At 43.8% G+C, this 142,209-nt stretch overlaps 4 protein-coding genes and 9 non-coding genes across 24 annotated transcripts; 3 read left to right on the top strand and 10 right to left on the bottom strand.

The window, feature by feature from the left end:
* Positions 1 to 41,151: 41,151 nt before the first annotated feature.
* TRNAV-AAC (transfer RNA valine (anticodon AAC)) lies at positions 41,152 to 41,224 on the bottom strand. The gene has a single exon. It is a non-coding gene; the product is annotated as a tRNA-Val (tRNA).
* Positions 41,225 to 41,500: 276 nt separating this feature from the next.
* On the bottom strand, positions 41,501 to 41,572 carry TRNAP-UGG (transfer RNA proline (anticodon UGG)). The gene has a single exon. It is a non-coding gene; the product is annotated as a tRNA-Pro (tRNA).
* A 2,194-nt stretch (positions 41,573 to 43,766) lies between these two features.
* Positions 43,767 to 43,839, bottom strand: TRNAT-UGU (transfer RNA threonine (anticodon UGU)). The gene has a single exon. It is a non-coding gene; the product is annotated as a tRNA-Thr (tRNA).
* Positions 43,840 to 46,530: 2,691 nt separating this feature from the next.
* TRIM7 (tripartite motif containing 7) lies at positions 46,531 to 59,103 on the bottom strand. Of its 7 annotated transcripts, XM_062212268.1 has the most exons (7): positions 58,509 to 59,100; positions 57,580 to 57,675; positions 53,088 to 53,318; positions 52,016 to 52,038; positions 51,625 to 51,740; positions 51,172 to 51,207; positions 46,534 to 48,146 (listed from the first exon to the last, which is right to left on the bottom strand). In XM_062212268.1, the coding sequence occupies exons 1-7, from the start codon at positions 59,025 to 59,027 to the stop codon at positions 47,635 to 47,637; spliced, it is 1,533 nt and encodes a 510-aa protein (XP_062068252.1). In that variant the 5' UTR covers positions 59,028 to 59,100; the 3' UTR covers positions 46,534 to 47,634. The 7 variants fall into 7 exon arrangements, 6 of the variants coding, with proteins under 6 accessions (XP_062068253.1, XP_062068252.1, XP_062068254.1 ...); XM_062212269.1 differs by lacking the exon at positions 53,088 to 53,318 and having other exon boundaries at positions 46,531 to 48,146; positions 58,509 to 59,102; XM_062212270.1 differs by lacking the exon at positions 51,625 to 51,740 and having other exon boundaries at positions 47,929 to 48,146; positions 58,509 to 59,102.
* Positions 59,104 to 61,079: 1,976 nt separating this feature from the next.
* On the top strand, positions 61,080 to 61,151 carry TRNAA-UGC (transfer RNA alanine (anticodon UGC)). Its single transcript has one exon. It is a non-coding gene; the product is annotated as a tRNA-Ala (tRNA).
* A 490-nt stretch (positions 61,152 to 61,641) lies between these two features.
* Positions 61,642 to 61,714, top strand: TRNAK-CUU (transfer RNA lysine (anticodon CUU)). Its single transcript has one exon. It is a non-coding gene; the product is annotated as a tRNA-Lys (tRNA).
* A 9,455-nt stretch (positions 61,715 to 71,169) lies between these two features.
* On the bottom strand, positions 71,170 to 71,242 carry TRNAV-AAC (transfer RNA valine (anticodon AAC)). The gene has a single exon. It is a non-coding gene; the product is annotated as a tRNA-Val (tRNA).
* A 4,752-nt stretch (positions 71,243 to 75,994) lies between these two features.
* On the bottom strand, positions 75,995 to 76,067 carry TRNAV-CAC (transfer RNA valine (anticodon CAC)). Its single transcript has one exon. It is a non-coding gene; the product is annotated as a tRNA-Val (tRNA).
* Positions 76,068 to 77,713: 1,646 nt separating this feature from the next.
* Positions 77,714 to 89,780, top strand: TRIM41 (tripartite motif containing 41). The gene is made up of 6 exons (XM_062212266.1): positions 77,714 to 79,249; positions 83,803 to 83,898; positions 86,303 to 86,533; positions 87,424 to 87,446; positions 87,641 to 87,768; positions 88,170 to 89,780. The coding sequence occupies exons 1-6, from the start codon at positions 78,422 to 78,424 to the stop codon at positions 88,769 to 88,771; spliced, it is 1,908 nt and encodes a 635-aa protein (XP_062068250.1). The 5' UTR covers positions 77,714 to 78,421; the 3' UTR covers positions 88,772 to 89,780.
* An 863-nt stretch (positions 89,781 to 90,643) lies between these two features.
* On the bottom strand, positions 90,644 to 95,832 carry RACK1 (receptor for activated C kinase 1). The gene is made up of 8 exons (XM_062212267.1): positions 95,613 to 95,832; positions 94,516 to 94,687; positions 93,303 to 93,450; positions 92,992 to 93,087; positions 92,622 to 92,732; positions 91,740 to 91,880; positions 91,139 to 91,249; positions 90,644 to 90,755 (listed from the first exon to the last, which is right to left on the bottom strand). The coding sequence occupies exons 1-8, from the start codon at positions 95,719 to 95,721 to the stop codon at positions 90,690 to 90,692; spliced, it is 954 nt and encodes a 317-aa protein (XP_062068251.1). The 5' UTR covers positions 95,722 to 95,832; the 3' UTR covers positions 90,644 to 90,689.
* LOC133774726 (small nucleolar RNA SNORD96 family) lies at positions 93,563 to 93,641 on the bottom strand. The gene has a single exon (XR_009868124.1). It is a non-coding gene; the product is annotated as a small nucleolar RNA SNORD96 family (small nucleolar RNA).
* On the bottom strand, positions 95,280 to 95,347 carry LOC133774731 (small nucleolar RNA SNORD95). Its single transcript, XR_009868129.1, has one exon. It is a non-coding gene; the product is annotated as a small nucleolar RNA SNORD95 (small nucleolar RNA).
* A 16,222-nt stretch (positions 95,833 to 112,054) lies between the features above and the next one.
* On the bottom strand, positions 112,055 to 134,919 carry LOC133774513 (BOLA class I histocompatibility antigen, alpha chain BL3-7-like). 6 transcript variants are annotated; one of them, XM_062212258.1, is made up of 8 exons: positions 134,634 to 134,919; positions 127,939 to 128,046; positions 126,203 to 126,463; positions 124,677 to 124,952; positions 122,924 to 123,196; positions 122,708 to 122,812; positions 122,342 to 122,374; positions 120,611 to 122,133 (listed from the first exon to the last, which is right to left on the bottom strand). In XM_062212258.1, the coding sequence occupies exons 2-8, from the start codon at positions 127,985 to 127,987 to the stop codon at positions 122,051 to 122,053; spliced, it is 1,080 nt and encodes a 359-aa protein (XP_062068242.1). In that variant the 5' UTR covers positions 127,988 to 128,046; positions 134,634 to 134,919; the 3' UTR covers positions 120,611 to 122,050. The 6 variants fall into 6 exon arrangements, with proteins under 6 accessions (XP_062068244.1, XP_062068242.1, XP_062068245.1 ...); XM_062212261.1 differs by having other exon boundaries at positions 120,611 to 121,449; XM_062212260.1 differs by lacking the exons at positions 120,611 to 122,133; positions 122,342 to 122,374 and adding an exon at positions 112,055 to 115,539.
* Between the last annotated feature and the right edge of the window lie 7,290 nt (positions 134,920 to 142,209).

The following is a 142,209-nucleotide window of genomic DNA, read 5'->3' as shown; positions in this document are numbered from 1 at the left end:
AATTGTAGCTTAGACAGAACCTTTCTTAGCTCCTCTAATAATGACTCTGTCCTTTGTTCTAGACCCTGTCTAGTGCACTTGGGCCTCATTCCTTTGTAATCATAACCTCTACTCTACCACCAATGGCTCTACTCCCAATCTGTGTGTACTGATGGTCCTCTTCCCCACTTAATGTTGTACAATTGTTCAGACCTGGTTAATGCCACTCTTAGGATCATTGGTTACTATCCTCACTCTGTCTTTTATGACCTTGTCTAAATATGATCAGAGTCGGCAAACTTGGAAGGCTTCCATAACCTTGGTAACTCATGACGAGAGCCTAGGGTGGTTACTGGTGCCATAAACTAGAGTGTCAATTTGTTGGGTCAACAACAGGAGTCACTGTGCACTTGCTCCTCATGTGGGATATGTCCTTAATGTGCTGTTCATTGTGACTTAATGCTATAACTAGTACTCAAACAGTATGTTTCACTTTGTGTTTCTATGTGGGTGCAAACTGTTGAAATCTTTATACTAAATTGATCTTCTGTATAGAAAGAGAATTGAAAATGAATCTTGATGTGAATGGAAGGGTAGAGGGAGCATTAGAGGGGAGGCTTGCGGATGGGAGGGAAGTTATGGGAGGGGGAAGCCATTGAAATCCATAAGCTGTACATTGGAAATTTATATTCATTAAATAAAAATTTTTAAAAAAGACATGATATTGACCCAAATGGCCATTAAATGAAGAGTGGATAAATAAATTATGGGATATTTCCACTATGGAATACATACAGCAGTTTAAAAAATGAAATCTGATTATTTACCAAAAAAAAGGATGAAACTGGAAAACATCATACTTAGTGAAATAAGCCAGTCCCAATGGACCAGATACCACATGTTCTCCTTGACCTGTGATAGCTAATATAGCACCTATAAGGCATTCTGTGGAAGTGAAATTGACACTTTGAGAAGCGATGACTTGAAGTGCCCTTCTGTTGACTGTCGAGGAATAGATTTTTTATACTATTTCTTGAACTTTTTACTTAACATAGAGTTAAATATATGTGTATTAAGTCAATTGAAAATAGACCTGAGGGGGCCAGTGCTATGGCACAGCAGGTTAACACCCTTGGACTTAGCACCAGCATGGGTACCAGTTCTAGTCTTGGCTGCCCTACTTCTGATCCAGCTCTCTGCTGTGGCCTGGGATAGCATTAGAAGATGGCCCAAGGCCTTGGGACCCTGCACCCATATGGAAGACCTGGAAGAAACTCCTGTCTCCGGGCTTCAGATCAGCACAGACATTGCAGCCAATTGGGGAGTGAACCATTGAATGGATGATATCTCTCTCTCTCTCTCTCTCTCTCTCTCTCACTCTCTCTCTGCCTCTCCTGTCTCTATGTAACTCTGCCTTTCAAATAAATAAATAAATCTTAAAAAAAAGAAAATAGATCTCAGTAAAAAATAAGATTCAGAATAAGAGAGAGAGGAGCAAGAGGGGTTAGAAGTATGGTTTGACAAGGATGTTAAAGATCTCTACAATGAAAATTACAAAACCTTAAAGAAAGAAATATAAGAGGATACCAAAAAATGGAAAAATCTTCCATGCTCATGGATTGGAAGAATCAATATCATCAAAATGTCCATTCGCCCAAAAGCAATTTATTCATTCAATGCAATGCCAATCAAGATACCAAAGACCTTCTTCTCAGATCTGGAAAAAATGATGCTGAAATTCATATGGAGACACAGGAGACTTCGAATAGCCAACAACAAAAACAAAGCCAGAGGCATCACAATACCAGATTTCAGGACATACTACAGAGCAGTTGTTAAAAAAACAGAGTGGTATTGCTACAGAAACACCAGAAATTAATCCAAACATCTACAGACAACTTATATTTGATCAACGATTCAAAACCAATCCCTGGAGTAAGGACAGTCTATTCAATAAATGGTGCTGGGAAAATTGGATTTCCACGTGCAGAAACATGAAGCAAGACCCCTACTTTTCACCTTACACAAAAATTCACTCAACATGGATTAAAGACTTAAATCAATGACCTGACACCATCAAATTATTAGAGAGCATTGGAGATACCCTGCAATTTATAGGTACTGGCAAATCATCTTGGAAAAGACCCCAGAAGCACAGGCAGTCAAAACCAAATTAACCTTTGGGATTGCATCAAATTGAGAAGTTTCTGTACTGCAAAAGAAACAGTCAGGAAAGTCAAGAGGCAACTGAGAAAATGGGAAAAAATATTTGCAAACTATGCAACAGATAAAGGTTAAATAACAAGAAACTACAAAGAGATCAAGAAACTCCACAACAACAGAACAAACAACCCACTTAAGAGATGGGTCAAGGACCTCAATAGACATTTTTCGAAAGAGGAAATCCAAATGGCCAACAGACACATGAAAAAATGTTCAAGATCACTAGCCATCAGATGCTGGGTCTTAGTCCACCCGTACAAGGATGGACTGGGTCCGAGGAAAGGTAAGTGCGCCGCTCGCCCGTTCCCCAGCCTCCCGATCCCGGAGACAATCAGACGCAGCGGGGAGCCAAGTCTAGCAAGGACTCATTTACTTCCTGAGAAACAGAACCTTTTATAGCACAAAACTGCAGAGTCATTGGGGCAGGGCTAAGGACCAACCAATCACTTAAAAATTCACCTTACGGGGGGCTTTCTATAGGACTAGCCCTATGTCTATACACTTGTTACTAGTTTTGTTACCTCCCCTGATGTTGCGCAGCCAATCAGTTTTAGTGGTAAACAACTTTGGATTCCGCCCACCTTACTTCCCCTGGGCTCCATCATGTAACTAATATCCCCACATATTCCCCCTTTTTTGTTTTAGCACGCGGTCCCTGTCTTAGGTTGCCCCTGGCCGTCCTTGCCCTTACCCGTCATTGGTAACCCAGGCAGCTTGGCCATGAGTCCTGTCTTAGGTTGGTGCAGGACGCTGGGTGCTTTACCCGTCTTGGGGTGTCGCGTGACTTGTTATTATGGGAGCGTGGTGAGCTTTCTCCACCGCCTGTCTTAGGTTGTTCCGGTCCATCCGGAATCTTACCCATCGTTGGCAATGTGGAGAGCACCGGGGAGACTTCTCCAGTTCAGGGGATCGTAGCCCTCTGTGGCTAGCAGCCTCTAGTAATGAACCTCAACCTGTCTTACCCTTGTTGCCTCTATGTGCTGTTGTATAAACTGTATAAGCCTATTCATTATGCATGGGCCAATAGCAAGGATTAAAAGCAGGGTGAGAAGCAGTCCAAGAAGAGGGAGGAGGTAGGGCAAGAGTCCATTAAGGCTCGTCCAAAAGGGGCTTTCTTGGAGTTCTCTTCATCTTTTTCAGGTCTTCCTGAAGTGTTTTGATGATCACGTTTGGGTCATCGAATCCCCCGTCACTGGGCTGGGCACTTCAGGATCACAGTGAAGAGTAGCATCATCACCTGCCTCTGGATCTCTGTCTGTTTCTGGAAGAGGAAAGACAAGGGGATCTCCCTCAGGGGCAAACTGCTCCCTGGGTGGGTTGTTACTTGCATCGGGCATAGGCCTGATATTTCTGGCCAGTATTCAAATTGGAGTCAACTCCCCTATGGGGAACACACAGCCAAATCCTCTTCCCAACTGAATCAGTGGGTCAGGCCCTCTCCAGAGTCGGGTGAGAGGGTCTCTCCATCTAACGAGCATCTGAGGTTTAGCGGTTAAATGTCCCCAATGTTTTTGGAACCTTGACTCCCTTGACCCTTTCGAAAAATCTAAAATATTGATAGTAAACAAGGCCTTATGTAACTGTAGATGGGGGGTAGCCACTCCCCCTTTTTGTTTTAATAACTGTTTTTTGAGGCATTCATGGTTTTTTGTTTTGTTTTGTTTTGTTTTGTTTTCACCATAGCCTGTTCCTGTGGGTTGTGAGGAATTTTAGTAGAGTGTTGAATTATTTTATGTCTTGGCAGCACTTTTAAACATCCCAATTGGTTATTATCTCTGTAAGATGAGAGATATATCTTTTGACATCTCCAAGGGCCCTTTTGGAGATACCAAAAGTTTAGAGCATTTAGAACTTTGATTTTTAGAAAGTTTGTTAAAGGTGCCAAGAGAACTTAGAGTATCTGGTTAGAATAGAATTTTTTAACATCCTGAAATGATAACCCTCCATTAGACAGGGTGATCTTAACACTTTTAACCAGATCTAATCATAAAGGTATTTAGCAATGCTTTTCATCAATTTGAACTTAACAGAGACAGTAGAGTACATAATAGATTACCTTGACAGAACATGAATTTTATGTTTTTTGTTATTGAATAAACCAGAAATAAACACCTTGAACATAAGAGTTAGTACAAAAAATCCTCACATAACTTAGAACTATTTAACAGAGCTAAAAAGGACCTAACTTTAGAAATGGCAGAGTAACCCATTAAGCAGACACTGTTAAAATAGACGTTACAGTTTTTGCAAAAACAGATTCCAAGATTTATGACTTAGACCATTTCCAGATATTTACTAACATTAGTGCACATTTTTTACTTCAACTTTAGGTCAATGTAATTTTGGCATTAGCACATAACTTAAAGAAAACTCTGTAAACAATTTTAAAGTTGTAAACCTTTTAAAACCTTTCATGACTTGCTCACACCTTCTGAAACTTTATACCTGTAGTTACTTTCACATAGTCTTGAATTGTCATGTATGGACAATCTATGAGAATACATGCTAACAAACTCAAAAAGTCTCTCTTATAAGACACTGAGTTATTAATGAATACCACACCATTAACTCCTCCTGGACAGCAAACATGGACACTAGTACATGTTTACAACTTTGAAAAGATCTTCATCTTTAAGAGAAACAAATTTAAAGCATAAAACCGAGCAAGTGAGTTACCAAGCAAACCGAAGGGCTTTGGCATTAACTTAATTCTCTGAACCAATCTGTATTGGCTTACTTTAGTTAACAATATAAGGGCTTGTATACACAGAATTTACTCATTTTTGTAAGGCCACTCTAGCTGGAAAGCAAGAACATGAATACAGTACAGGTCTGACATTATTCACAACATTTTAATATACCTTGTATAATTTGAATAGACTCAAACAGTTGTTACTTTAACAAATTTAGAGCCCCATCCTTTGAGAGTTCCAGGGATCCTACTGGAAGTCCCAAAGTTGTTAGACTCCATTTGAGAATTTAAACTGTTAGAGAGTCAAACCACTCAGCCAAAAACTAGCACGTATAACCTGAGTATTTTAACCAAAGCTGTGGGGTAGATCTGATCAGAGTTAGGTAATCACTTAAACATTAAAGACAGACAAATCCAATAAAACACGAAACCTTCAAGACACGTGCAAACTCTCAGATAAGTTAACTACAGCAGCACAGAAAAGAGCTGGTCATCAGCATGGGAGCCCATTGCTTAGGACAGGGAAACACATCTGAAACAAAGCGGCAGGGAATGAGAGACTTCCGTAGTGCTGGAGAAAAAGTTTTATTAACTGTAAATAAAGACTCATTAGGTTGGAAAGGGTTAATGGGTGAAGGTTTTTGTTCCTTTAGGTAAGGCCAGTGGTAGCCAAAGGCATTTTTTCTTCCCCCTCCTAGTGAGGACAGCATTGAATTGTAAATGGAGAGGAACAAAGCAGTCCAAGGACTAGTCTCCCTAGAGTATCTGGCTGTGGCCTGCATGGGTGCAACAGGCTACACTGACTGGAAGAGAGTGCAGAGAAAAGCCATGGTCCCCCATTTACAGGGAAGACTGTGCACGTCGGGGCCTAGCAGGACTGGCTGTGGGGTTGAGTAGGCACGCTGTTTACAAGATGGCGGCGGGCGATTCAAGGGAGGGGAATAACCATAAAGGGGTGGCCACATGGGCGGAATTGGAGGCGCAGTGCATTGAGGCAGTGTTGGGCTTTTAGGGGTTGCCGCCACACCAGAAAGTTCCACCTTAGTTTTAACTGCCTCTGGGGATTTATGAGCCTCCCTCAGGCCAGTGCAGGCCTTCCGATGATCAGCATTCATTCCTTCCCAAACAAGCATTTTAACAAACTGATCCCGAAGGTCCCCAGCTGGCAACTTATGATGGAGACTGTGTTCGACCCTAGCTACAAAATCTGGCAATGACTTTCCCAGCTTTTGTCGCACCCCTGCGATGGGAGATTCTGTGGGCCCCTCATCCAGCTTGTACCAGGCATTAAGTCCTGCCTGCCTCACTTGTTCACGGTACGGAGCAGGTAGCACAGCTTGCTGGATCCCCGTAGAGAACCCTTCCCCCATCCCAGCCAGCATAGCATATGTAATAGGGATAGCTGGCTGGGCTGTTTCGTTAGCTTCGGCTCTCACCCGGCACTCCTCCTTAAAGAAGGCACACCACTTTATGAACTGGAAACTCGCGGGGACTGCCTTGGCCACGTCCAACCAGCCCTCGGGGACACATGGTTGATAAGCTATGTGTTGTAGCAGAGTTTGGGCCCAGGGGGAATTTGGCCCATCTTCTGCCACTGCCTTGCGAAGCTCCTTTAAGTCCTTTGCTTCCCAGGGATACCACTCCAGAGCTCTGTTGCTGCCTGGAGCTAAATTAACAGGGTAGGCCTGAGGCAGCAGGTTCCCTGGCCCAGAGTTCACTTCCCTATGCTGCTTTATGTCCACCGGATAAGCTTCCGCAAAGGTCGCCTCATTTCTCCTCTCCCCTCCTGGGCAATCATAAGTGCCCAGATCACAAAGCTCCCTCCGAGGCTCTACATAGGGGGAGGCCGCCTCTACCCCGGGGAGGTATGGGGGTGGTCCCGGCCCTTCTAGGGTGGATGGGCTAGGCATGACGACTTTTACTTTCGTTTTTACCTCAACAGTTCGTGCCTCAACATGCTCTCTGCATTCCTGATCAAACTTAGCCCATTCTCTTTCCCCGCCATCTTCCTCTGAGTCTCTGGGCTCTCCCAAGTCCTGTAAGGCCTTTAAGGCCCAGTCCATAATGGACGAAACTGCATTACCCATACTAGGGTTTCACTTACCCTGAGAGACCGCTTGGCCTCGGCCAAAAAGTTACTGCTCGTGCCCCACGTTGGGCGCCAGATGCTGGGTCTTAGTCCACCCATACAAGGATGGACTGGGTCCGAGGAAAGGTAAGTGCGCCGCTCGCCCGTTCCCCAGCCTCCCGATCCCGGAGACAATCAGACGCAGCGGGGAGCCAAGTCTAGCAAGGACTCATTTACTTCCTGAGAAACAGAACCTTTTATAGCACAAAACTGCAGAGTCATTGGGGCAGGGCTAAGGACCAACCAATCACTTAAAAATTCACCTTATGGGGGGCTTTCTATAGGACTAGCCCTATGTCTATACACTTGTTACTAGTTTTGTTACCTCCCCTGATGTTGCGCAGCCAATCAGTTTTAGTGGTAAACAACTTTGGATTCCGCCCACCTTACTTCCCCTGGGCTCCATCATGTAACTAATTTCCCCACAGTCAGAGAAATGCAAATCAAAACCACAATGAGGTTTCACCTCTCCCTGATTAAAATGGCTCACATTCAGAAATCTACCAACAACTGATGCTGGTGAGATTGTGGCGAAAAAGGGACACTAACCCACTGTTGGTGGGAATGCAAACTTGTTAAGCCACTATGGAAGTCAGTCTAGAGATTCCTCAGAAACCTGAATACAACCCTACCATACAACCCAGCCATCCCACTCCTTGGAATTTACCCAAAGGAAATTAAATTGGCAAACAAAAAAGCTGTCTGCACATTATTGTTTATTGCAGCTCAATTCACAATAGCTAAGACCTGGAACCAACCCAAATGCCCATCAACAGTAGACTGGATAAAGAAATTATGGGACATGTACTCTATAGAATACTATACTGCAATAAAAACAATGAAACCCAGTCATTTGCGACAAGATGGAGGAATCTGGAAAACATTATGCTGAGTGAATTAAGCCAGTTCCAAAGGGACAAATATCATATGTTCTCCCTGATTTGCGACAACTAACTGAGCATCAAAGGGGAAACCTGTTGAAGTCAAATGGACACTATGAGAAACAGTGACTTTATCAGCTCTTCTCCTGACTGTTGATGTACAATGCAATACTCATCCATTTTAGTATTTTTTCTTTGTTTTGTTCTAGTACTATTGGGTGAACTCTGTAATTAACACACAATTATTCTTAGGTGTTTAAAGCTTAACTGAAAAGTGATCCCTGTTAAATATAAGAATGGGGGGGGGGTGCAGAGCCAAGATGGCAGATAGTGAGGACATGCGTGGATAGTCTGGGAAAATAAAGTTACATAAAAGTGTAATTACTGTACCCTCAGGAAAAGACTCAAGAAACGTTTCCAGATCTAGTGGATGTGACACAGAGGACCTACAGGGAGCCCACCACGTGGAAGCCCAGCTGCAGGAGCCCAGCCACAGAATCTCGCCAGCACAGGAACCAACGGGAGGTAAGACAAAAACCTCCGAAACCTGAGACATTGGTGGGGAAAGAATGAGGCCTCTCTCTCCACTCACCTAACAAAACAAAGAGCAGGCACCATATTACATATGTAAAGTGCCAATGAGTACACAAACTCAGTAACTTTGGGACTATAGTGAAACTTGAGAACATATCGAGGGCTGCATAAACTCTTTGTGTGGTCCCGGGGTAGATCAAACGAATACTCACAGAGGCCAGATTTCAACTACCCTCAATTCCTCTCAGCTGTGCAGAATTACCTCCCAACTGAGTCAAAAAAAAAAAACAAGAGAGAGAGAGAGATCCAGCAAGGAGCAAGGGAGAGAACAATCTGGGTGAGTCGCTTTTTGCACAGCCTTAAACCTGAAGAATCAAGCGGAGCTCTCTGGCCACACCCATCACAGCCTCTAAGGATCCATCAAGCAGACAGCCCACTTAGAGGCATAGTACAACAAGAAAAAAACACCACAGCAAAAAAATATATATATAAATTATCTCCAACATGCCAAAAAACAAACGTAGAAACCGAGGTAACAAGAGCAAGGAAGACACTATGATGCCCCCAAATGAAAAAGACACCCCAATCCAAGATTATGAAGATGATGAGATAGAAGAAATGCAAGAAGCAGATCTCAAAAAATTGATAAGAACATTAATAAGTTCTCAAAAACAAATTCTTGAACTACAGAAATCCTTAATGGACAACATAGAAAATCTCTCTCGTGAAAATGAAATATTAAGGAGGAATCAAAATGAAATGAAACAACTAGTAGAACATGAAACTGTGACAGTGACAAAAAACCACAATGAAATGAAGAACTCAATAGATCAAATGACAAACACATTAGAGAGCCTTAAAAACAGAATGGGTGAAGCAGAAGAGAGAATATCGGAATTAGAAGACAGAGAACGGGGCAGAGCCAAGATGGCGGAAGAGTCAGGGCGCACACAACAGTTTGGGAAAAGAAATTTAAACAAGGGTGGAGTTACTGTACCCTGAAGAAGAGTCTCAGAGAAAAAAACTGCAAAGGAAACTCTTCCGGATCTAGTGGATGCGACACAGAGGACCTACTGGGAGAGTAAGGTGCCCACAGCCGCGCTGCGCCTAGCCCTGCAGAGCCACACCTAGCAGTGCCCAGCTGCACCGCACCGCACCGACCCAACCCGACCCGCACGGAGGCGCGTCACGGCCACGGCCCACCCACAGAATTTGAGCCCCAGCACTGGAAGCAAAGGTAACTGGGAGACATTGGATGTGAAGGTTAGACGGTGGTCGGAGCTCACACGGTGGGGAGGGGGTGCTACACCAGGCTGACTGGAAGAAAAAAAAAGGGGGGGGAGGAACCAGCTCGGACATTAGCCTCTCTCTGCACTCTCCTTACAAACCCCAGAAAGACAAAGAGCAGGGAACACTTACTTTACATAAGTGTAAAAAACTCCTTAGCCTAGGCAACACTGAAGAATCAGAGCTCTTTGGCAACACCTCCAAGATGCCAAACAAACGTAGAAACCAAGGCAACAAGAGCAAGGAAGACACCATAATGCCCCCAAATGAAAAAGACACCCCAATTCAAGATTACGAAGATGATGAGATAGAAGAAATGCAAGAAGCAGATCTCAAAAAATTGGTAAGAACATTAAGAAGTTCTCAAAAACAAATTCTTGAACTACAGAAATCCTTAAAGGACAACAGAGAAAATCTCTCTCGCGAAAATGAAATATTAAGGAGGAATCAAAATGAAATGAAACAACTAGTAGAACAAGAAACAGTAATAGTGACGAGAAATCATAATGAAATGAAGAATTCAATAGATCAAATGACAAACACATTAGAGAGCCTTAAAAACAGAATGGGTGAAGCAGAAGAGAAAATATCAGAATTAGAAGACAGAGAACAGGAAAGCAAACAGGCAAACCAAAGAAAAGAAGAGAAAATTAGAAATCTAAAAAATATTGTCGGGAATCTACAGGATACTATTATAAAACCGAACATTCGGGTTCTAGGAGTTCCTGAAGGCATGGAGACGGAGAAAGGATTAGAAGGCCTTTTTAGTGAGATACTTGCAGAGAACTTCCCAGGTTTGGAGAAGGACAGAGACATCTTAGTACAGGAAGCTCATAGAACCCCTAATAAGCATGACCAAAAGAGATCCTCACCACGACTCACATTGTAATTAAACTCACCACAGTGAAACATAAAGAAAAGATCTTAAAATGTGCAAGAGAGAAACATCAGACCACTCTCAGAGGATCCCCAATTAGACTCACAGCTGACTTCTCATCAGAAACCTTACAAGCGAGGAGGGAATGGTGAGATATAGCCCAGGTACTAAGAGAGAAAAACTGCCAGCCCAGAATATTATATCCTGCAAAGCTCTCATTTGTGAATAAAGGTGAAAGAAAGACCTTTCACAGCAAACAGAAATTGAAAGAATTCGTCGCCACTTGTCCAGCCCTGGAAAAGATGCTTAAAGATGTGATACACGCAGAAACACAGAAACGCGGTCACCAATATGAAAGAAGGTAAAGGAAGGAAACCTCACAGCAAAAAATCACAGGAAACCCAAAAATGATAGGGCAAAGTTACTACTTATCGATAGTCACATTAAACGTTAAAGGATTGAACAACCCAGTTAAAAGACACCGATTGGCTGATTGGGTTAAAGAACAAAACCCATCTATCTGCTGCTTACAAGAAACACATCTTTCTAACAAAGATGCACACAGACTGAAAGTGAAAGGCTGGAAAAATATATGCCATGCCAACAGAAATGAAAAAAGAGCGGGAGTAGCCATCTTAATATCAAATAACATAAATTTTACCACAAAAACTATTAGGAGAGACAAAGAGGGGCACTATATAATGATTAAGGGATCCATTCAACAGGAAGATATAACGATTCTCAATGTATATGCACCTAATTACAGGGCACCAGCTTATTTAAAAGACTTGTTAAGGGACTTAAAGGGAGACTTAGACCCCAATACAATAGTACTGGGGGACTTCAATACTCCACTCTCAGAGATAGACAGATCATCAGGACAGAAGACCAACAAGGAGACAGTAGATTTAAATGACACTATAGCCCAAATGGATCTAACAGATGTCTACAGAACTTTTTATCCTACACAGAAACACTTTACATTCTTCTCAGCAGTCCATGAAACCTTCTCTAGGATTGACCACATGCTAGGCCATAAAGCAAGTCTCAGCAAATTCAAAAGAATTAGAATCATACCATGCAGCTTCTCAGACCACAAAGGAATGAAATTGGAAATTAGCAACTCTGGAATCCCTAGAGCACGTACAAACACATGGAGACTGAACAACATGATCCTGAATGAACAATGGGTCATAGAAGAAATTAAAAGAGAAATCAAAAATTTCCTGGAAGTAAATGAGGATAACAGCACATCATACGAAAACCTATGGGATACAGCAAAAGCAGTGTTAAGAGGAAAATTTATATCAATAGGTGCCTACATCAAGAAATTGGAAAGGCACCAAATAGATGAGCTTTCAAGTCATCTCAATGATCTAGAAAATCAGCAGCAAACCAGACCCAAAGCTAGTAGGAGAAGAGAAATAATTAAAATCAAAGAAGAAATCAACAGGATTGAATCCAAAAAAAAATTACAAAAAAATCAGCCAAATGAGGAGCTGGTTTTTTGAAAAAATAAACAAAATTGACACCCCACTGGCCCAACTAACTAAAAAAAGAAGAGAAAAGACCCAAATCAATAGGATCAGAGATGAAAAAGGAAACGTAACAACAGACACCACAGAAATAAAAAGAATCATCAGAAATTACTGCAAGGACTTGTATGCCAGCAAACAGGGAAATCTATCAGAAATGGATAGATTCCTGGACACCTACAACCTACCTAAATTGAGCCAGGAAGACATAAAAAACCTAAACAGACCCATAACTGACACAGAAATTGAAACAGTAATAAAGGCCCTCCCAACAAAGAAAAGCCCAGGACCAGATGGATTCCCTGCTGAAATCTACCACACATTTAGAGAAGAACTAACTCCAATTCTTCTCAAATTATTCAGAACAATCGAAAAAGAGGGAATCCTCCCAAATTCTTTCTATGAAGCCAACATCACCTTAATTCCTAAGCCGGAAAAAGATGCAGCATTGAAAGAGAATTACAGACCAATATCCCTGATGAACAGAGATGCAAAAATACTCAATAAAATTCTGGCCAATAGAATGCAACAACACATCAGAAAGATCATCCACCCAGACCAAGTGGGATTTATCCCTGGTATGCAGGGATGGTTCAACGTTCGCAAAACAATGAACGTAATACACTACATTAACAGACTGCAGAAGAAAAACCATATGATTCTCTCAATAGACGCAGAGAAAGCATTTGATAAAATACAACACCCTTTCATGATGAAAACTCTAAGCAAACTGGGTATGGAAGGAACATTCCTCAATACAATCAAAGCAATTGATGAAAAACCCATGGCCAACATCCTATTGAATGGGGAGAAGTTGGAAGCATTTCCGCTGAGATCTGGTACCAGACAGGGATGCCCACTCTCACCACTGCTATTCAATATAGTTCTCGAAGTTTTAGCCAGAGCCATCAGGAAACAAAAAGAAATTAAAGGGATACAAATTGGGAAGGAAGAACTCAAACTCTCCCTCTTTGCAGATGATATGATTCTTTATTTAGGGGACCCAAAGAACTCTACTAAGAGACTACTGGAACTCATCGAAGAGTTTGGCAAAGTAGCAGGAGATAAAATCAATGCACAAAAATCAACAGCCTTTATATACACAGGCAATGCCATGGCTGAGGAAGAACTTCTAAGATCAATCCCATTCACAATAGCTACAAAAACAATCAAATACCTTGGCATAAACTTAACCAAGGATGTTAAAGACCTCTACGATGAAAACTACAAAACCTTAGAGAAAGAAATAGAAGAGGATACCAAAAAATGGAGAAATCTTCCATGCTCATGGATTGGAAGAATCAATATCATCAAAATGTCCATTCTCTCCGAGCAATTTATACATTCAATGCAATACCAATCAAGATACCAAAGACATTCTTCTCAGATCTGGAAAAAATGATGCTGAAATTCATATGGAGACACAGAAGACCTCGAATAGCCAAAGCAATCTTGTACAAAAAAAACAAAGCCGGAGGCATCACAATACCAGATTTCAGGACATACTACAGGGCAGTTGTTATCAGAACAGCATGGTACTGGTATAGAAACAGATGGATAGACCAATGGAACAGGATAGAAACACCAGAAATCAATCCAAACATATACAGCCAACTTATATTTGATCAAAGATCCAAAACTAATCTCTGGAATAAGGACAGCCTATTCAATAAATGGTGCTGGGAAAATTGGATTTCCATGTGCAGAAGCTTGAAGCAAGACCCCTACCTTTCACCTTACACAAAAATTCACTCAACATGGATTAAAGACTTAAATCTACGACTCGAAACCATCAAATTATTAGAGAGCATTGGAGAAACCCTGCAAGATATAGGTACAGGCAAAGACTTCTTGGAAAAGACCCCAGGAGCACAGGCAGTCAAAGCCAAAATTAACATTTGGGATTGCATCAAATTGAGAAGTTTCTGTACTTCAAAAGAAACAGTCAGGAAAGTGAAGAGGCAACCGACAGAATGGGAAAAAATATTTGCAAACTATACTACAGATAAAGGGTTGATAACCAGAATCTACAAAGAAATCAAGAAAATCCACAACAACAGAACAAACAACCCACTGAAGATGTGGGCTAAGAACCTCAATAGACATTTTTCAAAAGAAGAAATCCAAATGGCCAACAGACACATGAAAAAAAGTTCAAGATCACTAGCCATCAGAGAAATGCAATCAAAACCACAATGAGGTTTCACCTCACCCCGGTGAGAATGGCTCACATCCAGAAATCTACCAACAACAGATGCTGGCGAGGATGTGGGGAAAAAGGGACACTAACCCACTGTTGGTGGGAATGCAAACTGGTTAAGCCACTACGGAAGTCAGTCTGGAGATTCCTCAGAAACCTGAACATAACCCTACCATCCAACCCAGCCATCCCACTCCTTGGAATTTACCCAAAGGAACTTAATTTGGCTAATAAAAAAGCCATCTGCACATTAATGTTTATTGCAGCTCAATTCACAATAGCTAAGACCTGGAACCAACCCAAATGCCCATCAACAGTAGATGGATAAAGAAATTATGGGACATGTACTCCATAGAATACTATACAGCAGTAAGGAACAATGAAACCCTGTCATTTGCAACAAGATGGGGGAATCTGGAAAACATCATGCTGAGTGAATTAAGCCAGTCCCAAAGAGACAAATTTCATTTGTTTTCCCTGATCGGTGACAACTGAGCACCAAAGGGGAAACCTGTTGAAGTGAAATGGACACTATCAGAAACAATGACCTGATCAGCTCTTGTCCTGACTCTAGATGTACATTGTAATACTTTATCCTTTTTAGTATTTATTGTTGTTGTTGTTGTTGTTGTTGTTGTTCTAGTACTAGTGGTTGAACTCTGTAATTAACACACAATTATTCTTAGGTGTTTAAATTTTAACTGAAAAGTGATCCCTGTTAAATTTAAGAGTGGAAAAAGAGAGGGAGGAGATGTACAATTTGGGACATGCACAATCAGACTTGCCACAAATGGTGGAGTTAAAAATGTGCCAGGGGATTCCAATACAATCCCATCAGGTGGCATGTACCAATGCCATCTCACTAGTCCAAGTGGTCAATTTCAGTTCACATTCGATGGCTCTGATAGGTCTAAGAATCAAAGGGATCACACAAACAAGACAAGTGTCTGCTAATACTAACTGATAGAATCAAAAAGGGAGAGAGAGAGATCCAACATGGGAAGTGGGATACACAGCAGACTCATAGAATGGCAGATGTGCTAAACAACACTCTGGCCTCAGAATCAGCCCTTAAGGCATTCGGATCTGGCTGAAGAGCCCATGAGAGTATTGTAGGCATGGAAAGCCAAGATACCATGGAAAAGAAAAAAAAAGAAGAAGAAATAAATGAAAGATCTCTGCAAGTGAGATCCCAGTGGAAAGAACAGGGCCATCAAAGAAGGAGGTACCTTTCTCTGAAGGGAGGAGAGAACTTCCACTTTGACTATGACCCTATCGGAATAAGATTAAAGTCAACGAACTCTAAAGGCTTCCATAGCCCTGGCAACTCATGACTAGAGCCTAGGGAGATTACTGACGCCATGAACAGGAGTGTCACATTGTTAAGTCAGCAACAGGAGTCACTGTGTACTTACATCCCATGTGGGATCTATCCTTAATGTGTTGTCTAATGTGCAGTGATGCTATGACTAGTACTGAAACAGTTTTTACACTTTGTGTTTCTGCGTGGGTACAAACTGATTAGATCTTTACTAATTATATACTGTATCGATCTTCTGTATATAAAGATAATTGGAAATGAAAAAAAAACCTGGTGTTAATTGGAAATGGCATAGAAAATTAATTAATTTTTTAAAATTATATATTATGTAGGATCTCTGTCTTTAATGTGCTGTACACTCTTATTTAATGCTATAACTAGTACTCCAACAGTATTTTTTTTCACTTTGTGTTGCTATATGGGGGCAAACTGTTGAAATCGTTACCTAATATATACTAAACTGATCTTTTGTATATAAAGAGAATTGAAAATGAATCATGATGTGATTGGAAGGGGAGAGGGAGCAGGAAAGGGGAGGGTTGTGGGTGGGAAGGAAGTTTTGGGAGGGGGCAGCCATTGTAACCCATAAGCTGTACTTTGGAAATTTATATGCATTAAATAAATGTTTAAAAAATATTTATTACAGAATTATTAAAACTAAAACTTCTTGGTACTGGCATAAAAGTAGACACATAAGCCAATGGAATAGAATAGAAATCTCAGAAATAAATCCACATATCTACAAGTACATTATCTACGACAAAGGTGCTAAAAATCATTTCTTGGGGAAAGGAGAGTCTCTTCAATAAGTGGCATAATTGGTTTTCTACATGCAAAAGTTTAAAATAAGGCCCCTACCTTACACCATCACTTCTTTTTTTTTAACTTTTGTTTAATGAATAAATGTCCGAAGTACAACTTTTAGATTATAGTGGCTTTTCCCCCCATAACCTCCCTCCCACCTGCAACCATGCCATCTCCCACTCCCTCTCCCATTCCATTCTTCATCAAGATTCATTTATAATTATTTTTATATACAGAAGATCTACTTAGTGTTTACTAAGTAAAGATTTTAACAGTTTGCACCCGCACAGATACCCAAAGTATAGAGTACTGTTTTAGTAGTAGTTTTACCATTAATTTACATAGTACAATGCATTAAGGACAGAGATCCTACATGGGGAGTAAGTGCACAGTGGCTCCCATTGTTGATTTAACAATTGAAACTCTTATTTATGATGTCAGTAATCACCTGAGGCCCTTGTCATGAGCTGCCAAGGCTATGGAAGCCTTTTGAATTTGCCAACTCTGATCATATTTAGACAAGGCCATAGTCAAAGTGGAAGTTCTTTCCTCCCTTTAGAGAAAGGTACCTCCTTTTTGATGGCCTGTTCTTTCCACTGGGATCTCACTCGCAGAGATATTTCATTTAGGTCATTTTTTTTTTTTTTTTTTTTTTGCCAGAGTGTCTTGGCTTTCCATGCCTGAAATACTCTCATGGACTTTTTAGCCAGATCCGAATGCCTTAAGGACTGATTTGAGGTCAGAGTGCTGTTTAGGACATCTGCCATTCTATGAGTCTGCTGTGTATCCCGCTTCCCATGTTGGAGCATTCTCTCCTTTTTAATTCTATCAGTTAGTATTAGCAGACACTAGTCTTGTTTATATGATCCCTTTGGCACTTAATCCTATCATTATGATCAATTATGAACTGAAACTGATCACTTTGACTAGTAAGATGTCATTGTTACATGCCACGTTGATGGGATTGAATTGGAATCCCCTGGCACATTTCTAACTCTATCGTTAGGGGCAAGTCTAATTGAGCATGCGCCAAACTGTACATCTCCTCCCTCTCTTATTTCCACTCTTATATTTTACAGGGATAACCTTTCAGTTAAATTTAAACACCTAAGAATAATTGTGTGTTAATTAAAGAGTTCAACCAATGGTATTAAGTAGAACAAAAAAATACTAAAATGAGTAAAATAGTAAGTTGTTCCTTGACTGATCAAGTCATTGTTTCTTATAGTGTACATTTCACTTCAACAGGTTTCCTTTTAGGTGCTCATACCATCACTTCTTTACTGAAGTTTTCCCTCAATCTCCCAGAAGGACAATCCTTCCCGGGGCTGGTGCTGTATGGTGCCAGTTCAAGTCTCGGCTGCTCCATTTCAGATCCAGCTCCCTGCTAATACGACTGAAAAAGCAGTGTAGCAAGTTAAACTGCCACTTTGGATGCCATATCCCACACTGAAGTGCCTAATTAGAGTCCTGGTTACTCCACAGTTAGCTTCCAGCTTTCTACTTGAGCCAGCAGGTGATGGCTCAAGTACTTGGGTTCCTGCCACCCACATGGAAAACCAGGATGGAGTTCTGGCTCAGATTTATCTCTTTCATTCTGGATTTAAATAAATAGATAAACCACTTTATTTCTTTTTAACTTTTATTTAGCAAATATAAATTTCCAAAGTACAGCTTATGGTTTACAATGGCTTTTTCCCCTCCATAACTTCCCTCCCGCCCGCAACCGTCCGAACTCCCGCTCCCTCTCCCATTCCATTCACATCGATTCATTTTCAATTATCTTTATATACAGAAGATTGATTTAGTATATATTAAGTAAAGATTTCAACAGTTTGCACCCACACGGAACATAAAGTGTAAAATACTGTTTGAATACTAGTTATAGCATTAATTCACATTGAACAACACATTAAGGACAGAGATCCTAATGAGGAGTAAGTGTACAGTGACCCCTGTTGTTGACTTAACAAATTGACATTCTTGTTTATGGCGTCAGTAATCTCCCTAGGCTCTTATCATGAGTTGCCAAGGCTACGGAAGCCTTTAGAGTTCGCTGAGTCTGATCTTATTTAGACAAGGTCATAGTCAAAGTGGAGGTTCACTCCTCCCTTCAGAAAAAGGCACCTCCTTCTTTGAAGGCCCGTTCTTTCCACTGGGATCTCACTCACAGAAATCTTTCATTTAGGTTTTTTTTTTTTTTTTTTTTTTGCCATAGGGTCTTGGTTTTCCATACCTGAAATATTCTCATGGACTCTTTAGCCATATCCGAATGCCTTAAGGGCTGATTCTGAGGCCAAAGTGCTGTTTAGGACATCTGCCATTCTATGAGTCTGCTGTGTATCCCATTTCCCATGTTGGAGCATTCTCTCCTTTTTAATTCTATCAGTTAGTATTAGCAGACACTAGTCTTGTTTATGTGATCCCTTTGACTCTTAGATCTATCAGTATGGTCAATTGTGAACTGAAACTGATGACTTTGACTAGTGAGATGGCATTGGTACATGCAACCTTCTTGGGACTGAATTAGAATCTAGTGGCACATTTCTAATTCTACCATTTGGGGCAAGTCAGCTTGAGCATGTCCCAAATTGTACATCTCCTCCCTCTCTTATTCCCACTCTTATATTTAACAGAGATCACTTTTCAGTTAAATTTAAACACCTAAGAATAATTGTGTGTTAATTACAGAGTTCAACCAATAGTATTAAGTAGAACAAAAAAAATACTAAAAGGGATAAAGTAGTAAGTTGTACATCAACAGTCAGGACAATGGCCGATCAAGTCACTGTTTCTCATAGTGTCCATTTCACTTCAACAAGTTTCCTTTTTGGTGCTTGGTTAGCTCTCACCGATCAGGGAGAACATATGATATTTGTCCCTTTGAGACTGGCTTATTTCACTCAGCATAATGTTTTCCAGATTCCTCCATTTTGTTGCAAATGACAGGGTTTCATTGTTCCTTACTGCTGTATAGTATTCTATGGAGTACATATCCCATAATTTCTTTATCCAGTCTCTGTTGATGGGCATTTGGGTTGGTTCCAGGTCTTAGCTATTGTGAATTTAGCTGCAATAAACATCAAGGTGTAGACCGCCTTTTTGTTTGCCAATTTAATTTCCTTTGGGTAAATTCCAAGGAGTGGGATGGCTGGGTTGAATGGTAGGGTTGTATTCAGGTTTCTGAGGAATCTCCAGACTGACTTCCATAGTGGCTTAACCAGTTTGCATTCCCACCAACAGTGGATTAGTGTCCCTTTTTCCCCACAGCCTCTCCAGCATCTGTTGTTGGTAGATTTCTGTATGTAAGCCATTCTCACTGGGGTGAGGTGAAACCTCATTGTGGTTTTGATTTGCATTTCCCTGATTGCTAGTGATCCTGAACATTTTTTCATATGTCTATTGGCCATTTGGATTTCCTCTTTCGAAAAATGTCTATTGAGGTCCTTGGCCCTAGATAAACCACTTTAAATTGTCTTGAATTTGATGTAGCCTATTTTAAGAAATAAACTTCATCATTTTTACTTTTTAATCCAATTTTCCACAGATTTTTTGGAGTCTCCCCATAATAAATTATAATTTAAAAAAAAAAAAAACTTGGAGAAGGGGCCGCATTGTGTCATGGTAGGCATTCCAAATGGGTGCCGGTTCAAGTCCCGGCTACCTCACTTCCCATCCACTTCCTTGCTAATGTGCCTGGGATAGCAGCAGAGGATGGCCAAGTGCTTGGTTCCCTGCACCCATGTGGGAGACCTGAAAGAAGATCCTGGCTCCTGGCCTTGATCTGTCCCTGTCCTGGCCATTGCAGCCATTTGGGGAGTAAACCAGCAGATGCAAGATTTCTCTCAGTCTCTCCCTCTCTCTCTGTTACTTTGTCTTTCAAATAAAATAAATATTAAAACAAAAAACATACAGACAAGCTTTGAATTTGAATTTCAGTACCTTTGGCTTTAATAATTTTAACTTTCCTGTATTTTCAAATATAGATTCTTGCTTTTTGTTGTTGTTTTTCTCTGGGCCCTACAATTGTGTTCTTGAATCTGTGGCCTTCATCCCTCCATCCTTCCCAGGGCCTCAAGCCCAAGCAGGTCCTTCCTACCACATAAAAACTCAGTTCCAGAGCCAACACTATAGAGTAGTAAGTAAAGCCACTGCCCACAGTGCCAGCCTCCTATACTGATTCAAGTTCTGGCTACTCCACTTCTGACCCAGCTCTCTGCCTGTTAAAGCAGCAGAAGATGTCCCAAGTCCTTGAGCCCCTGCACCCACAAGGGAGACCCAAAAGAAGTTCCTGGCTCCTAGCTTTAGATCGGTTCAGCTCCAGCCATTCAGCCATTTGGGAAGTGAGCCAGCAGATGGAAGACTTCTTTCTCTCTCTCTCTCTCCCTCCCTCTGCCCCTCTGTAACTCTCACTTTCAAATAAATAAATAAACCTTAAAAAAAAAACTCAGTTCCGTAAATGGAAGAGCCAAGAGGCCTTCAGCTTGGGCCTGGTAAAACTGCTTCTGCCACCCCCTTCACCCTTCTGCCTTCCCATGTTCAGGACCTGACTCTCTCCTTTCTACTCTTACCCTCCCCTCAATCCTTCCTTGGAAGATACATTCATTTGTCTCTCATTCTGAACGTCTGTCTTTCCCATAAGTCTATGAGTTCTCTCAATCTTTGCACCCTCAGGATCTAGACAAAGGCCTGGGACAGGAATTGGGCACATAAATGTTTATTGAGGTGAATGAAAGAAAAGCCAAGGCATGAATGATAATAATTCTCCAGTCATTCAACAAGCAAACCCTGAACAGCCCTCATTCCTGGATGGAAATACTCCTTGTGAATGTTGAATCACCTCTAGGCCTGTCCAGATTCAGCTGGGGCTGGGCCAGGCTGAAGCCAGGAGCCTGGGATTCCATCTGGATCCCCCACATAGGTGACAGGGGTCCAAGTACTTGGGCCATCTTCTGCTGCTTTCCCAGGTGCATTAGCAAAGAGCCAAATTGGAAGTACAGCAGTCAGACTCGAACTGAAGTTCATAAGGGATGCCAGCTTCACAGGAAGTGGCTTAACTGCTATGTTACAGTGCAGGCCTCTATTATCAGAGGTTTTTTTTTTTTTTTTTATTGAAGAGGCAGAGAGACAGAGAGACCTATCCCCTCTCCATCCACTTATTCACTCAATTGTCTGTGAGCCAGGCACTCAATTCAGGTGTTAGGGACTTGAGCCATCACCTGCTGCTTCCCACAGTGTGCATTAGTAGGAAGTTGGAATCAGAGTAGTTGACTTCAGACACTCAGGTATGGGATGTGGACATCCCAAGTGGTGTCTTAATTGCTGTGCCAAACTCCTGCTTCCTTATACTTTAAATCATCTCCAGATTAGTTATGATGCCAAATATAATGCTATATAACTAGTTTTGGCATTATATTGTTTAGGAAATAAAGACAAGCAAAAAAAATCTGTACATGTCCTGTACAATTTTTGAAACATATTTGATTCATGATTAGTTGAATTTACAGATGTAGAACCTGTAGCCATGGAGTGCCAACTATATTTGCAAGAATATCAGCCCTTCTGAGGCCATACAACTACTTGGCCATTCTAGTGAACATAGTGGATGCCTTCTCAGAAGAGCATTTTTTTTTTGACAGGTGAGAGAGAGAGAGAGAGAGAGAGAGAGAGAAAGGTCTTCCTTTTTGCCGTTGGTTCACCCTCCAATGGCCGCTGCAGCCGGCACACCGCGCTGATCCGAAGCCAGGAGCCAGGTGCTTCTCCTGGTCTCCCATGTGGGTGCAGGGCCCAGGGACTTGGGCCATCCTCCACTGCCTTCCCGGGCCATAGCAGAGAGCTGGCCTGGAAGAGGCGTAACCGGGATAGAATCCAGCGTCCCAACCGGGACTAGAACCCAGTGTGCTGGAGCCACAAGGCGGAGGATTAGCCTGTTAAGCCACGGCGCCGGCAGAAGAGCATTTTTATATGCACAAAATTCATAGGTTAAAAAGGAACTCCACTTTATTGAAATAGAATAAAAATTTTTAAGTTCCTTTGTAATGTGTTACAAATGTGTTGCTTAGTAACAAGACTTACCAGTACTCACAATAATTACCATGATTTTTTAACCACTAAGGAGCATAAATGACACTTCAACATACTTCTAACTGTAATATGAAAATGTGATTTCTTTTTTTTTATCTTTTATTTAATGAATATAAATTTCCAAAGTACAGCTTACGGATTACAATGGCTTCCCCCCCACATAACTTCCCCCCCACCCGCAACCCTCCCCCTTCCCACTCGCTCTCCCCTTCCATTCACATCAAGATTAATTTTCAATTCTCTTTATATACAGAAAATCAGTTTAGTATATATAAAGATTTCAACAGTTTGCCCTCACATAGCAACACAAAGTGAAAAAATACTGTTGGAGTACTAGTTATAGCATTAAATAACAGTGTACAGCACATGAAAATGTGATTTCTACCAGCAATGAAGAAACTGTTAATTCTACTAAAGTTTCTAATTCCTAGTCATAATTTAAGGAAGATTATTTTAATTAATGATTAGGAATTTACAAAGTTCTGTTAATTTTTTTCTCACCCAGGTTTACAGACTCCTTGACAATTATTTATTCACAACCTTCCAGGGTAAGGCAACCCCTCTGACCTCAGTGTCTTAAGCCCTCCTCTTTCAATATTGCAACCACCGCCTGTTGGCAGTAAGTGGCGCCAATAGAAAGCTTCTCCTTCTGACTCAAGGACTAGATAATTAGGTGTAAGCCACAGAACTAGGTAAAGCATGGACTCAAGTTTGTTGAACAGTCCAAGATTTGCATGATTTGGGCATGACTAGGAATATATTATGAGCATAACTACAAATCCCCACATTTAAGCAACTGGTGGCATTTTACAAAACAACACGCATTGAGATATGAAATTATCCACAAGGCATCTACTAAAAGCAAGTTAAAAGGGATAACATCTCTCCTACATCTGCTCCCCACCCTTCTCACTTTCCAGGAAAGAGGGCACAAAATGCCCAGTTCCTACATTAGCACCCATCACCAACGTTTGTTGTTTCACTTCTCACTGTAAATTCTCACTGTAAAATACCTTTGTGCTTGGTTAATGAACAAAAGGACATGAGAAAAGATGCCTTTCTGATGTTGTATCACAACAAGATGTGGGGAGTCCTGATAAGAGCATGTGGCAGTGTCCGTGGAGTTGTCTGGGATTTCCCAGTGAAGAAGGTTGGACATCCAGGAGCATGCTGGCATCATTTTCTGAGATAGAGGACTTGCAAGAGGGAGCTGGTTAGGATATGGGGTAGGTCATGAAGGTGTGGAGCTGTGGAGCTTGTTTGTGGGCCTTAATAGATTGGAGTAGAAATGAGAAAGGAAGCTATCAGTATCATACCATCAGTATGTCAAAGAGATATTTGTGTGTGTTGTAGCATCTTTCATGATTGTCAAGATACAGGAACAACATAAGTATCCAGCAGTAAATGAATGATAAAGAAAATGTGATATATATATAATTTTTATATATAGAATGTGAAATACATAAATATTTTTATTGAGATACTATTCAGCCTTTTAAAAAGAGAAAATCCTGTCATTTGTGAATAAATTTAGAGGATATTGTTTTTGGTGAAATAAGTCAGACAAAGAAAAAGAAATACAAACTGATCTCATATGAGGAATCTAAAAATGTTACTATCATAGAGGTAGAGTAGAATCATGATTACAAGAGGCTTGGGAGGCAAGAGACATGGAAGAGTGAAGAGAGGTTTGTCAAAATGTCAAAATTTCTGTTGGATAGGAGGAACAAGTTCTGGTGCTTTATTACATAATAGGGTGACTACAGTTAATAATTATATTTCAAAACAACTATAAGAAAGGATTTTTAATGTTCTTACCACAAAGAAATGTTTGAAGTCGGAGAGCGGCAAGATGGCGGAATAGGAAGGAAGCACATTGATAGTTCGTCAAGACACACGTTAATATAAGTGGAGATACTGCAGGGTCAAGGAAGAGTAGGGGAAGAAACAGCAGAGGAAACTCTTCCGGAACTAGTGATTCACAGTGGACCTGCGTGGAGAGCGTGGGAGACCAAGTTCGGGACAGCAGCGGCAGACTCAACGCACCAGCGCTGGAACGCGAGGTGAGCCGAACCTCCATAGCCCGAGAGAGACACCAGCGGGCAAGCGGAAAGAGGAGGCTAGAGGGAACGAGGCTTGAAACTCCGTGGGGAAAAGTTCACCAGGCTAACTAGAAGAGAGAGAGGAAAAAAAAAAGTGACCAATACGGACACGAGTCTCTCTCTCTCCGCTCACCTCTCAAAGGCGAGCAAGACAAAGAGCAGGCGCCATTTTGGACATACGTCATAAGCAGGGCGACCTCAGGTCTGCACCGGCCCTGAGCCTAGCAGAAAAACCTGACTCTGGGGGGAAGGGTGAAATAACTGGAGATTAGCATCTAACTTGGCAACCCAGTGGGAGACTGCAGGAGAATTGGAGCCCACACTGAGGGCAGCAGAGATTCCCTGTGTGGTCCTTGGGAAAGAGCTTCCGAACTCTGGCTCCTGTGGGTATATCATTTGCCTGCTAATTACTACCTCCAATTACGTTCAGCTGTGCGGAATTACTTCCCTTTTGAATCAAAAAAAGAAAGAGAGATTTACCACGCCTAACCTGGGAGTGTCATCTTTGACACACCCTCAGCCCTGAGGAACCAAACACAGCTCTCAGTCCACACTCATCTCAAGCCTCTAAGGCTCCACCGAAAGCAGACAGTCCACTTAATAAGGAGCCATAGTGTAACAAGAAAAAACACCACAGTGAAGAAACCAAATATCTCCAACATGCCAAACAACAAACGCAAAAACCAAGCTAACAAGAACAAGGAAGACACTATGACGCCCCCAAATGAAAAAGACACCCCAATTCAAGATTATGAAGATGATGAGATCGAAGAAATGCAAGAAGCGGATCTCAAAAAATTGCTAAGAACATTAAGAAGTTCTCAAAAACAAATTCTTGAACTACAGAAATCCTTCATGGACAAGATAGAAAATCTCTCTCGTGAAAATGAAATATTAAGGAGGAATCAAAATGAAATGAAACAACTAGTGGAACAAGAAACTCTGATAGTGACGAGAAATCATAATGAAATGAAGAATTCAATAGATCAAATGACAAACACATTAGAGAGCCTTAAAAACAGAATGGGCGAAGCAGAAGAGAGAATATCGGACTTAGAAGACAGAGAACAGGAAAGGAAACAGGCAAACCAAAGAAAAGAAGAAGAAATCAGAAATCTAAAAAATATTGTCGGGAATCTACAGGATACTATTAAAAAACCCAACATTCGAGTTCTAGGAGTTCCTGAAGGCATGGAGAGGGAGAAAGGATTAGAAGGCATTTTCAGTGAGATACTAGCAGAAAATTTCCCAGGTTTGGAGAAGGACAGAGGCATCTTAGTACAGGAAGCTTATAGAACCCCTAATAAACATGACCAAAAGAGATCCTCACCACGACATGTTGTAATCAAACTCACCACAGTGAAACACAAAGAAAAGATCCTAAAAGATGCAAGAGAGAAACGTCAGATTACTCTTAGAGGATCTCCAATTAGACTCACAGCAGACTTCTCATCAGAAACTCTACAAGCTAGAAGGGAATGGCGAGACATAGCCCAGGTACTAAGAGAGAACAACTGCCAGCCCAGAATACTATATCCTGCAAAGCTCTCATTTGTGAATGAAGGTGAAATTAAGACTTTTCATAGCAAACAGAAACTGAAAGAATTTGTTGCCACTCATCCTGCCCTGCAAAAGATGCTTAAAGATGTGTTACACACAGAAACACAGAACATGGTCACCAATATGAAAGAAGGTAAAGGAAGGAAACCTCACAGCAAAAGATCACAGGAAGCTCAATTTATCTTTGACATAGAATTAAACTCTGATGCTCTGTTAAAGCAATGTGTTAAAGTAATCTATTGTGTTCTCTTGATGTCTGTTAAATTCTAATTGTTCAAAAACAGCTGAATTTTTATTAAGATCTATGGGTTATGTAAATATGTGCTTATTTTCAAAGATTTGAATAATCACCTTGTAACAAGATCAAATTTGGTCTATGAGTTTATAATTTTAAACATGGCGACTTAAAGTCTTTTGTCATCCACAGTTATATATGATTTGCTGCTCATAAAACTAAAGCGTTGTTGGTTCTGTGTGTAGCTGTCCTCCTATGAGTTCCTATGGACTTTTTCCAGCCACTTCCATTGTATTCAGTACTTTGGGATGGCTCTGTAAACAGATGAAGCCAATAATGTATTAACAGTACCAACTGAGAGAAAGTATGGTTAACTGAGGTTACTAAAAAAGCAATTCAAATCAATTGGCAATCTACAAAAAGAGTTAAAGATTTTAAAAGCTATTATTAAAAACGCTATATTGGTCTATTATGCTATGTTAAATGTGTGTACATATTGTATGTCCACATGGGGAAATTTTATTAAGAGTCTCATTTTAAATGGCTTATAGATAAGATTGTCCATAAATTTAAGCTGCTAAAATCAATCAAAGATACATTTTAATTTGAGTGACCTGAATCTATGTATCATATGTTTTAAACTTGTAGGTAGAAAGAAACTAAAAACATTTTATATGGTTGTGCTTAAGTTTGCTGGTTAAACAAACTACACCATGTTAGATATTTAAGAGGTATTTTCAAATACATGATTCTTAAAATTTATAGAAGGCATTGGACCTTCTGGTAAATGTTTTCTTAAGTTGTTATCTAATGGTTGAAACGGTTTGCCAAGTATTCATGTGATATTGCTATTGTCAGCAAGCGATCTAGGACTTGCTCCCTCATTTCTCTATTCTAAGCCCAACTTGTTCTTTCATTTCTCTATTCTCTTCAAGATAGGAAACTAAATCTATTATGAAGGAATCTGTAGGACGCACAATTTAATCTTTAGACCTTATAAAAGAGATGGCTAACATTTTTCTGTAATAGATAGCCACAATAAGAGCTTAAATAATAATCTCATAGCTAGATTCACTTCGCCATCAGCAAAGTATACAGTAAGTAGAAAAAACCTCCCTTTCAGACCAAAGGGAAAGAAAGTTTTAAAGTGAGAATATAATTTTCCTCATGGGCAATGTCTACCTTAGAAAAACTACTACAGAACATGCCTGTGACTATAGACTTGTAGTTCAGGCTACCGAAGATTAGAGATGGGACACGGGCACTCCCTTGACTTGCATCCTCTGGTCTGCTTTAACACAAACCAGGAGGAAAAGAAAGCTCAGCATCAGAAGCAATGGGTGGCAGGCCTATTAATGGCTGATCTGTACAGTGATCTGCCCTCAAGGAGACCCAACAGGCCAGTCCACTGCAGTGGCTTTCAATGAGGTAAGCCTGGGCTTCAGCAGAAGTCAGCTTGTGAAGAGCCCTGGCAGCTCTGCCAAGAGTTGGATCACTGGAAATGGACCTGCCCTGGAGTCGAAGGATGCCCAGGTCAGAGCCACAGATCTTATTGGCTCTAAGCTGAAAAGCCCTTCACTCAGCCCAACTTCCAAAGTGACCACTGCAGCTGAGTGTGAGGTCAAGTAGGGTCAGCAACATTGCAGGCAGAACTGTAAATTTCTTGTTAGAGTTGCCACCTGCCTTTACCTGGCCAGCTCTCCTCCCAGGCCAGCCAAGTAATGAAAGTCAACAGAGTGCCTTCCCCTAGGAGGTTCACACCTCCCTTAGGATATACCCCATGTGAAGAGATAGATAGGTCTGGGCCTCTTAACTTACAAGGCCTAAAGCCCACCAGATTATTATCAAGCCCCTTCTATCAGGTTCTGTTTGCCTCTAAATCAGAAAACTTAATTGTAGCTTAGACAGCACCTTTCTTAGCTCCTCTAAGAATGACTCTGTCCTTTGTTCTAGACCCTGTCTAGCGTACTTGGGCCTCATTCCTTTGTAATCATAACCTCTACTCTACCACCAATGGCTCTACTCCCAACATGTGTGTACTGATGGTCCTCTTCCCCACTTAATGCTGTATAATTGTTCAAACCTGGTAAATGCCACTCTTAGGATCATTGGTTACTATTCTCACTCTGTCTTTTATGACCTTGTCTAAATATGATCAGAGTCGGCAAACTTGGAAGGCTTCCATAGCCTTGGCAACTCATGACGACAGCCTAGGGTGGTTACTGGTGCCATAAACTAGAGTGTCAATTTGTTGGGTCAACAACAGGAGCCACTGTGCACTTGCTCCTGATGTGGGATCTCTGTCCTTAATGTGCTGTACATTTTGATTTGATGCTATAACTAGTACTCAAACAGTATGTTTCACTTTGTGTGTCTATGTGGGTGCAAACTGTTGAAACCTTTATACTAAATTGATCTTCTGTATATAAAGAGAATTGAAAATGAATCTTGATGCAAATGGAAGGGGAGAGGGAGCGGTAGAGGGGAGGGTTGCGGGTTGGAGGGAAGTTATGGGAGGGGGAAGCCATTGTAATCCATAAGCTGTACACTGGAAATTTATATTCATTAAATAAAAGTTTAAAAAAAAAAAAAGAAATGTTTGAAGTCATGAATATGCTAATTATTCTAAGTTGAGTACTATACTATGTGTCCATATATTAAAATACCACATTGTACCCCATAATTATGTGAAATTATATGTCAACAAAAAAATGAAAATAAGGAGCCAGACTTGTAGCCCAGAGGGTTAAATCAGCACTTGCAAAGCAGGCATGCCAAACTGGAGTGTTGACTCAAGCCCCAGATTCTCTACTTCCCATCCAACTTCCTGCTAATGCACCTGGGAAGGCAGCAAAAGATGGCCCAAGTGCTTGGACCCCTTCTACCCATGTGGGAGACCAAGGTGGAGATTTTGGCTTCTAATTTTAGCCTGGCCAACCCCTGGCTCTCTTTCTCTCTGTCATTCTGCCTTTCAAATAAATTAATAGATCAACTTTAAAACAAAAATAAACACAATTTGTAAAATAAATAAAGGTTATGTAATTTTGACCCATTAGTTCCACTACTAGATGTTTCTCCTAAGAAAATAATTGTGAGGTTATGTGGAGACTGTCAACCTAAATAACAAAACAATCATAGATTCTCTAAAGAATAATATTTACTTGGAAACAACAAAGCATTGCAATGGGACTAGCAGAATATTTCAATAGGACTATGGTGGCCATAATAAACTATGGGCATGTTCGAAGAGGTTGAGGGAAAGGATAAGTTTTTAAAAGCAAAAGTGAGGAATTTTTGAAAGATATTTTGAAACAGTTGTCTTTGCTCACAGGTTTAATCCAGTGGGTAATGACCTAGATGAAAGATCTCTGTGAGTAACATCCCAGCAGAAAGTACGGGCCATCAAAGAGGGGGGTGCCTTCTCTGAAGGGAGGAGAGAACTTCCATTTTGACTATGGCCTTGTCTAAATATGATCGGAGTTTGTGAACTCAAGAGGTTTCCATAGCCTTGGCAACTCATGACAAGGGCCTTAGGTGATTACTGACGTCGTAAGTAAGAGTGTCAATTGTTAAATCAACAATGGGAATCACGGTGCACCTACTCCCCATGTAGGATCTCTGTCCTTAATGCATTGTACTATGTGAATTAGAGGTAAAACTACTATTCAAACAGGACTCTATACTTTGTGTATCTGTGTGGGTGCAAACTGTTGAAATCTTTACTTAGTATATACTAAATTGATCTTCTGTATATAAAGATAATTGAAAATGAATCTTGAAGAATGGGATGGGAAAGGGAGTGGGAAATGGGATGGTTGCTGGTGGGAGGGAGGTTATGGGGGGAAAAGCCACTATAATCTAAGAGTTGTACTTTGGAAATTTATATTTATTAAATAAAAGTTGAAAAAAATAAAAATAAAAAATAATCTAGTGAGTGGCATAAGGCTAATGATGAACACAGGTTCTGGGCAGATGTCCTTGTAGAAGTACTTTTTGTACAACATTGTAGTGGCTTCCTTGTAAGGTTTAAGCTCTGCCAGAGTGGTAATAATTACTGTTAAGTGAGCATGTGTAAAAACCTTTTCTTCATACACTTCTGACTTTATTTTTGGTTTTTTTTGTTTGTTTTTTTACTTTTTTTTATTAAACTTTTATTTAATGAATATAAATTTCCAAAGTGCAGCTTATGGGTTACAATGGCTTCCCCCTCCCAAAACTTCCCTCCCACCCACAACCCTCCCCTTTCCCGCTCCCTCTCCCCTTCCAATCACATCATGATTCATTTTCAATTCTCTTTATATACAAAAGATCAGTTTAGTATATATTAGGTAAAGATTTCAACAGTTTGCCCCCATATAGCAACACAAAGTGAAAAAAAAAAAATACTGTTGGAGTACTAGTTATAGCATTAAATAAGAGTGTACAGCACATTAAAGACAGAGATCCTACATAATATTTTTTTAAAAATTAATTAATTTTCTATGCCATTTCCAATTTAACACCAGGTTGTTTTTTTCATTTCCAATTCTCTTTATATACAGAAGATCAATTCAGTATATAATTAGTAAAGATCTCATCAGTTTGTACCCACGCAGAAACACAAAGTGTAAAAATACTGTTTCAGTACTAGTCATAGCATCACTGCACATTAGACAACACATTAAGGATAGATCCCACATGGGATGTAAGTACACAGTGACTCCTGTTGCTGACTTAACAATGTGACACTCCTGTTCATGGCGTCAGTAATCTCCCTAGGCTCTAGTCATGAGTTGCCAGGGCTATGGAAGCCTTTAGGGTTCGCTGACTTTGATCTTATTCCGATAGGTTCATAGTCAAAGTGGAAGTTCTCTCCTCCCTTCAGAGAAAGGTACCTCCTTCTTTGATGGCCCCGTTCTTTCCACTGGGATCTCACTCGCAGAGATCTTTCATTTATTTCTTCTTCTTTTTTTTTCTTTTCCATGGTATCTTGGCTTTCCATGCCTACAATACTCTCATGGGCTCTTCAGCCAGATCCGAATGCCTTAAGGGCTGATTCTGAGGCCAGAGTGTTGTTTAGCACATCTGCCATTCTATGAGTCTGCTGTGTATCCCACTTCCCATGCTGGATCTCTCTCTCTCCCTTTTTGATTCTATCAGTTAGTATTAGCAGACACTTGTCTTGTTTGTGTGATCCCTTTGTTTCTTAGACCTATCCAAGCCATCGAATGTGAACTGAAATTGATCACTTGGACTAGTGAGATGGCATTGGTACATGCCACCTTGATGGGATTGTATTGGAATCCCCTGGCACATTTCTAACTCCACCATTTGGGGCAAGACTGATTGTGCATGTCCCAAATTGTGCATCTCCTCCCTCTCTTTTTCCACTCTTAAATTTAACAGGGATCACTTTTCAGTTAAAATTTAAACACCTAAGAATAATTGTGTGTTAATTACAGAGTTCAACCACTAGTACTAGAACAACAACAACAACAAATACTAAAAAGGATAAAGTATTACATTGTACATCTAGAGTCAGGACAAGAGCTGATCAGGTCATGGTTTCTGATAGTGTCCATTTCACTTCAACAGGTTTCCCCTTTGGTGCTCAGTTGTCACCGATCAGGGAAAACAAATGAAATTTGTCTCTTTGGGACTGGCTTAATTCACTCAGCATGATGTTTTCCAGATTCCCCCATCTTGTTGCAAATGACAGGGTTTCATTGTTCCTTACTGCTGTATAGTATTCTATGGAGTACATGTCCCATAATTTCTTTATCCAGTCTACTGTTGATGGGCATTTGGGTTGGTTCCAGGTCTTAGCTATTGTGAATTGAGCTGCAATAAACATTAATGTGCAGATGGCTTTTTTATTAGCCAAATTAAGTTCCTTTGGGTAAATTCCAAGGAGTGGGATGGCTGGGTTGGATGGTAGGGTTATGTTCAGGTTTCTGAGGAATCTCCAGACTGACTTCCATAGTGGCTTAACCAGTTTGCATTCCCACCAACAGTGGGTTAGTGTCCCTTTTTCCCCACATCCTCGCCAGCATCTGTTGTTGGTAGATTTCTGAATGTGAGCCATTCTCACCGGGGTGAGGTGAAACCTCATTGTGGTTTTGATTGCATTTCTCTGATGGCTAGTGATCTTGAACTTTTTTTCATGTGTCTGTTGGCCATTTGGATTTCCTCTTTTGAAAAATATCTATTGAGGTCCTTGGCCCATCTCTTCAGTGGGTTGTTTGTTCTGTTGTTGTGGATTTTCTTGATCTCTTTGTAGATTCTGGTTATCAACCTTTTATCTGTAGTATAGTTTGCAAATATTTTTTCCCATTCTGTCGGTTGCCTCTTCACTTTCCTGACTGTTTCTTTTGAAGTACAGAAACTTCTCAGTTTGATGCAATCCCAAATGTTAATTTTGGTTTTGACTGCCTGTGCTCCTGGGGTCTTTTCCAAGAAGTCTTTGCCTGTACCTATATCTTGCAGGGTTTCTCCAATGCTCTCTAATAATTTGATGGTTTCGAGTCGTAGATTTAAGTCTTTAATCCATGTTGAGTGAATTTTTGTGTAAGGTGAAAGGTAGGGGTCTTGCTTCAAGCTTCTGCACATGGAAATCCAATTTTCCCAGCACCATTTATTGAATAGGCTGTCCTTATTCCAGAGATTAGTTTTGGATCTTTGATCAAATATAAGTTGGCTGTATATGTTTGGATTGATTTCTGGTGTTTCCATTCTGTTCCATTGGTCTATCCATCTGTTTCTATACCAGTACCATGCTGTTCTGATAACAACTGCCCTGTAGTATGTCCTGAAATCTGGTATTGTGATGCCTCCGGCTTTGTTTTTTTTTGTACAAGATTGCTTTGGCTATTCGAGGTCTTCTGTGTCTCCATATGAATTTCAGCATCATTTTTTCCGGATCTGAGAAGAATGTCTTTGGTATCTTGATTGGTATTGCATTGAATGTATAAATTGCTTTGGAGAGAATGGACATTTTGATGATATTGATTCTTCCAATCCATGAGCATGGAAGATTTCTCCATTTTTTGGTATCCTCTTCTATTTCTTTCTCTAAGGTTTTGTAGTTTTCATCGTAGAGGTCTTTAACATCCTTGGTTAAGTTTATGCCAAGGTATTTGATTGTTTTTGTAGCTATTGTGAATGGGATTGATCTTAGAAGTTCTTCCTCAGCCATGGCATTGCCTGTGTATACAAAGGCTGTTGATTTTTGTGCATTGATTTTATCTCCTGCTACTTTGCCAAACTCTTCGATGAGTTCCAGTAGTCTCTTAGTAGAGTTCTTTGGGTCCCCTAAATAAAGAATCATATCATCTGCAAAGAGGGAGAGTTTGAGTTCTTCCTTCCCAATTTGTATCCCTTTAATTTCTTTTTGTTTCCTGATGGCTCTGGCTAAAACTTCGAGAACTATATTGAATAGCAGTGGTGAGAGTGGGCATCCCTGTCTGGTACCAGATCTCAGCGGAAATGCTTCCAACTTCTCCCCATTCAATAGGATGTTGGCCGTGGGTTTTTCATATATTGCTTTGATTGTATTGAGGAATGTTCCTTCCATACCCAGCTTGCCTAGAGTTTTCATCATGAAAGGGTGTTGTATTTTATCAAATGCTTTCCCTGCGTCTATTGAGAGAATCATATGGTTTTTCTTCTGCAGTCTGTTAATGTAGTGTATTACGTTCATTGTTTTGCGAACGTTGAACCATCCCTGCATACCAGGGATAAATCCCACTTGGTCTGGGTGGATGATCTTTCTGATGTGTTGTTGCATTCTATTGGCCAGAATTTTATTGAGGATTTTTGCATCTCTGTTCATCAGGGATATTGGTCTGTAATTCTCTTTCAATGCTACATCTTTTTCCGGCTTAGGAATTAAGGTGATGTTGGCTTCATAGAAAGAATTTGGGAGGATTCCCTCTTTTTCGATTGTTCTGAATAATTTGAGAAGAATTGGAGTTAGTTCTTCTTTAAATGTGTGGTAGAACTCAGCAGTGAATCCATCTGGTCCTGGGCTTTTCTTTGTTGGGAGGGCCTTTATTACTGTTTCAATTTCTGTGTCAGTTATGGGTCTGTTTAGGTTTTCTATGTCTTCCTGGCTCAATTTAGGTAGGTTCTATGTGTCCAAGAATCCCTCCATTTCTGATAGATTTCCCTGTTTGCTGGCATACAAGTCCTTGTAGTAATTTCTGATGATTCTTTTTATTTCTGTGGTGTCTGTTGTTACGTTTCCTTTTTCATCTCTGATCCTATTGATTTGGGTCTTTTCTCTTCTTTTTTTAGTTAGTTGGGCCAATGGGGTGTCAATTTTGTTTATTTTTTCAAAAAACCAGCTCCTCGTTTGGCTGATTTTTTGTAATGTTTTTTTGGATTCAATCCTGTTGATTTCTTCTTTGATTTTAATTATTTCTCTTCTCCTACTAGCTTTGGGTCTGGTTTACTGCAGATTTTCTAGATCCTGAGATGACTTGAAAGCTCATCTATTTGGTGCCTTTCCAATTTCTTGATGTAGGCACCTATTGATATAAATTTTCCTCTTAACACTGCTTTTGTTGTATCCCATAGGTTTTGGTATGTTGTGCTGTTATCCTCATTTACTTCCAGGAAATTTTTGATTTCTCTTTTAATTTCTTCTATGACCCATTGTTCATTCAGGAGCATGTTGTTCAATCTCCATGTGTTTTCACGTGCTCTGGGGATTCCTGAGTTGCTAATTTCCAATTTCATTCCTTTATGGTCTGAGAAGCTGCATGGTATGATTCTAATTCTCTTGAATTTGCTGAGACTTGCTTTATGGCCTAGTATGTGGTCAATCCTAGAGAAGGTTCCATGTACTTCTGTGAAGAATGTAAAGTCCTTAGATGTAGGATGAAATGTTCTGTAGATATCTGTTAGATCCATTTGGGCTATAGTGTCATTTAAATCTACTGTCTCCTTGTTGATCTTCTGTCCTGATGATCTGTCTATCTCTGAGAGTGGAGTATTGAAGTCCCCCAGTACTATTGTATTGAGGTCTAAGTCTCCCTTTAAGTCCCTTAACAAGTCTTTTAAATAAGCTGGTGCCCTGTGATTAGGTGCATATACATTGATAATCATTATATCTTCCTGTTGAATGGATCCCTTAATCATTAAATAGTGCCCCTCTTTGTCTCTCCTGACAGTTTTTGTGGTAAAGTTTATATTGTCTGACTTTATTTTTGATAATAATTTTTGGTCGTGACAACTTTCGTATTCCCTTGGTGAGATTGAGCTATAAGTCTCCCAATATTATTAACAATTGGGAAAAAGAGGAAAGAATCTAAATGCTTTATAATAGTGGTTAGCTAAACCAGGGTTCTTGTAAGCCATGAAATTAAGTGTCCTTTAAAATGATGTCTTAGGCCATTTTCTTCTTCCTACAATATATCTGTCTTAAAATACATCTGGTCACAGAAAGCAGGAGACAGCTCAGGCACGTTCTGCATCTGGATGTTTGTCCCCACTGGGAATCTATCTGTTGCTCCATGAGAACAGTCTCTCCACACAGAACCAGTGTGTTCTGTGCTCCTGGCAGGCTCTACAGAAACTGCTCGCTGAGATCCCAGAACTGGAGGTCCGCCTCATCTCCAGCAGCGTGAAAATTGGCGTCAGCCAGCCACAGGGCAGTGTCCTGCCTAACACCTAGGTAGCGTGGTAGCTGCCGCACAAGGCCTACATCCAGCTTGAAAAAGCACCGCCCACCGTGAGACTATGGTCTGAAACTAACTATGAGGTGAAGTCCAAAGATAACCAGAAAATATGGAAAACCATCACTTTGGACCTGTGGAGAAAAATTACATGTGTTTAATATTTTTCAAAGTGAGTTACAAAACAATGCAATGTATTTTTGTTAAAAAAAAGTATAAAAGTTAAAACAAGTCTGAGACTGAAAGTTCAGAATATTATCAATGAAGGTTGCATGACTGGGAGTGATTTCCCTAATCTTTATGTTCATTTATGTGTATCTTTATTCTTATGAGTGTCTAGTTTCCTATTGTAAGCATACAGTAATAGGATAAATTTTCAGTGTCAAAAAATATAGAAAATCCTAAGGAACTGCAAGAGTAGGCTGGAGGAAATAGAACAAGAACATGCCCCAGCATGAGCTGCTTTTGTTTCCTGCCCATTCCAGTGCAATAAAACAGCTTGTGGATTTATTTGGATGGTGTTGCAATGTAAAACAGGAAATCAGGAAAGATTTCCATTTCAGGGTCTAGTTTTAACAAGTTACAAAGTCTTAAAGAACTTGGAGCTGGCGCCGTGGCTCAACAGGCAGCGCACAGGCTGTGGTGGCCAGCAAAGGAAGACTTTTCTCTCTGTCTCTCTCTCTCACTGTCAAAAAAAAAAAAAAAAAAAAAGAACTTGGAAAGCCTGTTCTTCTAAACTCTCTCCTATCTAGTTCTCAGTTCTATAACTGTGGTGTGTAGAGTTCAAAGAGAAGTCCTAACATCCCAGTCATATAAACGAATAGGCTGAGATGTCATTCCAAAGTTGATAGGGATTCCAGCACCTGGAAAGAAAAAAAAAAATGAAAAGAAAATTATTTAACTCTCCAGGAGCCCTGAGGGAAAGGAAGACGTGAGTCAGGGGGAGACAAATACAATGTACTTGAGTTGGCCTAAGATTGAGCACTCTGCACACTTCTTTGCAAAACTAGCCACTCCAGTGTCAGCCTCAAGAGAGAGAGAGAGAGAGATCTTCCATTCATTAGTTCACTCCCCTCAGATGGCCTGAGACAGCCCTGCTGCCTTTCCAAGCCCATCAGCAGGAATGCTGGGTAAAAGTGAGATAACTGAAACTTGAACCAGTGCTCTGGTATTGTATAAGTGGTCCACACCTGTAAATTTCTTTGCAGTTTTCTGTGAATTGATAATTACTTCAAAATTTTAAAATTCGGTGTTTTTTGTTTTTTCTTTTTTTTGTTTTTGTTTTTTGACAGGCAGAGTGGACAGTGAGAGAGAGACAGAGAGAAAGGTCTTCCTTTTGCCGTTGGTTCACCCTCCAATGGCCGCCGCGGTAGCGCGCTGCGGCCGGCGCACCGCGCTGTTCCGATGGCAGGAGCCAGGTGCTTATCCTGGTCTCCCATGGGGTGCAGAGCCCAAACACTTGGGCCATCCTCCACTGCACTCCCTGGCCACAGCAGAGAGTTGGCCTGGAAGAGGGGCAACCGGGACAGGATCGGTGCCCCGACCGGGACTAGAACCCGGTGTGCCGGCGCCGCAAGGCGGAGGATTAGCCTGTTGAGCCACAGCGCCGGCCTGTTTTTTCATTTTTAAAGAGCCTGGATTCCAAATCAGCATTTTCATGTAAGAAGTTAATGCTTTCAGTTGGGGAGCCTTGTTGAAGTCAAGATTTGGCACATTTCCTGATTCCCTGTGATTTTACAGGTACACTTCCTAATCCACACAGAGGGACTCACTGTGAGCAGAGATTGGATGTCAAGTTACTAATATACAAAATAATCAGCTGAGATCATCTCTGTCCCAGCTCCTCTTCTAATTCCAGCTCCCTGCTAATGCTCACCTTGGGAGGTAGCAGTTAATGGTTCAAGCACTTGGGTTTCTTCTACCCACATGAGAGACCCAGATCAGTTCCTGACTTTGGACTATCTGGACCCAGGCTGTTGAAAGAATTTGGGGGAAAGAACCAGCTCTCTGTCTTCAAGTCCTGTCTCCCCTCTCCTTCAAATAAAATGTAATTAAATTTTAAAAGTTAAACCATATCATTGCTTAAAAAAAAAAAACACAGCACTATACGCAGTTGTTAAGAGTCACACTGTATTTGTATCCCTCTGTTGGTGGGGAAAAGTGTCTTTCTTTCTGCCCTCTCCCCCTTAAATAATTCTGTTCACTTTTGTTTTGTTTCCGTGTGTACTCCAGCATTGGTTATAATCATGGGAAAGGAAGGTGTCCACAGAGGCACACTTAACAAGAAAGCATATGAACTAGCTTTATACCTGAGGAGGTCTGATGGGTAAGCAGCCTCTCCCCATCTACCTAGCAGCTGTCTTCCTCACCACCCCAAATATGGTCACAGTGCTACCAGACTATAGATGGTAGCTAACTTTTCTTTACCTATTTTCTAAAGTCATATTCCTGTTTGCCCAATGGATCACTTGTATGTTAACCACTGTATGTAACCAACCCTCACCCGGCAACATAATTGCAGCACAATAATGATTTGCATGATACCTTGAAATTGGGGGGAAGGGGCATGCCAAGTTGGGCATTACATTGTCGTAGCAATTAATGGGATGTTGATTACTAAAATAAGTTAATATTAAGCAAGGTGCCGGCTGTACAATCTAACTTGATCAGTGTTTTTTCAGCACTTTGAGCATTTACTTGGCTCATGTAGTCTTCCTTTCATAGCGCATGGTTGGGAGGAAAATGTGCATGCATCTTTCCTTCACTCCTCTCTTCCTACCCACTCCTTCGCACATGAGGTATTTGGTTTGAGTCCATCTTCTTTCATGCAGTGCCTGGTTAATTTACCCAATTAATACCCCTTTTGTTGACGAGCTATTGAGAGCTGCAGGAGTTTGCTTTTCATATTGTTGTTGCACTTGAGTAGAGACAAACCTTTTTTCATAATGTCTATAGGACGTGTAAAGAGTGCAACTACAAACAAGAGCAAAAGGCACTTCCTCCCATGACCGTACTAGACTGATTAATCCCCAGGGACATTTCATCACTGCAGTAGCTCAGATGTTTGTTCCTTTTTCTTTGCACACCAGCTTCTACTCTTTAGTAAAATTGTAAAAGGCTGCCATTATGGATATTAGATATCCCAACATAACCATCTGGAGTGTATCCAGTTCGTTCTTCATAGGACCAATTTTTATTTGCAGCTTGAGTTTTTATATGAAGTTGCATTATTGTGAACTTGGCTGTCTTGTGATGAATTTTTTCCATATGTATTCGGTGCTATACTATTGTTAAAATGAACTGTTGCTGTTGTGAGATGGATTTTAACTGACCTATTAAGGGTTTCTTTCGAATGGCACTACTTTAGGGACATTCTAGTATTTGCTTCTATTGTTTGGGCCTTGTGGATAATGTACAGATTTAAAAACAAATCTTGTTGCTGATTTGACCATTTCTTTCCCTGCACTTTGTTACATCTGGGATACAGTCTAACTCACCTGCTTTAATATGCATTTTAAAAATGCCATAACTATTAAAACACCTTGTTTACAGACAGATGAAATAAATTTATTCCAACAACAACAACAAAAAAAAGAGTCACACTGTCATCTTTACATTAAGTGACCTGCATAATGGGAAATATCTGCAAGGGGATGTAGCAGTAATCACCTGTTATTCTACTGTAGCACTAGTGACCCTCCCTTCTTTGAATTTCTCCAAGTCTCTGTCCCAGAATCAGAAATTGGGCTCTTTCATATTCTGGAATTTGATCTGGAATTCAAATGAAATTTGGGGAGAAGCAAATCTAACTTTAAAAAAATAATCCAAATCTGTATCTACAGCAGATCACAACTAAGGATATAGATATACCGCTGCAAGGAAAAATCAATAGAAAAACAAACTTGAGATTCATCCACTAATATTGATGGTTAGCTCTGAGTTATGGATTTAGGTGTGGTTTTTTTTCTATAGGTTTTCCTAGATTTTGCTAATTTTTAAAAATTGATTCTTCTAATCAGGAAAAAAAATTCCCTATAGTGTGCATTCAGGTGTTTTGGTACCTTGATACGTTGATCTGGGAAACTTGTTTAAAGGGTGGAAACAACAAACAGCAGAATTGGGTGGACAGCAGTCAATGGGAACACCAGAGACACATCTGAGTGTATAATCGTCACGGCGGGGGGGGGGGGGGTTACTTTTTTAAAAAAAAATGGGAACGGATGTGCAGGTTCTCCCTCACTTAGTCTTTTAGTTTATATAAACAATTCAGTTCACAGTTATCGAAATATATTGTTTAAGGTGAAAGTGTAGAAGGTTTTCCCTGTTCTCACACCCACTCCCCAACGGCCTTGCAACTTCTTCAGCGCTCTTCCCACTAACGCAAACTTTGCAGGCTCGCTCACGAACCCTTCTTGTCACAGCGTTCCTGGAGCTGCTTCCGCGCCTGTGGCAGTGGCCTAGCGAATTCTGCTCTGCAAGATGTGTGTCTGAGATGATTCGCCACTAAGCTGTTTGTCCACGAACCCTGAGTTCATTATTTATATGGGAGAAATACACACACATAGGGCAGTACCAGCAAGCCGGTAGCGTGGTCCAGCTGCCTAAGCCGCTGCGGGAATAAGGCTCCAGTCAGGGAGAAGCAGCTGGAGGAAATCCTACCGCTGCCAAATGGGTTGAGGTCGCTTACTTTAACTTTTTCTCTCGTGATTTTGCAAAAGGAAGACGGTTGAACTTGCTGTCGCTCCCACGCTTGTTTGGAATCTGGAATCTGTTTAAGAAGCATGTGGTTGTAAACTGGACCATAACCAGATCCATGTGCCCGGGTGTCCTCGGCAGCAAGTGAGGTGGGTTCAGATTTATGTGGTTCCCTAAGAGCTGAGGGAAAGCAGTGGTGTCGGTATTTCTCTACATGAGTTCTCTAACCAGATGGAGGTAAGTGGTTGGATGTTCTGGAAGAGGCTCCAACTTTCCTCCCATGTGTAAATGTTAGAGAATCTCCAGCTTTCACTCCACCTATCGCACTCCTTCCCCCCCAAAAAAATTTTTTTTCAAATGTTTCCGCCCGGTTTCGAACCGGGGACCTTTCGCGTGTTAGGCGAACGTGATAACCACTACACTACGGAAACTGGTGATGTCCCCGTGCGCCAAAACTTACTTGATCGTTAGCAAAGCCCTAAGTTTATTGAATTGCAATTGCCACCTGCGAAAAGTGGACACCAAGGACCGACACGGACAATCGCACTGGGCTCTACATTTAGCCTGTCATTAGCATCTACAAGTTCCTAGGAGGGCTCCTTCAGTCTCCTATTTGTGTTCTCCTCCAACTGCTTGCCCTCCCCAAATATTCGAGGCGGTTCCTTAGGAACCACAGAGAGCCAGGTAACAGGAAGTGAAAAAGGAACGGGCTCGTCCGGGATTTGAACCCGGGACCTCTCGCACCCAAAGCGAGAATCATACCCCTAGACCAACGAGCCAACTAGCTGCGGTGTTTGGCGGGGGCGCTGATCATTTTCTATGCGGCTCATTTGCCAGTTTACAACACTTGGGTGGTGTGGGAGTCCCCCAAGCCCGACCTGTTTTACTCACCGCCGCCTCCTACACTATTAGCTCAGCCGCATGCAGCCAGCGCATTGCAAAGGCTCCGAGAGCTGCGCCTCTCCCACGAGTGCTCGGGCTGCAGGCGGCAGCGGCGCGACCGGCGGCCGGGGGCTAGGCGCATAGGCTGTGAGAGCCAGAGGGCTGCTAGAATGAACTCATTTGGACGGGCACACTGGACAGTCTAGCTCAAGAAAAGTGAAGTGGGAATCCGGATAGTCCCTTCAGGCTCGGGCTTCTGGTAAAGAGGTGGGGTTCTCTACTGTTCTATAAAAATATAAAAAGCATTACATGAGTTTTTGCTAAATGTTCAGAAAACGCAGGGAAGCGTAGGGGAGCATTGACCATTGGCCTGGAACCTCGCCGTCCCGGAAGTGACCCCGAGGCTGGTGCGCAGCCCCCCTAGTTTGTACCGGTGCCGGATGCCGCCGGAGCGACCTCCTCCTCCATGGCCTCAGACTTGAGGCACGAAACTGCACTGATTTATCTGGTAGCTGAAAATAGCAACAACAAAAACAGATTGGGACTCTCTGCTGTGAAATTCGCACTAGTCCTCTTAGAGCTGATTCACAGGGTTTTTTGGTTTTTTATTTTTTTGTTTGGTTTGGTTTGGTGCTACTAGCAGGGACAATTCCTACATTGTTATACACTGTGGGAAACTCAGGTCTCAGGGACAAACTTCTATAAAAGTGCTCAGGTTTCCATTTCCACTCCCGGGCATCTTGCTCACTCCTCTGCGTTGACCGCTCCACTGGCGCCTCTCTGTGTCTTCCGTCCTTGGCCTTCGGCCCCTGCCTCGGTGAACATCCCAGGTGAACGGATCCTTTCCACCTTGCTGCCCTCCACGCTCTGTACTCAAGCCTCCGCCACCAGCGTAAGCCTAGGAATCCGCCCTCAGCACTTCCCCTGGCGGCCGGCTGATCCTGCCGGGTGACCTGTGAATATAGCGGCCGCCTGGCTTAGGCGCTGCTGTCGCGCCCAGAGTGAGCCCCAACGAGAGCAAGACGCGGCGTTCATTCACCAGTTTGTCCAGCTACTATCAGGGACCAGCTGCCAACACCCTCCACGCGGTCACCCCGGGAATCTATGGTGTTAGTCGGGAGATGGCCGTATTTCAGTCCCTTGGGTAGCCCGCCATGTCCCCAAATTCCGGCTTCCACAATGAGATGGCCTTCCTGGGGGTCAGACCTTGGGGTCCCCCAGTGCGCGGGGGTCCTGGCCTATTCCGAACGAGTCTGTTCGAGTCGTGACCAGAGTCTGGGTTCTTTGAAAGGGGGAAACAGGGAAGCGTGTGCCTTCCGGCGTGGGTCGAAGACCCCAGCTCCCTCCCCTTCAAACGCACTTTGTTCTCCATCCCCTCGGGCTTCTACCCAGGTGTTCAGGAGTGGTTTTCTCTCTCTGGTGCACCGGATCCGGTTTTTGTTTTGGAACCTCAAAGTCAGACGGCCAGCATATAATTGACGGTCTGTTGGTTTAAAAGGAAGTAAACACGTTTTTACAAACTAAAAGTCTTTTAAGTCCTGCTTGCACTGTCTTTACATAGAAAATTCCACCGAGGGCAAAAGCAAATGCTTACAACACGAAGATGGTAAGGGCCGGGAGGACTAGGACACACCGCTCGGCGATCAGAACGCAGACCTAACTCTCAGTGCGCACGGGAAGGAAAGGCAAACCGAGTGGGGGAAGGGGTGAGTGAGTATCGTCTTCTTTCCAAAGAGAGGGAGAGTAGGTTCCATCCTGGAAAGAAGAAAGGCCAAGAGACGAGGGCAAACTCCAAATCGGAGTAGGGTGACAGGATGAAAATGGAAAGACCTCCAAAAGACTGGAAAAGAAAGCCCGCAGATGGAAGCGAGCAGGGGTGGAGATGAGCCACAGGGTAACCACAGGACTCGGCCAGAGCAGACTGTGGGCGAAGGGTAAGGATGCAGTGCACGCGACTTCCGAAAATAAAATTACAGCATGTACCTGAGTCGTAAAGCTCAGGCAGCTCGGCCAAGACTCAGCCTCCACATAGTTATAAATTCACTTGGTTCATTTTGCTTTTCTATTTCTCAGGAAAAAAAAAACTTAAGCAGGCCCCAGCGAGATTTGAACTCGCGACCCCTGGTTTACAAGACCAGTGCTCTAACCCCTGAGCTATGGAGCCAGCCACAAGCAAGCCCTCTGCGCACGAGCAATTGACACCGTTCTCACGGATGCGCAGTCGCAGAACACCAAGTGGCGAGTTGAAGTGCCACATCATTGAAAATACAGTCAGCATCTTTCATCTCAGCTGCTGCCACCTGGCCTGCAATGTTGATATATGTCAGTTAGCCCCAAAGGCCGGCGGAGGGGGTGGGTTTGCGGAGAAAACTGGCGTTGTGCGCACGCGCGTGCGGGGGGGGCCCCGAAAGGACGGGGGAGGGGGAGCTTCCGGTGGGCGGAGCCGTGTGGAGCTGCGGTGTTAGCTGGTGGTCGCCGGCTGGAGGCAGAATTGCAAGTCTTCCGCGTTTTGTGTCAGAGTCCAGGGATCAGGCAGTAAGAAGGACTAGGGAGAGATGTCGGTAGGTGTGTCCTGCGGGGAATCCAGATCTGAGCTGGTAAGGTGGGACCTGGGATGGGCCGCGGGTTGAGGGAACAGTCAGAGGGAACAGGAGGTAGAGGCTGACAGGGAGTGGTGGAGGAATCAAAAGGACTGGGTGTTTGGAAGTGGTGTTGAGAGAGAGTGGGTCAAGGATCCGGAGAGAGGGGCTAAGTAATGCCTCATCTTCTAGACAAATTAAGGAAAAGCAACCCTTAGGGCATGCCTTGACCTCAAAGGTGGTCTCCCAGAATCCGTGAAGAGCCCACACGGTGGAGAATAAGACGATGAGGGGACAGATGGCAGACAGGAGCCCCTGGCGCAGGAAAGAACGTGGTGGCTCCATACAGTAGACCTTGGCCTGGTGATCCACCCTGCCCTATGGCCATCTGGTCCCTGCAAGACCAAACGACGTGGGTTCCTGGGTCACGCCAGAGACAAGCATTGGGTGCACCGGAGTCTGGATGCTCTAGATCCTTGTGAGGGTCTGTGTGGTAGCAGCTGCCTGGGTTCTCAGGACTCTTCAGCTCTCAGGCATCTGGGACTAAGGGGTAGAACAGAGACCAAAACATCTCACAACACCCAAAAGATAGGAAAGGAGACTGTACCCACCTATGCTTTCACACTAGCATTGCACCACCCGATTCACTGCACTGCCATGGTGACCAAGAGAGAACATGTCTTCCCCTCCATATGCAGTTGTTACTTTGTTGTCACATTTCTTCAGATATGTATAGATATCTATGCAGTTATTCTGCAAACATTCCCTGATAGAAAATCGCATTTACAAACAAAAACTGAAAGTACACACAGAAGCACCCACCCAACAGTTGCCAGACCTGTCCCTACGGGTGCACATGGCCCTTCCACTAGGCATCCCACCTTCTGAGACTTGTAATGTTGTGATATACTTGACAGTCATTAAATGGTACAAAGGGAATTGTGACACTCATCCAAAAAGCCATATAAACTGAAATACATTAGAGCTGATGATATTAGATGATTGACTTAGCAAGTGAATGTTAGAAATGCTATTTCCTCGTGGGAATCAGTGATTTTAAAACATATGCATTCTCTGGCCTCAGGATCAGCCCTTAAGGCATTCGGATCTGGCTAAAAAGCCCATGAGAGTATTTCAGGCATGGAAAGCCAAGACACTCTGAAAAAAAAAACACACACACACACACACACCTAAATGAAAGATCTGTGAGTAAGATCCCAGTGGAAAGAATGGGCCATCAAAGAAGGAGGTACTTTTCTCTGAAGGGAGGAGAGAACTTTCACTTTTGACTATGGCCTTTTCTAAATAAGATCGGAGTTGGCAAACTCAAGAGGCTTCCATAGCCTTGGCAGCTCATGACAAGGGCCTCAGGTGATTACTGACATCATAAATAAGAGTGTCAATTGTTAAATCAACAACGGGAGTCACTGTGCACTTACTCCCCAAATTTAGGGGTGGGTATCAGTGCCAGTGTATGACCTAAGGATCTCTGTCCTTAATGTGTTATACTATGTGAATTAACGGTATAACTAGTACTCAAACAGTACTTTATACTCTGTGTTTCTGTGTGGGTGCAAACTGTTGAAATCTTTACTTAGTATATACTAAATTGATCTTCTGTATATAAAGATAATTGAAAATGAATCTTGATGAAGAATGAGATGGGAGAAGGAGTGGGAGATGGGATGGTTGTGGGTAGGAGGGTGGTTATGGGGGGAAAAAGCTGCTATAATCCAAAAGTTGTACTTTGGAAATTTATATTTACTAAATAAAAAAGCATTTAAAAATATGCATTGCCTACAGTGTTGTAGAAGTACTCTCCATGTATGCACAGGGCATAGGATTTATCTTTGGTAATGCTGCTGTAGGCTGGACTTATAGGGTCCTGTACCTAGCTCATAAGAGACTGGGTTCTGATTGCTTGGTGCCATGTTAACTGATTCCAGCTATAGAACAGTGTTCTGACTGCCCCCCACATGCTTCAAACTTCTCAAAGGATAGAGCATTAAAACCCTGTGACACTTGAAGACAGGGCTATTCAACTGTCACTGTCTCTGCATGCCAACACATCTGTCTAAACAACTGGTGCAAGATAATTAGGTCTGACACTGGCACTGATACCCACCCCTATATTTGGGATGGTTAATATTTAACAACAGCAAATCAGTGGTAGTGTATGATCAAAATGACCCAGGTCTGTAACAGCTAAACCTTATGCACCTGCCCATAAATGCCCTTTTCAAAATGCAAATATGCCTCCCATATCTGAGACACAAATATATGTGTGCACACTCCTCACATACATAAACACACACGTAAGACTTTAGCAGAAACTGTTGCTCATGATTGTTCTGCTGCACTCAACCTGAAGGAGTAGAAAATGAGCCAAGCCACACTGAGACATGTGATTACAGTTTGTATTTTCATCTATCTGTCCGCCTTCACAGAGGAGTACTATGCAAGGAACAGTCCATCACCACCCTCTCAAAAGCACAACAATCTAGAAGTTGGAGAACAATTAGTCAAGAGATAATGAGGGTGGCTAGGAGAATCACCACCAGGGCACAGCCTGCTTTTGGCGTGCATTTGGCAAGTTCCCAAAAAGGTCCACCAGGAACATTTTTATGCTCTGTGCATTTCTGTGCTGGTTCTAATTGCATCTGTGCCAACTTCTGTTTCAAAATTCCAGAATCATTAATCCCCTTACCCGAGGGACGCTACTTGGCACTGGAAGGGCAGTTGGGTATCTGTGAGAAGTTAATCATCACTGTGATCAGTGAGGCACTTATCACTCTGTTTCATCAGACTAAGGGATACTGGACAGTAGCAATGCCTATATGCTGTTTTCCTGGGATTTTCCTTACATGGGTTAAGGGTCTCCTTCCAGTTCTGGCCCAGATTGTCCTCTGAGCTGTGAGTTGAGTGCTTCTCTTGAGCAGACAACTTTCTCAGGCCAGCTGAATGCAGAGGTCTCATGACCTCTTAAGGTAGAGCTGGCAGCTGACAAGAAGCAAAGCAGAAGTGATTATGAATTTGGCTAGCCAAAACCTAAACCTGCCCCCTTGCCACTGAGGACAGCACAAGACCAGGGTTTGACATTGCTGCAGGGCCTTATAGGAAGCATTTCTGTCAAGAGCTATGCTCTTGTTCTCACTGCCTCCACCATCTCAGTTCATGCCAATCCACATGCTATTAGCAGGGAAAGACAGGCTCCAAGGTCCAAGGCAGCTCTTCCCCTGCTCAGTTGGCCATAGGGTCCAGTTCCTCAATCATTCATTCTCACACTTCCAGTGCTGTGTCCCATATCAGCTCCTCTTAGGCAGTCCGGAGTAGAAGCGTGGAGATCCATGACTGACTCATCCCACCTCCTACAAGGTCCTTCAGGGCCAGATTCGCAAGTAGGTGCCAGTGGAGCAGACAGAGAAAAGGGGAAACACACGCTCATGGAAGTTGACACGGAAGGTGTAGAGGTGGCGCATGTCCTCCACCGCGTAGAAGGACACAGCTCCCACCTCCAGGTCCAGAGCCACCCTCACCCTCGACAGGTGCCCACAGCTGAGGGGCGTCCGCTCAGGGCTGGTCACAGCCCAGTACTGCCCACAGTTGAGCTGCAGCGCCCAGACCCCCTCCTCAGGGGTGAAGGGCGTGAGGCCCTTACGGCGCACACTCTCACGAGCCACTCCAAAGGCCCAGCCATCCTTGGAGCCTACTTCCACCTCCCAGTGATGCCGCCCAGAGGAAAAGCCGCAGGATGCCAGGACGCGGGTGTTGGTGTCAAAGCGGCAGGGGTGGTTGGGCAGGTCCTGTGTTCGCTGTCCAAGGCGCACGCTCTTCAGATCCAAAGAGAGAATGAGGCGGGGATTGGCCGTTTTGGGGTCCAAGGTGAGCTCCACTGCAGGGCAGACATGAAGGAGAGATGTTCCCCTTTAGGCATCTAGCACAGTCTCCTGCCTCTCAGCTCTATGCAGCCTCTTTTTATTTATTTATTTGATTTTTTGAAAGAGTGACAGAGAGGAAAATTAAGACAGAGTCAGATCTTCCGTCCACTGGTTCACTCCCCCAAATACTGCAACAGCCAGGGCTGGGCCAGGCTGAAGCCAGGAACCAGTAACTCCATCCAGATCTCCCTTTCCCCCAAGAATCCTTCTGGCATCCACAGCAAAAATCCAATCAGTTCCCCAGCCTCTGCCACTCAGGTACTTTACTCTTTTTTTTCCACTTAAATACTTACTGAAATTAAACAAATGCATTGTGTTAACCTGATTTGGTCCCAATTCAAACAGATCAACAAATCCAATTTAAAATACAACTAGGGGGCAGACATTAGAAGCAGTGGTTGAGATGCTGCTTGGAACATTCAAATCCTATGCTAGAGTGCATCAGTTGTAGTCCCAGCTTCCTGCTAATGAACACCCTGGGCAGCAGCAGGTGAGGGCTCATGTTCTTGGGTCCTTACCACCCATGTGAGAGACATGGATTAAATTCTGAGCACCTGGTTTTGACTTGGCCCAGTCAGGGCTGTTGTGAGCACTTGGAGAGTGAACCAGCATGTAAAAGATCACACTGTCTCTGTCTCTCTGCCTTTTAAAAAACAATAGAAAAGGCACAGATATTTGGCTCAGCAGTGAAGTCCCCACTTAGGATGCCTGCATCCCAAATCTGAGCACCTGGTTAGAGTCCTAGTTCCCCTGCTTCCCACCCAGCCTCCTGCTAATGCACATCCTGGGAGGCAGCAGATAATGGCCCAAGTACTCAGTCGCTGTCACCCATGTGGGACATCCTGATAGAATTCCAGGATCCTGGCTTCAACCTGGCCCAACCCTGGCTGTCTCTTTGCCTTTCAATTAAAAAAGTGAAAATAAATAAAGTATGAAAAAGAAAATTGGAGAAATTGGAACACTAGATATTGGAGAAAATCATTAATTGTTCTAGGTGTGATGTAGTTTTGTGGTTCTTTTTAAAAGTCTGTCTTTAGAGAGAACATACTAGGATGTTTATGGAAATGATTTGTTATCTGTTATTTTCTTTATAATCAGTAGGAAGAAATGGGTAGTGATGATTATCAAAATATTAGCCAAGAATTGATAACTGCTGATGATATATTATAGCTCATACATTTGCTATGCTCTCTTCTCCACTTTTATTCTTAAAATTTTTTAAAGATTTATTTATTAAAAGGCAGAGTAACACAGAGAAAGGAAGAGACAAAGAGGTCTCCCATCTGCTGGTTCACTCCCTAAATGGTCACAACAGCAGGGACTAGGGTAGGTTGAGGCAGGAGCCTGGAACTTCCACTTGGGCTGTCTTCTGCTATTTTCCCAGGTACATTAGCAGGGAGCTGGATCAGAAGTGGAATAACCATGATTTGAAATGGTGCTTTGATATGGGATGCTGGTATTACAGGCAGTGGTTTAACCCACTGTGCCACAACATCAGCCCCCCACATTTTTCATAATAAAAATTTCAAATATATACACTTGTTCTGAGCACTACTATGTTCCAGGCATTGTTATAGGCCCTGCGAATAACCACAGAGAATAAAACAGCTAAGTATCTCTACCTTCCTGGAGCTTATTTTCTAGTAGGGAAAGAGGCAATAAATGATCAACATAGAAGATAAGAAGAATCAAGATAACAGGTTGCAATTTCAACTTGAATGGCCAGAGTAGGTCTTATTGGTAAGCAAAGACATAAAAAAAGATGAGGAAGCCAACCAAGCAGCTATCTGGGGTAAGCATGTTGCAGGCCAAGAGGCAGCCAGTAGGGCCAGGGCTGTGGGTAGCTGGTAAAGCCACTCTGCAATGCCAGAATCCTATATGGGCTCCAATCTATGACCCCCCTGGCTTTGGCCTGGCCCAGTCCTAGCTGTTGTGGCCATTTGGGGGTGAACCAGTGTATGGAAGATCTCTATGTCTCTCCCTCTTTCTGTAACTCTGACTTTCAAACAAAAAAAAAAAAATCTGAAAGAAAAGAAAAGAAAAAGCCAGGCAGCCACTGCAGTGCAAAGGCCCAGAGGTAGGTATGTACTTGGTGCATTCTAGGAATAGCAAGGAGGGTGTGCGGCTTCAGAGTGAGCGAAGAGGAGAGTATACAGTAAGGGCAGTCCCCTTAAGGACTTGAAGGCCTTTCCTGAGTGAGAAAGACCATTGCAAGGCTCTGAACATAAGAGGAGCATTGTTTCAGTTGGTTTACATTCTACCTTCGGAAACTCTGACTTTGTTTGCCCATCAGCATCAGGATTGTGTGCCTTCTACTCCCTTCCTTTCAGTTCGGATCCCACACATTCCAGAGTTCTGCAGGAATAAGAATTATCCTCCTTCCTGTCACCATACGGGATCACTGACCTGACTTCCTGCTGAACTTATTTTTTTCTTTTAAGATTTATTTATTTATTTGAAAGGCAGAGTCACAGAGAGGCAGAGACAGAGAGAGATCCTCCATCTGCTTGTCCACTCCCCAAATGGTCATGAAGGCCTGAGCCAGAGCTGGGCCAATCCAAAGCCAGGCTCTCAGAGTTTCCTCCAGGTCCCCTACGTGGGTGCAGGGGCCCAAGGACTTGGGCCATCCTCCACTGCCCTCCCAGGCTATAGCAGGGAGCTGGATTGAAAGTGAAGCAGCCAGGCCTCGAACTGTTGGGGGTCCCTGTCAGCATAAAACGCCCATCCTCAGGAGAGACATTCTCTGTCTTGAAGCAGGGACAGGGAAGAGAGGTTTATCCAGACAATTGACAAGCCTCCCTTAATCCTACTCATAACTGACCCACAGCTTACAGGCCAACAGGCCCCACTGCTTAATGAGGTCATCAAAATTGACAGGGCAAGGACAAAAGGAACAAGAAAGCAGACTGGCAGAGTCCTTGAGGCAAGTCACAGGCAGGAAATGGATTCTGCACTCAACATCACAATCCCTGTCCATACCTTTCTCCTCCTTCTCCAGTTCTCCCTGAAGATCCTCTAAGGGAAAAAATCAAAGTATGAAAGACAAAAAAGATCGCCTGGCAAGGACGCCACCTTTTCTGACATTTAAATCCCATCAGCTCCCTCCCTCCCCAGGTATTCTAGAGACCAGGAGTTGACATGCAGCTGTTGGACCAAGCATGAGAGGGGTAGGTGGGGGCAGATGCCCAGGCATTTTAGTTCTGCCTCCCCCAATTCACTCTCTTGCCTGGAGCTGGTCTGACCAAGCTCTTCCTCCTCAGTCTTTCTTCTGTGTCCTAGGGAAGCTGAATAGATTTCCCACCAGGGCCTCCCCACACCCAAGTTTTTGTTTTCTCTCACAGGTTCTGGGAAAGGTACACTCAGGACTCCTGAAGTACCACACACACCACTGCCATCCACATTTCATGGCCTGACCCACACCAAGGCCCCTACCTTTGAACTTCTTCAGCAGCCCTTTTAAGGCAAAAGTCTTGAGGGAAACATTCCAGACCTTATTCTTCAACTCAGAAGAGACTGCAGTTGGCTTGGGGCCAGGCACATTGCTGCACCTGCAGGACAAGGACCCTGAGGAAGGCCCAAGAACAGTATCTCATGCCCCCTGGGCTATGAAGACTAGGATGACATGGTCCTCTTGGCAGAAAGGTGGAAAAGAGAAAGCTGGACCTCATGTAAGAATATCCACAGCCACCTCAGAAGGGAGCCAGGTAAGCAAGCTGGAGGGACCAGCAAACAAGAGGCCAGGAGATGAAAAATAAAAAGAGCTCTCAGTGAGAAAGGAGAAGAGCAGCACAGAAAGGCCCAAGAAAGTGTTAGGCTCACTCACCTGGTTAGTGTGTTTTTGAATTCCTAAAAGACAAGATAGGAGAAAATAAAATCAGCATCAAGTTACCTCCATTCACCTTTCAGAAAGCAAAATTTTCTCCTTGTCCTCCTTCCAAAAGAATATGCAATACACAGGTATACCAGGTCTTAAGCCTGCACAGGAACTGGGTAAAAAAGGCTTCCAGCTGTGGCTGGCTACTATGTGTCTCATCAATGTAAGGAAATCATGCCCTTCAACACAGCTCTGCAGCACTTCCTTTGTTACAGAATCATCTCTTGAGCCATTTGGTAAGACTTAGTGTTGCCTCCACCTTCAAAACCACCCAAGATCAGTTGCAGCCTCTACAGAACTCAGTCTTTTAGACGAGTATCTTTTTAAATCATTGTTCTTGATCCACTTGTGGTTTTCAAAGTTTATCTGGTGGGTTGTAACCATTTTTTAAAAGATTTATTTACTTGAAAGACAGAGTGACAGAGAGGGAGAGACATTTTTATCCACTGGTTCATTCCTCCAAATGGCCACTATAGCCAGGACTGGACCAGGTTGAAACCAGCAGCCAGGAACTCCATCTAGATTTCCCATGTGAGTGGCAAAGTCCCAAGTACATGGGCCATCTTCTGCTGCCTTCCCAGGCATGCTAGCAGGTAGCTGTACTGGAAGTGGAGCATCTGGGATTCCAACCAGCACTCCAGTATGGGAGGCCAGTATCACAGGTGGTGGTTTAACCTGCTGTACCAGCCTCCTATTTTTTTTTTTTTTTGGATGAAATAAAATAGAATTTTTTTTAAAAATCAAAGTGCAGGTAGCAAAGGCAGGTATTATTTTTAAGACTTTTGTTTCAATTATGTGTACCAGTATACTAAATACAATGTATTACTGTGGCTCATGGAAAAGAAAGTTTTATCATATCTGTTTAGACCTCCAACTCCAGGTGAATGAGAGCAAAACTCTCTAGACTCCTTCCACTCCAGACCATGTGATTTTTAAAAGCTCACAGAATCTTGCTTTTCTAGCTTCTGTTCCTGATGCTTCTGGATAAATGACTCAAACTTTTGACTTGAGTCAGACTCACCTGGAGGAAGTCAAGGTCGGGCTTTCGAGCTGTCTCCTGGATCTGGTTGCTGAGCTTGGAAAGCTGAGTAATCTCAGCCCCAAGCTGGGCTAGGTTCTCATTCTGCTTCTGTGTCACTTCCCTGGACATCTCTTCCAGGCGGCCCAGGAGCCGGCCCTCCTGCTCCACCAGGAAGGCCCGCAGTGCCTGGAACTCCGCCCCAACCTTCTCTCGCTCAGCTGCCATCTGCTTCTGTCTCAGGAGAAGAAGTTGGAAAGGCAAGGGTTCTTGGGCTTCAAGGCATAACAGTAGTCTCTGGTCAGAGTTTCATTCTCCTCAGTGCTTCTGGGATCACACCTACACACATGCTATGTACATATTCTGTTTAAAATATTGTCCCAACTCAGTGCCAATAGTAACCTCAGCACATGCTCTTTGCCCTGCTATCAGTGTGCTTGCATGTTTCTCTGGAGCTGGGCTCCACACCTATACCAGGGAAAATTCAAATTCTCCCTAAAACTGTCCTGGGTAACAGTTTCTTCATTCGAAAGTGAGAAGGATAAATTCATGCTTACTGAGCCACTACAAGGATTAAACTATGGTTGCTTTTTCTTTCCCAAACACATTTATTTCATCACCCTTCACTCTTTCACTGTTTACTTGTTTTTAAAGAGTACCTTATCTGTTCAGCAATTATAATAGTAACACATGCTCAAAATATAAAGCCTGGGAAATGCAGAAAAGTAGAGAGAAGGAAGAAAAATCCTGTGTCAATGACCAGAGGTAGCACCACACATACAAAGACCCAAGTGGGAATATGCTGTGTGCAAACTTACTTTGCTTAACATTCTGTTCTTTCCATTAACTTCATACGCAGAATTTTTCACTCCTTTGTTTATAGACACAGACTTGTACTCTTGATATTTTAACTTTTCATAAGAACACATGTGTGATATGGTGAACTTAAGACTGAAATGGTGACTGCAGAAGGCTACATAAGCTGGAATACTGTCTGTGCTATGAAGATGGCCTGAAGTCAGCAACCTAGGTAACATGACTTTTCAAAACACACTGTGACCCAGGAAACATCTACTGTACCTTAAGAAGGAGTAAACTTTATGTCTTAGATCCATAATAGGAAAAGTGATTATCGACTCCAAAGTCTGAATGATTAACCATCCCATTGTTTGGCTCTTACTGCTGATTGATAACATCAGAACATGGGAATGTAATGTACCCCTTAATAACAAAGAGTGTATCCTGCTTGATTTTTAATTGACAGCCACATATAAAGCTGACTTTCAGGGCCAGTGCTGTGGAACAGCAGGTTAAAGCTCTAGCCTGTAGCACTGGCACTCTAAAAGGGTGCGTGGTTAGCCGGTTCAAGTCCCAGCTCCCTGCTAATGTGCCTATGAAAATATTCGAGGATAGTGCAGTGGAGAATGGCCCAAGTCTTTGGGCCTCTGCATCCACATGGGAGACACGGAAGAAGCTCCTGGGTTTGGATCAGCTCAGCTCCAGCTGTTGCGTTCATTTGGGGAGTGAACCAAATCAGCGGATGGAAGACCTCTCTCTCTAATGTTGCCTTTCAAATAAATAAATAAATAAATCTTAAAAAGAAAAAAAGCAGCCTTGCGTAAATCTGACTTGTTACCTACACCCATCATGTAAGAAAAGTATGAAAGCTGTAATCAAACAAAAGCTTGTGAAAGAGGCTTCCATAGCCTTGGCAGCTCATGACAAGAGCCTCAGGTGATTACTGACGTCATAAATCAGAGTGTCAATTGTTAAATCAACAATGAGAATCACTGTGCACTTACTCTCCATGTAGGATCTCTGTCCTAAATGTGTTGTGCTATGAGAATTAATGATAAAACTAAACTTCAAACAGTACTTTATACTTTCTGTGTCTGTGTGGGTGCAAACTGTTGAAATCTTTACTTAGTAGATACTAAGTAGATCTTCTGTATATAAAGATAATTAAAAATGAATCTTAATGAAGAATGGAATGGGAGAGGGAGTAGGAGATGGGATGGTTTGCAGGTGAGAGGGTAGTTATGGGGGGAAAAGCCGCTATAATCCAAAAGTTGTGCTTTGAAATTTATATTTATTAAATAAAAGTTTTCTAAAAAAAAATCTTGTGAAGCAGAAAATTCAGATTTATTCCATGTGTAAGTCCTCAGTATGATTAGCTTAATTAACTTGGTATTTCCACTTTGATTCTCCAAATGACTATGATCATTTCGGTTGACAACAATCAGTATAATAAAAAAGACCTTTCATGGCCAGTGACAAGTGAGTAGGGTTCTGGCCTACTCACCAGGAGAAGTTTGACTACCAAAGTTACTTTTCAATGGAAACTTCTATGAGTTCTTATGAGGTAAAGTATACTTCCTATTTCATTTTACAGGTGAAGAGACAGAGAAACATATCACTAATGAGTAGCAAGCCAGCGTTCTAATAGAGTCTGATCCCAGGGTCTGAACACACAACTGTACTATATTGCCTTCCTAGGAAATAACAGGTGAAAATATTAACCAAATTAAACCCATATATTCTTCATAGAGTTTGAATATGTCCTCCCAAAATGTATGTGTTAGAACTCCAAAACTACATATGTTAGTGGAATTTAGATATGAGGCTTTGGGGATGTAATTGAGATTAGATGAGATCATGAGAGTAGGCCCCTAGATGGCATTAGCTGTGTAAGCAAAGTGATGCCCTCTGCCTTGTTATGAGGCAGTAAAAAGGCCCTCACCAGATACCAGCACCATGCTCTTGGTTGCCCAGCCTCCAGAACCACAAGCCAAATAAGCTTCTATTCTTTATAAATTATTCAGTTTCTTGTATTGTGTTTTAGCAACAGAATACAAGGTAAGACAACTCTAAATCAGGATTTCCTAACTTCAGCACTATTGACATGGGGCCAGATAATTCTTTGTTGTAAGGAGCTGTCCTGTGCATTGAAGGATGTTTAGCAGTCCCTCTGACCTCTACCACTAAATTCCAGTAGCACCCCAATCAGACGCTGACAGCCAAAAATATCTCAACATTTTATTATTATAAAGAATGTGCTGGCCACAAGTTGGGGACAGGGTTTTGGGGAGGATAGAAGTAGAAGATGCCAAGTAATGGTTTAGGGAGCAGCGTCAGAAGCAAAGAAGTTACACATGCTGTGGGAAGGCCCTCTGAGTTGTGGTTGTAAAACTCACTGAAGAACTACACATTCCTTTCTCTAGCAAAGGAGGGATAAAGGTCTAGAGTGTGAAGTGAGCTCTTCCTTTTTGAGGGAAGTGAATGATCAGATGGGAAATTCTGGGATGCAGGTGTAAACCAATGCAGTTTAAAGGACCCGAGGCATCTGAACATAAGGGGCCTCCCCCATCTTCTCTTTTTTATTTTTTAAGGTTTATTTTATTTCTCTATTTGAAAGAGTTACAGAGAGAGGTAGAGATGGGGGGGAGGGGTGTCTTCCATCCACAGGTTCACTCTCCAAATAACCACAATGACTGATTTGAAGCCAGGAACCAGGAGCTTTCTCCAGGTCTCTCATGCGGGTACAGAGACCCAAGGACTTAGGCCATTCTCTGCTGCTTTCCTAGGTGCATAAGCAAGCAGCTGGATCGGAAGTGGAGCAACCAGGACTTGAACCAGCATCCATATAGGATGCCTGTGCTGCAGACCACTGGCCACAGTGCTGCTGCCCCCCTTCACTTTGAGGATAGACTGATTCTTAAGTTTTTTCTCTTCCTCCATTTGTCAGCTTCAGAACTGAATGGCCCTGTCCTAAAAGACCTTAGCTGATTTTCTCATTCTTTCAATACCTATTTCTTGAGCTAAGAATTGAGGTTGCAAGATAGAAAATGACAGCTAATGACACATGTTGGCTCACCTTAACAAAAATGACTCTCTTTTCACCTTTCTTCCCATTCTAAGACTGACAAAATATCGTCCCTATTTGATGGGAAAGGAGCACTCTCTGCTGCAAACCCAAGTCCTCAAACCTCTAGCCCTCTGCAGAGCCAGGGAACAGTTCCCTGAGCCCTTTCTCTTTAGTGTCAATTTCAATTAAAAAAAAAAAAGCTTCTGAAAATAGAAATTTTTTCACTACTCCTTTTGTAGCATACCTTCTGATACGAAGCTCCTTATTTATTTATGTTCCCACAAAGTTTGAATATTCATGTTTCTATACATAAATATTAATATGTTCAATTGCAAGGCACTGCTACATGCCCTAAAAGGTACACTGTATAACACTAGAGTGAATACACACCCTGACTCACCAGGGCAGTTCCAGTTTAGGCCAGCTGTTCTACAGTGATTTCAGTAGTCCCTTTCACTCTTGAAATCTCTAGTTTGTATAATAAATTATACAGTCATTCTATATAACATGTACCCTATTATCTTTCTAAAATCCACCTGCTCTTCTTTAGGCACACACTCCAATACTACCAGTGCAGAGCCCTGAAGTGGTGGCCTCCCACCTTGGGGGCATAGGGGTGATCCCACTCACCAGGAGTTCCTTGCTCTCCTTCTCTTCAGAGGACCTGAATACCTCATAGTCTTCCAGTTCCTTCTGCAAGACCTTCAGCCTGGACTCCAAGAGCTCCTGCGGGTGAAAAGGGAGTCATTGTGGGGAAAGGATTGTAGAAACTCCCACATGTGCCTTCTTGCAGCCAAAGGAAGGTTATGACTCCCTGGGGAGGACACCAGGTGGAAGTCATCTCCGGAAATAAAGATGGATATAGCCTGCCTGGGCAGCTGCAGGGAACTCCAGAGGCCGGGGCCTCACTTTCACAGAGGATCTGGGGCACAATCAAGGAGAGAACACTAGACTCCCAGCAGCCCAGCCCACTTTGTGGTCTCCTCTGCTCTCCTCCCCACAGTTAGAAAGCCCAGTGATTTGCGGCTTTGGAGCAGAGCAGGCTTACCCAGAGCCCAAGGCCTCCTTACATACCTAGGCTTACACCGCCTAGCAGAGCAACAGCCAGCGAGGAGGCGCCCAGGCTTTCTGTTTAACCCAAGAGTCTGCTTCTCTGCCCGCCCGCCAGTGGGTCGTCCCACTGGGCTCCACTAAGTGGGAACTTTGAGCAGAGCCATGACCCAGGGAAAGGGATGAGAGTGGGGGTAGTGGAGGTATCTGTGTGAGAAAGATTTCTACCATTATTGCAGGTAAAGACCCTCGGCCAGAGACCTGGAACAGACGTTAGGAAAATTGCCAAAGCTCCTGGGGTGTCATGCGTGCAGCTCACTATTGGTCCCAGAGGGAAATGATGTGGGGGATGGGAGGTGATCGGTGCTCCGCAGCCCGGAATAGGAGAAACAAGGCAGGGGCTCACCTGGACCTACTGCTTGTCAACCTGTCGTTCGCATAGCGTGTGCGGAAAGGTTACACGACAGCAGGGAGTCCTCGAGACTCGTAGGAATGGGACCCAAGCTCACCTTGGCTTCCTGCACCGCCTCGTCCAGAGGCAACACCGCGTGCTCGCGGTGCTCGCGGGCGCGGTCGCACACCACGCAAATGGCACGGCCGTCGTCCTGGCAGTACAGCTTAAGCGGTTCTCCGTGCTGTGCGCACCCGACAGCTGCCCCTGAGGCCGCCGCCTCCGGGGATCCGTGTTTTCCTGGGGCGGCCGCAGGCAGACTGAAGCGCCGCAGCAACGTGGCCACCGCAGCCAGCTGCCGGTTGGGTCGCAGCTGGCTGGGGCGCACTGGCTCGCGGCACTGGGGGCAGGGTAGAGGGGAGGGCAGCGCTCGGGGCACAGTGGCGGCCCCTAAGCCCGGGCGCTCCCAGCAGCGCGCGATGCAGGCGCGGCAGAAGCTGTGGCCGCACTCGACAGACACAGGCTCCCGGAAGAGCTCTAGGCAGATGGAGCACGTCGCCTCGCCCTGCAGCTCCGTCGCCAGCGCCAGCGCCTCTGCCCCGGCTCTGGGGCCGGTCCTCGACCCCACTGCCGCCATGCAAGTCCTCAGCGCAGCCGGAACGGAAGGCTCCCGGGAGGCTACTGGACGTTACTGTCCGCGGCCCGGAGCGCTGTGGTCCGGGCTGGCCTCCGATTGCCCATTGCGAGAGGAAGGGCGGGACTGACACCAGGAAGGCGGAGATAAGCTCAGAGTGCACCTGGCACGGATCCGCGGCCGGAGGGTGAAACTCGACAGCTGGCGGGGCGGCACAAAACAATTCAAGTCTGGGAAGGGGTCCCGCGCCCTGGCTCTAGGCTCCTGCAGCCCCTGCCTTGACCGGCAGCCTCCACTCAGTCGCCTCCCTACCTTAAACCCTCAAGGCCTCACCAGCAGTCAGCTTCGGGAAATGGGCTGCGGGGGGTGGGGGGTGGGAGGGGGGTGCCAAGCCCAGCTGGACGCCTCTACAGGTTGCGATCGAGCCAACCCAGCATGGCCAGGATAAGGACCCGGCGCCTGAGTGACAGCGTCAGGTTCTCTGAGCACAGGTTTGTCCCAGCCCCGTGCTGAGCTAAATTTAGGGTTTGGAACCTGGCCACATCCCTTCACCCCTAGCTGGGCCTTGTATCCACTTTTGTATCCATCTATCCGACAACTGTCTTCCCCCATTCTTTATTTAATCTTTGAACAAGTAATACATTTATAATCATTTTCCCACTTTATTCGGTGTAATCTCCCCCCTCCAAGTTATCTTGTCTCTCCAGCTCATTTCCACAGCCCCCATTCAGAGCTGCCATCAATCTGCTTCCGCACTCTCTCTCCTGATTCCCTCTGAGGCCACTCAGCTCAGGTTTTCACCATACCCTCCTTGAAAGTCGTTCTGGTGACCCTCAGTGTCACCAGAGACCTCTGCTGCGATTCTAATCCAAATTCTAAGACCACTTCCACTGCAATCGGATGCTCCCGTCTTCCTGACACTACTTCTCAGCACCTTGTAGGACATTGCCTTGCCCTGAGTTTATTCCTACATTAGCGACTGCCTACTTTCCTAGCTTCATCCACCTCTGCCTGCCTTTGCTCAGTCCTTGCGCCTCTGTCTGCATTCTGTGTGATCTGAACCATTCTCTTGACTTGAGACCTCAGCACCCCAGTGCAGATCCTAATCTTCTGCTCAAAACCTTCCCTAAAATAAATAAATAAAATAAAATAAAATAAAATAAAATAAACCTTCCCTCAGAGTAAAAGTGGAAGTCTTCACAATAACCTAAAGGCCTTATCTGTTCTTGGTCCCCATCCTCTGCACCCATTGTCTCTGTCTTCAGCTTTGTTTACCCTCTGATGTTGGGTCCACTCCAGCCACAGGGACCTCCTTGCTACTCCTGCACCATGTCTGACAGACTCCCTCCTCCTGGGTTTTCCCCCCTCTTTCCTATGCTTGGATCTTTCTGCTTTCAGATACCTGACTCATTTCTCCCCTCCCTCTTGTTTCCATATCACTTTGTAAATAAAGTCTGCTCAGACCACACACACTGTTCAGAATTGACTCCTCCTCACTACTGTCTCTGTTTTCTCTGTAACACTTTGTGTTCTCTGGAATGCCAGCTGTAAGAAGGGGATACATGAGTTTGTTCATGCCTCAAATCCAGCGTCAGAAGCAGTTCTTGGCACTCAGTAAACTTTTTTTGGATTGAACAGATCTAAAAGTGGCTGAAAATTCAGAAGATACAAGCCGTTCACAGTGAAAAGATCACCCACAGCCCACGCCCCGTTCCAAGCACTCAATCTGGCAGTTCTGAATGTTTCATTCTACCCCGTCCTCCCTTTTAAAAAACAAGAGGTGTCATACTACACACGGTCTTCTTCCCATTTTGGGAACTCCTAATTCATTTTGTGTGGTTCTTAATTATTTCCTCTTTTTTTCCACACCTGTTTCCAGGTGAGCAACCAGACCTAGACCTCTCTCTAGGTGTCCCTCAGATCCGTTTGTCGGGAGTTATCACCAGATCCTTGCAGCTCTCCTGTGCCGGATTTTTGTAGCTCCAGACATTTTGAGAGCATCAGCCTGTACTAAACGACTTCTAAGAGAAAGAAGACAGATACAGACTTGCGGTTGGGGATGTAGCTCAGTGGTAGAGCGCATGCTTTGCATGTATGAGGCCCCGGGTTCGATCCCCGGCATCTCCATAAGTTTTTCCTTTCTCTCCTTCAAGTTTTGCTATTTAGTACATTTTCAAAACAATAAAAGAGAACTTCAGAGGACGAATATTTCGCAGATTGGATAGGATGGACTGGGTTTTCGATGGCCCTTTATCCTCCTGCGAGCAGTGTAAAGTTGCTCTCTTTTCTGATTAAAAATGCACGGGACAAGTTCCCAAATGCATTAATGTTTACCCTTTATGACTGTCTTATTTCACTTAGCATAATGTCTCCTCCTCGCGGTGCAATTCACGACAGATGTAAAAGGACTAGGTCGCTCGTAGGATAAAATAGGAAGAAAATGGCCGGCATTGGGAGTGGTTGTCATGTGTGCACCGCGCAGTTTGAATTTCCCTGGCTACTTAGGTGCTTTGGTGGTTCTATCATAACACAAGTAAATGCATCTGCAAAATGCAGTATTAATATAATTTAAAAAAAATTGTTCAGCTCAAAGAGCCGAGAGCATGCTTCCTGAGGTGCCCGGCTAGCTCAGTCGGTAGAGCATGAGACTCTTAATCTCAGGGTCGTGGGTTCGAGCCCCACGTTGGGCGCGGAGGATTACTTTTACCCTTAGATTCAGATATGTGTTGTTCTTTTTTTTTTTTTTTTTTTTTTGACAGGCAGAGTGGACAGTGACAGAGAGAGACAGAGAGAAAGGTCTTCCTTTTGCCATTGGTTCACCCTCCAATGGCCGCGTTGTTCTTATAACGGTTGATTCAACCTTCCTGTTGTAGAAAAATACAGATTTAGTTTCTTATGTACGAAGTACTCTTGGGCCTCTTGTGATTCTTCAACTGCCCTTCACTAGTTCACCTGCCTGGTAACTGGAGGCAAATCAGCTTTTCTTGTCTTTAAATACATTGACATCGTGCAATATTCACCACGACCTCGCTGGAATGGAGATTCTGTGCCTATCAACTCTCTTATCCCGATTTCCTCCAGCCTGCAGCAGCCTCAATTATAATTAGTTCATCTAAGAGGAATCATGATGTCCATCCTTTTTGATGGTCTTATTTCGCTTAGTATAATGTCTTCAAGGTTCATTTGTGTTGTAGCATGTGTCAAAACTTCCTCCTTTTTAGCTGAATAGTATTTCATTACTTGTATATATCACATTTTCTTTAACCATTCACCTACCAATTCCTTACACTTTTGGCTACTGTGAATAATGCTGTTATGAATGTGGATGTGCAAATATATGTTCAAGTTCCTATTTTCAATACATATGGTCAGAAGTGGACTTGCTGGATCATAAGGTATTCTATTTTTAATTTTTGAGATATCAGCATACTGTTTTCCACCAAGCTTGAACCACAAAATGAATTTTTAAAAACATCTGTTGAGTAAGTAATACCCTACACAATTCAAAATTTGAACCATCTACAAAGATATTCAGTAAAAAGTGTATAACTCCCATTCCAACCCTTAGGCAAAAATTTGTGAATCCATGTACATATTCTTCCAGAGTTTTGATGTAAATGTAGTCTTATGTCCTCTATTTAACACAAAAAATAGTAATTACAGCTCGTATTTTGAGGGTGTTTCCATTTCAAGATATAGAAAATTTCCTTAATCATTTCTGCATTTGCATAATATTCAATTGTAGATGAATCATAGTTTATTTAAGAAATCACCTCCTGATGGACATTTACATGGTTTCCAATCTTTGGTTGTTACAGTCAATGCTGCAGTTAATAATTGTGTAGCAACAGTCAGTTTGCATTTTTACACTTGTAGCTGTGGTCTAAATCCCTAGAAGAAGTGAGATTTGCTGAGTCAAGGCTTATATACTATTGAAATTTTATAGAAATAGGTAAATCATCCAGCTGTGGATACTATAAACTTATATTCTCTCCTATCAGGCATGAATGAGATTATCTATTCCTCCTCAGCCCTGGGGACAAAAGGACTGCTTTAACAACAAATCTAAACACATAACTTACACCCTTAAAATTGCTGATATGCCTCACTGGCTGACCTACCTATGGGAGAGCCTATTTGGACCATTTTACCCCTCACCAGTACATACCAGGAAAAGACATTTTGGAAATTACAGTGCTGCTTTGTTTGTGGTTTCTAATCCTATTCTATGTGACAACATTGCTTTTCTCTTTTCAGGTCTGTTTCTGAGGAGGCCATCATGTTCTTTTCACTCACAAAGCCAGGGTATCACTGGAAAGGCCTATTCAGCCATTTCTTACACTGCAAATTTTCTTACTTAAACAGAAAAAGTCCAGTTGGATATAAGAGATAAAATTTGTATTTGATTTTTCAATCAGTCTTGGTGTCATATGGAGCATCTATAAATTATTATGCTATGATTATTTTGTGAAGTGGCCTACTGTATGTAAATTATATTAAAATTTATTTTATATGTAAATTATTAATCAACTGTCCACCTGAATGTTTTCATTTTAAAACTTTTTTGAAATGAAAATTATCTCCAGGTTTAACATATTTATGTCTATTATCTAATAGTCCAAAAATAGTATGGTATCTCTTTGTTTACCAGTCATTGGTTTTCCTTTAGTAAACTTGAGAAAGTTATTCTTTGAAGGTCTATGTAGAATCCACAGATATGGTTCAACCATCACATGCTCACTTCATTATTTCATTGTTGTTGATATCAGATCATATTGGTTTGTGAGTACAAGTCCTCTAGCTAAAAGGTAGATGTCAGTCACATGCTGGTATTCTGGGGAATGTGAATTCTGGTCAAGGAGAGAGTCAAAATGTTCACCAGGGTGAAATAATTCTGGAAGATTGCCTGCGAAAGGAAGAGTGGCCAAAAAGATGACCCAGAATGACCGGATCCTTTTTTCTGTGTTAGGACCAACTGGATTAAAATCACTGGATATTCTGGGAAACTCTCCCAGTTTATCACTGCCATTTGAGATGTTTAGTGTCAAAGGGTGAGGGGAGATTTTTGAACATGGAGAAGAATACATATTTGCTGTATAATTAATTCTTATAGTTGTAAATGTTAAAATCTAGCATTTTTAAAGTTTTAATTTTGACTACAAATATCTTTGACTACAAAGCCAGAAATTTTTGAAACAAAAATAATCTCTTTCACTGGTTCTCTCATGAATTAAGTTTCTCAAATGGAGCTGTTAAGGTAGCTAGGGAGACATCAGCCCATGTGTCTAAGAGGAGCTAATAAAAATGGGAACTTTTAAAGAAAATAAATTCATGTGTGATAGAATGAGGAAACAAGCCCTAAAAGCCGACCAGCAATTACATCTAAAGTAATTGCTCTTGTTTAATAACCATGCTAAATGGGTTTCAGCCCTCTCCCTGGGGATAGCTTGGTGCACAGCACCAAAGGGTCTATTAGGTAGGATTTTTGGGAACTCCACATCCAGAAAAATCCTTACTTGCAATTTCCTAGGAGAGGGAGGAAGGAAGGAGAATTGGGGACCATATTCATGTCCATAAAAACTCCAGTCTCATCCTCTTGCAGGCTGCTGTGGGGCTTACTGGGAAGAGAGCCAAATCCTGGTCACCTTTAGGGGCTTAAATGTAGAGTTTCGATATGTGGTTTGAGATTCTGCCTGGGGCTGCCATCATGGCTTGTGTTTGAGTATCTCTGGAGTGATCACGGCGTCCATTCACAAGTTCACCTATGGGCACAAGTGAAAAAGGAATGCCCATTTTAATTGTCAATGGAGTTTGATGGAAAGAAATAGGTGGGGCCGGCTTGTTCCTGGCTCCTGGCTTTGGATTGGCACAGATCAGGCCATTGTAGCCAATTGGGGTCTCTCTCTCTCTCTCTCTCTCTCTCTGCCTCTCCTTCTCTCTCTTGAAAAAGATAATGAAAAAGAAAGAAGTGCATCTCTGGAGTTAATCGTTACTATGAGAGAACATTGATTAAAGACGCATTATCCTGACTGATGAAAAAATAACTCAGTTATGGTCATCTACCCCTGTTAGATAGTTGTGTAATGTATTATGCAACATACAATGTGTTATACAGTGTTTAATAAAAATAAATTGAAAAATAAACAAACAAAAACTCCACTCTGAATACAGACTGGATTCTCAGTCCTTTATTGAGAAGCCTGCCTCTTCATTAATCCTGACTAGCAAGCTTACTGCTACTCTCTGTTTCACATCTGAGTTCTTTCTTTCAAGAACCTCTGAACAGCCATCTCCAGTAACACAGCCATCTTGAATGGCTAAGCAATTTGTGATATTCTCCTAGACGTTCCAAATAAAATTACAAACTTTATATTTCTGACCCTCATTTAGTGAATGAGAGGATAGAGGCCCTGAGAGATTGCATCACACAACTGGCAGTTAAGAGCCATAACTGAACCTGGTTTGCTGCTCCAAACTCACTGCTTTAATCACTAGCCCATAGCACTTTATTGGCTGACAATCCTCTAAGACTGCAGATTCCATGTCTTCTACTCATTTTTCTACCCACTTTGAAACAAAAATAGTGTGGGTGCAGTTATCAGAATAGAGTTGGGGTTGGTGCTGTGGCACAGTGGGTTAAGCCATGACCTGCACCACTAGCATCTCATATGGGCACCAGTTAAAGTCCTGGCTGCTCTGCTTCCAATCCAGCTCCCTACTAATGTGCCTGGGAAAGCATCAGAGAATGGTCCAAGTGCTTGAGTCCCTGCACCTATGTGGGAGATCCGGAAGAGGTTCCTGGCTTCTGGTTTCAGCTTGGTCCAGTTCAGGTTATTGTGGCCATTTGGGGAGTGAACCAGAGGATCGAAGAGCTCTCTCTGTCTGTTGTTCACTGTCTCTGGAACTATGCCTTTCAAATAAGTAAACAAATAAATCTTAAAAAAAAAAAAAAAAAAGAACCCAGAGTCAAGGAAGTAGAGCTGTGTCTTCTTACTCTTCTAATGCCCCTGATCTTTTTTCTATCATTAAACCCACCAAGTTCACCCCTACTTTAAAGTCTTTGAATCTTTTGTTTCCATAAGATCTTTGGAAGACTGGCTCATTCTTTTCATGACAGCTCATTGCAACCTCCTCAGATATCTTTTTCTATTCTTCCTCTGTAAAGTTGTTTACCTGCCTCTCAGTCAAATGCCCCTTGTTAGTTTTCTTGAAGTCCTTATCACTCCCCAGAATTATTTCTGCATTTGTTTATTTGTTCATTATTTAAATTGCCTATCAGAAGGTGAGCTCCAATAGGGCAGGGGCCTAGCAAGTCTTTATCCACTGCAATCTAAATGAATGGCTAAATGAACATTTTTTAAAGGTTTATTTTATTTATTTGATAATCAGAGTTTACAGAGAAAGGTAGAGACAGAGAGAAAGAGAGGTCTTCCATCCACTGGTTCACTTCCCAACTGGCCACAATGGCAGAAGCTGAGCTGATTTGAAGCCAGGAGCCAGGGGCTTCTTCCGGGTCTCTCACATGGGTGCAGGGGCCCAAGGTCCTCGGTTACTCCCCCAGGTGCACCAGCAGGGAGCTAGATAGGAAGTGGGGCAGCCAGGACTTGAGCTGGCACCCATATGGGTCTAAAATTTAAAACTAAGACTATAACAGCACACTACATTACATCCCTCTTGGCAGAACATAGAAATTCCCTAGCATGATCACTCAAGCTTAAAATAGATAAGCTGCAGCTGGATTAATGTTCAGATTGTAATTTGTATGTGACCCACATATGATTTAGGTTAGTATCTGGACTAATGTAGAGATTGTAATTGGTATTGTTAAGATTGTAATTAATATTGTCAAGATTGCAATTGATATTAGTTTCGTATATGCTTTAGGTCAGTTTGACCCTAGCAACCATGTTTTCCCCCTCCCCTCCTTGTGGTTTTTGCCTTTATAAACCCTGTTGCTATGAGTTTTGGGTTCAAGAGTTCTTTAGGGCATTAGCCCACTCTCGACTGCTGGCAATAAAGGACTTAAAAGTTTATCAGTGTGTGGTGCTCCTCTGTCAGCAATGGCTCAGGCATAACAGTAAAAGCTTAGTTGATGAGATTTGTAACTAATATTATTTTCTAAAGCTCAAAGGGCTACAGAGTAACAGAAAAACCAGCATGAATGAAGTGACCTTGGAAGGATAGTCATATATCTATGCTCTGTGTGGATTATAGAGAAAAGGGCAAGTGGATAGAAGTAGAGATAAAACAAGAATAGCAGAAGAGTGAAAGATGAAGATGAATGATGCACTCTTAGGGTTTCACTTGGGTTTTCATTATACTCTTTTCTCTCCTTTAAACTTTATAATATGAAGTTTTAACAATAAAGCAAAAGGAAATATAACTACTTTTGTGCGACAGCTTAAAATCTATATACACAATTTTGTAGAGAAATTGTGCTGAGATTTGTGGGGGGGAAAACGTGCAAAGACCTAGTAGAGCTGCAGTTAACTAGAACTCTTCACATGAACTAAAGCACTTTTTAAAAAATTTCTCTGAAAATGTAGGAGCCAGGGACCTTTGGATCCATGTACTGCCCTGATACCAAGATTCAACTCTTTTTTAAAAATATTTATTTTATGTTTTTAAAAGTCAGAGTTTTATATATATATATATATATATATACATACCTCTATATATATATATATGGGGGGGGGGGGAGAAAGAGAGAGCTCTTCCATCCACTGGCTTACTCCCCAGGTGGCCAGGGCTGGGCCAGGCTGAAGCTAGGAGCTTCCACCAGGTCTCCCATGTGGGTTCAGGGGCCCAAGCACCTGGGCCATCCTCTACTGCTTTTCCAAGTGCACCAGCAGGGAGCTGAAATGGAAGTAGAGCATCTGGGACTCAAACTGGCACCTATACGGGTGCTGGCAGTAGCTTTACCCATTAATGCCACAATGTTGGCTGCATCAGTTCTTTTCTTTTCACTCCTCACTGAAAACAAACAAGAACAACAACAAAAACCATCTTGAGCTCCCTAAACATTGTCCCTGAATTATAGGGCAGAGAAAATTACAGACAATGGGAAGCAAGAGTTGGTGCCAAGAGACAAGTATACTTTAAAAATATCAGGGTAATGCTGGAAGGACAAAGGACCCAGTGTAAAGGGGCCCCCACAAACAAGTAGCTACAGTTTAAGCATCAAAAGAATATCAGATTAGATAGGGATGTAGAGTATGATTTTGCACATTAAAGCATTAACAGTTTATACTTGGAGTGCCTTAAATGACAGTGCCACCCACCCAGATTAATGTTACGTCTGACTCTACACTAAATATTAATCAATGGCTCTACTTCTGGATTGGTACTGAAGTACCTGGAGGCAGAAACTACCTAATTTTTCAGGTTTGCATTACAGATACAGAAATATTAGTACATTGTTGCTGTGGAGGTTGATATACCTTCAAGATAACGCTATGTAGAGACTAATGGGGCCAATCCTTATCATGATGCAGAAAATTTTCCTCAGTTTGGAAGCTGGCTCTGTGGTTGCAGAAGGTGAAGCCACCAGCTGCAACACCACCATTGCATATGAGCACCAAGTCCTGGATGCTCTGCTTCTGATCCAGCTCACTGCTGATGTACCAGGGAAAGCAGTGGAGGATGGTCCAGGTAGTTGAGTCTCTGCCACCCACATGAGAGACCTGGATGGAGTTCCAGGCTCCTAGCTTTGGCCTGGTTTAGCCTCAGCCATTTTAGCTGTTTTGGAATAAGTCAGCAGATGGAAGATATTCTCTCTGACTGTCTCCCCCTGGCCCCCAACACGTACACTCTCTGTAACTCTGCCTTTTAAATAAATAAATCTTTTTAAAAGCTATCCTGAGTAAAAAAAAAAAAGTTAAGTCTTGAAAAGAATATCTAAAACTTCCTCTCCTCTAATCCTGAAAAACCCTACTTCACCACTTAACAGTAGGCAGTAACCAGAATAGTCATCCCTATTCCTACAGGATGGAGAAATGACAAGAAATAACTGGAGGGGATTGAAATCTAGCCCTCACAGAGTCCCATAAATGTAGATGCTAAATACCTTCAGATCCTACTTTCTTTCCATAGTCTCCCAACCTCCTCCATTAGCTTAAAGTGCCTCTGACCTGGTTTTTGATAGCCAATAAACTACTTAGTAAAATTAAGTCACTAAAATGAGAGAGTGGTTCAGCCAGGGAAGTATTAATCACAAACTCATCATATTATTTGTGTCTTGACAACATATATAGATATTTGTACATCTTGAGACAGTAAATAAGTATGATATTAAATGAACACACACTGGTACTTTCTGTAGAAACTATGCTAATGAAGGTGGCTTTACAATATTTTATCACCATGGGACTTTTTGGGAATGTGTGTTGTCTGTATTCTAGATGTATGAAGCTTTAAGGGAATTTGATTTGCCACTTAGATGTTTTACTTATTTTACTTTCAAGCCTGGCAGAAACAATGGTGTTACAGGAAAATTGGTGAAGGGGAGTTCGAGTTTGTGTCCTGATGTCCGAGGATTAAGACAGGATGCAATGGTGAGAGTAGAACAAGGGAAGTTTCATTTAAGTTAGAAGAGAAGCTGAGGACAGTACCGAGGGTCTGGTATGAAGAGACCAAGCCCTAAGGTCTTGCAATATAGGGATATTTGTGTGTCCTTAACAGGTTATCTCCAAGGAACAAAAGTAGTGGTTATACATTAGTTACTACCGGGAGAGGGGAGAGAGCAGTCTTAATGGAACCCTTTCTGGTTTGTTTTAATTGAATCCTAAATCTTGTTGATAAGTATTTGTTATGAGGGGCTTCCAACCTGTTAAGTGTGCACATAGTGGGAAGGTGCTGTACTTTGCACTGCTGGCAAGAAGTTGTGGGATGGCATTAGTCTGGCCTGCTTTTCGTCCTGAGCTCCCTCACTGGGAAAGAAGTTGCTTGTCACCCATATGATAGTGCCCGACAGGGTGTGTGAGAGCCTACAAGGTTCACAAAATTAGTTAGCCTCCAAGGACCGCTCCCCTGGTCAGGAGCTCTGGATTGGAGGCCGCAGTGCGGCTCGGACTGCTTCTCTTGGCTGCCTTTCCCCTTGATTGCCAAGGAACCTCCTCTGGAGCTGGCTTCTCTAAACACCTGCTGTGCTCCACTTGCCGGAGGCCCACGAGCTGAAAGCGGTTGACGAATGAGGAAGGCTGGCAGCAACGTTTCTGGACAGGCTACTGTTCATTTTCGCTGTTCTCTAGTGCTCCTGAGGACACACTGGACAGGGCAAGGGCTTCTGGATTGAGGCCAGGCGATGACGGGAGGAGCAGCGGAGAGCCACAGAGGATGGCAGTGTGGCAGTGGGCAGGTGCGGCGCTGAGAGCAAAACCAGTTGGGGCAGGGGAAAAGAAACCTCGGACTTGTTGACGGTGGCATAGCTAGTACGATGGCTGTCGCGGTCACCGTTGTCTCTCTACTGAAGCGGCCGGGTGGGAAGGTTTTTATCCACCGGGCTTTCCTTCGAATTGCCCAGCTCCTCCTCTTCCTACCCAGTCTCCGCAGTCTGCTGGACTGCCGATCGCTACCTCCTCGGCAGTTCGCTGGATTTCTCTCGGTGTCCTGCTTCTTTCCCCTTTACCTGTCCCTTAGCTCCGTCTTCCATTTCCTTTATCCAACGTTTCATCTCCTTACCTATCTGTGTCTCAGCGGCCTCATCCGTACACGGGGAACACTACAATTACCTGCTTCACAGGGTTAGTAGGTTCCTCTGAGGGAAGAAGCCCACTACGTGTTGTAAATGCCGTGGTTATAATTACCATTATCGTCTTGCCTGTGAGAACTTTTTCACTACACATTATACAGTTCCAACCCACTATTTCTTGCACGTTTTTATATTTAATTTGTGTCATGCGGCATTCTCCTGCATCTGGTTGTATTTGATCCGTCATAACTTGCTCTACTGACGAAAGATCACTTTCTTTGCACCCACAGGCCAAGACCTGGAATATACTGGCTGAAGGAAACTGGTGACTGGAAAACACAGGGATAAGCAAAGAATTGAGCAAACAGGGTATATAATCCCGCGCACAGATACATACACTCCAAAGACATAAGCAGAATCTCAAAAAAGAGGCTAGGAAAAATGCAAATTCACTATTGTTCCCGCCCCGTTTCGAACCGGGGACCTTTCGCGTGTTAGGCGAACGTGATAACCACTACACTACGGAAACGCTGGACTCCCAGGCCCCTCTTTGAGATAATCCATTATCCCCAGGTTTCCAGCTCCCTCAGAGTTTTAGTCTTGACTTTTCCATTCCTGAATATCAACCTTTCTTTGTCCCAGAGTAATTGAGCTTGTCGCGAAGAGCTACCCTCAAGAGGAAAACGCAGTCAGGTCTAGCAATTGCAAAAAACAGACAGAATGAAACTAGTGGGATTTCCAGGAGGAAAACTAAGTATAGCTTCGGAGGTTCAAGACCCATTCTTTCTTCCACGGAGATTCAGAGGGTTTAAATTGTCACATAATTTGTACTCTATTAACAGTAACAATAGAAAGGATTTTTAAGATTGCAAAATACATTAAAAGATACAAGGTTTGACTGTATTTTGGTTAAAATGTAAATTAAATATAAAATAAATATATGTCTGGCTTAAAAATAATCGTGTACTTCTAATTATGCAAAAAAAAACAAAGAGCAAAAGTGAAATTAATGACTATCAAATTTTAAGGCCATGTTATTTAAATAAGCTGAAAATTCTTACATCTTGAAAATTTAATAATTAAACTCATTAATCCTAGCATTCGATGTTCAAAGTTGAGTGAGGCTTAATTATAGGTTGATCTGCACATATTGGAAGTGGAGCAGCTGGAACTGAAACCAATGTCCATGGGATGCTGGTACTGCAGGTGGCGGCTTTGCCCGCTATGCCACTGCACTGACCCCTATGTGGTTTTATCTTGCTCTTTTACTAGGTCGTGTATTGATTATGACACTGACAATCTCTCCTTCTTAGCATATCTCTACTACCTGGGCCTCAGTGAAAACTTCCCGGCTTTTTTTCCCCCTTCTATCCCACTTCCTTGTTTACCTGAGGCTGTCTCCCTGGAGAATCACAACCTGACTCACAGCATGGCCCCACACTCTGGCTCCAGCAGCGACCACTCTCTCAAGCTTCAGGTCATAGGTGTCATGGACATGTCGTATTGTGTTTTACAGCATCTCACACTCAATATTCTCAAGATTGAACTTTACTGCTCCCTTCTCTCCACCCCTCTTCCCACCCTGTATCTGATCTCATTCATGAAACCTTCGAAAGCAGAAAACTGAGGGGTCCCCAATCCTGCTGCTGGCACAAACGCTGTCACTCCTTTATACCATTTTCTCTCTGGCTGCAGAGTCACCCAGATGTCAACTGCTTCCTATCTAAACCAAGGTTATGTCCTTCCAGTCCCTCTCTCTGATGCAGTCTCATTCCCCTCAAACTCCCTGCTTATATTTTTCAGGGAAGAAATCCCTTTACAATGTGTACAAGAGCAAGTCCCTTACTCTGTCTTTACAGCTCTCATTACAACATGGGGAGGGGGAGGGGAGAGGAGACCAAGGATTCCACAAAGGGTCCCACCAGCTTGCTGCATGCCCTGAGCAGCAAGAGTCATTTACTTGCAGTGCACAACAAATCCAGACTGGCCAGAGGGGCAGCTGTGGAAGGGACAGAGAAAAGAGAAAGCAGGAATTGAAGGCAAAACTTTTGACAGTCCTGTCCTAGGCTTACTGAGAAATAGTAGCTCTTCCTCTTCTTTTTTTTTTTTTTTTTCCTTAAGATGCACTCATTTATTTGAAAGTCAGAAGAAGAGAGAGGGAGAGACAGAGAAAGATATCTTCCGTCCACTGGTTCACTCCCCAGCTGGTTGCAATGGTCAGTGCTTGGACGAAACCAAAGCCAGGAGCCAAGAGCATCATCTGGGTCTCCCATGTGAGTGTAATATAGGCAGGCAGATAGGATGAAATGGATTAGATTTGTGAGCTGGAAGACTATAAGCTGGCCCGTGTGATCTCATGCCCCTGCCTCACTTCACCTGTATGCCCACCTGCCAATTAGACTACACAACCACTGCCCCTTTGGGAGTAAATGAAAGACCTGGAACACAGTGGGCCCTTCCCTTGTTGCCAACTGTGCATGGCCTTTGGGCCACCCACTCTCTTCTTTCCTGCCTGCATCCTTGCTCCACATGGCTCATGGCCTGCTCTCTGTCTTTGCTCTGCTGCCACACTGAGCTACCTGTGGCTGTTCATAACCATGCGTCTTGCTCCTGGCCTGCTCTCTGCCAAGTATGGACCCAACTTAGCTTCTAGATCTCTCTTTCTCCTCTAAATAAAGCCCTCATTTTCCTGTGCATTTCTCTCACTAAATAAAAAGCTTAAAAACTTATGTTGTCTGGTCTACTTAAACCAATATTCAGAATTCTTCTTTAAATAAGTGGCAAGAACCCACAGGGTTATTAATATTGAAAATTATTTATTAATACTGAGAATTATTAATAAGCAGGACGATATCAGGTGCAGGGGTCCAAATGCTGGGGCTCTCTTCTGCTTCTTTTTCCAGGCCATTAACAGGGAGCTATTGGAAGTAGAGCAATGGGAACACCAAACCGTGCCCATATGGGAACTTGGTGTTACAGGCGGTGGCTTTACCCAACTAGCTTTACTTTAATAATAATATTAATAATAATACAAAATTTTTTAGGAATGATACCAGTCCCAGTAAAGAATGTAGGAAATGACCCTGAAAACCAAAATTTTTAAATGACTCTGAAAGTCTTTGCTCAAGATAAAATGTCAAAGTACAAATTCTTGGAATGCCAGCTTGTTTATTAGACCCAAGATAAGATCACAATCACCTAAGCTCAGGATGATACTAGCAACTTAACTACTTTACAGACTCTGACCTGTGCTTACCTAGATGGACTTCATAAATTGTCAGACTAACTTTTTTGTAACTCCCCACTTTGGCACACTGAGACTGAAGCTTTAATGAACCAGCTTTACAGTATCGACAGACATCTCTCATAGTCCGGAATTCTTTTTTTTTTTTTCTTTTCTTCTTCTTTAAAGATCTATTTATCTATGTGAAAGCCAGAGTCAGAGAGAGAGAGAGAGAAGGAGAGGCAGAGAGAGAGGTCCTCCATCGCTGGTTCACTCCTCAACTGGCCGTAACTGCTGGAGCTGCATTGATCTGAAGCCAGGAGCCAAGAGCCTCCTCTAGTCTCCCATGCGGGTACAGGGGCCCAAGAACTTGGGCCATCCTTCACTGCTTTCCCAGGCCACAGCAGAGAGCTGGACCGGAAGTGGAGCAGCCAGGACTAGAACTTGTGCCCATATGGGATGCTGGCACTGCAGGCGGCAGCTCCAACCACCATGCCACAGAGCTGGCCCCAAGGAAGGCTTTTTTTTTGGCAGCCAGAAAATCAGCCGTAGAAGTAGAACTAAGGAGACAGTCAACATCAATGAATGAAATTCAGCTGGAATTAGGAATTTCAAGACAAGATCAGTAAACGTAGGATGCTTGTGTTACGGTGGTTCAAAATAAAGAGCATTTTAGGGAAAGTGGCAGCTGGAATGGATGAGGCAACATCTCACCAAAAAACGTGTAACCAAGACTGTAGGATTTAGGCAAGAGTGGGGCACAGGAACAGAAGCAGAGGATCTGAAACAGTTTACTTGCAGGAGTTTGTATTTCAGGGAATATTCTAGGAAAATTTGTCTTGCAACATTGTGCTCAGAGGCAGAGAAATTATCATGGACAAGGAAAACTGAAAGGAATCAATCTGAGTCAGATATTTAAAATACAATGTATGAAGATATATGTTGCTTGAGCAGGAGGGATCCCCTTGCTTCCCTTTTTCTATGTTCTGGGCAATTCCTTAACCCTAGATACAAAAGCTCTGGCAAACTGCTTCCTAGGGACACAATTTGTTTAAGGAACTATACGCACCCATTGTCTTCTTTACTTGTGATGATTAAATCAAGTTTTTTTTTGTTTTCTGATCTAAACAGAATATACTGAAGATTGTCTCAGATTACAGAGCACCTTTTTCCCTATTGAAATATAAATAGGGCTCTGCCTAGGTGAACATAACTACTAGGTAACTACTAAATCACATGGTAAGGTGGCTGTGAATCAAACTGCTATCCTTTTAATGCTCATGGACATCTGGGGTAGGGGTGGGTGGGGTGGGTGGACGTTTAAGCCAGTTCCAGTTTTAGTAAGCCACAACCTCCCTTCCTCACCCCCTTTATTTAAACAGGTCTTCCAGTAACCAGAAGCACCTAGAATACAACTGGGTAGTTGCAACAGAGAGACCATGGCCCAGGGACATGCCTCAAGGAATCCATCCAGTGGTATTCACTTCTCACTCTCTTTGGTCAGTGGGAATTTCAGCTGGCAGGCAGTCCATTACCCATTCACTATACAGTGCACACAATATTAGAAAAATTTACTTTTATCTCCGAAAGTCCTAACTGGCGCCCAACGTGGGGCTCAAACCCACGACCCTGAAATTAAGAGTCTCATGCTCTACCGACTGAGCTAGCCAGGCATAAAGTAGCTTACTGGATTTCAGGAGGTTCAGATCCATGTAGTTCTTTGGAAAGTGACTAGGAATATCACAGAGCTACTGCTGTGCGTCTAGTACCGAAGCCTGGGTACCGAAGCCACAGGACCCAAAGCTTGTTCTTAATCAGAGAAGTGACTGCAAGGGTTTTCAATGGGAAAGTAAAAGACGAGCTGAAACGCATGACCCGAATTGACAGTAAAAGCATTCACCGATATACTCCCGTGGAGGTGGCACTCACGTTTTACTGTCCGTCTGAAACAGAAGGACTGAGAAACATCACACCTTCCCTCCGCAAGACTGACTGGTTTTCAAAGAGGCAGGAATCCACGAGAAATGCCCAAGGAACGAGCCTGAGGCGGCCAAAAGCTGTTTCCGCCCGGTTTCGAACCGGGGACCTTTCGCGTGTGAGGCGAACGTGATAACCACTACACTACGGAAACTGTACTAGCAAAAGTTTGACTGGTGTCTTTGTGAAGCTATATACAGCTCATACTAGCCTTGAGGGAGACCAAACGTCAGTAGGACCCGCCTGGTTTGAGTGCGCCCACCTCCCGTGTTGGGATTAGACCACAGCAGCACCCTCTGCTCGGAGAAGAGCCTAATATATTTCACCCAAAAGGTTTTGGTGCCTGAGCCCCTCTACTACCTCCTCAGGAAGCATGGTGTCCACCTGGGGTTGTCCTACGCGGTGGGAAGCAGCTGGGAGAGCAGGATGAGTCCTACATGAGCAGCCCTGGCATAGTGCAGTGTCCACTATGGGGCGCTCGCATGAATCACGGTCCTGTGTAATTTATTTGGCAGAGATGCTCTAGATACCACAGCAGCATCCTTGCCAATACACCCAAGAGAATTCTCTTGTAAAATTATTTCCACAAACCTAATCTGAGTCCCTGCTCTTAGTCTGCAACTCCATGAAGATAAACCTTGAGGCATCAGGGACAGGAGCATGAGTGGTTCACAGCTCAGAAGTATCTGGTGAATCCAAAGCTCTTAGAAAAAAAAAAATCCCCTTAAGATTGTAACCGACGCAAACAGAGAGGATTTTGAATGTTCCCAACACAAATGATAATAAATGTTTGAGGTGATGGATATGCTAAATAATCTGATCGTGGTATACATGCATTGAAATGCCACACCATATTCCATATATATGTACATAAATGTGTAAATGACTAATAAACCTACATATATTATATTTAGGCAATGCTTAAAAAATTATAACCAACTCCCATCCCAAGCAACCTTTGACGTTGATTTTACCGGGCCCCAGTATCTTCCTTAGCTTTCAATTTCTCTGTAAAGCTTAATTAGAAAGGAGCAGCACGATTGTCCCTACATTTAAATAATTAGCAAGCACCTCAATGCTAGCATCTATTCTGAGCGCTCTTACAAGAACTCACCGGCAGAACTCCCGATTGCAGAACTTGAAATTGATTTATCACCTCTATTGCTAGCAATCTCATGTTAGATATTTTTTAGAAACTTCAAGCCCTGATGAAAGAAACTAGTACCCAGTTTATTCTTAGAACTCTACAGACTGGAGCCTACCTTTTGCCACTCCAAAGGAATCTTACAGGCCACTATTACTGATCAAAAGAGACACGCATTGTGCTCCCTGAGGGCACTATGCATCTCCAATTTTGAACTGTAACTCACTGCCTTTACTCCAAAGCGTCTGGAAATTAAGCTATAGCTGACTGGCTCCTCTCTACTTTTTTCCACCAGCTCGACGGTAGTGATTGGTTTACTACAGAGCCGATCCAGTTTTGGAGGTTCTGTAGCAATTCCTGCAACCATTTCTGGGACTTATTTTACAGCAAGATGAACTTGGTTCGAAATTCAAATACAGAAAGACAGTTATGTACTCCTGACTCCCAATTTTCTTAGTGAAATACTAGCAGTATTCTTTCACAAGCTGATCATGCCGACGATGGTATCACTAAGTAAGGTTCTAATCTCTTCACACAGCTTTTAACTCTCACAAAACTCTATTAGGCGGCTCAAACTACAAAGTCCTCCGCCTAGAAGGGCCGGAAGTACTTCAGCGCGTTCGCTAGGGCCCGCCCCTGCGCTTCCGGCGGCTGTTGGGCATTCCTTGTGGCGGTCGTCCGTGTCTGGCCGGTAGGATGGCGCCTGGCCGATGCGGGCATAGCACCGAGAGCAGACGGCCGCCCAACGCTCCAGCCGTACCCCGAAGTTTCTCCCTAGTGGCGGGGGATGGGGGTGGGTGGTTCTGTTGCGTCGGCTTTCCTGGCTCTTCCGCATCACAGAGACGTGGGCCTCCTCCTTCCTAGCCCTCCCGCCTTGTTCCCGTGTGTCGGCTAGAGCGTCCCCTCGCCGTTTCCTGTCGCACAGGGGCCCCGTTGAGGGAAGAGAGGCGTAGCACTACAGCGGAGGGAACTCGTGAGCTTGGGTGGTGCACACGCACCGGAAGAGTTGGGAGGAGGCCGGAAACCAGGGGGCGGGGCCAGGAAGGAGGAGGGGCGGGGGTTTATGAGGAGGCCAAGGGAGCGTTAAGGCAAATTTGCACTCAGGTCTACCTGAGGGACTTTGCGGTGGCGCTCAGCTGTTTCACCCCACCTGTGCCCCTGCTGAGACACGGTTGTCGTCAAGGAGCGGGGAACTCTGGGGAGGTGTGGGTTTTCGAGCGGACAGTTCTCTGGCTGCGCTTGAGACGAGGTGTGGAGAGGCAGGGCTGGGGGTGGGGCGGGGCCGACAGGGCGTCTGAAAGGGAAAGACCCCCTCCCACCTGCCCCCCCCCCCCACCGCACAGCTACACTGGCTGGACACTAAGATGGCTGCCGTTGCCATGACACCCAACCCAGTGCAGACCCTTCAAGAGGAGGCGGTGTGCGCCATCTGCCTCGATTACTTCACCGACCCCGTGTCCATCGGCTGCGGGCACAACTTCTGCCGAGTGTGTGTAACTCAGTTGTGGGGCGGGGAGGATGAGGAGGACAGGGAAGAATTAGGTCGGGAGGAGGAGGAGGAAGAAGAGGAGGAAGAAGAGGATGGAGAGGAGGAGGAAGTGGAGGCTGTGGGGGCTGGTGGGGGGTGGGACACCCCCATGCGGGACGAAGACTATGAAGGTGAAATGGAGGAAGAGGTTGAAGAGGAAGAGGAGGGTGTGTTTTGGACCAGTGGCATGGGTGGGTCCAGCTGGGACAACATGGATTATGTGTGGGAGGAGGAAGATGAGGAGGAAGACCTGGACTACTACTTGGGGGACATGGAGGAGGACCTCAGGGGAGAGGATGAGGAGGATGAGGAGGAAGTTTTGGAGGAGGATGAGGAAGAGGAGCTAGACACCGTCACCCCACTGCCCCCGCCTCCAGCCCCTCGGCGGTGCTTCACTTGCCCCCAGTGTCGAAAGAGCTTTCCTCGGCGGAGCTTCCGCCCCAACTTGCAGCTGGCCAACATGGTACAGGTGATTCGGCAGATGCATCCAACCCCTGTTCGAGGGAGCCGTGTAAACGAGCAGGGCATCTGTCCTAAACACCAAGAAGCACTGAAGCTCTTCTGCGAGGTAGATGAAGAGGCCATCTGTGTGGTGTGCCGTGAATCTAGGAGCCACAAACAGCACAGCGTGGTGCCCTTGGAGGAGGTGGTACAGGAGTACAAGGTGAGAGAAGTAGAGAAGATGGGAGTTTACTGGGGGTGGAGAGACAGGAAAAGGAACTGGGAAAAGAAAATGTATCCTCGCCTCCAGAACTTCATGAGCTGGTGAGCTGATTTTCCCTATCTAAGCACTTATTTGTAGCAAGATGTTAGAATGGGAGGGATCCTGTACATAGAAAAAGTAAACACATTGAAAAAGACTAGGGAAGGTTGACTTCAGAGTGAATAGGGCAAAATCAGTGATGCCAGATCACTAAGCTTCCTCTCCTGAAGAGCAAGTCACAGGTCTCCAGGGGTTTATCATCATTCTCATTTTTTTCTGTGTTAGTTTTAAGTCTGTCTTTAACTCAGTCCCTTAGAAATGTAGAGAACTGGGAGTCTCATAGGAAAGGCTCTGAAACAAAAGCATAGACATGACTGCTATTGTCAGACCCAAATGTCCTGCACTTGCCTCCTAAGGGATTCTCTGCCACCTCATGATATGGCTTGAGTCTCCCTTTGTGGTCTTTAGTTGGATCTGTTTCTGGTGTTCTGACCAGAAAAGAGACTTTTCAGACAGAAAAATAAGCTTGACACATGCTCACTGTCTATTTTTGATAAAGTCTCTGAGTGTCTTTGGACTTTATAATTTCTCCAGCATTCATAGTTAATGTTTACTGGGTGCTTACTGTGTCTGCCAGGCACTGTACTATGTGCTTTTCATGGACTGTCCTTTTTTTTATTTATTTATTTATTTTTTTTTTATTTTTTATTTTTTTGACAGGCAGAGTGGACAGTGAGAGAGAGAGACAGAGAGAAAGGTCTTCCTTTGCCGTTGGTTCACCCTCCAATGGCCGCCGCGGCTGGCGCGCAGCGGCCGGCGCACCGCGCTGATCTGATGGCAGGAGCCAGGTGCTTCTCCTGGTCTCCCATGGGGTGCAGGACCCAAGCACTTGGGCCATCCTCCACTGCACTCCCTGGCCACAGCAGAGAGCTGGCCTGGAAGAGGGGCAACTAGGACAGGATCAGTGCCCTGACCGGGACTAGAACCCGGTGTGCCGGCGCCGCTAGGCGGAGGATTAGCCTGTTGAGCTACGGCGCCGGCCATGGACTGTCCTTTAAGACAAAAAACCCTGTGGGCTGGATAGGTTTTTACATTACTATTTTATAGATCAGTAAACAAAGTCAGAGACATTTAAGCAGGGCCACATAACTTTAGTAATTAATGCACTTGGTAATGGCTGTCCCTCTACCTGGCATACAGCATCATTATCATTTGAATGTCTCTTGATAATTTGTTTATTGTGACATGTACCCTTTTTTTCTTAGAGTCTTTTTTTTCTAGTTTGGTTAGTATTTTTCTTTCTGATTCTGACTTTTCTTTGGACAAAAATAAAGGAAATTTGTGAGACAGATCAAATAGTAATATTAAGCCAAGGCCTAGGTGGGTTTGAAGCAGGGGGACCACAAGGAGGAGAGGGTAACCTCTGAATAGTCTGCACAGAGCGTTTTTGTAATATGACTTTTTGTTTTGTGTTTTCACACGTGATTCCTACAGTAACTTCATTTAACTATTATTTCAATTTTAGAGTAGCTCTGAGTGGTGCAGCCAGGACAAACCTCCATCACCCTGTCACTAGTCAAACCTAATTGTCGGAATTCCTAGGGGAAGTTTTCAAAGGTACAATGGGCCATACCACTAGAGATTCTTAATAAGTAAGGAAGAGGATATCTTTAGAAAGCCCAGCCAGCCTAGTATGGAAATCACTTCATTAGTAACATTGTCTGCCTGTTGGTCCCTATATTTTTATGGACAGTTGTGATCTCCTTTTGTCTTTGTCTTTTAATTTTAATTTACTTGTTTTATTTGGAACGCTGATAGATGGGGGGAGGGCAGAGAGAGATTGATCTTCTGTCTACTGTTTCACTCCCCAAGTGTGTGCAATAGCTGTGGTTGGACCATATCAAAGCCAGGAGCCCAGAATGCAATTCTGTTCTCCCACATGGGTCTCAGGGACCCAAGTACTTGAGCCAGCCAGGGTACATATTAGCAAGAAGCTATTCTCAAACCCAGGCACTGTGATAAGGGATATAGATGTCCCAAGCAGCATCTTTCTTTTTTCTTTTTTTAAAAATTTATATCTTTGGAAGAGTTAAGGAGAGGCTAATAGAAAGAGAAATGTCTTCCATCTGCTGGTTCACTCTCAAAATGGCTGTAATGGTGAGGACTGGTGCATACGTGATGCCAGCATTGCAGGTGGCGGCTTAACCTGCTGTAGCACAATGCCAGCCCCTGTCCTCTTTTATAGCCTCTTAGTTCCTAATGAATTGTAACACTCAATGTGTAGTCATTTTGTTAACTGGGACCTAGGATAGACTATCCATGTTCGATCTAACCTTTTTTCTTCACCCTTCCCTGAAGGACTACCATAAAGAAGTTTTGAAACTGGATTTTAATTTATGTAAGCCACATCTGTTGAGTGCTTGCTTTCTTAAAATCTTTTACTAGGCCCCTAAGTAGATGAAGAGTTAAAAGAAATTGTAATCCCTTTCCTTCATCAGTTTACCAGGCTCTACAGTTTGGGAGGCCAGATATGCACATGTAATCTAACATTAACTGATCAGCAGTTGTAAATACATGAATTTCATTACACAGAACTAATTTGAGTGATTCCCTTTCTGATTTATAGGCTATTTTATAGGCAGATAGTTTGTTCTTTTTTTTAAAAAAAGACATTTATTTATTTGAAAGGCAGAGATGCAGAGAGAGAAGGAGAGAGATATCTTCCATCTGCTGGTTTATTCCCCAAATGGCCACAATGGCTGGAGCCCCTTTTCTGCTGAAATATTCTTTTAAGCAACCTCCTAAAAACAGAAATATCCCTGAAAATGTCTCTTAAATAGTACTCGATTTGGATTTGAGCTTATTATTTCTTTACGAGCAATTTCTGAATTAATGGAATAGAAATTACTCTAGAGAAAAATAAAAGGTAGTATCAAAAGGCAAATTTTATGTAGTTTATATTTTCAAGATTGATGTGATTTTATTATTACTGTAGTTTTTTCTGCAACCACTGATCTTGTGCAACAGCTGCATTTTGTGCTCTGGTTCAAGGGTTGTTATCAATATGTCGCTGGCAACTTAGGAGTTAAGTAACAAATACCAGGTAACATTTAATGATCTTTTGCTGTATGCCAGATAGTGTACCAAGCATACAGACCATGAAGTAGATGCTGCTCTCAGTTGAAGGTGAGGAAATTGGAACTGAAGTTTACCTCAGGTTACCTAGTTGCAGTCTAGTGCTGGTTGGAGTACAGACTTCTCAGTTTTACCCTGTGTAATCCTCAAGGAAAAGGAGTGAGAAAGTAGAAATAACAGAACATATAAAAAGGAGCAAATGGGTAGACTTATTTCATCCAGAAATAAAATTCTGCTATAGATTATTACAACACAGAGCTTATATTCCTATTTGCTGTTAAAGTTATAAGTTTAGGAAAAGAGCATTTTTGTTTTTTTATTTAGCCAGTAATTGAGTAGGAGAGACAGATGAACAGAAAGAAGTATAGAAATGAAAAATGGGGTCAGGGACCCATAGTGTCCTGGGGGAGAATCACTTTAAATTACTAGTAACCTAGGAAGTATTATAAAGATTTTATTTTATATTCCTTGGGATCACAGAAAAATTTGGGGTTGTGGAAAATTGGGACCTTGGTTAGGAAGGTTTTAAAGGAAGAATGCCTTGTTCCAAGTGGAGAAAAGCAGTTCCAGGCCAGCAAAACAGCATGGAATTACATTCAGGAAAAGATAAGTAGTTTTGTGTTTAGTGTTGTGCTACAGTGGTTTAATCTACTTGGGACACTTGCTTCTTATAAAACAGTGCCAGTTCGATTCCAGGCTCTTCTGCTTCCAATCTTGGCAGATGATGGCTCAAGTGTTTAGGGCTCCTTTGCCACCCATGATGGAGTTCCAGTCTTCTGGCTTCAGCCGGGCTCAGCTCCGTCTGATGTGGGCATTTGGGGAGTGAATCAGTAGATGGAAGATATTCTCTCTCACTCAGTCTGTTAGTCTGCTTTTCAAGTAGACAAAAGTAAATAACTTTAATAACAACAAAAAAAGAGTTTTATTTGGTTAAACCTAAGACTTATAGAAGGGGAGGGTGTAGGGAATTGGGATAGAAATGTAGAATCACTATTATGAAAGATTTTAATTTTAGCCCCAGCACAAAATCGGGAAAGTATATATAGGAAAAAGTCATGGGATTATACCACATTCACCCCAACTGTGAGCATAGGAAGGATGCTGCAGTCATAAGGATCTCAACTTTGGAGCATACACACAGGACTTCTGTTCATGAATACGAGATTAGAGGCCTTTGTTGTCATCCAAGAGAGGTAAGAGGAACAAGAGAGTACTAAGCTCATTTGACACTGAAGGTGAGGGGATCAGAATTTGACATCTACCCCACTGGAGGGAGGATTGGAGGTGGTCTCTGAAGGGGCAAGTGCCTCTCCTAGTCCCTTCTAACCTTCATTAGAGGTTACCTCTAACCTCTAACCTTTTTTTTCCCATTCTTTCAGGCCAAATTGCAAGGGCACCTGGAACCACTGAGGAAGCACCTGGAAGTCGTGCAGAAGATGAAGGCCAAGGAGGAGAGGCGGGTGACAGAACTGAAGGTAAATTAATATCATTGACAGGCTGTGTGATTTCATGGCCAGGCAAGAAATACAGGGCTGTCCACTCTTACAGGTGACGGTTCGATTTTCTGAAAAAGAGTCAGCCAAGGCATGGGAGAAGTGTAGACACATTTTCAGGGTACTGTGAGGAGGAGGCCTTTGAAGATTAGGAGGCATGTTCATTCCTATATTCCAAAATGGAATGAAAACTGAGGTTTAGGTTTGAGAGATGGGATGTCTGACCCAAGGCTGCAGAGCAAAACTTTCTACCTCAAGACCTAATCTAACTCTCTATTCCACACTGCCAAGCCTTCTATGTTGGATGGATACAGAGCAGAAAGGAACAAAGCAAAACCCATGCAGCAACCACCAAATAAGTCCAGGTCCCAGAGTAAATGCAGGTGGTAGCCACAACGGCCCTGAACATGAGGGAGATGTCATCCTGGGAAACTTCTGGGAGGGGGCCGGTGTGTTTAAGGGAGAAGAATTAGCACAGTAGAGACCAAATATCTCCTAGTACAGTGTTAATGAGCACTTTTCATTATTGTTCACTCTTCCCCAAGGGGTCCTTTTAGATAATTTCCCCCTAATTCTTACCTCATAACTCCTGCCTGTTTTTGTACGGCCAGCAGGTCCTGCTGGTATGAGCTGACACTGTGAGCTTCAGAAACCACCCCAAGACACTCCTTTCTGTCCCTTTTCCTCTCTCCTTCCCAGAATCTTTCTTTCTGGCCAGTGCCTGGGCCTTGGCCACTTCAGGGCCTATGCTCATCATTGCTCATTAGGGACTCTTGCTGGCAACTGGGAAGCACCGAATGATGAAATGTATAACTAGGAGTCAGAGCGATATTAACTCTGGCCAGCTGCCCAAATTGATATTTCAGGTTCTCCAGGGTACAGAAAAGATGTGCTAGAGATCTGAATGTCACTGGGGCAAAGAGTGAACCTTCCTGTGGCAGCTTTGTGCCTTACCCACTTTACCAGCCAGAATTCTTCTCCCACTCTGGCCTGTTACTTTTTTTTTTTTTTTTTTTTTTAAAGTTTATTTATTTGAAAGGAAGAGACAGAAATCTTCTCTCTGCTAGTTCACTCCCCCAAATGCCCCAACAGCTGGGGCTGAAGTCAGGAGCTGGAAACTCCATCTGGGTTTTCTACATGGGTGGCAAGGGTCCAACCAACTGGGCCGCCATTTACTGCCTTTCTAGGTGCAGTAGCAAGAAACTGATTAGAAAGTGGACAGTCATAACTCAAACTAGGAACTCAAACATAGGATGCAAGAATCCCATGTGACTTAACCTAATGCCTGCCCCTTTATCCAGAGAATGTCTTCAGCTGATGGTAACTGGGTGAAAAATATACCTACCATCTATAGTTTAAGCCTACTGCAGAGCTAAAATATGTAGGGGAAAAAGAAGTGTGTCTGCACAGACTTTGTTTTCCCTGCCATTATTCTCTAACAATACAGTATCTGTTTACATAAAATCTGCATTATATTGGTAATTGGAAATAATCTACAGATAATTTAAAATATGCAGGAAAATATGTGTGGGTTATATGCAAGTACTAATATAAGTGAAATTTTGTTTTCCAAGGAGGGTCCTCAAATCAGTCCCCTGTAGTAAGATTCAAAATGGAGCCCTGTGGGGCTTCAGATATTCCACCCAAGTGCCTTCTCTGTGGTCAGGACTCTGCGAAGGTCTGAGGAAGCAATGGCAAAGACAAACCCAGTCCCTCCCTCTAGGGGCTTAGGGTATATTGGGGAAAAGGTTATAAAAAGATACTTCATTGTAAACATAGCATTTCAAATATTGTATATAGCACGAAGAAGTTATGGTATTTATGGAAGTAGTCTTGATTGAGATCTGAATAATAGAAAGCTTCTCTCAAAATATGTACGCTTAGACTTCAAGGATGAGTCATATTAGGTACACAGTGTAGAGATAAGTATTCCAAGCAAAGGTTGGTGAGTATAGAATGAGGATGCCAAAAGTGTGGGGGTGGTACATGGTAAGGCTAAGGCGTGGAGAGGGAGACAGGGGCCTCTTTTTACTACCATATATTTTTATTTTTGAATTTGAATGGCAGAGAGACAGAATGATCTTCTGTCTGCTTGTTCATGCCCCAAATACCTGCATGATCAGAGTTAAGGCAATGCAGAAGCTGGGAGACCAGAACTCAGTCTGGTTCTTTCCTGTAGATGGCAGGGACCCAAATATCTGAGCCATCTTCCCAGGGCACAAGTTAGTATAAAGCTGGATCTAAAGTGGACTCAAACCAGGCACTCTGATATGGGATGTGATTATCCCAAATGGCGACTTAACTGCTGTGTTGGTCACCCATCCCCTAACTCAACGTTTCTCTTTATGTTGAATTGATACCCACCCCTCCCTTTGCACTGTTCCAGAGCCAGATGAAGTTAGAGCTTGCAGCTGTGGCTTCAGAGTTTGGGCGGTTGACGCGGTTTCTGGCTGAAGAGCAGGCAGGGCTGGAGCGGCGCCTCCGAGAAATGCATGAAGCCCAGTTGGGGCGTGCGGGAGCTGCAGCCAGCCGCCTCTCAGAGCAGGCCACCCAGCTGAGCCGCTTGCTGGCTGAGGCCCAGGAGCGGAGTCAGCAGGGTGGCCTACGGCTGCTTCAGGTGAGCAGCATTTCCCTTCTCTACTCCCAGTTTCCCAAGCACCCTATTTGTCCTGTCAGATAGTGCTTACCAAATATTGTCCAGAGCTGCCTGTTTTCTCACTGGGAGTACACCACAGTGTTTCAACCTGAAGACCAAACAGTCTTGAGACTGGAGGCAGAACTAATGTTGAATGAGATATCTGTGACTATTATACGATTATAGCCATTGAAAAAAAGTAATATTTGTTAGAAGGAGGAATTTAATGAGAGCTCAGGAATGAATTTTTTTTTTTTTTTTTTTTTTTGACAGGCAGAGTGGATAGTGAGAGAGAGAGACAGAGAGAAAGGTCTTCCTTTTTTGCCGTTGGTTCACCCTCCAATGGCCGCTGCGGCCTGCGCATCTCGCTGATCCGAAGCCAGGAGCCAGGTGCTTCTCCTGGTCTCCCATGCGGGTGCAGGGCCCAAGGACTTGGGTCATCCTCCACTGCCTTCCCAGGTCATAGCAGAGAGCTGGCCTGGAAGAGGGGCAACCGGGATAGAATCCGGCGCCCCAACCGGGACTAGAACCCGGTGTGCCGGCGCTGCAAGGCAGAGAATTAGCCTGTTAAGCCACGGCGCCGGCCAGGAATGAACTTTTGACAGTGACATCCTGAAAAAGGTGACCAAGACATATTATAAATCCTGTTTATTAGTAGGCTTATAGCAGGATGGGTGAGGTTTGGGTATGGTGAGGAATGGTGGTGGCTGAGTTGAAACATGTTTATTTAGGGCTTTAAGGGTGTTGCTTCTCCCTTGTTCAAGTTCAGTTGTTTCTAACTGAAGATTGGGAAAAAGGAGCGATCTCTGTGCAGCTGACATTCTCTTTGTCTTTTTTCTCCCTCTCCCTTTTTTTGTTTCTTTTATTCCCAGGACATCAAGGAGACTTTCAGTAGGTGTGTTCCCACCCGGTACCCTTTGTGACCCAGTATCTTCTAGTCCCCATCATTGCCTCTTTGGGGTGGCTCTCTCCTTCCTTCCCAATGACCTGAGTTTCTTACCGCCTGGCCCACTGTTTCCTTTCCCTCACTTCTGCTCTTCCCTCTTGGAATATCATGGTCCCACGCCCTGCCCGGTCCCCTTCCTCCAGGTGTGAAGAAGTACAGCTGCAACCACCAGAGATCTGGTCCCCTGATCTGTGCCAACCCCATAGCCATGATTTCCTGACAGATGCCATTGTGAGGAAAATGAGCCGAATGTTCTGTCAGGCTGCAAGAGGTAAGAACGTCACTTTGCCTTTCATTTCTGGGTTCTGAGGGATATTGGGCTTCAGGGGAAATACGGGGGTCTGAGATGGAGGATACAAGTAGGTCCTGTGAGCTTTTAAGCCAATAGTAGCTTCTGTTCTAGCCCAGGCATGTTTTGAGGTTGGGTAGGGTGGTGAGAGCCAGGCAGAAGGGAACACCTGTCAGGTATCCTGGGGACAAGAGTAGGGAAAGAAGTGGACCCAAGGAACCGGAGCCTGGCCTCTAGGGAACTGAAGTTCCCTGAGTTTAGGGAACTGAAAAGAAGAGGTGGGGGCAGGAGGGGAGCAGCAGGGAAGGCTGAGCCTATGGAGTTGGCTACTATTGGGGAACAGTTGTTCTAGCTTGAATATATTTGTCCTTTCCCCTCCCAAGTGGACCTGACACTGGACCCTGACACAGCTCATCCGGCCTTGATGTTGTCCCCTGATCGCCGTGGTGTCCGCCTGGCAGAAAGGCGGCAGGAGGTTGTTGACCATCCCAAGCGCTTCTCAGCTGACTGCTGTGTACTGGGGGCCCAGGGCTTCCGCTCTGGCCGGCACTACTGGGAGGTAGAGGTGGGTGGTCGGAGGGGTTGGGCAGTGGGTGCTGCCCGTGAATCAACCCATCATAAGGAAAAGGTGGGCTCTGGGGGGTCCTCTGTGAGCACTGGAGATGCCAGCTCCTCACGTCATCATCATCGCCGCCGACGGCTTCACCTGCCCCAGCAGCCCCTGCTTCAGCGGGAAGTGTGGTGTGTGGGCACCAATGGCAAACGTTACCAGGCACAAAGCTCAACAGAGCAGACACTGCTGAGCCCAAGTGAGAAACCACGGCGCTTTGGCGTGTACCTGGACTATGAGGCTGGGCGTCTGGGCTTCTACAATGCAGAGACTTTAGCCCATGTGCACACCTTCTCAGCTGCTTTCCTAGGCGAGCGTGTCTTCCCTTTCTTCCGGGTGCTTTCCAAGGGCACCCGTATCAAGCTCTGCCCTTGATCAGCCTGCCACCCGCAGGGGCCCCTCTGGTTAGCACTGGGGAGGCGGGTGGTGGTGGAGGGTGGCCCATAAGTTTGGAGGCTCAAAGGCTCCTCCCACTGTTACTGCATTTCTTCTGGCTCCCCCTTTACTCCAGACCCCTGCTTCTAGGAGCCTTAAAGGAACCCTCCTGGCCTCCAATTCAGCATTTTCACCTACTGTCTGTCCAACAGGTCTGCATGGGTTCCTCATCAGCTGTTTGGTCTTCCCTCTGTGTGTTGCTCAGTCCAGCTCTGGGGGTCTGAGTTCAAGTAGGGGATGAGAGGAGATTTTAATTTCATTCCTTAAAATTCCTTTCCCCCAACCCCCTCTTCAACCTCATGTTAGTCCTGAGGCTGGAGGGCTTGGGCAAGACTTGCAGCATCCCCATTGAACTCCCATTTTCTGGTGCAAAGTTTAGCTAAAGGATTTGGAAGCTGTTTTGGGGAGGCAGGCTGGGCAAAAGGGTAGAGCTGGGTATAGAAATACCCACTCTCCTGGGGAAGTTGGAGGGATTCTACTTTCCTTCCATCCCCATTTTCTACCTCCACAAACCAACCAGAACTTAGCTTTGGCGACAGATCTGGAATGGTTGATACAATTGAAACTACATACCATTTTATAACCCAGTAAGTTATTTTCTTCCCCTTCCTTTTCTAGCACTCAAATCTAGGAGCATCCTGCCCTTCCAGGTCTACTTACTGCCAGACTTTCCCCTTTGTTCACTGGAATTGCTTCTGTTAGTTTCCAACTTCTGTCTGCCTTTTAGTTCCCTTTTTGGCAAGCCCTAACATGGAGCCAAGGATGGGGACAAGGGGTTTGAATCCCTGGGAGGAGAGCCTTGGGTATAATCTATTTTTCTAATAACACCTTGCCTTCTGTCACTTATCAGCTTTTGTCCTCTGCTTGGAAGGCTGAGGTCAATTCATGTTCTTGGGGGAAAGGGAAGGTTGTTTGTGTTGCAGAAATAAAATGTTTATTTGCTTCTTTTGTGGAGTCTATTCTTTCAAATGAGCAGACACTTAGAAGTGGTTTTTTTCATGTGTTAAGTCAAATCTTTAAAGCAATGCCAGCACCCCTTATTAAAATGCTGGTTCGTGTGCCACTCCAGTTTTTTCTTAAGAATTATTTCATTTATTGAAAGAGTTACAGAGAAAGACACTCCCGCTGGTTCACTCCCCAGATGGCTGCAGTGGCTGGAGCTGCACCAATCCAAAACCAGGAGCCACAAACTTCTTCCTGTCTCCCATGTGGGTGCAGGGCCCAAAGACTAGAGCCATCTTCCATTGCTATCTCAGGCCATAGCAGAGAGTTGGATTGGAAGAGCAGCAGCCAGGACTAGAACCAGCATCCATGAGATGCCAGCGCTTCAGGCCAGGGCATTAACCCGCTGTGCCACAGCGCCAGCTCCACCACTCTGCCTGGCGGTTCACCTGAGAAAGCAGCTGATGATGGCTTAAGTACTGATTTTGCCACCCACATCAAAGCCAGTTGTAGCTCTGGCTATTGAGACCATTTGGTGAGTAAAACAGCAAATAGGAGGTATCCCTGTCTACCTTTCAAAGAAATCTTGAAGAGTCCAGATTGGGGTCACCAGCTTGTGTCCTGTCTGCTCCATTTCCGATCCAGCACATCGCTAATGTGCCTGAGAAAGCAGCAGATGACCAAATTCCTTGAGGCCCTGCACCTACGTGGGAAACCTGGATGAAGCCCCTGGGTTGGTTACTGGAGAGTGAACCAGGAAGACCTTGTTCTCTAACTCTGCCTTTCAAATAAATTTTTAAAGAACCTTTTGGAGAAATGACAAACCAATCTAACACGGGACATTTCTGTTTCTCAGAAAAAAACAATTGCTACATAAGTCAAAGTCAATTTATTGTTAAAGTCATGCCAAAAATGCTTAGCGGGTGCCGATGGTCACCTGCCACACTCGCACCAGGTTGTCTGTGTAGCCAGCAAACAGGGTCTGTAAAGGAGAAATGACAGGATGAGTTGTGAACTTCAGTCCCACTGCAACAAAGAGGGCTTTTCTTTAAAGGACCTTAATTCTTCTAATGACCAGACTGTAGCTGGTAGCTGTTATTCTTAGAGGAAGAAACAGCTATTGATAATACAATCATTTTAAAATTGATCAAATTAGTACCAGTGCATAAAAATGAAGGCTAATCACTACCTCCACATCACAGTTGAAAGGAACATGCATTCCACATTTCTTTCTTGGTCATCCAAGCCATTTAAAAAAAATCACTTTCCTTTATGTCAAAGACATTGGTCTTACCTGACAGACTAGCAAATAGCAGTATAGAGAAGAAATGTTGGAAGGTGAGTCAAGTGAGAAGTCAGACTTACCTGGCCATCAGCAGACCAGGCCAAAGATGTACACTGGGGTGGCTCTGCCTTGCTGCTAGTACTAATAACTTCTTGCTTCAGTTCATCTACAATGATCTTGCCTTCTAAGTCCTGAGAAATAAGTCAAAACCAGGGTGAGGATGCTGTTAATACATTTATACCAGTGATTCTTTTTAAAAAACCCAGTAACAGAGGTCTCCTCTCAAAAGCCCCTTTTTATAAATGGAGTCTCAACAGGATGATTTTGCCCAAGGGGACATGTGGCATTGCCTACAGGCATTTTCAGTTAAAACTACTAGGTGTGGAAGAGAGCTTACATGGCCTGTTACCAACATCTTGTGGATAGATGTCAGGGATGCTAACACTAAACAGACCCATTACACAGACCAAAAAGCCATTATGCAGAGGCTGCATATGCTGCCATAAATAATTATCCCTTTCAGTAGGCAAATATTCCCCTCCATTAAAAATCCCAATCCAGGGGACTTTTCTAGGTCTCCACCAACAGCTTGATGGTTAGCATTTGTTTAGTATGTGGGACTCCCAGCATCAAACCCATATGGCATGCTGTCACATTGCCAGGATTCGATCTCAGGCTTACCCAGATCTTGATGCTAGGGCCTGTGGCAGCACAGAGCCAGTAGCGGTTGGGGCTAAAGCACAGAGCATTGATGATGTCTCCTCCATCCAAAGTATAAAGGTGTTTGCCTTCATTGAGATCCCATAGCATGGCCTGCCCGTCCTGCAGACAGGGAAGGTGAGTCGGCAGCAATGTTACCTCTCCCAGATGCCAATCCCACCCACCTTAGGATTTTGTTATAATCAATTTTTTAAAGATTTTAGTCCTCTGAAAGGCAGAATGATGGAGAGGAGAATAGATACATCTTCTATCTGCTGGTTCACTCCCCAAATACCTGTAACAACTGTAGCTAGGTCAGGCCAAAGGCCAGGAACATGACAGAGCTCCCACATGGGTGGCAGGGATGTTAACTACTTGAGCCATCATCTGCTGCCTCCCAGGATGTGTCTCAGAAGGTAGCTGAGACTTGAACTAGGTACTCCAATATGAGATGTGTGCATCTCAAAGCAGCAGCTTAATGGGCTGTGCCACAAAACTCTCTTGCCCATCAGATCCTCCAGTACCCTGGCTTTCTTGAAAGCTACTGATTCTACCAATATTTATATCTACAGGCTTTTCCTTTAACAGAGGACATCTCAATAGCCCCATAAACTTTCTGATGGGTTATCAATAAATCACTATGATCAGTTCCAAACAGGATCCATCAATTGCTTCAAGAAACTTTACAGAGAAAACTTTTTTTTTTACCTTTTGAACAGTATGTTTCACCCATGTAATTTTCAGTAAGTGACCTTTGGAAACATACTCTTGAATAACCTGGCTAATACTTAGTTTATGTCAAAGACCCAAGGTATTCTTTCTATGAGATTGTCCCCCTGATTGAGACTCCTGGCCCCCAAATACCTTGCCTCCAGAAGCACAAAGGGATCCATCTGGAGACACTGTCACAGTGTTCAGATAGCCGGTGTGGCCAATATGGTTAGTCTTCAGCTTGCAGTTAGCCAGATTCCATACCTGTGTAAATGGGTGGGGTTACAGGAGCTCATATCAGCCAGGACTGGGAAGAGTCAAGCCCAGCAAAAGGCTTGGCACCTTGTTCAAAAGCTTTTAAGGGATATCAATTAGCTATTTAAGACCAACTGTCAAAAACCAATGGTCTGTACTGAGTAAATACCAAGAGGAAAAGTCAATTGAAGGAATCCACAAAGCTTTCAAAGTTGGAGCCTAAGAGGTTCTGGCTTGTACAAGCCCTCTATGCCAGCTCAAAACTCACCTTGACTAGCTTGTCCCAGCCACAGGAGACAATGATAGGATTGCTGCTGTTGGGTGAGAAGCGGACACAAGATACCCACTCTGAATGGCTCTCATCCTACAGAGAATAGAAAGGAAATAAGAGCAAACATTTCTATCTTAAACTATAGAACTCCATCCCTGATCTCAGTGGAATGAATATTGGCAGTACTGTGTTCAGATCTCCTAACTGAACCATGAAGAACAGAATCTCTTTAGTCAACACATAAGGCAAAGTTTAAAAATAAAGGATACGTGGGAACCTTGAACATGTGTTTGTTGCCTTCACTTTACCTGGACAGTGTATTTGCATACACCCAGAGTATTCCATAACTTGATGGTTTTATCTCGAGATCCAGAGACAATCTGACGGTTATCAGAGGAGAAGGCAACACTCAGTACATCCTTGGTATGGCCTACAAATCGTCTTGTGGTGGTGCCCCTGAGAAAGACAGCTCTGTCACTCTAGACAAACTTGACCAACATTTTTCTGGCATTCACCCCATCCCGGTGGACTGCATCACTAACAAGTCTTGTCTGAGTTTATGTCAGAGAATCCCTTCAGAATTGCAGGACATGTCCTCACTCCCACATGGGGATTGGCTGACAATGTCATCTGTCATCACCAGGATCCTCCATTATACCTGCCAACTGCCTTTCTAGAACAGAAATTCAAGATAAAACTTGTTTCAACTGCTGTCTACTCCAAATTGCTACACCTATAAAAACATTCAACCAGGCCGGTGCCGTGGGTTCTAGTCCCGGCTGGGGCGCTGGATTCTGTCCTGGTTGCTCCTCTTCCAGTCCAGCTCTCTGCTGTGGCCCGGGAGGGCAGTGGAGGATGGCCCAGGTTCTTGGGCCCTGCACCCCCATGGGAGACCAGAAGGAAGCACATGGCTCCTGGCTTCGGATTGGCACAGTGCGCCAGCTGCAGCGGCCACTTGGGGGGGTGGGGTGACCAACGGAAAAAGACCTTTCTCTCTTACTGTCTAACTCTGCCTGTAAAAAAAAAAAAAAAATTCAACCAGACTACTTCTCAGCAACCATAATTAAATCAAGGGGCCCCCTGAGGGGCCAGTGCTGAGACACACTGCCAGCATCCCATGTGGGCACTGGTTCTAGTCCCAGCTGCTCCTCTTCCAATCCAGCTCTCTGCTGTGGCCAGGGAAAGCTACAGAAGATGGTCCAAGTGCTTGGACCCCTGCACCCCCATGGGACACCAGGAAGAAGCTCCTGGCTTCAGATAGGCACAGCTCTGGCCATTGCAGCCATTTGGGGGTTGAACCAACAGAAGAAAGACCTTTCTCTGTCTATCCCTCTATAACTCTCTCAAATAAATCTTTAAAAAAAAAAAAAAAAAAAAGAGGGGGCTGAATAACTATCTTCTGTAGGTAGTTTTTACTTTATACTTCACCTTCCTCCTGGAAGATAACCTCCCAATTGCCATCTACCTCATTTCTTCCCAGCTTTTCCCCAAGATCCCACAGCTAGGTGAGCAGCTACTTGCGTTGTGAGATCCCAGAGGCGAAGGGTTCCGTCCCAGGAACCTGAGAGGGCAAACTGGCCATCTGAAGATATGACCACATCACTAACGAAGTGGGAGTGACCCCGAAGAGCTCGCTGCGGGATGCCATAGTTGGTCTCATCCCTAGTCAGCTTCCACATGATGATGGTCTTGTCTAAAGAAAGACAAAAGGGAAACTGGTGAGCAACTTTGCAGCCCACTTGCTGATCCTATTGAAAATTTAAGATATTACAAAATCATATGTAGGTTAACAAAGACACTTCGAGAGGAAACAAACTGTAGGTTATTTGCCAGGGCCCAGTGGCCCACAGTTCCAAAAAAGAGGCAGGTGGGCCTAAACTGTAGCATGAAAATCTAACCCAGGTGTCAGAGAATACGGTTACCCCTTCTTGAGATTCAAACTAATTCAACATCTATTTTGTATTTTGCCAGAATGCTTCAGAAAGTTCTGTGGAAAAATTAACTAAGTCATTTTAGTGCCCCCCTCTTAAAATTTCACCTCCCACAAACCGATACAAGTACCATTGTATCTGAGGGCTCCTGACCATTTCTAATTATTATTCCTAACTTTCGACAATTTTTAAGCTGTTAAGAACAAGCCGAAGGCACAGGGCGCCTCCAAACTCGATGAGGTTACATGGAGCGAGAATGGGGTGGATAATCGCAGAAAGAAAAGGTAGATCGGAAATCTGAGCCACAAGGTTCCCTGCAGTCCTCCCACTACCTATAAGCTAACAGCCGGGCGGCAGCTCAGAAACAGCCTCTGGATTTCTGCATGGATACTCAGATGGCATGTTGGGCTCATCACCGCCCCGCCCGGCCTTGTAGGCTCCTGGGCACATTCAGCTTTAGCTGCGAGCCAACCTCCAACAAACGTGGCAGCCACGAGCTGACAACACCTCCGGGTCTTATCTGCAACGTGGGCTGCCCGGGATGAGACAGAGACTCGGGTCCGCACTCCCCAACACGCATAGGGAAGATCTAGGACCCGTCAAATAACACGTTCCCAGTCTAACCCCGTGACACACACAACCTGGTAGCCACCCAATGTCCTGCCCCATACCTTAGCCTGTACTAACCTCGAGAGGCGGACAGTATCATGTCCGGGAACTGCGGGGTGGTAGCGATCTGGGTAACCCAGCCATTGTGGCCCTTGAGGGTGCCACGAAGGGTCATCTGCTCAGTCATGGCGGCAGCGGGTGCGAGTGTCGCCGCAGCGACGAGGATGGCACCGGATAGTACAGAGAGGCCAGCAGCGATACCGCTCCCGCCGCGGCCCTGCCGAGGAAAAGAGAGAGCAGCCCCCTGCCGGAAGCGGAAATATCCTCACATTCGCGCAAGACGGCGTGGCCCATAATTCACCTCTGTTCAAGAGGGCGGTGCTCATGATTCCTCTCTGCTCAAGATGGCGGCGCCACGTAGCGCGACCGGCGAGATAAACTTGCTTCTGGGGCCCCCTCTGCCACGTACCACAATATGGCAGCTCCGTACAAATACTTTCTGAAACAGACTACGAGATGTTTAAAAAGGCTCTGCAGATAATCATTAGAGCGTGAAATGACACAAGAGAGATTAACTGTAGGACACATCCCACACAAGGCTCGCCTAAGGGTATCTCCGCCTACTGATGGCATGGAACTAGCACCACCCTTTCCGTCTGGTGACTTGGCAACGCGGAAGGAGTTTAAGTTCTTTTTTTTGTTTGTTTGTTTCATCAACAGAAATTTGTTTTCTCATATTTCCGGAGCTGTAAGTTACATATCAAGTGACCAGGATGACTGGGAGCTACTACTGTAGGATGAGCTCCTTGAATTATGATTTTAATGTGGAAAAAAAAAAAAAAAAAAACCTGCTCAAATGAACTACCAGAACTAACAAATTTCCAAGCGCCGAGGGTTTTCATGCGGGAAGTTTATGCTGTCTCTGATGGTGCTGGTTGAGGCACTCCGTGTTGGAAAGTTCTTGCAGGATTAATGTAGGAGAAGGAACAACGCCACCTTGCTCCCAAAGAAAACACTAGAGCTCACGCAGAAAGGCCTGGAGAAGAAACTCTAAGTTCAAATGTCTGGGGATTGTAGTTGGAAGCTCTCCTGCGGGCCTGGGCCTGGTCATTCCACAGAAAAGCCCAGGGTCCAGGAGTCCAGGTGTCCCCTGAAGGAAATGACCCCTGATAGGGAAGGAGTGGACCAATAGTAAATACCTAACTGTTTGCCAGTTCTCTGATCAACCACAGATAAATAAGTATTGCTTAGCGGTCTCACACATCCCTGACTATAAAACAGTTCTGGCAGTGCCGCCAGCAAACATTTTATAAAGGAGTGGGGGTGGGGGCACAGATCTCGGATGCTTACTACCACTAACATCTATGCAAAAGGGAGGATTATATATTGATATTTTTGAAAGATTTATTTATTTAGGGGCCAGCCGGCTCTGTGGCATTACCAGGTAAAGCTGCTGGCTGTAGTGCTGGCATCCCATATGGGCATTGGTTAGACTTCCAACTGTTGCAATGCCAATCCAGCTCTCTGCTGTGGCCTGGGAAAGCAGTGGAAGATGGCTAATCCAAAGTCGGGAGCCAAGAACTTCTTCCAGGTCTCCCATATGGGTGCAGGGGCTCAAGGACTTGGCCCATCTTCCACTGCTTTCCCAGGTCACAGCAGAGGACTGGATCAGAAGTGGAGCAGCTAGGACTAGAACCAGTGCTTATATGGGATGCTGGCCCTGCAGGTGACAGCTTTATTAGCTATGTCACAGTGCCATGAAATGAGACTGGAAATAATATTAATATCTACATTCCATAGTGGAGTAGAGTATAAAGGGGTAAATGGGTAAACTGTTTGGAACAAACACTCACAGGGTAAATGCTAGAGTATAGTGAGCATGTGTTGGATACCAGTTGCTGGTTTAGGTTTTGGGGAAATAGCTGTCAGCAAAACTCACAGGGACTGTTTTTGTTTTTTCAGTTTACAACCTATGGCAGGGGATGGGTAGGCTAAGAGCAAAGATTAGAATAAAGACACTGAGATATGGGAGAGAGTGCTATAGGTATATGGATAAATAATATATTCCAGTTGGAGGGAAGTTATATGGGAGAATATTTCAGTAGGGGAGAAGTGTTCAAAGGTCCTGGGGCAGGGTGGTGGTGGGTCTGTGGCAAAGCAGGTTAAAGACCTGACCTGTAGCACTAGCATTCCATATGGGCACCGGTTCAAGTCCTGGGTGCTCCACTTTATTTATTTATTTATTTATTTATTTATTTATTTGAAAGTCAGAGTTACACAGAGAGAGAAGAAGAGGCAGAGAGAGAGAGAGAGGAGTCTTCCATCTGCTGGTTCACTCCCCAGTTGGCTGCAATGGCATGCCAATCAGAAACCAGGAGCTTCTTTCAGGGTCCCCCATGTGGGTGCAGGGGCCCAAGGACTTGGGCCATCTCCCACTACTTTCCCAGGCCATAGCAGAGAGCTGGATCAGAAGCGGAGCAACTGGAACTTGAATTGGCACCCATATGGGTTGCTGGCACTGCAGGTGGTGGCTTTACTTGGTACGCCATAGCGCCAGCCATGGCTGCTCCACTTCTGATCCAGCTCCGTGTTATTGGCCTGGGAAACAGTGGAAGATAGCCCATTTGCTTGGGCCCCTGCACCCATGAGGAAGACCCAGAAGAAGCTCCTGGCTCCTAGCTTGAATCAGCTTAGCTCCAGCCATTGCAGCCATTTGGAGAATGAACCAGCAGATGGAAGACCTCTCTCTAACTCTTTCAAATAAATCTTTTTTTAAAAAAAAATAAAAGTCCTGGGGCTGGTCCTGTGGCATACTGTGTAAGGCCGCCACCTGCAGTGCTGGAATCCCGTATGGCTGCACCCACTTGGGGGACCTGGAAGAAGCTCCAGGCTCCTGGCTTTGGATAGGCCAAGCTCCAGCTGCTGTGGCCATCTTGGGGGAGTCAACCAGTGGATGGAAGACCTCTCTCTCTCTCTCTCTCTCTCTCTCTCTCTCTCTCTCTCTGCCTCTATAACTCCACCTTTTAAATAAATAGATAAATAAATCTTTACCAAAAAATAAAAAAAAAAACAGTTCAAGGATCCTTAACTGGGGTATTGGAGGATAGTAGACATACACTCTCACAGGTTTGGCAAAAGAACTTGACATTGCTACCTGGAAGGCTTGTTGGAAGGTAGGCAGGCAATGGGAAGTGGCTGCTCACGTGTGTGGAAAAAAACCAGGATATCCACCTAGAGACTACTTGTTATCTTGGTCCCTTGCAGACTTTGCTACTTTCCTCTGTAGTCTCCATTGGATTCTACAAGATGCTGTCCTCTTAAGGCCCTAGACTTGTACATCATCTTGGCACCCCCAATTGGCAACCCTTTGGTTTTTCCAATACGGATCTACACTGCAATCCGTGTGTTTTGTAACTTTTTGTGCTTTATATTTCCAGTGGTGGTCGTAGAAGATCCCTGCCATCATCTACCCTCATGATTAGTTTCCTGCCAATGACTAGGGTCATACCAGAGCTTTCCTGAGCACTTGGCACAAATAGAGAGGCGAATGGCTACACTTGCAACACAGTGTAAACTGGGAGGGATTTCCTGGCTGAAGCTCTATAAACCAAAAGGATTTCTAATCTCCCTTCAAGAACATATAGTTCATTCATGCTTGGTTGACATCAGCTCTCAGATAATATAATTCTTTTTTTCTCCCTTTCAAGAAAACTAATCTATTCTGTTTCTTGAACTTTGCCTAGGGAGCCTTTTGGAAGCAGCATTCCTGAGGTAGGGTTGGGAGTTCAGGTTTAAAACAAGACCTTTTGGGTCAATCACACACACTCAAGGATGAGGCCACTGCCAGCTCCCTTGCCAGATATAGGAGGTTCCTAGGACCAGCACTGCTCTCTTCCCTGCGTGTGCCCAATTCTCAGGGTCTGCTTCTCTTTTGCCCAAGTGTCATCATGTTTTCCCTCCTCGATAGATGGAAAAGAGACCTCAGAAGGTACCTTCCCCCAGCTTCTCCCCAAAGTTATTCTTCATTCTATAGAACATGATTCTGGCCATGCCCTCCTCCTATGGGGCTGGGGTGGGGGAAATGCTGGTTTTATCCTGGAGTCTATCTGGACCCAGATGGAGTTGCCACTGGAAGTAGAGAGATGAGTAGACTGTATGGGGGCTCTCTGGACTATCAAGTCCTGCAATATTTAGGCTTTTCCTCTGTAGTTTTCTTCTAGTCATTCCTGCCTTCACCAGAGGAGATGCTGACAGGCCCCAGTGGTCACTGAAGGACAACTCTGAACCAAGGGAAGCATCATCCTTACCCAGAAACCATTTCAGGTATTGTTTATAGCAGCAACAGGATGGGAGGAGTAGTGCCTTTCACATTTAGCAACCAGCTGGAATTGAGAGGTATAGATACCTGGCTCAGGCCAGGGACATGTGTTGGTTGACCCTCTATCACCAAAGGGAGCCTGACCCATTCCATTTTGTTCCTCTTGCAAGAAGTCCACCTGTGCCTGTGAGGTAAGGCTTTCTTTCTTCTTCCTTCTCACTCCAGCTTCAAGGAAGTGGGGATGCCTACTGGAGGTGCCCTGGCCTTTGTAGGCAAGACTCATTGGTGGTCCACACCTTGTTGACAGAGCCCTTTCTGACTGTAACTCATGTTAATTCACTCTCTCCACTTTCCTTCCAAGTCCCTAAACTGCTCCTTCTCTCCCATGTCTGACTACGGACACCACTTCCATTCCACACAAGATAATAATCCTAAGGAGAAATTGGAGAGGCTCTTTTAATAAAGGCTGTGTAACCATTTCTTTTCTGGAAGGGGTCCCAAGGACCTGCATGGTTGGAAAGAGCTCCTCAGGCTTACCTGACAGAGATACATAATGTCTTCTCTAGGAGGAGTGGCCTCCATCTTGTCCTGCCAGCATTCAGATCTGTGGGGGGTTTGAAGGGTTGTCCAGCTTTTCCTCAGATGCAGAGATGAAGGCTGTTGTGAGTGGCTGTGAAGGACTGAAGGACAAGTGTGTGGCCAGGACCAGAGGTTTGTTGAATGCCAGCTAAAGTTCTGGGCTTTTCAATATACTTTAAGATAATAACCAAAATTTTTACTATCACTCTGTGGAATCAGTGTGACTGGCTCTGGCAGGCCACACTATATTTTGTGGCCACACTAATCCTCCCTTCCTCTTCCAACTCCTCAATTCTATCCACATAGGACCTTTACATACATTGTTCTTTTGCCTGGGAGGCTCCTCCTCCCATATCCAACTCCCCTTCTTGTAGTTAAATCTAAACTTCTTTGAGCATGACAGCTCAGGTTGCCTCCTCAGGGAAGCCAGCTGTGACCCTCAGGTCTAGGGCAAGTTACTGTTTGAGCTCTCATAGCAGTGTAGTGGTCCTTACCTCAATATGTAGTTGAATCCCCTCAGGGCTCTTTTTTACAAGCTGAATAGTAAAAGTACTTAAAGAAGGTTGTTTCAGGCAGAGATATCAGCTTGGCTACAGAGGGATGGCTTTGAGAGGTAAGGTGAGAAAAATTAAAATCCAAGGTAGTCTGGAAGACATTTACATACAAGGAATTTGGATATTATTTTTAAACCCAGAGCAGTCTCTATAGGATTCTGACCTCATCTCTCTCCTACCAAGATTTTATTTTACCAGAAGGCATTTTTTATCAGAGTAAGGGATGGGTTGAAGGAGTAGGACTAGAATCAAGAATTAGGAAGCTACTGTAGTAATCAAAGCAAAGAGTGAGTTAAACCAAGAGGTGATACACTGGATAGGAGGGTCTTTAGGAGAGCCACAAAAGTCCTACTAAATGGTATTAAGGAAGGAACTGAGTACATGCTAAAGGACTTATGATTAAGGAGTTGAATATGTAAGGTTGTCACAAAACACACCAAGCACTGAAGTAAGGGAAAGGGTTTACTGGGGAAAACCCAGCAGATCAGAGGGAAGGGGCAAAGAAGGAAAGAGAGAGAAGGAGAGTGTAAGAGAGAGAGAGACAGAGAGGAGAGGAGCTAGCAAGGAGAGGAGAGAGAGAGCAGAGAGGAGCCAAGAGAGAGAAGAGAGGAGAGAGAGAGGGAGAGAGGAGGGAGGGGAGCAAGAGAGAAGCCAAGAGAGAGCAGAGAGACAGTAAGAGAGCCACATGTTCAGGAACAGCTCCTTTTAAAACTTTACCAGAGGGCGGGTAGGGAGGCAGGAGTAGCGAATCCCATTAGGATGGGTATGGAGCTTGACAATGTTGGTTGGGCCATGTGGCCACCGGGCTTCCAGCAATGGCAGCAGGGGCTAGAGCCTAGGATGGTGTTGGGGTGTAGATCGCGCCATAGATAAAACTGTGCCATTTTCCCAACAGGAGTTGTTGTATGGGATTACATTAGTCCCAAAAGTCCAGGAGGGGTAGAGGGACCATGATCTGTCTTTAGAGCTACTTCCTGCTGACATGGGGCGTCAAGGTACTCTTCGCTAGCATGGGGCAATACCTCAAGCTGCTGTCTCCTGGGTGGGGAGCTGAGTATATCCCTGTAGCAGCATTTGGTAGACCGCCGGGTTGGTGAAGACCTTGGTTCATTCCATTATTAACACCTGTAAACACTCAAACAGACACTGTAGCATAAAAGACAGCATGAGAATAGCAGCAAATGGTCCTAAGAGTGGCATTAACCAGGTAATGAGAGAATTTCATAGAGGAGAGGAAATGGGGGGGGGGGTGTCTCTGGACCCTTGTGAGGACTTTTGATGGATGTGGTTTAAAGCTAATCCCAACCAAGACCAGGAAAAAGGCCACTTAACTTTTGCAGGTAGAGGGGGTTGTCTGTAGAGAAATTCTGAAATCATACAACATTAAGTGGGGGAGAGGGCCATCAATATACACAGGTTGGGAGTAGAGCCATTATTAGAGGACCTAAGAAAGGTGCTGTCTAAGCCACGAATAAGTTCTTTTGCAGATGTTTCCGGATATGGCTACTAGGAGGTTCTTATCTTTGCACAAGAGAAAATTCAGTTGTGAAGCAGAGAGTAGCAGCAGGCATTCCAGCCAAGTTTAATGAAGAGAAGTAATGAAGAGAGTATACCTAATAGATCACGTGGGCAACTAAGGAAAAAAACTGAGTCCAGTCTGCATTCACACTGGAGTTTTTTATGGATTTGGATATAGGCCCTCCATTTTCCCTCCCTCCCATCCTTTCTGGGATATTGCTGGGTGGAGGGCTTTCTGAGGATGGAATTCCTAAAATTCCTCACAGAGCTTTATAATGGACCTAACAGCCACCTTGGTGCAGGACAGATGAGATCTCCCTGAGCTGCCCCCAGGGAGAGGGTTGGGACACACCCAGAAAAGTTATTGAACAATGACAGGACTTTTGATACAGGGACAGTGCTGTGGCATAGGGGATAAAGCCGTTGCTTGCAGTGCTGGCATCCCATATGGACACTGGTTCGAGACCCAACTACTCCGCTTCCAATCCAACTCTCTGCTATGGCTTGGGAAAGCAATCGAAAATGGCTCAAGTCCTTGGGACTCTGCATCCATGTGGGATGGGAGACCTGAAAGAAACTCTTGGCACCTAGCTTTGGATTGGCTCATCTCCAGCCCCCGCACCATTTGGGGGATGAACCATTGGATGAGTATTTTATTTATTTGAAAGACAGAGTTACAGAGAGAGGTCGAGACATAGAGAGTTTTTCCATCTGATGGTTCACTCCCCAGATGGCTGCAACAGCCTGAGCTGAGCTGCTCCAATGTGGGTGCAGGGGCCCAAGAACATGGGTCATCCTTTACTGCTATCCCAGGCCATAGTAGAGAGCTGGATCAGAAGAGGAGCAGCCGGGACTAGAACTGGCACCCATGTGGGATGCAGGTGCTTCAGGCCAGGGCGTTAACCTGCTGTGACACAGTGCCGGCCCAAGAATTCTCTCTCTCTCTCTCTGCCTCTGCTTTTGCCTCTGTAACTCTGGCTTTCAAATAAATAAATAAATAAATAAATCTTTAAAAACAAACTTTTGATATGATTTCTTATTCAACTACAGGAAAGACTCACCCAACAAAGCCATTGAACAACAGCAATACTTTACATATGTAATGCTGGTCTGCTCCCAATGCTTACTTCTACATTTCTTCATCCATCCACACAAAATTACCATTTCTTTCAGCTTCCCTTACACACACACAGACTAATGTCTACCTGTCTACCTTAACATAGGAAGGTGAATCTTTTGTACTCTAGTGAAATAACTGTAACTAGGGGCTAATTGCCAGGGGAACCAACTATGTGATTAAAGTGTAGGAAGTTTAATCTTACTTCCCCACCCCTAACTTCTGGGAGAGGAAAGAGAGTGAAGGTAGAATTGATAAACCAATGACCATTTGAACAAAATTAGTTTTTCATTTGAAAGGCTGAAAGAGACATCTTCGATCCATTGTTTCCCTCTTCAAAAGTCCACAATGGCCAGGGCTGGTCTAGGCCAAATCCAGGACCCTGGAACTCCTTCCACATATCCCACATGCGTTTCAGGTGTCCAAGCTATCATCTGCTTTCCTTGGTGCATCAGCAGGAAGCTGATCAGAGTGAGACAGCTATTACAGGAATTCAGAGTTGGTTCTTTTTCTTATAGTGATGAAGAATTGAGACATGAACAGGAAAAGGGTGTGAGCAAAGCAAGTGAAAGTAGATTTTATTGAGAAACAGAGACTCCTGGTACCCAAGAGGGTTCCCCCCGAGGGTGTTGTCCATCAAGGTCTGGGTACTGGGAGCTTATATAGGGAGTGCATATCAATTGATCAATTATTCTACATAGTTTAAATACATCAAGAGTCATCCTTGTTTTTTCTATGTCTCTCACCTAGTGGTCATCATTCCTGGCTAGTTAACAAATGTTACCATGTTGACCACTTGGGACATGTGAAAATTGAGAAATATTGTTGACTTGAGCAATTAAAACTTTTCAGTTGCTAAGCACTTGAGACATGCTGCTTTGTGGTGTGTTCCAGTAAAATGACAGTAGCTTCTCATATGGTTACTTGTGGGTATGGGACTCATTACATTCCCTATTGTGACAGCAGATTATTTTTTAGCTGTCTGCTGTGCACAGACTTATTTACTTTCAGTTTGATCCGCAAGAAATACTCTGCAAGCCTTGTAGTATAAAGAAACAAGTAGTTTATTTAAGTAGCAAATTTTAAGAAGCAGGAAAGAGAGAGAGAGAGAGAGAGAGCGAACCTGGGGGGAGGGAGTCCCTAAGAGTAGGGGACTCAACCCAGGAATTTACCACTAGACAATCTTCACACAGTACCAGAAAAGGATCCATACTGAGAACCAAACATCATCAGTAATCATCATGGGCACGTTCAACGTTCAGCATGACTGCGTGTTCCCCCAGCATGGAACAGCAGCAGCAGAGGCTTGCTCTGGCTCCCTCTTAAAGCCCCCAAGGACAAGGGTGGCCCATTGCCAAGATTTTAGGCAAGCAATGCATCCCGTCTCGGATCTTGGCCAGAGAGCTGAGACATGAAGCATGCCCACCGTTTATCAGAAACATTCTTTTATCCTCCTCCCTGGGAACTGGCCAGGCTCCCAAGAAGCAGGAGAAGGTCATCCGGCAGACAAGTTACTTGTTTACCAGAGCCAAACCTAGATACAAGCCTCTTCATCCTAAAAATTTGTCCTTACACCTATCAATCTTATTTTCTTGGGGCAATGTCTTTTGTCTAATCAGAAGATGGCAGTTTCATACAAACACCTTGTTCCCTATTCCCACAGGGGCCATCCCTAATCGCCTAATGACCCTTCTAACTCCTCATACTGGGACTTGAACTAGTACTTTGATATTGAGCTTGTCACAAGTGGCAGCTTAACCAGGTGTACCACAACACTTCCCCTTTCATGGGCATAGATTTAATTAATCATGCCAATGTAATGACACTTCCATAAAAATCCAAAAGTGAATTCTGAGAGCTCCTGGATAACTGAACATATGGACATTGCTGGGAGTTTGATATAGGTAGGAGAAAGCAAGCTAGGTTGAGTTAGACTTGGACTTAGGACTGCATGGTGAGGAGGGTGCCCTTTGCCTCTAGTTACAAAGCCATGCACTTAAGAGATATACTTTGCAAAAACCAAAGAGGGAACTTAAAAAATAAAAGCCTTAAGACTAAATTACCAGGTTAAGAGAGGAAAGCCTGTGATTGTAAGCTAACAAGCCCAAGGTGATGCACAGCAAGATAGAAGGGCTTGGCTACACCAAAGATAACATACCTAGGACAAGAGACTAACCAAAGAGTAGCAATGGGGCATGAGAAGTCAGGATGAGCTCATAGCAGGATTAATACTTTTCTTAAATTCCCAGATCATTTCTTTTCTTTTTTTAAAGTTTTTGTTTTCATTTCAAGATCAAATATTACAACAGGAAATTTACATGTATTTATAAAAAATGCAGCAGTTGAATTTATAGATCAGAGGTTTGCTTGAGTTTGGTCCCTCTCAGCACAGTTAGCTGATGTCTTCAAAAGACTTATCATCCCACTCCCCTCAGATCATTTCCTTTCATCAGTTTTTTGTTCTTGCTGAGAAAATCCCCCTTCCAACTACTTCTCAGGAGTCTTCTCTCCGTTCCTTTCAATAAGGCCTGTTTCACAAGGTGCCTCTTGCTGTGACACTTAGCTATGAGAGCTGTCTCTGTTCACTTCAATAAAACTGTGCTTTACCTTTCCCTCATCCTTCTCTGTTTTTTCCTTCTTTCTTTGTTCCTTCCTTCCTTCTTTCTTTTAATATTTACCTATTTATTTTGAAAGTCAGAGTTACAGAAAGACGAGGTGAGATAGAGAACTCTTCCATGCACTGGTTCACTCCCCAAATGGCTTCAACAGCCAGAGCTGGGCCAAGCCAAATCCAGGAGCCAGGAGCTTCATCCAAGTCTCCCATGTGGGTGCAGGGGCCCAAGCTCTTGGACCATCTCCTGCTGCTGTCCCAGGCACATTAGCAGAGAGCTGGCTCAGAAGTACAGTAGCTGGGACTCAATCTGGCGCCAATATGGGATGCTGGCATTGCAGGCACAACAATGCCCACCCCTGGTTCTGTGTTTTCATTCTTCACTGAGCACAAAACAATGGACCCAAGCAGCTAGGTACAGCAATCCATTCCTGCTTCAGGTTGGTGCTCTGGTGAGGGCACAGAAATATCCTACCTTGATCTGTACTTCTCTTCTACCTGGCTATTTCCCTGCATCTGTTAGCAGAAATGGGTGGACCAGAGGTTATTGTCTTCGCCCAGTAAAGAATTCAGGCATGAGATAGAGGAGTAATGGTAACCAAGGTAGCAATGTTTAATGGGCTAGGGTATATGTCAGAACAGATGGACACTTCTCCAGACAGAATCTGAAAGAGTGCCTACCCATTTAGACTGGGTTAAGCAAGCTACATAGTTTAATGGAAAGAATACAACTGACAGTGCAGGTATCTAAACAAAGAATCAAGAGCTGAGAGCTAAGAAATGCACCTAAAAGACCGGGGGGGGGGTGTCTCTGGAGAGACTGAGAGCTGAAATATACCTGATAGGCCAAGCTGGTATCTCAGGAAAGTGCTGAAAGCACAGTCCGTATTCAGACTGTGGCTTATAAGTGAGAAGGGTCTAGTTCTTTCCCTTGTTTTTTACTCTCCTCCCTCTTCTCCTGGAAAAAGGGTTTGCTGAGTGTGAAATAGGTAAACTTCCTCCTAAGGTTTTATTAACCAGTGTTATCAGACTGGGTAGTCCACTTAGAAGAGAGGGTTCTCCTGAAATTCTTTCCTTGGGGAAAAGGCTGGGACCACTTGTGAAGTTATATGGATATGGGCAAGACTTTGTAGTGTAGTATAGTTTTGGGTTGCTTCCAAGACTGCTGGAGGCTGCTACCTTCCTTTCCTCAGGTGTTTTGTTTTCCTTAGGCCTCCTGACACAATAGACTAATTTCAAACTTCCTACCTAACATATCCTCTGTAATATCCTCTATAGTAAGCAGTAAATGTAAGTAAAGTTGTTTTCCTGAATTTTGTGAGCTGCTATAGCAAATTAGTCAAACCTCAGGAAGGGGTTGTGGAAACCCCAATTTATAGTCAGGGAGATGTTTAAGTAACAAGATTATTTGTGACTAGAGTCTGAAGTGGGGGAGGTCTTGTCAGACCCGAGTCTATCTCTAGCTAGACAGTATCAGAAAAGCAAGTGAATTGGAGGCATAAACTTGGTGTCCCCTAGATAATTTGCACAATTAATTCATTGTTGGTAGGGAGAAATGCCCAAACATTTTGGTGACAAGAAATCACCAAAGTATTCTGTGTTGACTGTTGGGTAAAAGAACAGGAAAAACTCTCTTTGTTTTGATTTTCTTGTATGTCATAACACTATCTTAGGCAGAAATACGAGATCTAATAGCTTCTGAGAAAGCAGATCGATCCCAACACATTCTGTTGGGTGTTGGTTGGGAGATGGACTGTGGGATAGGTCTGGGCATTGTGCAGAAGACCAGTCAGAAGCCACGGAAATGAAGATGGTCCAGGCAGGTGAATACAATCCAGGTGGAACTATAAGAAATACTAGGAGAAGGCAATATTTTGGCCTTCATGTTAAAGGATTTATTGTTCTTTTTTTTAAAAAAATTATTTGTTTGAAAGTCAGAGTTACATAGAGAAAAGAGAGGCAGAGAGAGAGAGAGAGAGAGAGAGAGAGAGAGAGAGAGGTCTTCCATCTGATGGTCCACTCCCTAATTGGCTGCAACAGCCGGAGCCTTGCTGATCTGAAGCCAGGAGCCAGGAGCTTCTTTCAGGTTTCCCATGCAGGAGCAGGGGCCCAAGGACTTGGGTCGTCTTCTGCTTCTATCCCAGGCCATAGCAGAAAGCTGGATTGGAAGTGGAGCAGTTGGGTCTCAAACTGGCGCCCATATGGGATGCTGGCACTTCAGGCCAAGGCGTTAACCCACTGTGCCGCAGTGCGGACCTCAGGCTTTATTGTTATTAAAATAAAGTTTTAAAAAAACTTTAGTTTTTAAAAAATCTTTATTTTTTAAAAAAATTATTTTTGGGAGGTAGAGAGATGCAGAGATAGACACAGATATCTTCACTCCCAAATGCCTGCAACAGCCAGCACTCATATAGGATGCTGGCACTGCAAGCTTCAGCTTTAACCCACTGAGCCACAGCATTGGCCCCACCACATATTATTTTAGTGGTAAGAGCCTTATGTCTGGAAAGCGAGAGTCTGATCTACCTAAGGTGGGACACCTTTTGGTGCTTTTTATTTATTTGGTAGTTTCTAGTATATGACCTGGCAGCCTTCCTGGAAATCAGGACTGAGCACAGGCAGCCACAGAGCATCAAGGAGAACTGGAACTGAGCTTCCAGGTCAGAATACTTCCCCATTCCTAAATTCAGGTTCTGCCTAGCATAGATGGGGTGGCTGGAAAAGTGGGGATAGCTGAGGAGCTGGAGAAAAGATTAAGGGAAGAAGGACTGTGTAAAAGCACGTATCTTCAAAGGAGCTGAGACCAGGTAGGAAGAACAGTTGAAGAAAAGAGCAAGACTAGGAGAAGAGATGAGACAGAGGGAGTGTCTTGAGGGAACTGGTGAGGCAGAAATGAAGCATCCAGAGAATACCTATTCTCAAGAATATGTAGGGCTGGCACCGTGGCTCACAAGGCTAATCTTCTGCCTGCAGCGCTGACACCCCGGGTTCTAGTCCCGGTTGGGTCGCTGGATTCTGTCCTGGTTGCTCCTCTTCCAGTCCAGCTCTCTGCTGTGGCCCAGGAAGGCAGTGGAGGATGGCCCAAGTGCTTGGGCCCTGCACCTGCATGGGAGACCAGGAGGAAGCACCTGGCTCTTGGCTTTGGATCGTAGTGGCCATTTGGGGGGGGTGAACCAACGAAAGGAAGACCTTTCTCTCTCTCTCTCTCTCTCTCTCTCTCTCTCTCTCTGTCTAACTCTGCCTGTCAAAGAAAAAAAACTTAGGTAAAGGGAGATTTGTAAAATGTATTAGCTATTTTCTCATCTTCATTTAACCTCTAAATTATCACCTGCTATAAAAGTTCACATGTTAGAAATCTGGTCCCCAATACAGTAATATTAAGAGGTGGGACCTTTGGGAGTTGATTGCATTAATGAAGGCTCTGTCCTCATAAGTAGATTAATCCATTTATGCATTAGTGGGTTGGTAGGTTATTACAACAATGGCTTTATTATAAAAAGTGAGCTTTCCCTTGCTTGCTTGCTCTGTGTTACCATGGAATGGCCTCTACCATGTTGTGATATAGCTAGAAGCCTATTGCCATTGATAGATTTTCTAGCTTACAGAAGTATGAGTCAAAGTAAACTTCTTTTCTTTATAAATTACAAGATCTCAGGGATTTTGTTACAGTAGCAGAAATGAAACTAATACACTGCCCCTCTCCTGAAATCCAAGTGGCAACAAGGATAGGGGCTTCTTTCACATTCTCTCATGTTGTGAAGATTCACTAATTTTTTCCTGTGTAGAGGGAGGCTCAGTTTTCAGCCCTCTTGTGGCACTGCCATCTCCCCAACCAATATTTCTCCTAACCACAGGAGGATTGCTAGCCTCCTGAACCCAGCTAGGTGCTGAGGGGGTTTTGGAACATAAAAAATGATTTTGAAATTTTAAAAAAGTCTGTAAAAAGAGAATACAGGAATTATATCAAAAAGAAAATGAGGAAGAATATGTTGATAGATATGGTATTCAGCTGGAAAGTGTAAAATATTTGCTACCTGACATTTACAGAAAGTTTGACAACCCTTGGGCTCAGAGACTGGTAAAGGACTTCCAAAGTGCTTACTGATGCTGGGATTCTGCCTTTTCCTCCTCTCTGGCTTCAAGACTCAGGCTCTTCCTATTCTAGACTCATATCCAGATATCAGATATTTTATTTTATTTTATTATTTTTTGAATTTTTTAAAACTTTTATTTGACAATTTATAAATTTCCAAAGTACAGCTTATGGATTACAATGGTTCCCCCCTACCCCTGTAACTTCTCTCCCACTCACAACCTTCCCAACTCCCTCTCCTTCTCCCATTCCACTCACATCAAGACTCATTTTCTTTTTTTCTTTATGACAGGCAGAATTAGACAGTGAGAGAGAGAGAGAAAAGTCTCCCTTTTTCCATTGGTTCACCCCCCCAAAATGGCCACCATGGCTGGTGCACTGCACCGATCCAAAGCCAGTAGCCAGGTGCTTCCTCCTGGTCTCCCATGAGGGTACAAGGCCCAATCACTTGGGCCATCCTCCACTGCCTTCCTGGGCCACAGCAGAGAGCTGGACTGGAAGAGGAGCAACTGGGACAGAACTGGCACCCCGACTGGGACTAGAACCTAGGCTAGTGAGCTGTGCGCTGGCCATGATTCATTTTCAATTATCTTTATACACAGAAGATCAATTTAGTATATATTAAGTAAAGATTTCAACAGTTTGCACCCACACAGAAACACAAGGTGTACAATACTGTTTGAGTACTAGTTATAGCATTAATTCACATTGAACAACACATAAGGACAGAGATCCTACATGTGGAGCAAGGGCACAGTGAATCCTGTTGTTGACTTAACAATTTGACACTCTTGTTTATGGCATCAGTAATCTCCCTAGGCTCTATTCATGAGTTGCCGAGGCTATGGAAGCCTTTTGAGTTCGCTGACTTCGACCTTATTTAGAAAAGGTCATAGTCAAAGTGGAGGTTCACTCCTCCCTTCAGAGAAAGGTACCTCCTTCTTTGATGGCCCCATTCTGGCCAATGGGATCTCACTCGCAGAGATCTTTCATTTAGGTTTGTTGTTGTTGGTTTGTTTTTTTTTTTTTTTTTTTTTTTGCCAGAGTGTCTTGGCTTTCCATGCCTAAAATACTCTCATGGGCTCTTGAGCCAGATCCGAATGCCTTAAGGGCTGAGTCTGAGGCCAGAGTGCTGTTTAGGACATCTGCCATTCTATGAGTCTGCTATGTATCCCACTTCCCATGTTAGATCATTCTCTAACTTTTTTATTCTATCAGTTAGTATTAGCAGACATTAGTCTTGTTTATGTGGTCCCTTTGACTCTTAGACCTATCAGTATGATCAATTGTGAACTGAAACTGATGACTTTGACTAGTGAGATGGCATTGGTACATGCCACCTTGATGGGATTGAATTAGAATCCCCTGGCACATTTCTTTCTTTTTTTTTTTAAAAAAACTTTTATTTAATGAATATAAATTTCCAAAGTACAGCTTATGGATTACAATGGCTCCCCACCCCCATAACTCCCTTCCCACCCGCAACCCTCCCCTTTCCCGCTCCCTCTCCCCTTCCATTCACATCAAGATTCATTTTCAATTCTCTTTATATACAGAAGATCAGTTTAGTATATATTAAGTAAAGATTTCAACAGTTTGCCCTCATATAGCAACACCAAGTGAAAAATATTGTTTAAGTACTAGTTATAGCATTAAATCACAATGTACAGCACATTAAGGACAGAGATCCTACATGATATTTTTTTAAGAATTGATTAATTTTCTATGCAATTTCCAATTTAACACCAGGTTTTTTTTTTCATTTTCAATTATCTTTATATACAGAAGATTGATACAGTATATACTAAGTAAGGATTTCATCAGTTTGCACCCACAGAAACACAAAGTGTAAAAATATTGTTTCAGTACTAGTTATTTATTTATTTATTTATTTTTAAATTTTTTTGACAGGCAGAGTGGACAGGGAGAGACAGAGAGAAAGGTCTTCCTTTTGCCGTTGGTTCACCCTCCAATGGCCGCCACGGCTGGCGCTGCGACCTGCGCATCGCGCTGATCCGATGGCAGGAGCCAGGTGCTTCTCCTGGTCTCCCATGGGGTGCAGGGCCCAAGCACTTGGGCCATCCTCCACTGCACTCCCTGGCCACCCAGAGAGCTGGCCTGGAAGAGGGGCAACCGGGACAGGATCAGTGCCCCGACTGGGACTAGAACCCGGTGTGCCGGCGCCGCAAGGCAGAGGATTAGCCTAGTGAGCCGCGGCGCCAGCCTGTTTCAGTACTAGTTATAGCATTACTTCACATTGGACAACACATTAAGGACAGATCCCACATGAGACGTAAGTACACAGTAACTCCTGTTGTTGATTTAACAATTTGACACTCTTGTTTATGGCATCAGTAATCTCCCTAGGCTCTATTCATGAGTTGCCAAGGCTATGGAAGCCTTTAGGGTTCGCCGACTTCGATCTTATTCTGACAGGGTCATAGTCAAAGTGGAAGTTCTCTCCTCCCTTCAGAGAAAGGTACCTCCTTCTTTGATGGCCCCATTCTTTCCACTGGGATCTCACTCACAGAGATCTTTCATTTAGGTCTTCTTTTTTTTTTTCCATGGTATCTTGGCTTTCCATGCCTAAAATACTCTCATGGGCTCTTGAGCCAGATCCGAATGCCTTAAGGGCTGAGTCTGAGGCCAGAGTGCTGTTTAGGACATCTGCCATTCTATGAGTCTGCTATGTATCCCACTTCCCATGTTAGATCATTCTCTAACTTTTTTATTCTATCAGTTAGTATTAGCAGACATTAGTCTTGTTTATGTGGTCCCTTTGACTCTTAGACCTATCAGTGTGATCAATTGTGAACTGAAACTGATGACTTTGACTAGTGAGATGGCATTGGTACATGCCACCTTGATGGGATTGAATTAGAATCCCCTGGCACGTTTCTAACTCCACCATTTGGGGATCCAATTGAGCATGCCCCAAATTGTACATCTCCTCCCTCTCTCTTTCCCACTCTTATATTTAAAAGGGATCACTTTTCAATTAAAATTTAAACACCTAAGAATAATTGTGTGTTAATTACAGAGTTCAACCACTAGTACTAGAACAAAAAAAATACTAAAATGGATAAAGTATTACATTGTACATAAACAGTCAGACAAGAGCTGATCAAGTCACTGTTTTTCATAGTGCCCATTTCACTTCAACAGGTTTCCCCTTTGGTGCTAAGTTAGTTGTCGTTGATCAGGGAGAACATATGATATTTGTCTCTTTGGGACTGGCTTAATTCACTCAGCATGATGTTTTCTAGATTCCTCCATCTTGTTGAAAATGACCGGATTTCATTGTTTCTTACTGCTGTATAGTATTCTATAGAGTACATATCCCATAATTTCTTTATCCAGTCTACTGTTGATGGGCATTTGGGTTGATTCCAGGTCTTAGCTATTGTGAATTGAGCTGCAATAAACATTAATGTGCAGATGGCTTTTTTGTTTGCCAAATTAATTTCTTTTGGGTAAATTCCAAGGAGTGGGATGGCTGGGTTGCATGGTAGGGTTATATTCAGGTTTCTGAGGAATCTCCAGACTGACTTCCATAGTGGCTTAACCAGTTTGCATTCCCACCAACAGTGGGTTAGTGTCCCTTTTCCCCGCATCCTCTCCAGCATCTATTGTTGGTAGATTTCTGAATGTGAGCCATTTTAACCGGGGTGAGGTGAAACCTCATTGTGGTTTTGATTTGCATTTCCCTGATTGCTAGTGATCTTGAACATTTTTTCAGGTGTCTGTTGGCCATTTGGATTCGTTTTTGGAAAAATGTCTGTTTGTTTTGTTGTTGTGGAGTTTCTTGATTTCTTTGTAGATTCTGGTTATCAACCCTTTATCTGTTGCATAGTTTGCAAATAATTTTTTCCCATTCTGTCGGTTGCCTATTCACTTTCCTGACTATTTCTTTTGAAGTACAGAAACTTCTCAATTTGATGCAATCCAAATAGTTAATTTTGGCTTTGACTGCCTGTGCTTCTAGGGTATTTTCCAAGAAATCTTTGCCAGTACCTATATCTTGCAGGGTTTCTCCAATGCTCTCTAATAATTTGATGGTGTCGGGTCATATATTTAAGTCTTTAATCCATGTTGAGTGAATTTTTGTGTAAGGTGAAAGGTAGGGATCTTGCTTCATGATTCTGCACTTGGAAATCCAGTTTTCCCAGCATCATTTATTGAATAGACTGTCCTTACTCCAGGGATTGGTTTTGGATCCTTGATTAAATATGAGTTGACTGTAGATGTTTGGGTTGATTTCTGGTGTTTCTATTCTGTTCCATTGGTCTATCCATCTGTTTCTGTAGCAGTACCGTGCTGTTTTGATAACTACTGCCCTGTAGTATGTCCTGAAATCTGGTATTGTGATGCCTCCGGCTTTGTTTTTGTTGTACAAGATTGCTTTGGCTATTTGAGGTCTCCTGTGTCTCCATATGAATTTCAGCATCATTTTTTCCAGATCTGAGAAGAATGCCTTTGGTATCTTGATTGGTATTGCATTGAATATGTAAATTGCTTTTGGGAGAATGGACATTTTGATGATATTGATTCTCCCAATCCATGAGCATTGAAGATTTTTCCATTTTTTGGTATCCTCTTCTATTTCTTTCTTTAAGGTTTTGTAATTTTCATCGTAGAGATATTTAACGTCCTTGGTTAAGTTTATTCCAAGGTATTTGATTGTTTTTATAGCTATTGTGAATGGGATTGATCTTAGAAGTTCTTCTTCAGCGGTGGCTTTCCCTGGCACATTTCTAACTCTACCATTTGGGGCAAGTCAGCTTGAGCATGTCCCAAACTGTACATCTCCTCCCTCTCTTATTCGCACTCTTATATTTAACAAGATCACTTTTCAGTTAAATTTAAACACCTAAGAATAATTGTGTGCTAATTACAGAGTTCAACCAATAGTATTAAGTAGAATTAAAAAAAAATACTAGAAGGGATAAAGTATTAAGTTGTATGTCAACAGTCAGGACAAGGGCCGATCAAGTCACTCTTTCTCATAGTGTCCATTTCATTTCAACAGGTTTCCTTTTTGGTGTTCTATTTTCTTTAACATTCAAATTGGTGGTTCCCCTCTGCAATCCTTGCTGGCATCCTGAACTGTCTTCTTTTTCAACCTTGCTTGGTGTCCCCTTACTACGAGTGTACAGTGGCTATTAACACAATTGTTTGTAGTATTGTTCTTCCTTTTGAAACCCTGCACCAGGGGCTGGAAACAAAAGAATAAATCCATTGATTTTTCTGTTCTCCTGTTGCTGTTCATTGGTTGGGAGAAGGGAGCAATTATATAACCAGGTACACAAAGGACACCATGATTAATTCCATGTGTGAAGAATATTTAAGAAGTTATGGGCCAGTGCCTTGGCTCACTATGCTAATCCTCCACCTGCAGCGCCGGCACCCTGGGTTCTAATCCCGGTCGGGGCACCGGATTCTGTCCCGGTTGCTCCTCTTCCAGTCCAGCTCTCTCCCTGGCCCAGGAAAGCAGTGGAGGATGGTCCAGGTCCTTGGGCCCTGCACCCGCGTAGGAGACCATGAGGAGGCGCCTGGATCCTGGCTTCGGATTGGTGCAGCGCATCGGCCGTGGTGGCTATTTAGGGGGTGAACCAATGGAAGGAGGACCTTTCTCTCTGTCTCTCTCTCTCTCACTGTCTAACTCTGCCTGTCAAAAAAAAAAGTTATGGGATAGGTCTCACATAGTCAGGTGGGTAATAAAGAAAGTCTTTCCTAGAATGTCCAGAGTCTAATTTCATCATTCCATACATTTCCATAAATTTCTTGTTGCCATTTTATTTCTCATACACACATACACACACACATACACACACAATACATATATTTCTTTTTTATTTTACTTAAAATTTGCAACTAGATATACTGTGCATTTTAGAATTTTGATAAGCTCTGACAAAAGTATATACAATAATAAAGATAATTAAAAATGAATCTTAATGAAGAATGGGATGGGAGAGGGAGTAGGAGGTGGGACGGTAGTGGGGTAGGAGAGTGGGGATGGGGGAAAGAACCACTATAATCCAAAAGCTGTACCTATGAAATTTATATTTATTAAATAAAAGCTTTCTTTAAAAAGTACATACAATAATCAAGATAATGAATGTACTCATTGTTTCCAAAAAATTTCCTCTTGATTCAAAGTCCCTCTGCATTCTTATCCCAAGCCATTACTGATTTTCTTTCTGTCACTATACATTAATTTGCATTTTCTAGCATTCTATCAAGATGGAATCACACAGTAGAAACTCTTTTTGCAAGAGCTTCTTTCACATAATTATTCATCTATGCTGTTGTATTTGTCAAGAGTTCATTCCTTTTTACTCATGAGTAATATTTTATTGTTTGAATATAATACAATTAGATTATCCATATTTATGTTGATGGATTTTTATTCTAATTTTCACCTATTGCAAATAAAGCTTCTATGAATATTCATGTTTAAATTTTGGTATGGACAAACGATTTCATTCCTGTTGGGTAATACTTGAGAGTAGAACTGATTCTCTATCTCTCTCTTTTTTTTTTTAAGATTTATTTCTTATTTATTTGAAAAGGCAGAGTTACAGATAGAAAAGGAGAGACAGAGAGAGCTCTTCTATCTGCTGGTTCACTCCCCAGGTGGCTGCAAAGATCCAGGGCTGTGCCAGGCTGAAGCCAGGAGCCTTGAGATTCTTCCAGGTCTCCCATCTTTTGGACATCTTTTGCTGCTTTCCCAGGCTCATTAGCAGGGTGCTGGATTGGAAGTGGAGCAGTCAGGTCTTGAAAAAGTGCCCACATGGGATGCTAGTGTCACACACAGTGGCTTAATCTGCTACGCCACAGTGCCAGCCCTAAATAACTGATTCTTATGGGAGGTATATTTAAACTTTTAAAGAAACTGCCAGGCTTTTCCAAAGTAGTTGTGCTATTTTGTAATTCCTGCCATAACATGGACCATATTAAGTATTGCTGAGGATGGGAGGAAACTGAAACTGAGTTTTTAATTTTAGCCATTCAAATAGGTATGAAGTGGTATCTCATTGTGGTTTAGTGTGTCTTTCACTAATTGCTAAAGATGAACATATTTTCATGTGTTTATGTGCCATTCCATTATTTTCTGTGGTTAAGTGTTTGTTCAAATATTTTACTCATTTAAAAAATTGGGCTGATGGGCTGGTGTTGTGACACAGCGTGTTAAGCTACATCCCGTGAGTCAGAATCCCATATGGCCACTGATTTGAGTGGCAGCTGCTCCATTTCCATTTCAACTCCCTACTAATGAGCCTGGGAAAGAACAAGGTGGCCCTAGTATTTGGGTCCTGCACCAATGTGTGATAGACCCGATAGAGTACTAGGCTCCTGACTTCAGCCTTGGCCCAGCCCTGGCAGTTGCAGCCAACTGGGAAATGAGCCAGCAGCTGGAAGTTCTCTTTCTCTCTTACTCTGTAACTCTGCCTTTCAAATACATAAACAAATCTTTCAATAAAAAAGAAAAATTTAGGTTGTTTAACTATTGTTTTGAGAGTTGTTTGTATGCTGGACACTCTTACCTTATGAGACTTATACTTGATAATTGGCTAATATTTTCACCCATTATGAGGCTTGCTTTTTCCTTTCTTAAGCATTGTTTTTGAGAGTAGACCTTTACTGGGCCTGTGCTGTGGTGCAGTGGATTAATGCCCTGGACTGAAGCACCAGCATCCCATATGGATGCTGGTGGTTCGAGTCCTGGCTGCTCCACTTTGGATCCAGCTCTCTGCTATGGCCTGGGAAAGCAGTGGAAGATGGACCAAGTGCTTGGGCCCCTGCATCCATGTGGGAGATCTGGAAGAAGCTCCTGGCTCCTGGCTTTTGATCAGTGCAACTCTGGTTGTTGCAGCCAACTGGGGAGTGGACTATCGGATGGAAGAGCTCTTTCTCTCTCTCTCTGCCTCTCCTCTCTTGTGTAACTCTGACTTTCAAATAAATAAATAAATAAATCTTTTTTTTATTTAATGAATATAAATTTCCAAAGTACAGCTTATGTGTTACAATGGCTTCCCCCCTCCCATAACTTCCCTCCCACCCGCAACCCTCCCCTTTCCCGCTCCCTCTCCCCTTCCATTCACATCAAGATTCATTTTCAATTCTCTTTATATACAGAAGATCAGTTTAGTATATATTAGGTAAATATTTCAACAGTTTGCCCCATATAGCAACATAAAGTGAAAAAACTACCGTTGGAGTACTAGTTATAGCATTAAATAACAGTGTACAGCACATTAAAGACAGAGATCCTACATAATAGTTTTTTAAAATTAATTAATTTTCTATGCCATTTCCAATTTAACACCAGGTTGTTTTTTTTTCATTTCCAATTCTCTTTATATACAGTAGATCGATTCAGTATATAATTAGTGAAGACCTCCTCAGTTTGTACCCACACAGAAACACAAAGTATAAAAATACTGTTTCAGTACTAGTTATAGCATCACTTCACATTAGACAACACATTAAGGACAGATCCCACATGGGGTGTAAGTACACAGTGACTCCTGTTGCTGACTTAACAATTTGACACTCCTGTTCATGGCGTCAGTAAACTTTACCACAAAAACTGTTAGGAGAGACAAAGAGAGGCACTATTTAATGATTAAGGGATCCATTCAACAGGAAGATATAACAATTATCAATGTATATGCACCTAATTACAGGGCACCAGCTTATTTAAAAGACTTGTTAAGGGACTTAAAGGGAGACTTAGACACCAATACAATAATACTGGAGGACTTCAATACTCCACTCTCAGAGATTGACAGATCAACAGGACAGAAGATCAACAAGGAGACAGTAGATTTAAATGACACTATAGCCCAAATGGATCTAACAGATATCTACAGAACATTTCATCCTACATCTAAAGACTTTACATTCTTCTCAGCAGTACATGGAACCTTCTCTAGGATTGACCACATACTAAGCCATAAAGCAAGTCTCAGCAAATTCAAAAGAATTAGAATCATACCATGCAGCTTCTCAGATCACAAAGGAATGAAATTGGAAATTAGCAACTCAGGAATCCCTAGAGCACGTGCAAACACATGGAGATTGAACAACATGCTCCTGAATGAACAATGGGTCATAGAAGAAATTAAAAGAGAAATCAAAAATTTTCTGGAAGTAAATGAGGATAACAGCACAACATACCAAAACCTATGGGATACAACAAAAGCAGTGTTAAGAGGAAAGTTTATATCAATAGGTGCCTACATCAAGAAATTGGAAAGGCACCAAATAGATGAGCTTTCAAATCATCTCAAGGATCTAGAAAATCTGCAGCAAACCAAACCCAAACCCAGTAGGAGAAGAGAAATAATTAAAATCAAAGAAGAAATCAACAGGATTGAATCCAAATAAATCTTTTTTTTAAAAGCAAGAGTAGACCTTTTAATTTTGATGAAGTCCAACTTATTTGTCTTTTGTTTATTTATTTTTAAAGGTTTATGTATATGAAAGGCAGAGTTACAGAGAGAGAGAGAAAGAGAGAGAGTGACCTTCCATCCACTGATTCACTCCCCAAATGGCCACAATGGCCTGAACTGCCCCAAATCGAAGCCAGGATCCAGGAGCCTCCTCCAGGTCTTCCATGCGGGTTCAGGGGCCCAAAGACTTGGACCATCCTCCACCGCTCTCCCAGGCCACAGCCGAGACCTGGATGGGAAGTGGAGCAGCTGGTCTTAAACCGGTACTCATATGGGATGCCAGGCTTTCAGGCCACGGAGTTAACCTGCTGCACCACAGTGCCAGCCCAAACTCAACAATTTGAACAGAGCCTTTCTTAGGGTTCTGGCTTCTCTATTCCAGTCCTAGCTCTCTGCACATGAGGCATGAGACTATAACTTTTGAGTAAACAAAGACATGTGGTCCTAGGAGACCACAAAGAGACAAGGGGCTTTGTTCGGCTGAAAATACAGAGAAGGTGAGGCTAGGCCTTCCCCAAGTCACATACTTAACAAGCATTTCCACAGAACACAGTAAAAATAGATTTTTAATTATTGTAAAAACAAACAAATGTTTACTGTAAAAATTCAAAGCATTCAGAAAGACAGGGAGAAAACTGTGACTGTGTATTCAATCCTCCAGCTGCCTGTAGGATAACTAACAGTCTCTAGGGCATCCATTCTTTTTTTTTTTTTTTTTAACTTTTATTTAATGAACATAAATTTCCAAAGTACAGCTTATGGGTTACAATGGCTTCCCCCCTCCCATAACTTCTCTCCCACCCGCAACCCTCCCCTTTCCCGCTCCCTCTCCCCTTCCATTCACATCAAGATTCATTTTCAATTCTCTATATACAGAAGATCAGTTTAGTACATATTAGGTAAAGATTTCAACAGTTTGCCCATATAGCAACATAAAGTGAAAAAACTACCATTGGAGTACTAATTATAGCATTAAATAACAATGTACAGCACATTAAAGACAGAGATCCTACATCATAGTTTTTTAAAAAAAATTAATTAATTTTCTATGCCACTTCCAATTTAACACCAGGTTGTTTTTTTTTTTCATTTCCAATTCTCTTTATATACAGTAGATCGATTCAGTATATAATTAGTGAAGACCTCCTCAGTTTGTACCCACACAGAAACACAAAGTATAAAAATACTGTTTCAGTACTAGTTATAGCATCACTTCACATTAGACAACACGTTAAGGACAGATCCCACATGGGGTGTAAGTACACAGTGACTCCTGTTGCTGACTTAACAATTTGACACTCCTGTTCATGGCGTCAGTAATCTCCCTAGGCTCTAGTCATGAGCTGCCATGGCTATGGAAGCCTTTAGAGTTCGCTGACTTTGATCTTATTCCGATAGGGTCATAGTCAAAGTGGAAGTTCTCTCCTCCCTTCGGAGAAAGGTACCTCCTTCTTTGAAGGGCATCCATTCTTATGAGCTTCTTCTCACATAAGCAAGGATACTCACACATTCACACTCAGATTTTCACATTCAGATACCCATGTGCTGGTTCTTAAGTGGCCCGAGCCTCAGTTCCCAGGTTGGGTAGGTGGGGAAGACAGCATGGCCAAACTCACAGGATGCCTGCGAAGCTCAAGTGTGATGTGCACTTTGATGAAATCATTCTGCAAATTGTCAAGCGTGAAATAGGTCAAAGGAATAGTTGTCTCCTTCTCCACCCCCCAAACAGGGAATGGTTAGAATTGGGAAGCCAACAAAGTCATCTTGCATACAGACTGCTTATATTTAGGCTGAGGAGGATGAGAAAGGGTTGTTCAGGGACAGGGTGGCCCTTTTGTGATCAGATCATCGCCAGCCAGTATAGGTGTTTCCAGGCCCATCAAGCATGCCACAATACACATCCTTTTTTTGTTTTATTTGACAGGTAGAGTTATAGACAGTGAGAGAGAGAGAGAGAGAGAGAGAGAGAGAGAGAGACAGACAGAGAGAAAGGTCTTCCTTCCATTGGTTCACTCCCCAGATGGCCGCCACGGCCAGTGCTGCGCCAATCCGAAGCCAGGAGCCAGGTGCTTCTTCCTGGTCTCCCATGTGGGTGCAGGAGCCCAAACACCTGGGCCATCCTCCACTGCCCTTTCGGGCCACAGCAGAGAGCTGGACTGGAAGAGGAGCAACCGGGACTAGAACCTGGCACCCACATGGGATGCTGGTGCCGCAGGCAGAGAATTAACCAAGTGAGACATGGCACTGGCCCCAAAAACACATCCTTTATGTAGTAAAGGGAATTTCTGTCAGCAGAGAAGGCTGAGGAGTTCCTGCTGTCACTGGGCACTGAGATTCAGGGTCTTGTCCTGTTGGAGAGGAAAGGAGAGAGGTGGTACCAACTCTCTCTACCAATGCTAGTACCTGCTAGGGAAGGACAGAGGGAGGGAGCAAAGAGCTGAGGCCATGGCTGGAGACAGGAAAGCCCCACCACCTCACCCCTGTCTTTGATTCTAAAGTATCTCAGCCATACTTGGGAGCACTGCGACTTCTCCCCAACCCACCCATGCCAGTCACCTGGGGTTTGCACATAAGACTTCTTATTCCAGGCTGCAGGAGAAACAAAAACCACAAAAAGAGATTGTATGAGTGTGGGCAGAGGTGGTAGAAGGGAGTTGAGGTAGCCCCAGGTCCTCAGCTTTGCTCTCCTCCTCCCCTTCCAGGTGCTTTACAAGGTCAGGCCTGGTGGCTTTCTTGTGATTGTGGGATTCACAGGGTTTTGGCTAAGGGCTTTTCCGTAGGTGGGGCAGGGGGCCAATCCTCAGCAGTAACTATACCCCCCAGGTGGGAACATTTCTGGCTAAGGTTTGGAGCAGAAAATTCCTCCCTACTGGGTTAGACCAGACAGGAGGGCCTCCCACCCTTCGTTTCTTCCCCACCTACCTTGAAGGCACCTCTTGGACCATATTACAACTACAGCTACCAGCATGATGGTGATCAAGACTGTGGAGATAACCATGGCAATGAGCCCACTATTCGAAGGTGATTCTAAAGAAAGCAAAGAAAAGGGGGCATCCCTCAGGCCATGGGGCCATGTCCAGGTGCCCTTGAACCTCTCCCGTCCCTCTTTGCCTTCTCCCAGCAAACCCAGCTCCTTACCCCAGGCCACAGTGAGTGTATGGTTCAGCCCAGGATGCCACACATGGCAGCTGTACCAAGCCTCTTTCCCAGCCGGCACCTGAACAGCCACCCATGTCTGGTAGGTGCCATCTCCACTGGGGCGGGTCTCCACATGCTCAGTCTCCAATATCAGCTCCTCCCCATCCAGCCACCAGTTCAATGAGATGTCCTGTGGGTAGAATCCCAGGGCCCAGCACCTCAGTGTGGCTCCATCCTGGGTCATGTGCTTTGTTATGTGCACCATGGGAGGCTCTACAGAGACAGAAGGAGGAAGACAAGTGGGCATCCTCTCTGTATCCAGCCCTACTCTTTGCCCCAGTGCCTTACCCCATTGCCTCTGCCATCATCCTGGGCTGGAGGACAGTGAGGACATGAGGACAGGGATTCTCTACAGTGTAGGCATGGATGAACCATTGCCGGTCATACCAAAGGGGCACTGTCCTGAGAAATCCATAGGGTTTATGTGACTTCCTATCCCTGACCTCAAGGGAGTGTTCTATAGTTCTCACAGAAACACTATTTTTTCCCCCATACTTCATATAGCCGTCCTGTGACTTCCTGAACACAGCAGATGGTCTCTAATAACTGGTTGCTTTAAGTGAAGGCAAGAATGTTGATATTTAGCATTACATGGGTTATGAGTGTGGCTTGCATCAGGCAGCCTGAATGTGAAGCTCTCATTGGCCCTTTATAGCCATATAGTTTTAAAGAGGCCCTATAATCCATCTGTCTCTCAAAGCTTAATGGGGATTAATCATTCCCTCCTCTCAAGGTTGTTCTGAGGATTCAATGAGCTATTCCAGGTAAAGGGCACAGAATGACACCAGTGCTGAGTGAGAACTCAACATTCACACAATACGGTGCTCAAGAGTGCTGGTGTTGATTGCTGTTCCTGTTACATGATGAGGACACTGAAACACGGAAAGGGCAAGTAATTTGTATAAGGTCATACAGCAGGCATATCCTGAGCTGAGATCTGGATCTGAAGGGTCAGGCTCAAGTACCTGAGCTCTGAACACTGGGTTGTGCTCTTAAAGTCGTATCATTTCCTTATATCATCTGTCCCATCTAGCCCACCCCTCAATCAAAAGACAATCAAGAGTGCTTTGATCTATCCTGGCCCCCATTCTCTTTGACCACTGCAATCCTAAAAGCTTCCACTTTCAGCACCCTTGAATACTCATCTCTCTTTCTGTGCATCCCTGATCTTGTATCTCCAGTCCTACTGCTCAGGGTTGGGAGAAGTTCAGGATGCATCCGGAGTCTAGGGAACATGTTTAGAGTAAGGGGTGTGTGAAGGGCTTCAGCTTCCCTGGCAGCCTGGAGTGGTCTGAGAACTGGCCTGGGGTCTATTTCTCAAGGGATGAAACCACAGGACAATAAATTCCAATGGGCTTCATGAACAATTGAGTTTAACCCATTTGCTGTATATATATTAAAGAAATAAGGCTGAGGATCTGGAGGTTCGTTATCAAGACTACTCTGTGGGGCAAGTGAGATTCCAGAACTACTTCCTCCACCTTACCTGGTACAGTGGCCTGAAGTGTGTGCCTTCTCTGTTCAGCTCTACATGAGGAAGCTGTTGGCTAACTGGCCAAATTTCTGGGCTGCAGTTGGTTCATCTGAGAGGATACAGCCTAACCTCCTCTCTTGTAGGCTTCTCTGCCAAGGGGCATGGCTCTCATGATGAGGGCATAGAGATCACTCTGCATTGCTTCTAACTGGGCCTTACCTTTCCTGGTGAGGCTCTGGCTTCCCAGCTCCAGGTACCTGTGCAGGGAGGTGAGACAGAGGCCTTCTAGGTAGGCTTTGTCGTATTCAGCATAGCAATGCTCTGTCTCCCACCAGCGCTTTGTCCTCACGGCCACTGGCTCAGCTGATACCCAGCTCAGTGTCTCCATATCCAACGACAGGTGGTCCTGCCCATCGAAGCCAAACTGCCAGAAGCTAGTGGAGCTGCCATCCTCCTGGACTTCACAGCCAAACATGCGTTGAGCAGTGTGTGTGCCTGTACATGTGGGCAAGGAGGCCTTGGTAATCATCCTTGAGAGCTGAGAGAGGTCACCACCCACAGGGGCCTCCTAAGGCAGGGGGAGGTATGTGACAGGGCATCAGCATTTAAAAACATGGTCCCCAAGTAATTCTCATGAGCAGCCAAGCCTGAGAAACTTGCTGGACCCCTATGCTCCTCTGTTTCTTCATGGAAGAAAAACACCCATGTTCATGATTATGACACATCATTATTTTGTAAGCCACAAAGAAGGAGAAAACTAAGTTATCTATTGGGCTCAGGTATCCTGAACGGTAACACTGAAACATAGCCCAATTTCAGAGATTTCAATGTGAAATCTGTTAAGTCTAGTAATGTGTGTGTGTGTGTGTGTACAACAGCTGGGGCTGGGCCAAGCGGAAGCCAGGAGCCAGGTGTCTCTTCCAGGTCTTTCAAGTGGATACAGGGGTCCAAGCACTTGGGCCACCCTCTGCTGCTTTCCCAGGTACATTAGCAGGGAGCTGGATCCACGAGTAGAGCAGCCAGGACTAGAATAGGTGCCCATATTTGATGCTAGTGTCACAGAAAGCAGCTTTACCTGCTATGCCACAATGCCAGCTCTGAGCCTGGTAATATTTATCTTGGGAACCCTGGGCTGGGTTCAGACACACCTCCTGAAGCACAGCCCTTCCCAGTCCTCATCTCTCCTTCTGAGACCTCTTGGGACCTGTGGATTTTAGTTTTTTCATTTTGGTATGTTGGCACAGAGCAAGAGGAAAGGCTCACACTTGGAACGTGCTCCATGTGGTGCTCATTGAATATTAAAGTGAAAGCAATGCCCTGTCTCTTCTCCCTGACATTGGTAAGAGCAGGAATTCTTTCTTTCCCGCCTTGAGCTATCTGACTATTTCATCCAGTCTCCTCTGGTATTTGAGGGACTGGGGGTGAGAATGATTTGAAGTAAATAGGGAAGGTGATGAGTGAGGCAGGTAAAGGCCTCCCCTGGTCTGGGGAGGTCTGGAACTCTGGGTGGCCAAGGGGGAGGCATCATGGATCCCTAGCTCCTGCAGACATTTGTGATGCTTGTCAGAGGGTGTTCACTGGAACTAAAACCTATTTTGAAGGCCACTGCAGCTCTACTTAGCTTTGAATTAAGGAGTGTGCCTGCAGAGCAGTCTGTTTCCTGGCAAATGGGCATAACAGATGGAGTCAGAGGAGGTCAGCATGCAGATAAGGTAGAGACGAGGAAGGGAGCCCACTGCACATACCACTGCTCTGGTTGTGGTAGCCCATCACTGTCCACATCTCCACCTGCTGTACTTTCTCCCATGCCTTCTGTTTCTGGGTCTCTGTCTCCCAGTACTGGGTGTCCACAGGTGCCATCCATGTGGCCTGAGGCTCAGCCCTGCCCGTACGACTGTCATATCGGATGAAGGGCTGGTCATCCACATAACCCACAGCCAAAAACTCAGGGAGGCTCGGGCCTGGCTCTGACAGAGCCAGGTAGTGATAGCGGAGAGAATGTGTCCCTGTGGAAACATGAAAATGATCTTAAGTGTCTATGCACTGCCAGCACCTGTGCAGGGGTGGGTGTGAGTTGGTGGGTGGAAACCTTCCCAGAGAGTATTTACTATTAGCAATATCAAGAACTGGGATTTCAACAAAATGAAAAGGTTGGTTGTGGGGTGGTGCAAAGGGCTTGATCGAAGGGCACATAGGGAGTTAGTACTTAATGGGTGTGGAGTTTCAGTTTGGGAAGAGGGAAACACTCTGGAAATAGTAGTGGTGATGGTTGCACAGCAATGTCAGTGAACTTAACATCACATAATTACACACTTAAAAATAGTTAAATGGTAAATTTTATGGTATGTCTATTTTACCACAATGAAAAAAGGACATGGCATTCAAATAGCTAAAATAATCATTCTGACATTGATACTAAAGTTCAAGCACTAAGGCTCTTGGATGTTACTCCTAGAAAGTTTCCTAGCCCCACACTCAGGGCTACTAACCCTCATCTCTTAGAAGTGTGTTTCTGGTTTCTCATCTCACAATGAAAAAAGAATGTTATTCTTAAAAAAGATGGTTGTTCGGAATCTTAATTTATATGAAACTATGTATTCCCCAGAGACTGCGGTAAAGATCAATCATCATTCTTAGCTTGGGCCACAGCTAGCCAGCTTGAGGTATCTTGATTTCTGTTCCCCACTCCCTTCTTCTCCCAGATAACAATGCTAGTCATTCACTTTTTCTTTAAGTACAAATGTACTTCAAGGTTGTTCTATATTTTGCTTCCTAACTTTCCAACTCATCTGTTCAAAAGTGCCAGAGATGAAATCTATTTAGCAGTCAGTCTCAACTCAAGCTATTAAAACAAGCATTAGTACCGGCCCCCAGTCCAATTCCTTCTAACAGGCAGGTATTATTGTTGTTTTGGGTCTATGATAGGTGGGGATCCTCTACTTTGGAGAAGCAAAATTACCTGCCACACTCACACAGTTGTGTAGTCAGAGTGCAACAGGACTTGACTATATAGCCATACTTTAATGAACACACTCAGTTGAAACTGTAAGACATGAACAGCTCACCTCCTTATAGCATCTCCCCTACCTCTACATATCACCCCAACCCCCTCTAACTGAGGGCAATTAATTAATTGCTTCACAATTCTGAGTCCATTCAATGAGATAAGGCACAATAAGAGCAAATATAGGAGGAAGGGCTCCTATATGTGAGCTATATATGTGAGCTATCTACCCTTTCCTATTCTGAAGCAGAGGATGGGTATAGGGGGGTGGAACCAGAGAAAGGGAAGTTATCAGAGGGAGGAGCCAGTCCTCTGGAGGCCAGATCTAGCCTGATGGCAACTGCAGGAAGCTCTGGCCTCTGTGTCTCCCACTACAAGATAATCTAAGAGATTCTAACTACTGCACATCCTCCTGCAGGTTGGAGGCCACTGAGCACTACCATCCCGCCTATTTTTCAGTGGATAAGCAGGGCTTACCTCCAGGCCATGGCTTGTTTTCTAACTTTAGGCTGGCCAGTTCTGCCATCACCACCTTTGCTAAGGAAGCTGGGCCATCGGCCACCACGGGGAGACCCCAGGGACTCTCTGCAAGGGGAGAAACAGAGAATGGTATTATGAATCTCAGTATAAAAATATCCCATGCATTTTATTGAATGCTTGGAGAGATGATAGGAAATGAAACTTACTGGCATGATCAACAGGAAGAAGGATGTGGGGGCCCTACTGCAAGTGTAACTGGAAACTTGGCCCTGCTTGTAGGTGTAAAAACAACATGCCTGCAATCGAGGCCTCTGTGCCAGGCATCATTCCTGCACTCAATAAGTATGGAAGTCCCCATGACCCATATTGGATTCATTCCAAGATCCCCTAGTGAGTGCCTCAAACCATAGATAGTACTGTTCCTTAAAGGAGTAGATACTGTGATTTTTTTCCCTCTACACACATAATCATAACAAAGCTTAATTTATAGGGTCCAGTGCTGTTGCGTAGCTGGTTAAAGTCTGGACCTGCAGCACTGGCATTGCATATGGGTGCCAATTCAAGTTCCAGCTCCACTTTTGATCCAGCTCCCTGCTAATGCTCCTGGGAAAGTAGTGGAGGATGGAATTGGACCGGGGGCCGGTACTGTGGCACAGCAGGTTAATGCCTTGGCCTGAAGTGCTGGCATCCCATATGGACGCTGGTCCGAGACCCAGCTGCTCCACTTCTGATCCAGCTCTCTGCTATGGCCTGGGAAAGCATTAGAAGATGGCCCAAGTTCTTGGACCCCTGCATCCACCTGGGAGACCCAGAAGAAGCTCCTGGCTCCTGGCTTTGGATCAGCGCAGCTCAGGCCATTGTGGCCAAGTCCTTGGGCCCCTGCACCCACATGGGAGACCTGGAAGAAGCTCCTGACTCTGGCTTCTGACAGGTGCAATTCTGGCCATTGTGGACTTCTGGGGAGTGAACCAGTGGATGGAAGACCTGTCTCTACCTCTTTCTGTAATTCTTTCAAATAAATTTAAAAAAAATTAAAAAAAATCTTGATTTATAAATGAGGCAAGTAAGAGATTAACAATACTTAATAATAAAATAGAATAATTATAATATACTCATGCTGCAACAGTCTGATAACCCAAACATGTACTAAAGGGACTAATGGTTGGGAGGCAAATACATATGAATACACCAGGAAGTAGAAGATTACATCTCAGACAGAATGGAGTGGGATGTTGTGAGATTTCACCACACCACTCAGAATAGCATGTAACTTAAAATTTATAGATTTTGGAGCTGGCACTGTGGAGTAGTGTGCTAAGCCTCCGCCTGTAGTGCTGGCATCCCATATGGGCCCTGGTTCGTGTTCTGGTTGCTCCTTTTCCAATCCAACTCTCTACTTATTGCCTGGGAAAGCAATAAAAGATGGTCTAAGTGTTTGGGCTCCTACATCCCCATGGGAGACCAGGAAGAAGCTTCTGGCTCCTGGGTTTGGATTGGCTCAGCTCCAGCCATTGTAGTCATTTGGGGAGTGAACCAGCAGATATAAGACCTCTCTCTCTGTCTCTCCTCTCTGTCTATAACTCTACCTCTCAAATAGGTAAATAAATCTTTAAAAAATTATGGATTCTTTTATCTTCCAGATTTTCATTTAGTATTTTTGGATCCGAGTTGACAGTGAGTAACTGAAATCGCATAAAATGAAGCTGCAGAAAGAAGGGGCACTATATTGATTCACTGCAATTCTGTGAGGTAGCCCTGAGCATTCCTACTTACAACAAGGGGAGCCAAGGCTGACCTGCTTGGCTATACTCATCTCTGCCTGAGATTCCCCACCTGGCTGCTTCCAGAATGACCTGGAAGCCCTGAGAACCTACCATTGACATGAATTGAATTGGTCTGGGTGTATCCTGTACACTTGCAGGCACTGATGGTTTCAGGTGACCCACTTGTACTGCCTTGGAGTTCTAAGCAGAACACTTATAACTTGGTGGTGTGCTGTGAATTCCTATACTTGAAGTAACACTCATCTGGTAACCATCTGTTGAGTACTTATTATAAGCCAGGCACTCAGCTAAATGGGGGTCTGTGTGGGGACACATTATGAACTGAGACAGACATGGTCTCTAGGCAGTTGTGGCCTGGCAGGGACAAGGGATAATTAAGCAAGTCTAATAAGGACAGCAGGGCTGACAAGTGCCAAAGTGCAGGTAATATCAGATGCTGTGTCAGTGTGTTAGAAGGTCTTAGAAGAGGAAACTTAGCTGAAACTTCACTAGCTGTGAGTTACCAGGTAGTGGGGTGGGAGAGGAGGGAAGAATGTTCAACGCTTGTGAGTCCATGAATCAACTGCATCAGCATCACCTAGGAATTTGGTAGAAATGCAAATTTTCAGGGGGCAGGTATTGCGCAGTTAAGATACTACTTGGGATGCCTGCATCCCCCATCAGAATGCCTGGGTTTGAATCTTTATTTGCTCATGCTCTAGGAGGCAGCAAGTGACAGTAGTTGAGTCCCTGCTATCTATATTAAAGACTAGAATTGAGTTCTCAGAACTCAGCTTTGGCATGGACCAGCCATGGCTGTTGTGGGCATTTGGGGAGTGAGCCACTGCATGGTAGGTCCATCTCTTTCTCTTAACTTAATTAATTTATTTATGTAGCTATTTGAAAAGCAGGGAGAGAACGAGAGAGAGAGAGAGAGAGAGAGAGAGAGAGACAGTCAGCATTGGGCCAAGCTGAAGTCAGAAACTCCATTTTGGTCTCCCAAATGGATAACAGGGTCCCAAGTATTTGGTCATCTTCTGCTGCCTTCCCAGTGCATTAACACTGATGCTGGTTCAGAAGGGGAGCTGCAGCTTGAGCCAGCACCCATATGGAATGCTGACATTGTAGGTGGTGGCTTAATCTGCTGTGTCCTTTAGGCCAAGGACTAGTAGGTGGGAACTCCTGAAGTAAGAAAGAAAGTTGTGTGTACAGATTAGGGTAGAACAAAAGTGCAAAAGATGAGTCTGGGAGGAAAGGGCTAGGCCACATCACTATGTCTCAGTTCCCCCATCTGAATCGTGGAGGTAGTAGATCTGTTGGGAAGGTTAACTAAGTTAATACTGTAAATCTCCTAGAATAGCGCCTGGTGCAAGGTGAGTGATATTGTAAGCATTTGCATACATGAGAGGCCAAGTCGGTGAGGGCTGTAAAGGTTGGAGCTTGGGGTCAAGTTCTGAGCTACAGAAGTATGTGCCTATGGTCAGCATGGAGGGGACATCAAGTTTGTAGGCCAAGGGTAGGAAGAAGAACATAGAGCGAGAAGAGCACACTGAGATACCTGAAGGGGAGAAGAGGAAGGCAGAGGAGGACAGAAGATGTCTCAGGGTCAAGAGCCCTTAAAGCCCCATAGGGTCAATTCCCTCAGAATGTCCTATTCTGGGCTGTCTGCCAGTCTCAACACTAGTGGCACAGTCAGCCAGGCCCCAGCCAGATACTCATGAATCCCTCCCCACTTTTACCCCTGCTAGCCTCCATGTCCAGCTTTGTCAGAATCTGTTGTATAACAGTCCATCCTCTAATTATTTTGTCTTTAATCATCTTGATTCCAAAAACCAGTGATTGGTTCTGCCAGCTTGTAGGAATCCCTACTTTGGCTCTTTTCCCAGGAAGCATGGACTCCAGAGCCAGCCTGGTGAGTCTAAATCCTAACTGTTCATATGACTTGATGCAACCTGAGCCTCAGCATTCCTATTCATCCCTATCATGCAGATAATAATAGAATCCTCATCACACAATGCTGTGAGGCTGACGGTTCCCCTGACACAGCAGTCATAGTTCTGCTCTTGAAAGCCACCATCTTCTTGACAGGTCTGTCCATGTACCTTACTGTCCACTTCCTAAATGGAGGGAATGGACTTTCTGGCGTGGTATCTAGGGACCTAATGGAATCCCCTGGATCCTTCCCCCATCTCCAATTTACAACTTGGTACACCCTTGGCTTTATCTCTCTGCTACAATAAGGCTACAGTGTACACCCCAATGCTTATACATACCCTGCAGGGCTACTATCACCTGTGTATTCCTAGATCATGCCAGGGATGGGCTGTAAGCTCATGGATTCTTGGGGCTGTGAGAACCTAATAACTTAAGTTTTGGAGCCTCAATTTATATGGAAAAAAATCTCTTTATTTTCACTAACATTTAATTGGAACTTATGTTTTCCTCCCATGACAAATGAAGATGACAAAGCACAGCAGGTTTGGCAGGACCTGTGCTTTATCCATGAATAGAGCCCATATGACAGTTTCAGACACCTGAAAGTAGGTTTCACCCTCCTCACTGTTTCCAAATGGGGCTGCTACTAGCTTTGTTGCTATTTATTGCATTATTTAATATATTAACTTAGAAGCACATGTTGACATATCATACATTTTTTAAAAGATTTATTTATTTATTCTACAGACAGATTTAGAGAGAGAGAGAGAGAGAGATCTTTCATCCACTGGCTTACTGCCCAAATCGCTGCAATGGCTGGGACTGGGCCACTCCAAAGCCAGGAGGCAGGAGCTTCTTCAGTGTCTCCCATGTGGGTACAGGGGCCCAAGTTCTTGGGACATCTTCTGCTGCTTTCCCAGGCATATTAACAGGGAGCTGGATCGGAAATGAAGCAGCTGGGAATCAAACTAGAACACATATGGGATACTGGTGCTACAAGTGGAAGATTTACCTACTACACCACAGTGCTGGTCCCACAAATTATATCCTTTTAATTTAAAAAGTTTAACTTCAGGGACCAGCAGTGTAGTGTAGCAGGTCAAGCTGCTGCCTGGAGTACCAGCATGCCGTGCAGGCACCAGTTCTAGTTCCAGCTGTTCCATTTCTGATCCAGCTCTCTGCTATGGCTTGGGAAAGCAGTGGAAGATGGCCCAGGTTCTTGGGCCCCTGTACCCACATGGGAGTCCTGGAGGAATCTCCTGGCTCCTGGCTTTGGATTGGCCCAGTTCCAGCCATTGCTACCATTTGGGGAGTGAATCAGTGGATGGAAGACCTCTCTCTCTCTCTGCTTCTGCCTCTCTGTAATGCTGCCTTTCAAATACATAAATAAATCTTTAAAAAAAAGTTTAACTTCATAGATACACAATTGGGTTCCTTTGGACTTGTGCATATTTCAGTTTTATATTAAAAACATTCTGAGAGGGCGAGTATTGTGAAGCAGCAGGTTAAGCCGCCACTTGCATTCCATATTGGAGTGCCTTGGATACAGTTCCACTTCCTCTTCTGATCCAGTTTCCTGCTTATGGAGACCCTGGGAGGCAGCTATGATGAATCGGTACTTGGGCTCCTACCATGCACTAGGAGACCCTGATGGAGTTCCTAGTTCATGCCTCTGCCAGGCAGTAACAGACATTTAGGGAATGAACCAGTGAATGGAAGATCTCACTCACTCTCAATTTCTCCTTCTCAATTTCTGTTTCTCAATTCCTCCCCTCTCCATGTCATTCTGCCTTCCAAATAAATAAAACTAAAATAAATAAACTTAAAAAATTCTGAAAATTCCACCTCAAGTAAAACAGACAAAACTCCAACTGCAGTTTCAAGTGCTGCCACCTAGCACCCACTCCTAGCCGCAGTTTAATCATCTGTATAGGTACAGTCCGCGCTGCAGATCCCAAGTTCCACAACGGATTCAGCACATGGAAAATGTTTAGGGAAAAAAACCGCATCTGTACTTTGTTATTTCTACACAGACCAATATAACAGCTATTAACATGGTATTTACATTGTAGGAGGCGTTATAAAGAGCCTAGCGATGATTTAAAGTATATAGGAGGGCGTTTGTGCAGTATATGCCAATACAACCCAGTTTTGGATTAGTGATTCCAAAGTTGCCGAATTTTGGTATCCCAGGAGGATCGTGTAACCAAACCCCAAGCAAACCGAGACAGGAGTCTACGTTCTAAGTGCCAAAATGGCTTCTTGTATGCGAAGTAATTAGGGCAGACTGGCTTACGGAACATCAGCAGTTACTTTGATTTCAACACCTGACCCAGCATCTCTGCAGTGAGTAGGGTGTGCCTTGGTCTGTGGCGGGGAATTGGATATGGGCAGGCCAGCACCGCTGCGCAGAAAGACTCGGAAAGAATGGAAATTCCAGTCCTAGTAAGAGAATTTCCTCATTTTTCTCCCCGCCCTCTGCTCCCGCCAGAGAATGCAGAAATCTTCACTTCTGTGCTAACGGGAACTCCTGAAACGGGACCAGGAAGATCCCAGCCATGGGCGGGTGTATGGCAGAGCCAGGTGGACTTAACTCGCTGGTCACCCTTACTCCCGACCACTTCCGCCCCCCACCCCCAAGCTTCCCTAGAGCCTCCCTGGAAGCCGGGTTTCCCGGGCCAAAGCGCGAACTGCGTCCTCCGAGACCAGCCACTGGGTCCCCAGAAAGTTCTGGAGTCGGATGGGTCTCGGGCAGGGTCCTCGTCAGCTCCCATTGGCCCCCACCTGCAGAACTGCTTAGCCTTATCCAGAATCGGGAGTGGGGCCACCCGGATCTAGAGCTGACTGTCTCACCAGCACTCTGGATCCGGAAGGGCCCTGCCCTCAACTCTCAGCAGTTTTCTCCTTCGCCTCCCCCACCTCCACCCGCGCTCCTGTGGGGGAGGAGGATCATCTTCCCAACACTTCCCCATCCATCGCCACCCCACCCCTCACCTGCCGCGCCCTCCGGCACCAACCACAAGAACGGTAGCAACAGCAGCGTCGGCTGCGGGGTACACGGGCGCCAGGGGCGCCGCTGTCGCCGGGCCGCCAGCTTGGCGCTCTAGGCGGCGGTCTACGTTCAGGCGCAGTCCCTTCAGGTTCGTTCTCCGCCACAGTCGGGCGGCTGCACGGGGTCTCTTGCAAGGTGGGCCGCGCGCGTTCAGTCTGAGAAACTAGTTCACTTGGTCTCAGGCTGCTGGCGACCTCCCACTGTTTCGATTCTGGCTTTAGCTACCGCTCATACTCCGGCTCTTTAGCGCCCCTAGCGTCCCTCGTACTCTTGCAGTTTCCTGACCAACAGGGGAACTGGTGAGGGGTGGGTGTCAGGGAAGCAGGATGTGCTCCTATAGGTGCTCACTGCCTGCCCAGAACCGTCCTTCCTCTAGGCAATCCCCTCTGTTAGCCTTAGAAGAGGGAAACCAAGAAAACCATGAAAGCAGTAATGTAGCTAATTGTGAAATTCTATAGCTTACATGCTTATTCACTGCCTCCTAATGAGATCCGCAGTGGAGCCTAGGCTACTGCATTTGGTGAAGTCGTGAAGGAGGAAGGGTGTCTGCAGCCAGAGCCGTGTGACTCGAAAACATTTGTGGTTTCCACTGGAGATCTACTAATCCTACTGAGTTTAGTTAGATCCCTCCATTATGCGAAGAAAGACTAACTTTCAGCTAGAGTTTAGTGAAATATGAAAGCCTGTTTCTCCATCCCGTTTCACACACCATCTAAAGTTTGACCAAGGACCAAGGTTCACCACAATGGTTTTCTACTAGGTATTTTTGGATGTTTGAAGATTCCTAGGGACCATTCTGGAGGAACTGATTTTGGGGCCTGGGCTTCTTGCTTGTCAGTGGCTGGTAAAGTCCAGATTTGCCTTGACTGGAGGTCACCACTCACCTGGTGTCTAGTTGAGTCTTGTGATAATCACGGTCTAGAGCACAACTTATTGTTTATTTTAAATGTATTTTAAAGACAGAGCCACAGAAATGGAGAGGGAGAGAATCTTGAGGGGGAGGGAGAGGGAGAGAGAACACTTTTACAAATGGGTTCACTTCAAAAATGGCTGCAACAGTCTTTTTTTGGGACTGCAGAAGCAAGGAACTTCATCCAGATCTTCCATGTGCATGGCAGGATCTAAGCACTTGGCCCATCATCCCACTGCTTTCGAGGCACATTAGCAAGAAGTTTGATAGGAAATGGAGCAGCCAGAACTGAAATAGGCACTCTGATATGGGATGCCAGTTTTGCAAGCTGTGGCTTAACTCATTGCACAACACAACAAGCCTCTAGAGCATAACCTTTTAATATTGTTGAGGGAACACATGAATAGGAAAGAATAGAGTTGCAAGGAAGGCAGGTATCAGAAAGTCTGTCTACCATCTGGCATCATGGCACAGCAGTGCATTGAGTTAAGTCACTGCTTGTGACTCTGGCACCCTGTATCAGAGTGCTGCTTTGACTGCGTATGCTTTTCTTCTGATCCAGGATTCCTGTTAATGCAGTTAGGAAGGCAATGAAGATGGTTCAAGTACTTGGGCCCCTGCCACTCATGTGGAAGACAAGAAAGGCGTTTCTGGATCCTGACTTTGGCCTGACCCAGACTTAGGTGTTGTAGTCATTTGGAGAACCAGCAGATAGAAGATCTCTCTCTTTCTTTTTCATTCATTCTGTCTTTCTTTTTATTTTTTTCCCAAAGAAATCTTTTATTCAATGGGTAAAAATTTCATAAGTACAACTTTAAGAATATAATGATTCTTTCCACCATACTTACCCTCCCACCCCCACTCTCACCTCATAGCATCCCCTCTCTTCCATTCCCAGTTCCATTCTCCATTAAGATTCTTTTTCAATGAACTTATTTTTATTTTTTAACATTTGTTTTTATTTTTATTTATTTTTAAATTTATTTTAAATTTATTTTTATAGAAATTTTATAAGTACAACTTTAGGAATATAGTGATTCTTACTTCCATACCTGCCCTCCCACACATACTCCCACCATTCCTCCTCCTCCCTTTCCCCTTGCCAGTTCCATTCTCCATTAAGATTAATTTTCAATTAACTTTATACACAGAACACCAACTCTGTACTAAGTAAAGCTTTCAACAATTTGCACACAAACATGCACATGCAAAAAAACTGAGAACAAGTTTTACAGTTAGTTTTCATAATACAACTCATTGAGGATAGAAGTCTTGCGTGGAAAGTAAGTGCACGGTGACTCTAGTTATTAATTTAATGACTAACACTCTTAAGTATGATGTCAGTGATCACCCAAGGCTCTTGACATGAGCTGCCAAGGCTATGGAAGCCTTTCCCTCCCCCCCCAATAATCTTTTATTTAATGGGTACAAATTTCATAAGTACAACTTTAGGAATATAGTGATTTTTCCCACCATACCTGCCCTCCCACCCACACTCCCATCCCTCCTCCCCTTGCCAGTCCCATTCTCCATTAATATTCATTTTCAATTAATTTTGTACATAGAAGACCAACTCTAAGTAAATATTTCAACAATTTACGCACACACACACAACTGAGAACTAGTTTTACAGTTAACTCTAATGATATAACTCATTGAAGACAGAGGTCCTACATGGGGAGTTAGTGCATGGTGACTCCTGTTGTTAATTTAACAATTAAGATTCTTATGTATGATGTCAGTGACCACCCAAGGCTCTTGATATGAGCTGCCTAAGTTATGGAAGCCTTTTGAGTCCATAAACTCTCTCAATATTTGAACAGGGCCATAGCAAAGTGGAATCTCTCCTCCCTTTAGAGAAAAGTACATCATTCTTTGATGGCCACTTCTTTCTTCTGGGGTCTCGCGCACACAGATCCTTCATGTTGAACATTTTTTTTTTTTTTTGCCACAGTAATGCTCTCATGGGCTTTTTAGCCCAACCAGGAAGGCTTAAGGGCTTATTCTGAGGTCAGAGTGTTACTTAAAGCTATTGTCATTCTATGAGTCTGCTGTGTGGACTGCTTCCTATGTTTGAACACTCTCTCTTTTTAATTATATTATTATTACCAGGCACTTGGTCCTATTTATATGATCACTTTAACATTTAATCTTTTTTATATGTTCACTTTGACACTTAATATGATCATTTTAACAATTAAGATGGCATTTTTACCTGCAAGCTTGATGAGATTTGGAGTCCCATGACAAATTTTTAAACTGTACCCTTAGAAATAAGTCTGTAGGAATGTATGCAGAACTATTCAGCTTAGCAGTTACAAACTTCCTTCTCCCTCTCTTATTCCCACTCTTAGTTTTTACTGACATCTATTTTCAATTGATTTTATATACATATGATTTATTCAAAGATAAGTAAAAAATTCAACAAATAGTATGAAGAAGAAAAATAAACTGTCAAAAGTCAAAGACAAAGGCTGCTCAAGCCATTGCTTCTCAAAGTGTCAATTTCACTTCTATGGATTTCCTGTTAGGTGCTCTATTAGTTATCACAGATCAGGGAGAACATATGGTATTTGTTCCTTTATTATTTCACTAAGTATAATGTTTTCCAGATTCATCCATTTTTTTTTTTTTATTTTTGACAGGCAGAGTGGACAGTAGAGGGAGCCAGAGAGAAAGGTCTTCCTTTTTGCCGGTGGTTCACCCTCCAATGGCTGCCGCGGTAGGCGTGCTGCAGCCGGCGCACTGCGCTGATCCTAAGGCAGGAGCCAGGTGCTTATCCTGGTCTCCCATGGGGTGCAGGGCCCAATCACTTGGGCCATCCTCCACTGCACTCCCTGGCCACAGCAGAGAGCTGGCCTGGAAGAGGGGCAACCGGGACAGGATCGGTGCCCCGACCGGGACTAGAACCCGGTGTGCCAGCGCCGCAAGGCGGAGGATTAGCCTACTGAGCCGCGGCGCCGGCCCAGATTCATCCATTTTGTTGCAAATGACCAGATTTCATTTTTTTTTTTACTGCTGTGCAGTATTCCAGAGTACATATTCCATAATTTCTTTGTCCAGTCTACAGTTGATAGACATTTGTGTTTATTCCAGGTCTTAGTTATTGTGACTTGAACTTCAATAAACATGGGGGTGCAGGTAAGTCTTTTATTTTGGTGATTTCATATCCCTTGGGTAAATTCCCAAGAGTGAGATGGCTGGGTCATATGGCAGGTGTGTATTCAGATTTCTGAGGTATCTCCAAGCTGTCTTCCACAGTGGTTTTACAAGATCACATTCCCACCAACAGTGGATTAGAGTATTTTTCCTCACATCCTCGCCAGCATTTGTTGTTTGTTGATTTCTGTATGAAAGCCAGTCTAACAGGGGTGAGGTGAAACTTCATTGTTTCCCTGACAGTTGGTGATCCTGAGTATTTTTTTCATGTGTCTGTCGGCCATATGGATTTCCTCTTTTGAAAAATGTATGTTTAAATCCTTTGCCCATTTCTTAACTGGGTGGTTTGTTTTGTTGTTGTGGAGTTTCTTGATCTCTTTATATATTCTGGTTATTAATTCTTTATCAGTTGCACAGTTTGAAAATAATTTCTCATTCTGTTTGTTGCCTCTTCACTTTTTTGAGTATTTCTTTTGCAGTACAAAAGATTCTCAATTTGATGTAATGCCATTTTTTTTTTGACAGGCAGAGTGGACAGTGAGAGAGACAGAGAGAAAGGTCTTCCTTTTGCCGTTGGTTTACCCTCCAATGGCCGCTGCGGCCGGCGCAGTGCGCTGATCCAAAGGCAGGAGCCAGGTGCTTCCCCTGGTCTCCCATGGGGTGCAGGGCCCAAGCACTTGGGCCATCCTCCTCTGCCTTCCTGGGCCATAGCAGAGAGCTGGCCTGGAAGAGGAGCAACCGGGATAGAATCCGGCACCCCAACCGGGACTAGAACCCGGTGTGGCGGCACCGCAAGGTGGAGGATTAGCCTGTTGGGCCACGGCGCCGGCCCTGTAATGCCATTTGTTAATTTTGGTTTTGATTGTCTGTTCCTCGGGGGTCTTTTCCAATAGCTTGCAGGATTTCTCTAATAATTTGATGGTATCAGGTCATAGATTTAGGTCCTTAATCTATTTTGAGTGGATTTTTGTGTAAGGTGTAAGGTAGGGTTTCTGTTTCATACTTCTGCATGTGGACATCCAGTTTTCCCAGCAACAATTGTTGAAAGGGACTGTCCTTGCTCCAGTGATTGATTTTAGCTTGTTGGTCAAATATAAGTTGGTTGTAGGTGCTTGGATTGATTTCTGGTGTTTCTGTTCTGTTCCATTGGTATATCCACCTGTTTTTGTACCAGTACCAGGATGTTTTGATATAACTGCCTTGTAGTATGTCTTGAAATCTGGTATTGTGATGCCTCCAGCTTTGTTTTTGTTGTATAAGATTGCTATAGCTATTCCAGGTCTCCTGTGTTTCAATATGAATTCCTGCATCATATTTTCTAGATCTGAGAAGAATGTCTCTAGTATTTTGATTGGTATTGCATTGAATCTGTAAATTGCTTTCAGAAGAGTTGATATTTTGATGATATTGATTTTCAAATACATGAACATGGAAGATTTTCCATATATTTGTATTTTCTTCTATTTCTTTCTTTAATGTTTTGTAATTCTCATCATAGAGATATTTGACACCCTTGGTTATATCCAGAACCATTAGGCAAGTAAAATAAATCAAAAGGATACAAATTGGGAAGGAAGAACTCAAACTATCCCTCTTTGCAGATGATATGGTTCTTTATTTAGGGGATCCAAAGAACTCTGCTAAGAGACTACTCTACTAAGACACTGTATTTTACTGAAAGAAAGCTTTGTGTACTCATTGTCGTTCAGCTATGTTTGCTTAGCACATTATTAAGGTCCACTGCCTTGTTCATGTTTCCTGACATATACATTGTATTGCACTGAAAGAGCTTAGCTACGTGTACTCAAAGCCACTTGCCTTCATTCACAGATCGCATTATTAGGGGCAACTGCCACGTTCATGTTTCCTGACATGTAGATTGTATTGCACTGAAAGAACTTAGCTACGGGTACTTAGTGCCGTTCACCTATGTTCACTTAGCGCATTAAGGGGAACTGCCATGTTCGTGTTTCCCGACTGTAGATTGTATTGCACAGAAAGAACTTATCTACATGTAGTTATTGCTTTTCACCTAAGTACACTTTGGACATTATTAAGGGCAACTTCCATGTTTGTTTTTCCCTTCATGTAGATTGTATTGCACTAAAAGAACTTAACTATGTGTACTCAGTGCCATTCACCTATGATCCCTTAACACATTATTTAGGGCAACTACCCTGTTCATGTTTCCCGACACATAGATTGAATTGCACACAAAGATCTTAGCTACATGTACTAAGTGCCATTCACCTATGTTCACTTAGTGCAATATTATCGTCAACTGTCATATTCATGTTTCCTGACTATAGATTGTACAGCACAAAAAGAACTCAGCTATGTGTACTCAGTGCCAACCATCTATGTTCATTAGAGCATTATTTAGGGCGACTGCCATGTTCTTATTTCCCGACACGTACATTGTATTGCACTGAAAGAACTTAGCTATGTGTAATCTGTGCCATTCACCTATGATCACTTAGCACATTATTTAGGGCAACTGCCTTGTTTGTGTTTCCTGACATGTAAACTGAATTGTGCACAAAGATTTTACCTACAAGTACTCAGTTCTGCTCAGCCATGTTCAATTAGCGCATTATTAACATCAGCTGCCATGTTCCTGTTTCCCGCCATGTACATTGTATTGCACAGAAAGAACTTAGCTACGTGTACTCAGTGCCTTTCACATATGTTCAGTTCATGCTTAATTAAGGGCAACTGCCATGTTCACGTTTCCCGACATGTAGATTGTTTTGCACAGAAAGAACTTCAGTATGCATACTCAGTGCCATTCACCTATATTCACTTAGTGCATTATGAATGTCAAAAGCCACATTCGTCTTTCTTGACTGTAGATTGTATTGTGCAGAAAGAACTTAGCTGCTTGTACTCTGTACTCGGTGCCGATCATCTATGTTCATTAGTGCATTATTTAGGGTAAATGCCTGTTGATGTTTTCTGACATGTACATTGTATTGCACTGATAGAACTTAGCTACCTGTTTTCAGTGCCGTTCACCTATGTTCACTTAGCACATTATTAAGGGCAACTGCCATGTTCGAGTTTCCTGATATGTACATTGCATTTTACTGAAAGAACTTAGCTACGTGTACTCAGTTCCATTCACCTATGTTCACTTAGTGCATTATTTGGGGCAACATTCATTTTCTTATTTCCCTACTGCAGATTGAATTGCTTGGAAAGAACTTAGCTACGTATACTCAGTGCTGTTCACCTTTGTTCACCTAGTGCATTATTAATGTCAGCTGCCATTTTCATGTTTACCGACCTGTACACTGTATTGCACTGAAAGATTTTACCTACGTGTACTCAGTGCCGCTCACCTATGTTCACTTCCACATTATTAAGGACACTAAAAGAACTTAACTACGTGTACTCAGTGCCATTCACCTATGATCCCTTAACACATTATTTAGGGCAACTACCCTGTT

This window comes from Lepus europaeus, chromosome 15 (assembly GCF_033115175.1).
Source record: "Lepus europaeus isolate LE1 chromosome 15, mLepTim1.pri, whole genome shotgun sequence".
NCBI classification, from domain to species: domain Eukaryota; kingdom Metazoa; phylum Chordata; class Mammalia; order Lagomorpha; family Leporidae; genus Lepus; species Lepus europaeus.
The sequence above is the reverse complement of the archived record's forward strand: the minus strand, read 5'-3'. Positions and strand labels throughout refer to the sequence as shown.

Coding starts and splice junctions, on each gene's coding strand:
- TRIM7 (XM_062212268.1), bottom strand. CDS start 59,027: ATGGCGGCAGTGGGGTCGAGGACCGGCCCCAGAGCCGGGGCAGAGGCG. Junction 57,676..58,508: donor AGGCGGTGCAGGAAGCCAAG/GTGAGCTTGGGT, acceptor TTTCACCCGCAG/GAGCTCTTGGAGTCCAGGCT. Junction 52,039..53,087: donor CCGACCTTGACTTCCTCCAG/GTGAGTCTGACT, acceptor CTTGTCTTTTAG/GAATTCAAAAACACACTAAC.
- TRIM41 (XM_062212266.1), top strand. CDS start 78,422: ATGGCTGCCGTTGCCATGACACCCAACCCAGTGCAGACCCTTCAAGAG. Junction 83,899..86,302: donor GGCGGGTGACAGAACTGAAG/GTAAATTAATAT, acceptor GCACTGTTCCAG/AGCCAGATGAAGTTAGAGCT. Junction 87,447..87,640: donor ATCAAGGAGACTTTCAGTAG/GTGTGTTCCCAC, acceptor CCCTTCCTCCAG/GTGTGAAGAAGTACAGCTGC.
- RACK1 (XM_062212267.1), bottom strand. CDS start 95,721: ATGACTGAGCAGATGACCCTTCGTGGCACCCTCAAGGGCCACAATGGC. Junction 93,088..93,302: donor TATGCAAATACACTGTCCAG/GTAAAGTGAAGG, acceptor TATTCTCTGTAG/GATGAGAGCCATTCAGAGTG. Junction 91,250..91,739: donor GCCCTAGCATCAAGATCTGG/GTAAGCCTGAGA, acceptor CTTATTTCTCAG/GACTTAGAAGGCAAGATCAT.
- LOC133774513 (XM_062212258.1), bottom strand. CDS start 127,987: ATGGCAGAACTGGCCAGCCTAAAGTTAGAAAACAAGCCATGGCCTGGA. Junction 122,813..122,923: donor TACACTCACTGTGGCCTGGG/GTAAGGAGCTGG, acceptor TGCTTTCTTTAG/AATCACCTTCGAATAGTGGG. Junction 122,375..122,707: donor GTCCAAGAGGTGCCTTCAAG/GTAGGTGGGGAA, acceptor TTTCTCCTGCAG/CCTGGAATAAGAAGTCTTAT.